Source organism: Entelurus aequoreus, linkage group LG10, assembly GCF_033978785.1.
Source record: "Entelurus aequoreus isolate RoL-2023_Sb linkage group LG10, RoL_Eaeq_v1.1, whole genome shotgun sequence".
Taxonomy (NCBI): Eukaryota; Metazoa; Chordata; class Actinopteri; order Syngnathiformes; family Syngnathidae; genus Entelurus; species Entelurus aequoreus.
Genome location: NC_084740.1, coordinates 38,364,599 through 38,481,972, shown reverse-complemented (window position 1 = coordinate 38,481,972; position 117,374 = coordinate 38,364,599). Strand labels below are relative to the sequence as shown.

Here is a 117,374-nt window from a genome sequence, read left to right as displayed (position 1 = left end):
AAAACTGTCAGGTGCCCAGGGAAGAAAAAATAGAAAAGAAGAGGAGGAGAAACGAGAAAAAGATAGAGGTAGCAGGTAGGTAACGTTAGTCTACGTGAAATTATTTGTCTGCTACAGAATGTGATAGTAACCTGGCTTTTTAGCATTAAGCTAATGTTACATGATTCGGCAATTGCTAATCAATAAATAGCTAGTTCTGTTTTAACGTCGGGTTAATATTGTGGAGGGGGCTAAATTGTTATGGAAAATAATAATGCAACGTTAGGTAATTACAGTACTCCCACCTTCCATTCCTCAGGGACATTTGTATTAGATCTTTTAAGCAGGTGTTTTTTGTTTACTTTGTTATTGCCTTCTGGTTAGCTAATGTTTGCCCTGCAGGTAATAGTCACTTTTCCACCCCTTTATATATTAGGTATAGTTGTAAGCCTAGTTGTTAAAGTGCACATCATTAATGTTAAGTAAGCAATATCACATGAGAGGGAATGCTGTTTTTTAATTTGAGCACTGCTGTGATTCGGTTAAAGATAATCATAACATAACATTCTTATATAATATATTATACTGTTACTTTGCATTCTGCTATTCAGCATTTCACTGTAATGATGACAATAAATTGAATCTAATCTAATTTGCATATCAGTTAACATCATACATATATCTCCTTGGTTTTTCATCTATATTATATCATTTCATTTTATTCCTGGAATCATATGTTTTTATTATTACACTGTAATACTTCACTGCCGATGTGGGGGTGCGCCTCCTAAAATCTTGCCAAGTGCGCCAGATTGGTTAGGGCCAGGCCTGACATCAGGCGAGAGATAGACATGGGCAAGTACTGTGGAATGGTTATGCTGGACCTTCAACGCATTGGACACAGTTAACCACTCAATACTGTTAAACAAGTTGAGGGCAATCGGTTTTGACAGCGCAGCCACAAACTGGATGAAGTCTTACCTTAGAATAGAGTTTTATTGTCATTATTACAGTGAACAGGTTCAAAGAACAACGAAATTGGAGCAGAACCCCTAAGGTGCATACACAATAATTTAGTAATGTAAATAGTAAAAAAGATAAGAACGAAGATATTGTTGCGTCGGACCAGCCTTCCCTCCCAGGGAATTAAAGTCACTGGTCAATCCCAAGTTCTTTCAGATGACATATATGCAGAGTAAGAATGACCATCAAGACAGAATAGGAATATTATCAAGTTTTACTAAAGCTTTAGGAGACCAGCCCACACCAATCAGTTGAATATGCTACAAAGACAACATATTTGATGTTCAAACTGATAAACTTTTTTTTTTTTGCAAATAATCATTAACTTTAGAATTTGATGCCAGCAACACGTGACAAAGAAGTTGGGAAAGGTGGCAATAAATACTGATAAAGTTGAGGAATGCTCATCAAACACTTATTTGGAACATCCCACAGGTGAACAGGAAAATTGGGAACAGGTGGGTGCCATGATTGGGTATAAAAGTAGATTCCATGAAATGCTCAGTCATTCACAAACAAGGATGGGGCGAGGGTCACCACTTTGTCAACAAATGCGTGAGCAAATTGTTGAACAGTTTAAGAAAAACCTTTCTCAACCAGCTATTGCAAGGAATTTAGGGATTTCACCATCTACGCTCCGTAATATCATCAAAGGGTTCAGAGAATCTGGAGAAATCACTGCACGTAAGCAGCTAAGCCCGTGACCTTCCATCCCTCAGGCTGTACTGCATCAACAATCGACATCAGTGTGTAAAGGATATCACCACATGGGCTCAGGAACACCTCAGAAACCCACTGTCAGTAACTGCAGTTGGTCGCTACATCTGTAAGTGCAAGTTAAAACTCTCCTATGCAAGGCGAAAACCGTTTATCAACAACACCCAGAAACGCCGTCGGCTTCGCTGGGCCTGAGCTCATCTAAGATGGACTGATACAAAGTGGAAAAGTGTTCTGTGGTCGGACGAGTCCACATTTCAATTTGTTTTTGGAAACTGTGGACGTCGTGTCCTCCGGACCAAAGAGGAAAAGAACCATCCGGATTGTTATAGACACAAAGTGTAAAAGCCAGCATGTGTGATGGTATGGGGGTGTATTAGTGCCCAAGACATGGGTAACTTACACATCTGTGAAGGCGCCATTAATGCTGAAAGGTACATACAGGTTTTGGAGCAACATATGTTGCCATCCAAGCAACATTACCATGGACGCCCCTTCTTATTTCAGCAAGACAATGCCAAGCCACGTGTTACATCAACGTGGCTTCATAGTAAAAGAGTGCGAGTACTAGACTGGCCTGCCTGTAGTCCAGACCTGTCTCCCATTGGAAATGTGTGGCGCATTATGAAGCCTAAAATACCACAACGGAGACCCCCGGACTGTTGAACAACTTAAGCTGTACATCAAGCAAGAATGGGAAATAATTCCACCTGAGAAGCTTCAAAAATGTGTCTCCTCAGTTCCCAAACCTTTACTGAGTGTTGTTAAAAGGAAAGGCCATGTAACACAGTGGTGAACATGCCCTTTCCCAACTACTGTGGCACGTGTTGCAGCCATGAAATTCTAAGTTAATTATTATTTGCAAAAAAAAAAAAAGTTTATGAGTTTGAACATCAAATATCTTGTCTTTGTAGTGCATTCAACTGAATATGGGTTGAAAAGGATTTGCAAATCATTGTATTCCGTTTATATTTACATCTAACACAATTTCCCAACTCATATGGAAACGGGGTTTGTATATGTTATAGTTATTTGAATGACTCTTACCATAATATGTTACGTTAACATACCAGGCACGTTCTCAGTTGGTGATTTATGAGTCATATAACGTACACTTATTCAGCCTGTTGTTCACTATTCTTTATTTATTTTAAATTGCCTTTCAAATGTCTATTCTTGGTGTTGGCTTTTATCAAATAGGTTTCCCCAAAAAATGCGACTTATACTCCAGTGCGACTTATATATGTTTTTTTCCTTCTTTATTATGCATTTTCGGCCGCTGCGACTTATACTCCGAAAAATACGGTACATGTTACAGGTTATATGTCTTTTATTATTGAATGTGTCAAATATGCTGAATATTTAATGGACCACAATGGAAACAAGCCTTTTGGCTTTTTTGTGCCATCCATTTGCCTTTTTAAAGCATTACATGGATTCAGTTCTTTAAGATGTCAATAAACTTCTCAATCAATCAATCAATCAAAACACACACACACACAGACTGAACATGCTAATTACATGTTAATTACACATGAACAATAAACATGAATAAGCACATCAGGATGTGCTGAGCACCTTTAAAGTGCCTGGCAGAGACCACACACACACACACACACACACACACACACACACACACACAAACACACACACACACACACAAACAAAGAGACACACACAAGATACAAATTGGGCTTCAACCGTAGATAAAGGATGAAAAGCTTTCCTCTAAAGAGTGGCCTCGTTTTTCATGCGCTTGATGTTTTTACTGTTTTTATGGCGCGCGCTAATGTTCCTTTTGTTGGTGAAATGTGCTAATCTGCTCTTCTGGGAGACACTTTGGCACGAGCGCTCAACATTTGCGCTTGGCATACCAACGCCGCTTCTCCGACGTCGTCTCTTCCTCGCGCCGCCATGACTAACCTTTTGTTGATGAGCGCCTGTCAAATGTTGCCAGCAGGTGAGAAGCGGAGGATCAAAGACGTTGTTTACAAAACATCAACATCTCCAAACCCTTTTGGCAGCGTTCAAACACTTTAAGGCGGGGGTGCGCACACTTTTTGCCTCCCAGTGAACATGCGCCAACGACAGGGGGTAGCGGGGGGTGTATATTGTAGCGTCCCGGAAGAGTTAGTGCTGCAAGGGGTTCTGGGTATTTGTTCTGTTGTGTTTATGTTGTGTTACGGTGCGGATGTTCTCCCGAAATGTGTTTGTCATTCTTGTTTGGTGTGGGTTCACAGCGTGGCGCATATTTGTAACAGTGTCAAAGTTGTTTATACGGCCACCCTCAGTGTGACCTGTATGGCTGTTGACCAATTTTGCTTTGCATTCACTTGTGTGTGTGAAAAGCCGTAGATAGTATGTGACTGGGCCGGCACGCAAAGGCAGTGCATTTAAGGTTTATTGGCGCTCTGTACTTCTCCCTACGTCCGCCGTGTACACAGCAAGTCACAAATTGTACTTTTTGAAACCGATACCGATAATTTCCGATATTACATTTTAAAGTATTTATCGGCCGATAATATCGGCAGTCCGATATTATCGGCAGTCCGATATTATCGGACATCCCTACATCCTATACGTCAGTGGTCCCCAACCACCGGGCCGCGGCCTGGTACGGGTCCGTGGACCGATTGGTACCGGGCCGCGGCCGCACAACAAAAAAAAATTTTTAAATATTTAAAAAAAAATTATTTTTTTTTTTTTTTTTTAATCAAATCAACATAATAAACACAATATATAAATTATATATCAATATAAATCAATACAGTCTGCAGGGATACAGCCTGTAAGCACACATGATTGTATTTCTTTATGTATTTTCTTTGTCCGTTGGACAAATTTTCAAGCATCAACCGGTCCGCAAGTACAAAAAGGTTGGGGACCACTGCTATACGTGACAGATATTAGAGCCTTGAGGATTGGCCGATACAGATCAAACTGACTTTTATTATTCTGTAGTGTGAATGTTAGCAAAGGTTTGATCAAGTAAAAATATTCAAACAGAAAACAATTTTAAATCAACATAAAAAACACAATATATACATTATATATCAATATAAATCAATACAGTCTGCAGGGATACAGCCCGTAAGCACACATGATTGTATTTCTTTATGACAAAAAAAAAAATTTTTTTTACTGCCGGTGGTTGGGGACCACTGGGCTACAGCACCCCCCGCGACCCTGAAAGGGACAAGCGGTAGAAAATGGATGGATGGATGGAGAAAATAATGTATTAACAGTTAATATTATAGCAAATACACACTCAAATAATAACATATGTATTTACCTTCATTTGACTTTAAACTGTGTAACTCCGGCTTATTAGTGATTCCCAGAGCCAAAAAAAAGTCTGCGGGCTATAGAGCGTTTTCTATTCGGGCTCCAGTACTCTGGAATGCCCTCCCGGTAACAGTTAGAGATGCTACCTCAGTAGAAGCATTTAAGTCCCATCTTAAAACTCATTTGTATAATCTAGCCTTTAAATAGACCCCCCCTTTTTTAGACCAGTTGATCTGCCGTTTCTTTTCTTCTCTCCTCTTCTCCCCTGTCCCGTGCGAGGGGGAGTTGCATAGGTCCGGTGGCCATGGATGAAGTGCTGGCTGTCCAGAGCCGGGACCCCGGGTGGACCACTAGCCTGTGCATCGGTTGGGGACATCTCTGCGCTGCTGACCCGTCTCCGCTCGGGATGGTTTCCTGTTGGCCCCGCTGTGGACTGGACTCCCGCTGATGTGTTGGATCCACTGTGGACTGGACTTTCACAATGTTATGTCAGACCCACTCGACATCCGTTGCTTTCGGTCTCCCCTAGAGGGGGGGGGTTACCCACATATGCGGTCCTCTCCAAGGTTTCTCATAGTCATTCACCGACGTCCCACTGGGGTGAGTTTTTCCTTGCCCGTATGTGGGCTCTGTACCGAGGATGTCGTTGTGGCTTGTACAGCCCTTTGAGACACTTGTGATTTAGGGCTATATAAATAAACATTGATTGATTGATTGATGATAATCAAGCAAACACAAATATGCAACTTCATCTTCGACTTTCAGGCTTGCCCGACTACTATCTGTTGCGTTAGAGACGTTGATGTGTGTTTTGGTACGTCTAATCACTGGTACTAAGCTGGAAAAATCATAACTCCAGACGTGTAACACTAAGCTCAAGCTGTCTTCAATGGTTTAAGAATGACACAAAGGTTAGATTCCTAGAAAGGAAGAACTGATATATATGTATATATATATATATTTTTTTTTTTTTAAGTTTATAATGTGAACTGTCATTAGCTCGGAGCAAAAGCTCTTTGTGTTGTGTAGTTGTTGAATGGTACAAACACACACGACAGTTGTGCACCAGTCTGGACCGTCAGACCTTAATAAAAGTGTGGGGGGGTCAAAGGTGAAAGGCAGCAGAGAAATGGAGGGATGAAGAGTGCAGACAAAGATGAGGTCAAAGAAAAGGTGAGAGAGAGAAAAAAGAACAAATATGAAAAGGAAGTGTAAGCCATGGCCTCTATCATCACAGGGTAACACTGACATCTAGCGGACAATCTCTGTTCTGCATGCTAAAATATTGACAGCGTCTTCTGTGAATTTGTACATGTGATTAATTGCAAATACATATATCACAATAAATATAAACACTACAAATATATCATCATAAATACATATAATAAGTAATAATGATTAGAATAAATACAAATATCATAAATAAATCAAATACATAATTATAAGATTATAAGATAATCAACAAACAAAATTAAAAATAAAAACATAGATGATAACATATACATAAAATCAATACATAAACATACAGATTTTAAAAAATAAATAAACGTGTGATCGTTTCAAACAGTGTCCAAATATCGTCACGTTTCTCGCCAGTCTTGGCAAATCTCGCGATGTTTTGAGTGTAAACACAGCACGTGATGGCGGAAGTATCGCTTAGCGATCCCTAAGTTTAAGTAGTGCAGCAAAGTTTAAAGTATAAAGTGCAGCAAAGTTTAAAATATAAAGTGCAGCAAGGTTTAAAGTATAAAATTCAGTAAAGTTTAAAGTATTCACCGGGAGAACACGGAGCCAACGGACGGCCCGCAGGGATCACAGCTGCAGCGATGACGTTAGCCATGAAAAGCGGTGAGCACAGTATCAGCATAGGTGGATTAATGACCGGGCCTACCGGGCCCAGGCCCAGGGGGCCAGAGGCCCCAAGGGGCCAGGCCAACTTGGCCCCGCGGCCGCGACCCAAGCAAAACTACTTTTGCAAAAATAATAATCTTAAGCCCCAAGGGGCCAGGCCAACTTGGCCCCGCGGCCATGATCCATAGAGGGTAAGAGGCCCCAAGGGGCCAGGTCAACTTGGCCCCGCGGCCGCGACCCACAGAGGGCCAGAGGCCCCAAGGGGCCAGGCCAACATGGCCCCGCGGCCATGATCCATAGACGGTCAGAGGCCCCAAGGGGCCAGGCTAACTTGGCCCCGCGGCCACGATCCATAGAGGGTCAGAGGCCCCAGGGGGCCAGGTCAACTTGGCCCCGCGGCCACGATCCATAGACGGTCAGAGGCCCCAAGGGGCCAGGCCAACTTGGCCCCGCGGCCACGACCCACAGAAGGCCAGAGGCCCCAAAGGGCCAGGCCAACTTGGCCCCGCGGCCGCGAGCCACAGAAGGCCAGAGGCCCCAAGGGGCCAGGTCAACTTGGCCCCGCGGCCACGATCCATAGAGGGTAAGAGGCCCCAAGGGGCCAGGTCAACTTGGCCCCGCGGCCGCGACCCACAGAGGGCCTGAGGTCCTAAGGGGTCAGGCCAACTTGGCCCCGCGGCCATGATCCATAGAGGGCCAGAGGCCCCGAGGGGTCAGGCCAACTTGGCCCCGATCCATAGAGGGTCAGAGGCCCCAAGGGGCCAGGCCAACTTGGCCCCGCGGCCACGACCCACAGAGGCCCCAAGGGGCCAGGAAAAATTGGCCCCGCGGCCATGATCCACAGAGGGCCAGAGGCTCTCAATCATTATTATCAAAGCTAATTCTCAAATTGGATGGATCACACAACCTCACTCACATATTCTTTATCAATTATTAAAGGTTGTTTCTGAATTTTGATCACAGAACTTAATGCAAATATTCTTGATTGATTGACAAAGCTCATTCTCAAATTTTGATTACACAACCTTACTCTGACAAATTATCATTATCAAAAAGCTCTATCTCGAATTTGGATCACAGAATCTCACTCAAGTATTCTTAGCTGTGCCCCTCCCCCATCAAGTCTTTCATAAACCGGTCTGTTCTTTTAGAATCTCCTCATTTGGTATTTTGAACTCGTGAGAGACTGCTCAAAATTTGGTTTCCTTTCCCTCAGTTCAGACTCAGAGATAATTTGAAATCATTCAACAAGAAGTTTAACGCGCGCACACACACACACACACACACTTGAGTTGAGCATTACTTGGAAATTCTTATATTTTCCATTTTGCTGTTATTATCAGCATCTTCCCATTTTGTCCTTTTCTTTCGAGAAAGTTTACAGTCTGACATTTGTCACTGCTGTCAGTTAATAACTTTTTGGTCTTTGACCCATTTTGTCATTTTCTCGATTCGATCGTCACTGACCACTCTCTCCTGTCTGGCAGACATCGTTGCTGCCATCATAGCTAGCAAGCTGCCTGCAGCGGGTCATCCCTATGTTCCCCGTCCCTATGTTACCCGGGTCCTATGTTCCCCTCTACCGGGGAACTAAGGACCCTTTTTGAAAAAAAGGGTTCTATGTTCCCCGCTGCGGGGAACGTACAACACTTTTTCCAGAAAAGGGTTCTATGTTCCCCGCTGCTTCCAATGCGCGACTAAGTAAGACGCACGCAGACACGCATGACAGAGACGCGTTTAAGTTGTCGAAGGAAGGAAGTTCGCGTTTGAGTTGCTCTATCTGCTGCCGCACGCCCTGTGACAGGTTAGGTTTAGGGATGGTTTTGGTCAGGGCACAATTTCGCCAAAAAAGTGCTCCACAACGCCCTGTGACAGGTTAGGTTTAGGGATAGTTTTGGTCAGGGCACAATTTCGCCAAAAAAAAGTGCTCCACAACGCCCTGTGACAGGTTAGGTTTAGGGATGGTTTTGGTCAGGGCACAATTTCGCAATTTCGCCAGATACAATGCAGGGAACATAGGACCCTTTTTTAGAAAAAGGGTCCTAAGTTCCCCGGTCGCATACAAAGACCCAGGAACAACCGGGGAACATAGGACCCGGGGAACATAGGACCCGGGGAACATAGGCACGCTCCCGCCTGCAGATAGCAACATTTTGGTGTCCTTTGGGAAAATATTTAGAAAGAAGACAAAAGTACACACAGTTGTACAACTATTATCTTTATGATCTTTTTTTTGTTAGTTTCTCTGTTACTGTGTGTGGCCAATTAAGCGACTTTTGGCCATACCTGGCTGGTGACATTTAGCGACTTTCTGGTTGATGTTAAGATTAATAATAGCAACAGTTCTCTTCATCTTAATGCAATTTATTGTGTCTGTCTCTCCACATTTTGCCATTAGGTACTTTGAGCTCTTGTTGGTCAGTCACTCTAAGGTACATTGTTGCTGCCATCATAGCTAGCAAGCTGCCTGCAGATAGCGACATTTTGGTGTCCTTTGAGAAATATTAAGAAAGAAGACAAAAGTACAAGACATTGTACGATTACTATCTTTTTAAAATTATTTGTTTCACTGTGTGATTGACCGACTTTGCCGCTAGATTTCGCGTCTTTTGGCCATACCTGGCTAGCGACTAAAAACATCATTTAGCGACTTTTTGGTTGTGAAGATAAGTGGTAAAAGCAGATCTTCCTGTTGGTCTTCCCACATTTTGCCATTTGGTACTTTGCACTCTTCTTGGTCACTCCAAGGCATTTGTCCCTGCCTTCAGCTAGTCACTTGGCTCTTTTGGAATATATTTCACTGTAATTGGCTCTCTCTCTCTTTCTCCTCAGTACAAATCAGTCTGTTCCCTTGCCATTTAGACATTTTCTTGATTCGATCATCACTGACCACTCTGCTCTCCTGCTGTCTATCAGACGAATCAGTTGATTCTCTGCTCTCAATTGTCTATGCTAGTAAGCTGTTATTCTCTGCTTTGGAGTGTTGATGCTGGGTTGCTAGTTTTCTAAATCACCTCACACACTTGAAGGAAGCAGCACCGATCATAAACACACAAACAAACTCACACACACACACACACACACACACACACACACACACACACACACATAGTTGGTTTATCTGCTGTGATAGGCAAAGAGCCAATGTGCAAAGAAAGAAGGGAAATATGGATCATAAACGTTTAAGTGGAGGAGCTAGAAAAAAAATTCAGCAAGAAAAGAAAAAAAAGGAATCAGTTTTACTTGAGAGTGTTCCAAATATCTCCAGCTTCTTCAGTACAAAGACATCTGCTGAAAGCAATTCTATAAATGCTACTGCAAATTCAGCTAAGGTTAGCAATGCACCTGAGCTAGCATGTAGCTCCCAAGATCCTGAGACCACTACAAGTGTAGACACTGAACCAAATGCTTCTGATGCTTATGATTCAACCAATTCAGCAGTAGCCAGTTGCTCGGATGAATGTGAGGTCACTGCACCTCTGGACAGCATAGAAAATGAGCTGAATCTTTCTTCAACACCATCTACAGTGACAACTCTACCTAGTGATCCCGCTAAATGGGCTGAGACCCTCACTGAGTCAATGAAGGAAGTTCTTATTCAAAGAGGTGCAAAATCATTTCACAACCGTCACAGCCATTATCCAGCTTCTGTGAGGAACAGTGGGCTAGGAGGCAAAACCCGATGCCTAAACAATGAACATTTTACTTCACACTTGCCCAATGGACAACGAGTACAAAGAGAGTGGCTGATGTACTCTCCCTCTACTGGTAATGTTTACTGCTTTGCATGCAAACTGTTTTCCCCAAAAACGCATTCTTTTGTGACAGGCTATTGTGATTGGAAACACTCAGAAAGATTTGGTGAACATGAGCGAAGTGCTGAGCACATAACCTGCATGCAAGCAGTCTTGAACCGCGCCAAAGGTGCCACAGTTGATGCAGACCTGTTCAAACAGTTTCAGGCAGAGAGCAGCTATTGGAGGCAGGTGTTACAAAGAGTTGTTGCAGTCATTAAATTCCTTGCAGAAAGGGGCCTTGCATTTAGGGGTAAAAATGAATCGTTAGGGTCTCCTCTCAATGGGAACTACCTTGGTATTCTGGAGGTCCTGGCTGAATTTGATCCCTTTCTAAAGGATCACATCAGAAAGTTTGGGCAGATGGGTCGAGGTAATACCTCATATCTGTCCTCCACCATTTGTGAGGAATTCATTGAATTGATGGGTGCAAAAACCAAACAGGCTATAGCAGATGAACTGCAAGCAAGCAAATACTACTCTATCATTGTGGATTCAACCCCAGATTTATCTCATGTGGACCAATTGACATTCATATTCCGTTTTGTTAGCAAAGAGGGCAGTGTTGTTGAACGCTTTGTGGGTTTTGAGCCCATTACTAGCCATACAGGTGAAAGTTTGGCTAACTGTGTCATGTCTGTGTTGGAAAATCTAGGGTTAGAGCTGTCAAATTGCAGGGGGCAGGCTTATGATAATGCCAGCAACATGTCAGGGAGGTATAATGGGTTGCAGGCTCACTTAAAGAAAAGCAACCCATTAATACACTATATTCCATGTGCAGCTCACTCTTTGAATTTGGTGGGAGTCAACAGCATTGACATATGTGGAAATTAAGTCTCTAAGTATTTTGACTTGATTCAGTCTATTTACAACTTCACAACTGCATCCACACACCGATGGGACAGGGTATTTGGCAATTCCAACATAGATCTCACACTTAAAGCTTTATCCAACACGCGTTGGAGTTGCCGTGCAGAATCTACCAAAGCACTGTGGCAGAACTACAGTAAAATAAAAGCAGCACTACAGGTTATTTCCACTGATGACACAGAGAAACGAGACACACGAACTGAAGCTGACAGTCTAGTGCGGAAGCTGGATTCACTTGAGATGGCCTTCATGGCAGGCTTTTGGGACACTGTTCTGTCCAGATTTCAGGCCACAAGTCTGCAACTTCAAAAAGCAGACATGGACCTTGGTACAGCAGTTAGATTGCTGGAATCTCTGCGCACCTTTGTTCTCTCCCAAAGAGATCTATTTGATCATTTTGAGCAGAAAGCCTTAAACATGTTGGGTGGCACCCCATCTTACAGGGCTGAACGGACGAGGAAACGTAAAAAGTTTGCTGATGAATCAGCATCCCCAGATGTTGTGCTTGAGGGAAGGCAACTGTTTCAAATAGAGACATTTATTGCCTCTATTGATCAACTGAGTTCAAGCCTTAATCACCGTCTGGAGGCCTACAAACATCTGAACAATTTGTTCAGTGTCCTTTTCTCTTTGGATACAGAGTCCAATGCTTCAGTCCTTCACAAGGCCAAGATTCTCACTGAATCATACCCATCTGACCTCAATGAAAGTCTTGGACAGGAGCTTATACAGTTCAAATCTTTTATACAGCTCAACAACACTGATGAGGAGAGGACCCCTTCAGGACTGCTCAAAACAATAATACATTTTGGACTACAGCCTACGTTTCCTAATACATACATTGCGCTACAGATTTTTCTCACTCTACCGGTCAGTAACTGTGAGGGAGAACGCTCATTCTCTCTTTTGTCAAGAGTAAAAAATGAGCTGCGCACAAGAATGACTCAGAAAAGATTAAATGCGTTATCTCTAATGGCAATTGAGAGTGAGCTGACAAGAGAGTTGGACTTCAATGATGTGGTGGATGATTTTGCAAAATTGAAAGCACGAAAGAAACCCCTTGCTTAAAGGTGCACTGTGTAAGATTTTTAGGTTATTTCCAGAATTCACCCATTCACTAATGTTAGGCTACCTGTTTTCATGAATACTTACCACCACCATAAAATTCTAAGTATCCATTATGACTTGGAGAATTGCACTTTTGCCATTTCTGGGAAGTGTCACCTGGATTGTGAAGATAGGATTGACTTTAGGCAGAAGCTTGGTGCTTTCTCTGGCAAACTGAACCTCAAGCTTCATTCTCTGCAGCTTTGCATTCTTGTGCAGACTTTCATCCACAAGGAACTTTTCAATTTCCCCACTATCGTGAAGGGGCCATCAAAAGATTTCAGTGTGTCCAGCATGTCTAGTCTCTTACTCTCCTTTCTTTGAGCCATCTCTTGTTTCTCATCTGCCCTACTCTCGAATTTTGCCTTCATGAATTTACTCCAGTTGAGTTCAACCTCCCTTTTTGCTTGTGCTGCTGCCTTGAAACCTCTGAAGCTCCTGGCTCTTCTGTAAAATTATTGACCTATTGACTGCGTTCAGTGTGCCCAACTTCTTCAGTTTGTAGTCCACCTTGCCACATTGTCTCTCCATCCCAATGTTGTGCACAGGGGTGCCATCAATGTTACTAGCCTGTTCACTGACAGGGTCCATTGGGAAGGTCTCCTCATCCATCCTCTGCCTGGCCAGGACAGTCTTCAGATGGGGCAGCATGAGATCTGTCAGCTGCTTCACTTCATCCAAGTATTCGGCAGCCACGTCTGACACTGAGTTCAGGACATGTCCAGTGCCTGTCCAGCCACTATAGCATTCTTGGAAATGGGCTATCTTGACCTGCATGCAGCCCTTGTACCATGAACTGGCCTACACCTTTCTTTGTGGTGCTCTCCGATGCATGTTATCATTTTACCTTTCTCCTTCTCCTCAAGCTTAACCACAAATAGATACAGACTTTGAGCCTCAATTTGCTGCACAGCTGCCGTTATGCCAATGTGTTTTCCTAAGATATTATTTTATTTTTAATGATAGAAGGGAGGAAAAGGGGGCAAAAATCATGTCCGATTTAGTTTTTTGGGTGGGTTGGGGGGTTTATTTCATGATAGCTACCAACTTCCAATACATAATATCTCTCAAATGACCCAATGCACCATCACTGAAGTGGGCGTAATCATTTTCAAAAATGTTTATTTTTAGGCCATTTATCCCCTCCCCCTGTGTCTGTGTGAAACCTGTGCTTGTCAGTGTCTGTGTGGTATACCTAATAGTGTGTGTGCAGTATGTGCACTCTTCTGTACAGTACAGTGTGCATGTCTGTTCACAGTATACAGTATTTCTTGCATAGTGCGTGCGTGTGTGTGCGCCCACACGCGCGGGGGGTTGAGGGGCCAAGACCATGTCAGGCCCAGGGGGCCAAAATTTCTTAATCCGCCCCTGAGTATCAGAAGTTTTTTTAGTTTATAGTTTATTTTATTCATGGTTCAATGTCCTCATGGCCCATTTTGTGCCTACGTATTACAATGTTTGTAATTATTGTAAAATTAAAATGAATTCATTGGATATTTTTTTTACATATTATATTACGCTCAGTCACTCGTAAAAATCAAAAAAAGTTCCGATACCACAATTTGACCTACATTGAATGGTTTTTTGCTTCTTTATTGTACAAACTGTATCAAAGTGGAACACATGTTGCCTTCCATTTTTTCTGTTGTTGGAAAAAAAATGTGGACACACCTAAAGTACACTAACAGTCTTAGTGCTGGTCTCAGTCATAGTCCTGGTCCTAGGTCTGGGTCTAGTCTTGGTGTTGGTCCTAGTCTAAATAAAGAAGTGGCCAAATTGAGACACAGCCCAGATCTCGTCCTGGTTACGCCCATGTCTTTGGCCCTAGTCCTTTTTAAAAAAAAATCCTAGTCTTAGTCCTGATTGTATTTCAATCAATCAATCAATCAATGTTTATTTATATAGCCCTAAATCACAAGTGTCTCAAAGGGCTGCACAAGCCACAACGACATCCGTGGTACAGAGCCCACATAAGGGCAAGGAAAAACTCACAACCCCAATGGGACGGCGATGTGAATGACTATGTGAAACCTTGGAGAGGACTGCATATGTGGGTAACCCCCTCCCAGGGGAGACCGGATGCAATGGACGTCGAGTGGGTCTTGACATAATATTGTGAAAGTCCAGTCCATAGTGGATCTAACATAATAGTGAGAGTCCAGTCCACAGTGGGGCCAGCAGGAGACCATCTCGAGCGGAGACGGGTCAGCAGAGATGTCCCCAAACGATGCACAGGCGAGCGGTCCACCCCGGGTCCCGACTCTGGACAGCCAGTACTTCATCCATGGTCACCGGACCTGTGTGTCGTCGTCCCCCCCCCCCCCCCCATTGTGCAGAGGAGAAAAGAAAAGAAACGGCAGATCAACTGGTCTAAAAAAGGGGGTCTATTTAAAGGCTACAGTATATTTATTTATATATTTATGGTCTTAGTTCTAGTCCTGGTCATAATTCTGGTCCTAGTCCTGGATCCTACAATACAACAGTGCAGGGCGTCAATGCTTGTGTGCCCACTGGGGGGTGCTGTTGATTATGTTGTTTCTCTCTCCACATGGCCTCTTCCTGATTGGCAGAAGCAATTTATGTGCAACCACACACACACACACACACACGCACACACTTTTACAGGTTGATGGCTGCAGTGTGGAGATCTCTATGAAGGTTGAAGAGTTCACATGTTAGCATCACATGTTAGCATCACATGTTAGCATCACATGTTAGCGTCACAATAGTTGAATCGGGGCAACTTTATGATTTGATGTAGTGTTGCCATACAGTAAGTGTGTGTATGGTTGTACGATATGACGGTACTAATTAATTAAAAAAAGGTACTATACTGCCTTTGAAAAATACTAGGGATGTCCGATAATGGCTTTTTTGCCGATATCCGATATTCCGATATTGTCCAACTCTTAATTACCAATACCGATATCAACCGATACTGATATATACAGTCGTGGAATCAACACATTATTATGCCTAATTTGGACAACCAGGTGTGGTGAAGATAAGGTCCTTTTTAAAAAAATTAAAAAAAATAAGATAAATAAATTAAAAACATTTTCTTGAATAAAAAATAAAGTAAAACAATATAAAAACAGTTACATAGAAACTAGTAATGAATGAAAATGAGTAAAATTAACTGGGTTAGTACTATTAGTGGAGCAGCAGCACGCACAATCATGTGTGCTTACGGACTGTATCCCTTGCAGACTGTATTGATATATATTGATATACAGGTATAATGTAGGAAGCAGAATATTAATAACAAAAAGAAACAACCCTTTTGTGTGAATGAGTGTAAATGGGGGAGGGAGGTTTTTTGGGTTGGTGCACTAATTGTAAGTGTATCTTGTGTTTTTTATGTTGATTTAATAAAAAATAAAAAAAAAACGATACCGATAATAAAAAAAACGATACCGATAATTTCCGATATTACATTTTAAAGCATTTATCGGCCGATGACATCGGCAGGCCGATATTATCGGACATCTCTAAAAAATACCAATACTTTGTTGTTTTCATGGACATGGACGTGCGCTGTGGTGACATTGCTGGCAATATGAGCCGAGGCGCATGTGAGTCAACACACACACAGAGCACTGTCAAGCGGAAACAGTGCGAAGAGAGAAGAGGGAGAATGGACGTATTTTGGCTTCAAAACTAAGGATACAGGTGAAGCTATAAACACTGCAAACGGGTGCTTTAAAACATAGCTAACTAGCGGCTAACGTCCCTCGCAGTGTATTAGCTACTTCTAAATCACTAATCCTCGCCTCCACGGCGACAAATAAAGTACGTTTCTTGTAAATATCATCCCTGCTGGACGAGGACTAGCTAAACATGCTTCACTACACACCGTAGGAGGATACAATAGCTCATCACTGATAGCAAGCTAGCACTCTTGAATGTAAACAAATGGGTGGATCTATACATAGATCAACTGTAACGATACCAAGTACAAAAGCTGCATGTAGTCAATAGTACTATTAGGGCTGGGCGATATATCGATATACTCGATATATTGCCGGTTTGTTTCTGTGCGATATAGAAAATGACTATATCATGATATTGGAGTATTTGTTTTCACGCTGTTGCTTTTAGCTGCGGGCATTACACTACAGGCTCTTCTCACTCTTTCTTGTGTCTCCTTCTCACAGAGACAAAACAAGCTCACCTTCTTACATTCGTATACGCCCCGGCGGAGCAGAGAGGTAGCGGCATGGCTAAAGTTAGCTGTGGTGCGAGTGGTAATACGAGAGAAAGAAGGTGCGAATCTGGTAACAAATGAAGGAAGAATGAATTCCCAAGAAAAACAGCAGGGGGTCCATCGTCTGGCGGTGGTTTGGCTTCAAGCGGGAATATGTCGAACAGACAACCGTAATTTGTCAAGTGTGGGGCAAAAGCGTTGCTACAAAAAGTAGTATTACTGCTAATATGTAGGATCGTTTGAAAAGTCACCCACTAGAGAATGAAGAGTGCTTGAAACTCCGCATGTCAACATCTGCGGCCGGTGCCACACCAACAAAATGCCGAGGCAACTATTTCCACATCAACACCGTATGAAACAAATAGTCAACAACAGAAGGAGATAACGTCCGCAGGAACCTACCACATAGCGAAGGACATACACTATTTGATTTCCTATTATGCAGCTCATTTTTATTTGACACTTATTGAAATATCTTGTGTGACATCATGCACAAAAGTGCACTTTTTTTGTTTTAAACTATTGTAGTGGCGTTCTGTACAAAAAGTGCACTTTAATTTAGTGTTGTTTTGATACGTCATCTTAGTGACATCATGCACAAAAGTGCACTTTATTTGTTTTAAACTATTGTAGTGGCGTTCTGTACAAAAAGTGCACTTTAATTTAGTGTTGTTTTGATATGTCATCTTAGTGACATCATGCACAAAAGTGCACTAATAGCTTGTTTTAAAATGTCTCTGACAATCTTGCACTTTCTGTTTTGAAATGACATGAATGTTTGTGCCACGCTTAATAACTGTTTAATAAATACACTTTTGGTCAATTGACTTAGTTGTGATTTCCCTCTCTGCATGAAAGTTTAAAATGAGCATACATTAATGCAGTATGAAGAAGAATGTTTTAATGTAGACACATAGAATCATCATACTGCTGTGATTATATGCATCAAGTGTTCATTCAAGGCTAAGGCAAAATATCGAGTAATATCAAGATATTAAAAAAAGGCCATATCGCCCAGCCCTAACTACAACTGATATTTTTTCTTATCTCAAAATCTGTCATTTTTTTATTGTTTATCACCTTGAATTATGACCAATGTATGATCCTGTAACTACTTGGTATTGGATCGATACCAGAATTTGTAGTATCAGCCAAAACTAATGTAAAGTATTGAGGTTAGGCCATGCAGGAAACAGGAAGTACTGTACTATCCCCAAGCATGGAATTAACTTTTCTACCTTCTTCTCACCTCCTTGGTTTCTACTTTCTCCTCTGCCTCCCTCTCCCTTGTGGAGGGGGGGAGACACAGGTCCGGTGGCCATGGATGAAGTGCTGGCTGTCCAGAGTCGGGACCCGGGGTGGACCACTCGCCTGTGCTCGTTTGGGGACATCTCTGCGCTGCTGACCCGTCTCCACTCAAAATGGTCTCCTGCTGGCCCCACTATGGACTGGACTCTCACTATTATGTTAGATCCACTATGGACTGGACTTTCACAATATTATGTCAGACCCACTCGACGTCCATTGCATCCGGTCTCCCCTAGAGGGGACGGAGGGTTACCCACATATGCGGTCCTCTCCAAGGTTTCTCATAGTCATTCACATTGACGTCCCCCTGGGGTGAGTTTTTCCTTGCCCTTATGTGGGCTCTGTACCGCGGATGTCATTGTGGCTTGTGCAGCCCTTTGAGACACTTGTGATTTAGGGCTATATAAATAAACATTGATTGACTGATTGATACTTTTCTCCGTCTTTCCGCTCCTCTTCGCTTCTTCCACATGTAAGCACCAACCGTCCCCCCGCCCTTGTCACGGGGAGAGCAGGGCATTGTGGGATATGGGACGGCTGAGCAGCTGTGATGGGGTCAGAGTTCAGCAGGCCCGGCCATCGCCTGTTGCCGGGGCAGAGGCAGCGGCGCCCCGGTTGCTAAGGCAGCTTGAGCTTTGTGGCGCTCCCGATGGAGCGTGGCGCTGGGAGAAGTGGGGGAGGGAGCGGGAGAAAGAAAGCCACAAAGACACGAGGGTGGGAAAGTGAGAGCACAAAGTGCAAAAGACAAGTAGAATGTTCTAGAAGCTACAGATGGACAGGCAACCTGCGGCATTGGCCTAAGAACCTTCCAACAAAAAAACAACTCTTGACTTCTTGCTGTTTGTACTGACAGCTAACATAAATAAGCACACACCACGTCACATGTCTGTCTTCACTTTAATGAATAAAGGGCTTTGAGTATCTCGTCGATAGATATAAATCTAATCCATTAATATTGTTATTATCACTACTTGTCCACGCTAAGAAAGACACTTGGATGTGAGACAAAGTAGACACTGCGGACAAGAATATGGCAAAATTCTCTGCTGACAGGCTAAAAAGATAACGTTTGCGAAAGTTTGATTGATTGATTGAGACTTGTATTAGTAGATTGCACAGTACAGTGCATATTCCGTATAATTGACCACTAAATGGTAACACCCCAATAAGTTTTTCAACTTGTTTAAGTCGGGGTACACGTTAATTAATTCATGGTAAAATATATACTATCAGCATAATACAGTCATCACACAAGTTAATCATCATCAGAGTATATACATTTAATTATTTACAATCCGGGAACAAGTATATACATTTGATTATTTACATTTGATTAATTACAATCCGGGGAGGTGGGATGTGGAGGGGGGAGGGTGTTAGTCTAGGGTTGTAGTTGTCTGGAGGTGTTCTTTTAGTGCGGTTTTGAAGGAGGGTAGAGATGCACTTTCTTTTACACCTGTTGGGAGTGCATTCCATATTGATGTGGCATAGAAGGAGAATGAGTTAAGACCTTTGTTAGATCGGAATCTGGGTTTAACGTGGTTAGTGGAACTCCCCCTGACGTTGTGGTTATGGCGGTCATTTACGTTATGGAAGTAGTTTGACATGTACTTCGGTATCAGGGAGGTGTAGCGGATTTTATAGACTAGGCTCAGTGCAAGTTAACGCCGGGGTTTCCTACAGGACCGCAATGTACAAAACCCAAAACCAGTTAAGTTGGCACGTTGTGTAAACGGTAAATAAAAACAGAATACAATGATTTGCAAATCCTTTTCAACCTATATTCGATTGAATAGACTGCAAAGACAAGATACTTAACGTTCGAAGTGGAAAACGTTATTTTTTGCAAATATTAGCTTATATCTGCTTGTGGTGTGCCTCAGGATTTTTTTTAATTAAAAAAATGTGTCTTGGCTCAAAAAAGGTTGAAAAACACTGATATATTACAACTGGACAGCATAGTTATCATAGTCAGCTAATTTTTAGTTGTTACATTTAGAGATGTCTGATAGTGGGTTTTTTGCCGATATCCGATATTCCGATATTGTCCAACTCTTAATCACCGATTCCGATATCAGCCGATACCGATATATACGGTCGTGGAATTAACACATTATTATGCCTAATTTTGTTGTGATGCCCCGCTGGATGCATTAAACAATGTAACAAGGTTTTCCAAAATAAATCAACTCAAGTTATGGAAAAAAATGCCAACATGGCACTGCCATATTTATTATTGAAGTCACAAAGTGCATTATTTTTTTTAACATGCCTCAAAACAGCAGCTTGGAATTTGGAATATGCTCTCCCTGAAAGAGCATGAGGAGGTTGAGGTGGGCGGTGTTGAGGTGGGGGAGGGGGGTAGGGGGTAGCGGAGGGTGTATATTGTAGCGTCCCGGAAGAGTTAGTGCTGCAAGGGGTTCTGGGTATTTGTTCTGTTGTGTTTATGTTGTGTTACGGTGCGGATGTTCTCCGGAAATGTGTTTGTCATTCTTGTTTGGTGTGGGTTCACAGTGTGGCGCATATTTGTAACAGTGTTAAAGTTGTTTATACGGCCACCCTCAGTGTGACCTGTATGGCTGTTGACCAAGTATGCTTGCATTCACTTGTGTGTGTGAAAAGCCGTAGGTATTATGTGAATAGGCCGGCATGCCAAGGCAGTGCCTGTAAGGTTTATTGGCGCGCTGTACTTTTTTCTATGTCCGTGTACCACTCCGTACAGTGGCGTTTTAAAAAGTCATACATTTTACTTTTTGAAACCGATACCGATAATTTCCGATATTACATTTTAAAGCATTTATCAGCCGATAATATCGGCAGCCCGATATTATCGGACATCTCTAGTTACATTAACAAATAAAATTGTACTATCAAACAATTAACATTTATTAACACACCGTCGAGTACCGGTATCGATTCCCAGGTACCGGGAATTGGCACTGTATCGGTTCAAACGTGAACGGTACCAAACCCTAACGAGTGGGAAATACTGGCAACACTGATATTGATTAATAAGTGACCACGTACCTGGTGTTGAGGGCAGACATGTGTCAGTGAGACTTTTATTTTGAAATGTTACACTCCCACTAGACAAGTGTGTGTGTGTGTGTGTGTGTGTGTGTGTGTGTGTGTGTGTGTGTGTGTGTGTGTGTGTGTGTGTGTGTGTGTGTGTGTGTGTGTGTGTGTGTGTGTGTGTGTGTGTGTGTGTGTGTGTGTGTGTGTGTGTGTGTGTGTGTGTGTGTGTGTGTGTGTGTGTGTGTGTTGGGGCGGGTCATTGGATGGTGTCAAACGTGTTCATTGTCTTCATCAGAGGGTCTCTTGGGACTTTAGTGAACCACCATAAATGGATGCTTTTCACTATTCACCCTTTATTACCACGCTACCCCCAAGTTAGCAGCATCCTTTCCCAAGCACACGAAACAATACTAGCACTAACACAAGTAACAATTCCCATACTAGCACTTGTGTATAAGTCTCCTTGTGTCCTTTGGGAGACATTTTATCCGGACGCTGCACACACGTGTGGTGCAACATGACGCAAAGGCCACGATGTTGTGGTCCTTCTTACTGACAAAGTAACAATTGTGTTGTTACTTTGTGTGGGGAAATCCTCTCAGGGTCACGTGTGTCTTGACACTGACAGCTGCTCCATTTTCCCGCCAAAACACCAGCTGTCCACGCTTTATTACACTGCTTGCACGTGCGTGTGTGCGTGTGTGTGTGTGTGTGTGTGTGTGTGTGTGTGTGTGTGGTACAGTATGTACTACTATTTCCTTTGAGGTGATATAGGATATCATGCTGAAAGTTGACAATATAATGGAAAATGTGGTGAAATATAAGTAGATTAGACAATTTGCACACATTATTTTATTTTTTTTTAGATTTCCTCACATTAGCAACAATTCTGACCAGGGTTGTACGGTACACCGAGGGGTCGGCAACCCAAAATGTTGAAAGAGCCATTTTGGACCAAATCTGTATGGAGCCGCAGTAAAATAAAATCCTTCCATAAGTCTTATAATGAAGGGAACACATAATGTGAGTGTCTGTATTATCCTAAATAGCTTGTTAGTAGAGATGTCCGATAATGGCTTTTTTGCCGATATTCCGATATTGTTCAACTCTTAATTACAGATTCCGATATCAACCGATACCGATATATACAGTCATGGAATTAACACATTATTATGTAAAATTTTGTTGTGATGCCCCGCTGGATGCATTAAACAATATAACAAGGTTTTCCAAAATAAATCAACTCAAGTTATGGTAAAAAATGCCAACATGGCACTGCCATATTTATTATTGAAGTCACAAAGTGCATTATTTATTTTAACATGCCTCAAAACAGCAGTTTGGAATTTGGGACATGCTCTCCCTGAGAGAGCATGAGGAGGTTGAGGGGGGCGGGCGGGGTTGTATATTGTAGCGTCCCGGAAGAGTTAGTGCTGCAAGGGGTTCTGGGTATTTGTTCTGTTGTGTTTATGTTGTGTTACGGTGCGGATGTTCTCCCGAAATGTGTTTGTCATTCTTGTTTGGTGTGGGTTCACATATTTGTAACAGTGTTAAAGTTGTTTATACGGTCACCCTCAGTGTGACCTGTATGACTGTTGACCAAGTATGCATGGCATTCACTTGTGTGTGTGTGAAAAGCTGTAGTTATTATGTGATTGGACCGGCACGCAAAGGCAGTGCCTTTAAGGTTTATTGGCGCTCTGTACTTCTCCCTACGTCCGTGTACCACTACGTACAGCGGCGTTTTAAAAAGTCATAAATTTTACTTTTTGAAACCGATACCGATAATTTCCGAACAGATACCGATAATTTCCGATATTACATTTTAAAACATTTATCGGCTGATAATACCGGCAGCCCAATATTATCGGATATCTCTACTTGTTAGCATTAGCTTGCAGTCGTGCACTGACCAAATATGCCTGATTAGCACTCCACACAAGTCAATAACATCAACAAAGCTCATCTTTGTGCGTTCACGCACAGCATAAAACGTTTGTTGGACAAAATGAGACAAAGAAGGAGTGGCATGAAACACGTCTTTCTGTGGCAGTGTCGGAGAAAGTTGTACATGTAAACCAACTGTCATAGGCCACACAACTACGGTGAGTTAAAGGACCACCGAAATTAGTAGGACAACACAGCGCTCGGCAAAATACTTTCATCGGTGAAGCATAAACACAAACATATTAAACACTGGGCTTTCTCACAATTAGGACGATTTGCGTTTATCAAAATAAAAAATATGTTTTCTACCATCTTTTTTCATTTTCATACATTTTTGAGAAGGCTCCGGGGAGCCACTAGGCTTGAGAGCTGCGGGTTGCTGACCCCCAGGTGTACCAGTAAGGTATTGCTGTACTGATGAATTAAAAAAGGTACTATACTTCCTTTAAAAAATACTGGTACTTTTTTTCCCCCTAAAGACGTGATAGCACGTGTGCCGAGGCGCATGTGAGTCAACACACACACAGGGAAACAACAAGCGAAAACATGGTGGAGACAGAAGAGGGCGAATATATACATATATCGGCTTCAAAACTGACGATGAAGGCGAAGCACGGAAGCGCCGCTCTGCAAACGGTGCTTTAAAACATACAGTCGCGGTCAAAAGTTTACATACACTCGTGAAGAACATAATGTCATGGCTGTCTTGAGTTTCCAATAATTTCTACAACTCTTATTTTTTTTGTGATAGAGTGATTGGAGCACATACTTGTTGGTCACAAAAAACATTCATGAAGTTTGGTTCTTTTATGAATTTATTATGGGTCTACTGAGAAGGTGACCAAATCTGTATACATACAGCCATGTTAAAATTTGCTTACATGTACCTTGGCAAGTTTCACTGCAATAAGGTGCTTTTGGTAGCCATCCACAAGCTTCTGGCAAGCTTCTGCTTGAATTTTTGACCACTCCCCTTGACAAAATTGGTGCAGTTCAGCTAAATTTGTTGGTTTTCTGACATGGACTTGTTTCTTCAGCATTGTCCACATGTTCTCAATGGAGTTTAAGTCAGGACTTTGGGAAGGCCATTCTAAAACCTTAATTCTAGCCGGATTTAAACATTCCTTTACCACTTTTGACGTGTGTTTGGGGTCATTGTCCTTGTTGGAACACCCAACTGCGCCCAAGACCCAACCTCCGGGCTGATGATTTTAAGTTGTCCTGAAGAATTTGGAGGTAATCCTCCTTTTTCATTGTCCCATTTACTCTCTGTAAAGCACCATTGGCAGCAAAACAGGCCCAGAGCATAATACTACCACCACCATGCTTGACGGTAGGCCTGGTGTTCCTGGGATTAAAGGCCTCACCTTTTCTCCTCCTAACATATTGCTGGGTATTGTGGCCAAACAGCTCAATTTTTGTTTCACCTGACCACAGAACTTTCCTCCAAAAGGTCTTATATGTGTCCGTGTGATCAGCAGCAAACTTTAGACGAGCCTTAAGGTGTGGCTTCTGGAGCAAGGGCTTCTTTCTTGCATGGTAGCCTCTCAGTCCATGGCGATGCAAAACACGCTTGACTGTGGACACTGACACCTGTGTTCCAGCAGCTTCCAATTCATTGCAGACCTGCTTTTTGGTGGTTCTCGGTTGACTCTTGATCCTCCTAACCAATTTTCTCTTAGCACTAGGTGATAGCTTGCGTTTTCTTCCTGATCGTGGCAGTGACAAAACTGTGCCATGCATTTTCTACTTATGAACAATTGTCTGCACAGTTGCTCTTGAGACCTTAAGCTGCTTTGGAATGGCTCTAAGTGACTTTCCTGACTTGTTCAAGTCAAGGATTAGTTTTTTCAGATCTGTTCTGAGTTCCTTTGACTTTCCCATTGTCGCGTTTGTAACCGAGTCTAATGACTGCATCATATGAGCCCTATTTAAATGGGCTCAGAGATGTCTACAGGTGTCGTCAATCATAATCACTCACATGAAGTGAAGAGGCCATGCCATGAAGCTCATTTGATTTGATTGTAACTTTTCTACATCACCAAAATTGATAACGTATGTTGCTGTATGTATACTTCTGACCCAATTATTGGAAATTCAAGACAGCCATGACATGTCCTTCACAAGTGTATGTAAACTTTTGACCATGACTGTAGCTAGCTACCGGCTAACGTCCCCCCACAGTGTTTTAGCTACTTCCAAATCACCAATCCTCGCCAAATAAAGTACGTTTCAGTATCATCCCTGCAGGACGAGGAATAGCTAAACATGCTTCACTACACACCGTAGGATACAATAGCTAACCGCTAACAGCAAGCTAGCGCTCCTGAATGCTAAACAAACGAGTAACAATACCAAATACACAAGCCACATATAGTCGATACTACAATGATTACATTGATATTTGTTATTATCTCAAAATCTTTTGTCTTTTTTTTTGTTTATAAAGTCAGGAACTACGTCCCAGGACACAGGAGAACTTTAATTATGACCAATGTATGACCGTGTAACTACTTGGTATTGGATCAATACCCAAATTTGTAGTATCAAAACTAATGTAAAGTATCAAACAACAGAAAAATATGTGATTATTACATTTGAACAGATGTGTAGATAGAACATGTTAAAATAGGAAGTAAGCAGATATTAACAGTAAATGAACAAGTCCGTTAATAATCCATCATAATGTAGACAAAACCATAGAATGAGAAATGACACAATATGTTACTGCATACGTCAGCAGACTAATTAGGAGCCTTTGTTTGTTTACCGTATTTTTCGGAGTATAAGTCGCACCGGCCGAAAATGCATAATAAAGAAGGAAAAAAACATATATAACTCGCACTGGAGTATAAGTCGCATTTTTTGGGGAAATTGATTTGATAAAAGCCAACACCAAGAATAGACATTTGAAAGGCAATTTCAAATAAATAAAGAATAGTGAACAACAGGCTGAATAAGTGTACGTTATATGAGGCATAAGTAACCAACTGAGAACGTGCCTGGTATGTTAACGTAACATATTATGGTAAGAGTCATTCAAATAACTATAACATATAGAACATGCTATACGTTTACCAAACAATCTGTCACTCCTAATCGCTAAGTCCCATGAAATCTTATACGTCTAGTCCAGGGGTCGGCAACCTTTACCACTCAAAGAGCCATTTTGGCAAGTTTCACAAATTAAAGAAAGTAATGGGAGCCACAAAAAAATTTTTAAAATGAAAAACACTGCATAAAAAGCTTAAATGCTTTGTGCTATGTTAACCAGGGGTCTCCGACACACGCACCGGCACGCACTTTAATGTGGAAATTTGATGTTAGTGCAGCCCGCGAGTTTTGAATGAATGGCGCTTGATAGCGTCATACTAGCCAACCCTCTCATTTTTCCCGGGAGACTCCCGAATATCAGAGCGTGGGGGGGGGGGGCGTGTTTGGGGCGGGAGGCGTGGTTGGGGTGTGGCCAAGGGCGTGGTTAAGAGGAGAGTATATTTACAGCTAGAATTCACCAAATCAAGTATTTCCCATATATATTATATATATATATATATATATATATATATATATATATATATATACATATATATATATATATATATATGTATATATATATATATATATATATATATATATATATATATATATATATATATATGTATATATATATATGTATGAAATACTTGACTTTCAGTGAATTCTAGCTATATATATATTTTATTTTTATTTTTTATTTTATTATACATATAAATAAAAGACATACTTGAATTTCAGTGTTCTGCAGGCTATCCAGTAGGTGGCAGTATTGTCCTGTTTAAGAGTGTCACAACATTGCTGTTTACGGCAAACGAACTGCTTTACGGTAGACTAAACGTGACTGCTGTTGTTGTGTGTTGTTACCGCGCTGGGAGGACGTTAATGAAACTGCCTAACAATAAACCCACATAAGAAACCAAGAACTCTCTCTCCTTGTTGTGCACTCTACTCTCTAAAAGCCGTAGATGTTATGACGTCATTGGGCAGGCAAGCTGCTGGGAAAGCGGACGTGAGAACGGCTGCCCCCACTCAGGTCCGCATTGAGCTGGAGGGGGCGTGGCCTCCAGCTCCGGCTGAATACCGGGAGTTTGTCGGGAGAAGGGAGGTTGTCGGGAGAGGCGCTGAATACCGGGATTCTCCCGCTAAAAACGGGAGGGTTGGCAAGTATGGTCTAGTCTCTTACGTGAATGAGCTAAATAATATTATTTGATATTTTACGCTAATGTGTTAATAATTTCACACATAAGTCGCTCCTCAGTATAAGTCGCACCCCCGGCCAAACTATGAAAAAAAACTGTGACTTATAGTCCGAAAAATAGGGTACTTACTACTAAAAGACAAGTTGTATGTTCAACATCTTATTTCATGACAAAATTCTTCTTTGATTGCAATAAGAAACGTATGTTTAATGCATCACAATATTTTCTGTTAAATAAAGCCAACAATGACATTTTTTGTGGTGCCCTTTATTTTGAAAAGTGTATCAAAACACATTGTTTCTGTACCAAAACGTATTAGTTACGGGTCAACACTAATTCTGACTTGAATTGACCTGCATGTGTACATAGAAGATACATACCTGCTGTATTGTGTCGGATCCTCTACCTAATTAAGTGTCCAGTGTGTGTTACGTGCAAACACACACACACACGCACGTGCACGCCCAGAGTAAACCACATGCAGAAGGGTTGCTGTGTGCTCACTCCAACTGACAGCAGCTGTGTTCGTTAAGCCGTCCTCACTCTCACATTACCACACACTAACCGCACACAGACACACACACACATTTAAACACACACACGGTGAACAGTTACATCTCGTCTGCTGAGATTATCCTATATGTCGTTATAGGCTTTATCAACCTTGTCCCACACACACACACACACACACACACACACTTCATGTCAGTGCAAATATGAATATACAAATGAACACAAGGAAAACGTGTGTAACAAAGTTTTTGTTTGTTTTCTATCTATCTATCTAATGCCCCCCCCCCCCCCCTTGAGGGGGGGTCCCCTGCCCACTGTAATGTTTAATTGAAGTGAGCAGCTGGCCCATCATAAGTCCAGTGTGTGTTTGTGTGAGTGTGTGTGTGTGTATACCAGATTCCATGAAACAGGAAACTGTTTGGCGGGAAAATTACAGCCAGGGAGGGGTGTTCTTCTTTTGTCAAAACATAATCCAGTGAACGCTTGTTTGGCCACCCTTGACCCCCACCCTCCTCATACACACACACACACAAACACACACACACACAGAGCCCATGTGGAGAAGGAAGTTGGTGTGTGCGTGTGCTCGGCTGTGCTGCTGAAAGGAAGAAGTGAAGTGTGTGTGAAGATAGCAACAGGCACACACAACCTTTCCTCTCGGGGCAAACTGCTCATCAGGTCAGTACATTAGGTACAAGACAAACAGGAACAATGTCAGAGAGGTATTACACACATATTGTATACTGTGTTAGAACTGGGGCAGGATTGTGGTCATCGAATCTGATTTGTCCGATTTTGTTTTTAAAGCGCATTGCTAATGGGGACCCCTAAAAGTAAACAGACTATCTAGATTCTATAGCAGTGTTTTTCAACCACTGTGCCGCGGCTAGTGTGCCGTGAGATGCAGTCTGGTGTGCCGTGGGAGATTATGGAATTTCACCTATTTGGTTTAAAAATATTTTTTGCTAACCAGTGCCGTATTTTTCGGACTATAAGTCGCAGTTTTTTTCATAGTTTGGCCGGGGGTGCGACTTATACTCAGGAGCGACTTATGTGTGAAATTATTAACACATTACCGTAAAATATCAAATATTATTATTTGTCTCATTCATGTAAGAGACTAGACGTATAAGATTTCATGGGATTTAGCGATTAGGAGTGACAGATTGTTTGGCAAACGTATAGCATGTTCTATATGTCAGTGGTTCTCAAATGGGGGTACGCGTACCCCTGGGGGTACTTGAAGGCATGCCAAGGGGTACGTGAGATTTTTTTTAAATATTCTAAAAATAGCAACAATTCAAAAATCCTTTATAAATATATTTATTGAATAATACTTCAACAAAATATGAATGTAAGTTCATAAACTGAACATCAAATCAAGTAGGCTATTCCATTCATTACAATGCAACAATGCAACAATACAATATTCTGTGTTGACAGCTAAATTTTTTGTGGACATGTTCCATAAATATTGATGTTAAAGATTTATTTTTTTGTGATTAAATGTTTAAAATTAAGTTCATAAATCCAGATGGATCTCTATTACAATCCCCAAAGAGGGCACTTTAAGTTGATGATTACTTCCATGTGTACAAATCGTTATTTATAATTGAATCACTTGTTTATTTTTCAACAAGTTTTAAGTTATTTTTATATATTTTTTTCCAAATAGTTCAAGAAAGACCACTACAAATGAGCAATATTTTGTACTGTTATACAGTTTAATAAATCAGAAACTGATGACATAGTGCTGTATTTTACTTCATCTCTTTTTTTTAATCAAAAATGCTTTGCTCTGATTAGGGGGTTCTTGAATTAAAAAAATTTTCACAGGGGGTACATCACTGAAAAAAGGTTGAGAACCACTGCTATATGTTATAGTTATTTGAATGACTCTTACCATAATATGTTACGTTAACATACCAGGCACGTTCTCAGTTGGTTATTTATGCCTCATATAACGTACACTTATTCAGCCTGTTGTTCACTATTCTTTATTTATTTTAAATTGCCTTTCAAATGTCTATTCTTGGTGTTGGGTTTTATCAAATAAATTTCCCCCAAAAATGCTACTTATACTCCAGTGCGACTTATATGTTTTTTTCCTTCTTTATTGTGCATTTTCGGTCGTTGCGACTTATACTCCGGAGCGATTTATACTCCGAAAAATACGGTAATTATAATCCGCAAATAATGTGTTGTTGAGTGTCGGTGCTGTCTAGAGCTCGGCAGAGTAACCGTGTGGTACTCTTCCATATCAGTAGGTGGCAGCAGGTAGCTAATTTACTTTGTAGATGTCGGGAACGACGACGATGGTTTGTAGTGATCACAATATGCAGGCGACAGCGGTCAAAAGCTATCTAATGCTTAAACCAAAAATAAACAAAAGGCCCCTAAGAAAAGGCATTGAAGCTTAGGGATGGCTATGCAAAACAAAACTAAATCTGAACTGGCTACTAAGTAAACAAAAACAGAATGCTGGACGACAGCAAAGACTTACAGCGTGTGGATGCACAAAGTACATCCGTAATGAAAATGACAATCAACAATGTCTCCACAAAGAACGATAGCGTCCGCACAACTTAAATATTCTTGATTGCCAAAACAAAGCAGGTGCGGGGAAAATCGCTCAAACAAAACAGGAAAAGACACCAAAATAGGTGCACAAGACAAGAACTAAAACACTACACACATGAAAACAGCAAAAAAACTCCAAATAAGTCAGGGCGTGATGTGACAGGTCATGACAGTACACCTACTTTGAGACAAGAGCTATATTGATGCATGCTTGGTTATGGTTTAAAGTCATATCCAACAATTGCAAGAACAACTTTTTATTGTCAATATCGACTACTGACTTTCATTTTTTTTATGATTTCCGCTGGTGGTTTGCCGCCGGATTTTTTCAATGACAAAACTGTGCCTTAACTCAAAAAAGGTTGAAAAACACTGTTCTAGAGGAAGTAAAGGTTGTGACATTTGTTGCGTAGGTGGACCTGCAAAAGGATTATTACCATTGCCAGAGGCCACCTGTCCGAGCGAGCTGGTACACCTCTAGTAAAACCGGTGTCTCAATTTTTGGCTAGTCCTACCAATATGGCGGGCTTCAACTCGCCCGAGGCGCAGGGTGACACGACGAGCTCGGTGTCCCCCATCTCAGAACATCCTCCCAACACAACACAACCTGTACGTGAGGCCTTGGGTACCCAACTCACCCGATAGTCCAATCAATCATGACATCATAGTTCTGAGACATCGTAGTGCAGTGACATCATAAGATGACATCATAGCATAATGACATCATAGCATTGTGACATCATATCATGACATCATAGCACTGTGACATAACACCATAGCATTGTGAAATCATAACATGACATAGCACTGGGACATCATAACATAATGACACCTAGCATTGTGACATCATAACATGACATAGCACTGTGACATCATAACATAATAACACCATAGCATTGTGAAATCATAACATGACATAGCTCTGTGACATCATAACATAATGACATCATAGCATTGTGACATCATAGCAGAATGGCATCATAGTTCTGAGACATCGTAGCGCAGTGACATCATAACATGACATCATAGCACTGTGACATATAATGACATCATAGCACTGTGACATCATAGCACAATTACATCATAGCACAATGACATCATAGTTCTGTGACATCATAGCACAGTGACATCATAGCAGTGACGTCGTAGCTCTTTGAAATCATAACATAATGACATCATAGCATTGTGACATCATATCATGACATCATAGCACTGTGACATAACACCATAGCATTGTGAAATCATAACATGACATAGCACTGTGACATCATAACAATAATGACACAGTGACGTCACAACACAATGTCATCATAGCACAGTGACGCCATAGTTCAGTGACATCACAGCACAGTGACATCATAGTTTGGTGACATGATAGTTCGGTGAGATCACTGCACAATGACGTCACAACATGTCCAAAGAGTAAAATCTTTGTCCAAATGTCAGGAGCAGTGCATGATGGGAGAGCGTGGTCCATCATTCAGGCTGCGTGCGGGACAACATATGGAGCGGCGTGCGGACAATGGACCTCTTGTCTTGCCGGCCCCAACAAAGAGGCCAAGACGTGCTGGGCCGGGACCCCAAACTGCACAATGCAAGGAGCCAAAGTGCTCAAGATGCTTGGATCAGAACTTCAGTCAAAGTGAAAAGATACTTTATAAAACGTTCGTCTTGTATGTAGAGAAGAAAAGTTTGTGTCTTGTAGTGGGACAGGAAGTCCCTTTTCCAAGCACTTCCTCTTCACTTGCACTCACACTGGCACAGATTCTAGGGCTCAGATTGACTCCTTGTGAACTGGAAGTCACCATTAAGAACTGGCGAGGAGCGATGGCATCTGAAGTTGAATCCGCATCAGAGCACTGACCAGACGTAGCAGACTTTCAAGTGGACACGGATTGCTTTGTGCGAATACGCCCTTGGCGGCTAGCTGAGCGAGCTGCTAACGACAGGACAACTGACGCTTGCTGCCAACACTTCTCCTAAGAAGCAGCGTCCTCTGCAGTAGACATTTGAGTTACACTTTTTGGGAAAAAGCATGCAGAACACAAATGTCCACTGCAGAGGACACTAGCTGCTTTCAAGGATCCCCTCCAAATGTAAAACTGTTAAAAAAATGTTTACGGCCATAGATTTTAAGGTAAAAGAACTGGCAGCTCAGTCGCCAAAATGTTACCCCTAAAATTAGTTTTTTACAGCAAATTACTGTAAACGGTACAGCTGTTACTTTTATGGTAAAATTCTGGCGACTAAGGTGCCAGGTTTTTTTTCCCGTTAAAATCCATGGTTGTTGTTTTTACGGTGCATTACTGTAAATGAAAAAAAACGGATCAATTGTTATTTTACAGTAAAATTCTGGTCAAAAATGTTTTTAACGAAAAATCTGCTGATTTTTTTCCACAGTGCTTTACTGTAAATTGAAAAATGGTACAACTGTTACTTTTATGGTAACATTCTGGCGACTGAGTTGCCTTTTTTTTTTACTGTAAAATCTACAGTGGCTGTTTTTACAGTACGTTACTGTAAATGGAATTCTCGCGACTTAACAGAATTTTTTTTTTACTGTAAAATCTACGGTTGTTGTTTTTACAGTGCGTTACTGTAAATGGAAACATTTTACAGCTGTTATATGGTAAAATTCTGGCGACTGAATTGCCATTTTTTTAACTGTAAAATCTACAGTGGCTGTTTTTACAGTGCGTTAGTGTAGGTACCAGTGTTACTTTTACAGTAAAATTCTGGTGATAAACTGTGTTTTTTTTACTGTAAAACTTACGGTTGTTGTTTTTACAATGCGTTACTGTAAACGGAAAAACGGTACCACTGTTACTTGTACAGTAAAATTCTGGTGACTAAACTGTAAGGGTTTTTTTTAACTGTAAAATCTACTGTAAATGTAAAAATGGTACAGCTGTTACTTTTATGGTAAAATTCTGGTGACGGAGTTGCCATTTTTTTACTGTAAAATCTACAGTGGCTGTTTTTACAGTGCATTACTGTAAATGGAAAACAGCACCGTTGTTATTTTTACAGTAAAATTCTGGCGACTGACCTATTTTTTTTACCGCAAAATCTACTGATTTTTTTTCACAGTGCAAAACGGTATTACTAAAAGGTTATTTTTACAGTAAAATTCTGGCGACTGAGCCGCCATTTTTTTCCGTTAAAATCGACGGTTGTTGTTGTCACAATGCATTACTGTAAATGGAAAAACACTACCATTGTTATTTTGCTGATAAAATTCTGGCGACTGAGTTGCCATTTTTTTTACTGTAAAATCTATGGTTATTGTTTTTTACAGTGCATTACTGTAAATGGAAAAACGGTACCACTGTTACTTTTATAGTAAAATTCTGGCGACTAAACCGTGAGGGTTTTTTTTACTGTAAAATCTTAAGTTGTTGTTTTTACAGTGCGTACTTTAAATGGAAAAATGGTACAGCTGTTACTTTTCTGGTAAAATTCTGGCGACTGAGTTGCCATTTTTTTTACTGCAACATCTACGGTTGTTGTTTTTACAGTACGTCACTGTTAATGAAAACACGGTACCGCTGTTACTTTTATAGTAAAATTCTGGCGACTAAACTGGGAGATTTTTTTTTTACTGTAAAAGCTATGGTTGTTGTTGTCACAGTGCATTACTGTAAATGGAAAAACGGTGCCACTGATACTTTTACAGTACAATTCTGGCGACTCCGTTGTCATTATTTTTACTGTAAAATCTACAGTGGCTGTTTTTACAGTGCATTACTGTAAATGGAAAACTGCACCATTGTTATTTTACAGTAAAATTCTGGCGACTAACCTGTTTTTTTTTACTGTAAAGTCTACTGATTTTTTTCACAGTGCATTACTGTAAATGGAAAAACGATACCACTGTTATTTTTACTGTAAAATTCTGGCAACTGAGCTGCCATTTTTTCCCGTTAAAATCTATGGTTGTTATCACAGTGCATTACTGTAAATAGAAAAATGGTACCACTTTTACTTTTACAGTAAAATTCTGGCGACTGAGCCGCCATTTTTTCCCATTAAAATCTACGGTTGTTGTCACAGTGCATTACTGTAAATAGAAAAATGGTACCACTTTTACTTTTACAGTAAAATTCTGGCGACTGAGCTGCCAGTATTTTTCCCCGTTAAAATATACGGTTGTTGTTTTTACAGTGCGTTACTGTAAATGGAAAAATGGTACAGCTGTTACTTTTATGGTAAATTTCTGGTGACTGAGTTGCCATTTGTTTACTGTAAAATCTACAGTGGTTGTTACTTTACTGTAAATGGAAAACAGCATTGTTATTTTTACAGTAAGATTCTGGTGACTGATCTATTTTTTTTACCGTAAAGTCTGCTGATTTTTTTCACAGTGCATTACTGTAAATGGAAAACTGCCCGATTGTTATTTTTACAGTAAAATTCTAGCGACTAACCTATTTTTTTTTTACTGTAAAATCTACCGATTTTTTTCACAGTGCAAAACGTGAAATTAATACGTTAAAATATACGGTTGTTGTTTTTACAGTGCGTTACTGTAAATGGAAAAATGGTACAGCTGTTACTTTTATGGTAAAATTCTGGCGACTGAGCCGCCATTTTTTTCCGTTAAAATCTACAATTGTTGTTGTCCCAGTGCATTACTGTAAAAGGAAAACAGTACCATTGTTTTTTGTACGGTAAAATTCTGGCGACTGACCTATTTTTTTTTTTACCGTAAAATCTACTGACTTTTTTTCACAGTGCATTACTGTAAATGGAAAAACGGTACCACTGTTATTCATACAGTACAATTCTAGTGACTGAGCCGCCATTTTTTCCCCGTTAAAATCTACGGTTGTTGTTTTTACAGTGCATTACTGTAAATGGAAAAGAGGAAACATTGTTATTTTTACAGTAAAATTCTGGCGACTGAGCTGCTATTTCTTTTTACCGTAAAATCGATTAATTTTTTTCACGTTAAAATTCTGACAACAGAGGTACCAGTTGTTGTTTTCACTGTAAAATCAGATAAATAAAAGAATGGTACCATCGTTATTTCTACGGCAAAACTGGCAACTGAGCAGCCATTTTTCACCGTCAGGTTTACGGCTCTGTTTTTTTTTTTTACAGTGCAGGAGACGTGCTTGTCAGATGAGGAAGGAGATAAACCAAGAGTTGACTGTTGTAGTTAAAAAAAGATGTAAGAAAATTACCAACTGTAAGGAGGAAACCACACACACACACACACACACACACACACGGAGCACAGTGTGTTGGAGTGATAACAGACGTCAGTTGTGTTTCAACGTTTCAAACTGACCACCATGTTGTTGACACGTCACTTGAAGGTGTGCGTTCCAGAAGGCCAACACTGCGCGGAACTTGACGCCACGTTCAAAATAAGAGGTGCAATGTTGGCATGTGGACTGAAGTGAGAGGAGGAGGAGGCGAGTGCACCTTGAAGGATTAGTTGGTGAGTGAGGAGAAAAGTCGCTCCATTCATCTCTGGCTCGGACCCCGCCCTGCCCCCCAGCGGCCGCTGACAATGCCAGACCCCCACCTCCAACACACACATTAGCACACATTAACGCGCCCGCAACCCCCCTCCCTGCCCTGAGGAGCAGGGGCCGTGGGGGGCGGGGGGGGGGGGGTGCGTGGGCGGCTCCCCCGACTATTTAAGCAGATTCCAGCAGATGGTCGTGGAACTTTCCTCCTGGAGACGCCACGCACTCGATCCTACGGGACTGACCCGCCGCCAGAGACAAGTCCTGGGACCCACTTTGGAGGAAGAACCTTCCAGCGTGCAACCATGCCCTCGGACTTCCTGACTCCTTTCCTGGAGTTGGACCAGGAGTTTGTCAAGGTGAGAACTTTTCATCGTCTTCTCGCTTATCTATGTTCTTATGTTTTTATGTGTTATTATGAATTTGCACTAAATTAGTTTTGCTTACAATTTCTTTGTACAATGACAATAAAGATATATTCTATTCTATTTTATTCTTTGAAGACAAACTACTCACTTCTTCTTCTTCTTCTTCAGAGCTTTGGCATGGACTTGATGGAGGCGGCGGCCGGCCTCCAGCCAGCACGCGGCTTCCAGCGCCGTCATTCCCTGTGCCCCGTGACGCTCCCCAACTCCAAGTTCAACGACGCGGAGTCGCCCCGCTGGGGCTGGGGGCCGGACGACGGGCCCCAGTGGAAGCGGGACGGCCAGCTGCCTCGCTCGGCGCTCAGCCACATCCCCTTCCGGATGGACCGCTCGGTCAGCATGATCGAGGGCGCCTTCGCCGAGGTGCCACCGCTTCCGCCCCCGCCGGGCCTCCGCCTGCTCACACCCCCGCTGTCGCCGCCGTCGCCGCACATGTCCACGCGCTACAAGACGGAGCTGTGCCGCACCTTCGAGGAGAGCGGCACGTGCAAGTACGGCGCCAAGTGTCAGTTTGCGCACGGCGAGGACGAGCTGCGCGGCCTGAGCCGCCATCCCAAATACAAGACGGAGCCGTGTCGCACCTTCCACACCATCGGCTTCTGCCCCTACGGCGCACGCTGCCACTTCATCCACAACGCCGACGAGATGCTGCAGGCCCCGCCCCCCCAGAGGAGCAAGCTGAGGCCGCCTCCCCTGCGCCACAGCCTCAGCTTCGCCGGCTTCTCCTCCTCATCGCCCGCCCGCGCCTTCCGGCCCGTCGACAACTCGCGGGCCTCATCGCTGCTCTTCGGCCGCTCCTCCTCGGTGTCGCCGTCGCCTTGCTCCTCGGAGAGCCCGGACCTGTCTCCACTCTTCCCAGAGGTGGGGCAACTGCGTCCGTGCCCCCGCCCCTTTTCCGCCACCAATCAAGACAGCGACTCGGCTCTCGGCTTCTTTGCCGCGGCCGCCGCCACCGAGTACCCCGCCCTCGCCTACCAGACCCCCGGCCGGGCGTCCCTGCTCGGCCTCCAGCGCTGCTCCTCGGCCGACTCGCTCTCCGAGGAGGGCTACGCCTCCTCCTGCTCCCTAAGCTCCGCCTCCAGCGGCACAGAGTCGCCAGGCTGCGAGGGGCGCCGCCTGCCCATCTTCAGCCGCCTGTCTATCACTGACGAGTAGGGATGGGGGGGGGGCTCTGACTCCGAACGTTCTGCCTTTGGGTCACATGACTTCTGTGTGACGGCGCCGAGTCAACGGACCTACGTTTGTGCATATTGCATCACGTCCTGGCGGCTGTAGCGCTGCTGGTGTCGTTGTTTCACGCTTACCGCTGTATACTGTTGTATACTCACGTGGGGAGGCGGGGCGGGGCGGTCCCGCCCACCTGGGGGTTCTGTAGAACTTCCTGCTCTCTGCTTTAAGACAAAATTTGTTTTGGTTTTTTTAGCTAGCACACACCTAGCCAGTTTTGCTAACATTAACCTAGCTATTTTACGTTAGCGTCTAGACTTTTCCACACATATTTATTTGCCTTTGTGCTTTAGCGGGCGGCTGGAGAGGAGACGAGGAGACGATTACTTTTGGCATTCTGTTTCCGTGTTGCCTTACCGCGTCAATCACGACTCGTCGAAGTGCTTCCTGTCGCCGTCGACGACGAGTCCGCTCTCCTCTCCGACATAGCCGCCAGCATAATAGCGTGCCGTGCTAACGACACGACGACGCGCTGCTCGCTAGTCGCTAACAAGTTAGCTTGCGATTGGCAGACAAAAGCCAACAAGTTGAAATGAAATCATGTTTTTTTTTGTTGACAAACTTTGTTGTTAAATTAAAGTCTTATTTATTTGTTGGGTTTTTTTAAGCAAAACTTGTGTTTTGTTGTTTGGTACGCCGCCTTGATGGACATGATTCTAAGTGTTGTTTACACCCTGTGCTCGCTATCTTAATATATTTGTACACTTGTTTCCTTTTTTTTTTTCAAAATAAAAATCCAATGAATCACCTGTGTGTAAATGTGAGGAATCTCTCCCACACTCTGGGGTCAAAGGTGGCACATAAGTCAAAGTAGGACACAAACGTTCCCACACGCAGAAAACCCTCCGGGGAATATTACCATTGTGTGTGTGTGTGTGTGTGTGTGTGTGTGTGTGTGTGTGTGTGTGTGTGTGTGTGTGTGTGTGTGTGTGTGTGTGTGTGTGTGCGTGTGTGAATGAAGATAAAGATGAACTCTTTCTCTTCTGTGGCCCCGCCTCCTTTTGTGCGTGTGTGTCAGTGAAGAGAATGTTTGGCCAACAGATGTTGTAACAAAGACTAGGATACTCTACACGCATTTCCATCTACTCACACACCCACTCTCTGTGTGTGTGTGTGTGTGTGTGTGTGTGTGTGTGTGTGTGTGTGTGTGTGTGTGTGTGTGTGTGTGTGTGTGTGTGTGTGTGTGTGTGTGTGTGTGTGTGTGGAACAAGGACTAAAAGTTTTTTACATTTGGTGAAGGCTCACACAAGCCGCCCTGCCGGTCACACAAGACTTGATCTACAGGACACCTGTGTGTGTGCACGTGTGTTGTCAGCACTCACAACCCCCCGTGGCTGCTTAGCATTTGTGTGTGCGTGTGTGTGTGTATGTATGGTGGTGGTAGGGGGCCTAAAAAAGGCCAAGGGCTATCCCTCGGCTGCCCTTCAACTCCCCGCCCGTCCACCCCCCCAATCCTGCAGGCTCTTTGTGTTGCGCTGCTTTCCTTTTGCAGGCTAACATCTGTATGCGAATGAGGCTAATGTGTGCAGGCAGACTGGGGGCGGGGGGGGTGTAGACCTGAAGTCATTCTTCTGCATGGAAGCAACTTTAAGACTGTTATTGCGTGTGTGTGTGTGTGTGTGTGTGTGTGTGTGTGTGTGTGTGTGTGTGTGTGTGTGTGTGTGTGTGTGTGTGTGTTTGTGTGTGTGCGTTTGTCGGACGTTTCCAACCTTTGGGTTCATGGAAAACGGTGATCCACGGCGCACACTACGGTGATGGAATGTGTCGAGCAGGGCTTGTCTAAAGTGCGACCCGGGGGCCACTAGCAGCCCAAAGCTTGGTTTGGTTTTTTAACACAACTTTTAGCCACAACATGACTGCAAAAGCCACAACATAAAGCAACAACATAAAGCCACAAAACGACAACATGAAGCAACAACTTAAGGCAACAACATAAAGCCACAACACAACAACATAAAGCCACAACACAACGACATTAAGCCACACCACAACACAACGGAATTAAGACACAACACAACAACATAAAGCAACAACACAACAACGTAAAGCAACACAACAACACATCCACAACACAACAACATAAAGCCACAACACAACAACATAAAACAACAACATAAAGCCACAACACAACAACATAAAAAACAACAAAATAAAGCCACAACACAACAACATAAAGCCACAACACAGCAACATTAAGCCACAACACAACAACATAAAGCCACAACACAACAACATTAAGCCACAACACAACAACATAAAACAACAAAATAAAGCCACAACATAAAGCAACAACACAACAACATAAAGCCACAACACAACAACATTAAATCACAACACAACAATATAAAGCCACAACAACATAAAGCCACAACACAACCATATAACGCCACAACACAACAATATAAAACCACAACACAACAATATAAAGCTACAACACAACAACATAAAGCCACAACACAACAATATAAAGCCACAACACAACAACATAAAGCCACAACACAACAACATAAAGCCACAATGCAACAAAAATCCATGGTCACCGTTGAGTCGTCACTTGTGTTGTGGCTGAAGTTGTGGTGTTGTGTCTTTATGTTGTTGTGTTGTGACTTTTGCCATTTTTGTGACTTTCACCACCACCTCAACTTTCCTGTTTAAGGCACAATGTGTTGTATATTGAAAATAAATGATAGGTTTCTTATTTCTCCAGTGATTTTCTTGCAGTGTACTTGATTGTCAAGGTCAGAACATGTGCTTGTGATACACAACATTGAAGGAAATGAGACATCCAGGTGTAATTAAACTAATTCAACTACAATAACAGCAGGGTTGTTTACATTCACCAATCCTGTCAGTTCACAACATGAATCTAATTCTAAACTTTGCATCACTACTACAACATTTCTAATATTAAGACATTTTCTCCACAAAATCCATTGAAACCCAGTAAATATTTGATTGTACACAAATGTTTATTGACGCTAGTAGAAAAAAGTACATTTATAGGCCATTTGCTGTTTTAGATTAGCCTCTCCCAAAGTATTACACACTATAAACTTTCTACAAGCCTGTTAGCATTCTTACCATGAATTATTTAACGTGGACCCCAACTTAAATAAGTTGAAAAACTTATTGGGGTGTTACCATTTAGTGGTCAATTGTACGGAATATGTACTGTACTGTGCAATCTACTAATACAAGTTTCAATCAATCAATCAATAGCATTAGCAGGTTAGCATATATCTTTCAATGCTCTACAAAACACCTTGGACAAGATCATTACTTTTAACATGTAATTGTTTCTTTACACCCTCAGCATTCTTAACTAATAACGTTATCAATGTAACTTATGGATACTTTATACTGACCTGTGATATAGACTTTGAGCTGACGTTGTCTTCAATGACAGGATTTATTATTCTTCCTCATTAGCTGCGCTACACCACATATGCGACTAGCCCCCTCTCCTGGCAAATGTGAGGTATTACAACCATATCAAACAATGATGAGGCATTTGGCTCATTGTAGACACAGATGTTTTGTTTTTTTTAAAAAGGAAAAAAAGTGACTTGTCTGTTTTTAACAACTCGTCTTTGCATGTCAAATATCTTTGATTGATTGATTGACTGAGACTTTTATTAGTAGATTGCACAGTACAGTACATATTCTGTACAATTGACCACTAAATGGTAACACCCCAATACGTTTTTCAACTTGTTTAAGTCTGGGTCCACGTTAATCAATTCAATTATGAATGCTTACCACATTTGAATGCGTTATCTTATTGTAGCTACTTTTAGGTTTAAAAAAAAAAAGTGATATATTTAGTATCAATCAACCAATCAATCAATGTTTATTTATATAGCCCTAAATCACAAGTGTCTCAAAGGGCTGCACAAGCCACAACGACATCCGCGGAACAGATCCCACATAAGGGCAAGGAAAAACTCACAACCCAGTGGGACGTCGATGTGAATGACTATGAGAAACCTTGGAGAGGACCGCGAATGTGGGAAACCCCCCTCTAGGGGAGACCGAAGGCAATGGATGTCGAGTGGGTCTGACATGGTATTGTGAAAGTCCAGTCCATAGTGGATCTAACATAATAGTGAGAGTCCAGTCCATAGTGGGGCCAGCAGGAAACCATCCCGAGTGGAGACGGGTCAGCAGCGCAGAGATGTCCCCGACCGATGCACAGGCGAGTGGTCCACCCCGGGTCCCAACTCTGGACAGCCGCACTTCATCCATGGCCACCGGACCTGTGCACCCCCCCGCCCACCTCCACAAGAGAGAGGGGGGCAGAGGAGAAAAGAAAAGAAACGGCAGATCAACTAGTCTAAAAAGGGGGTCTATTTAAAGGCTAAAGTATATGAGTTTTAAGATGGGACTTTAATGCTTCTACTGAGGTAGCATCTCTAACTGTTACCGGGAGGGCATTCCATAGTACTGGAGCCCCAATAGAAAATTCTCTATAGCCCGCAGACTTTTTTTGGGCTCTGGTAATCACTAATAAGCCGGAGTTCTTTGAACGCAGATTTATTGTAGGGGTGTGAATGTCTTAAGCACTTTGACGATTCAATCCGATTCCGATTCCTGGGTTGGCGATTCGATTCAGAATCTATTCTCGATTCAAACCAATCCTCGCAATGTTTTATTTGGCTTGGTAAATATAATGAAACCTTTTCTATAAGTTGCAGGTTAGAAAAGCGCATTTTGGTTGCAGGGAGATGGCCTAAAAACGTATTTTAAAAATGGCATTGTTATAATAGTTTTTTAATTGATTTTTTTTGAAAATTATGAATCGATTACACAATCGGGACAAATAAAAATCTAAAAAAAATGTGTGCACCCCTTGTTCACCCTCTTATATCTAGTTATATTTATGAAGAATTCTAGGGCCATTTTGATAGTTTTCATTCTCAAAACGAATACAATATATGTTTTTTTAAGTGGGATAAAGAAGACTTTATATATGGACAAATTTTTGTTTGTGCTGTCATCTGGTGGACGTTTAGTAAATGACATCAATGTTACACATTTGGCCTTGATTAAGGTGTTAAACAAGTATAAAGTTAAAGTTAAAGTACCTATGATTGCCACACACACACTAGATGTGGCGAAATTATTCTCTGCATTTGATCCATCACCCTTGATCACCACCTGGGAGGTGAGGGGAGCAGTGAGCAGCAGCGGTGGCCGCGTAGTTAATAGATTCAGGCAAATTTGTAGTTTCAAGGAGGTGATTGACATAAACATGTGTTGAAGTGTTTGCATATTTGGCCGTTATTTGCATTTTTACCTTTCTTTCATGCGTGTCAGTGGTCTCTGCTCAAGGATCATATTTACATGGGAATATGACTTTTTCTCATTACATTCCGATTTTTTTATATTTTTTTTACGTTTCTACTCATTTTGTTTTTACCCGTGTAAGAATATAATAAAGATAATCATATATTACGATTGTATAACGGCATATGTGTCCCACTTGTTTTACCATGAATTGATTAACGTGGACCCCGACTTAAACACGTTGAAAAACTTATTGGGGTGTTACCATTTAGTGGTCAATTGTACGGAATATGTACTGTACTGTGCAATCTACTAATAAAAGTATCAATCAATCAAACAATATTGCATATTTTTATATTGTGCTCTCTAGTTTTTATTTATTGTCATTTTAAAATATGCTGCTGATATTTCCGGTGCTGCTGAACTGCATGTCAAGGTCTTCCTGAAAGCAATGACAATACAGAATATCATTCATTTAGTCATTCATTCAATCTAGTGTGTCAAAAAGTCTGCCTGTGCGAAAATATTAATGTTTTTTGCACAGTGTTTATTCTTGTTGTTGTAATTTTCCAAATTAATTAATTCGTAATGTGGTTTATATATTTGTATTTTTTTAAATTAACTAACTAACTAGTTAAACATTGTTTGCATTATATTTTTTCTAATATTTTAGATAATTGGTTTGTAAACTTTTGCTTGTATGCGCGGGCCATTTTGATTTTTCTTATTTGGAAAAAATGCTAAAAACAGATCTTACATATATATTCAAAGACAACACTTTCTGTCAGCTTTGTGTTATAGAGCAGTGGTCCCCAACCTTTTTGTAACTGCGGACCGGTCAACGCTTGAAAATTTGTCCCAGGGACCGGGGGTGGGGGTGGTGGTGTTAATTGTATTTATTTATTTATTTATTTTTTGTCATAAAGAAATACAATCATGTGTGCTTACGGACTGTATCCCTGCAGACTGTATTGATCTATGCATATTGATATACAATGTAGGAACCAGAAATATTAATAAAAGAAAGAAACAACCCTTTTGTGTGAATGAGGAGGGAGTTTTTTTGGGTTGGTGCATTAATTGTAAGTGTATCTTGTGTTTTTTATGTTGATTTAATAAAATTAAAAACATTTTTTATTTTTTTTATTTCTCTTGCGGCCCGGTACCAATCGATCCACGGACCGGTGGTTGGGGACCACTGTTATAGAGGACTAAGTTTTATCTTTAATTATTTTCAAAACGTAATTTTTTAGTCATTACATTGCGATTTTTTGCTTTTTTCTGTTGTTGCTTTATCTACGACAATATACTGCGTGCCAATAATAATGTCAAATAAAGTAATTTTATTTACTTATACATCACTATTAGTACTATTACAGAGCACGCTTCTGAGTATTTTTTTCGACAATGAATCAATAAATAATTAAAATGTCTCGTCAGAAAGCAACACATTTCGCCTGTAAAAAAGAAATGCGGAAGAAATAACAAATCCCAGCGAGTTTGCGCTCATGACGTCACCGGAAATTACATAAAAGCATTTCCGCATCGCTTGGCCTTCCTTTCCTGTCTGCGGCCTGCAAGAAGATGGCGGTGCAGATCTCCAAAAAGAGAAAAGTAGGTGCCGTTTTTTGCCTCACGGGGAGGGTTATCATCGAAATGGGCTTAGATCGATGTGAAAGCAAGTGTCATGTAACCGCACGGAGAGTTTAAGTTGTGGTCCAACTCTGGTTCGCCGGGATTGTAGAGGATGCTGCCGGCATTGCGCTGCATTCGAGCGGCGAGCAAACATGGCGACGCTGTGGCACTGACATGGTGCTTGTGTTAAAGCAACAAAGTGGACTATTCATTATCTGCGAGTTTATGGTGTTGATTCTTTAATATTGGTCACATGTATTATATTAATATAGCATTAGTCCCGCTAAGTACTCATGGCCCAGCTTAGCACCTACCGGCTAATGCTAACAAGTCAGTAACTTCATGTCATCAAAGTTTGTTGAAATCTGTAGCAGACGTAAACTATCAGTGAAGTTAGTGCGTATTATTAGCTTGAGGCTGAAGTTTTATTGATTAATGTTAAGTGATTGTATCATGAACCAATTTGAAAGTAGGACTGGGTGATAAGACTTAAACAGAATAACGTTTTAAGTGTTTCATATTGATCGATATCGTCAATTATTATTTCTATAACCTGTCGAAGATAAGGAGCAAGATCAATATTTAGTAAATGTAAACGTTTTTATTTCAAATAACATTCTTATACTCCCCTCAGCTATCAAGGCAGAAAATAAATGTTCACACAACCATAGAAAACAAAGATGTCCAATAATATCGGCCGATAAATGCTTTAAAATGTAATATCGGAAATTATCGTTATCAGGTTTTTTTAACGGTATTGTTTTTTTGGTTTTTTTTTTATTAAATCAACCTATGAACACAAGATACACTTACAATTAGTGCACCAACCCAAAAAACCTCCCTCCCCCATTTACACTCATTCACACAAAAGGTTGTTTTTTTAATTGAAACTTTTATTAGTAGATTGCACAGTACAGTACATATTCCGTACAATTGACCACCAAATGGTAAATCAATTCATGGTACAAATATATACTATCAGCATAATACAGTCATCTCGCAAGTTAATCATCAGAGTATATACATTGAATTATTTACAATATGTACAATATTTACAATCCGGGGGGTGGGATGAGGAGGGTTTAGTTGATATAAGCACTTCAGTCATCAACAATTGCATTATCAGAGAAAATGACATTGAAACAGTGTAGGTCTGACTTGGTAGGATATGTAAAGCGAGCAGTGAGTTCAGAAAGCATACGAACAAGTATATACATTTGGTTATTTACAATCCGGGGATGTGGAAGGGGGAGGATGTTAGTCAATGGTTAAGGTTGACTGGAGGTGTTTCTTTCTGTTATTAATATTCTGGTTCCTACATTATATATCAATATATAGATCAATACAGTCTGCAAGAGATACAGTCCGTAAGCACACATGATTGTGCATGCTGCTGGTCAACTAATAGTACTAACCTTTAACAGTTGATTTTACTCATTTTCATTAATTACTAGTTTCTATGTAACTGTTTTTATATCGTTTTACTTTCTTTTTTATTCAAGAAAGTTTTTAAATTATTTATCTTATTTTATTAAATTTTAAAAAAATGACCTTATCTTCACCATACCTGGTTGTCCAAATTAGGCATAATATTGTGTTAATTCCACGACTGTATATATCGGTATCGATAATTAAGAGTTGGTCAATATCGGATATCGGCAAAAAGCCATTATCGTACATCCCTTTAAACAATGTTAAAAAAAATACACTTAATAATCTCTTATGGTGCAGAATGGACTATATTTAAGGAAATGCTTAAACTGTAACAAAATAGTGCAAAGTGTGAAAATGCACACCTAGAAACCTGACAACTATTCTCTGTAGGTTTAGTGCCAGTGTTCTGTCGAATCAAGCTGGTTCGTCAAAAAGTTCTATCACTTGTTATTCCTGTAACGACAGCGAAGAAAACGAAAAGTAGGCTACCTTTGTTTGTGTCAACATGAACTTCTTCATGCTGCAAGTGTCGACACACTTACCGGTCAGAAAACTTATAGCACATTTTTTCAGAACACTGGCTGTGCTCAATAGCAAGGGTCCTGTGGTATTACTGATAACGCGCGCCTTGGTCTGACTACAGTTTGTTTTAAAACTTCCTGTTTTATCGACAATTAATAATTCTCTGCAGCACTCATTTTTAGTTTTTTCTTCTCATTCCACGCAAAGAATCAACCGCGAGACAACCAGATGGCACAACCAAATTTGATAATGTTACCTGATTGGCTGTTATTACTCCCAGTGATCACTTCCTGTGTTGCTCGTGAGTACCTTCATGCCACCAACCTTGCTTCGCAACTTCCAGTTTCTTGCAACTAAGCAAAATGCTTTTTATTGATGACGTGATATTGCGATATGTATTATCGGTTTATATCCCAGCTCTATGTGAAAGTTGTATGAACTATTAGTCTTTGTACTTCATGTGGCATTTACTGATGTGTAGGTTAAAAAATAAAATTGTAATTAGGATCCTGTGGATCATACCAGTGTTTGGGGTTTAAAATGCTGACTGTGGTGTCTCCAGTTTGTGGCAGATGGAATTTTCAAGGCAGAGCTGAATGAGTTCCTGACTCGTGAGCTCGCAGAAGATGGATATTCGGGTGTTGAGGTCCGCGGGACCCCCACCAAGACCGAGATCATCATCCTAGCCACAAGGTGAAGGCACAATCTGTTTTTGCAACCATACTAGAAAAACACTTGTGTACTCCATGCCCTACATCCCTATTATGAGAAAATTGTCCTGAATTCGGACCACCCCCAGAATGTAATAACTTGTCCTATTTTTGGCTTTTTTTGAAAGTTTAGTCAAAAAAACATCCATTAGTTTTTGAGCTACTAACAGAATGAGAGAAACAGTGAAGCCTCTTGTCAGATCTTGCCTTGGTTCATAGCCAAGACCAGGTGTCATAGGCTCAAAGGTTGGTGACAACCGCTCATGATGTAATGACACAGGTTTTGTCCTCAGGACCCAGAATGTTCTGGGAGAGAAAGGCCGTCGCATCAGAGAGCTGACCGCTGTGGTCCAGAAGAGGTTTGGCTTCCCTGAGGGCAACGTGGAGGTGAGACGTTAAGAACAATGTTGACGCCAACTGTGCGTACGGTGAGGGAGATGTGCGTTCCCTTCAGTGATGACACGATGACGAGACCGATAAGATTCAGTCTTGGTCAGGGGGGTTCTGGTTCGGAACTACGTTCTGTGGTTCGGTTCTGGTCCTTCTGGCCAGCGAGTCTTTTCTCGTGACGACACTGAGGCATTTGTCTGAGAGGGGTTCTTTCATATAGTGTGTCTTGAACTTACTGAAAATAAGATTATTCATCTTACAACAAATTCATCTTCATTATGTAAATCATAACTGACTTATTTTTTTTATGAAAATCACTTTTTTATTTAATTTATGTAAATTATGTACAAATAAATGAACAGGAAGTGAAAATGTTATTGGAATTGCTATGAGCTAGAAAATGGGTAGGCTTAAAGGGAAACTGCACTTGATTAAGAATTTTGCCTATCGTTCACAATATTATGTATCATGATTAGTATTATGACAAGCTGTCTGGGAACGTTTTCAGTTGCCTTTGGGTAAGCATTCCATTTCTCTTGATAGGTTGGCTCCAAATGCCACATTTCCAGCTTCGAGTGATTTTCGCCCCACTCCCTCGGCTTCTGTTTGCTCCAACTTCTCACTTTACCTTCATGCTCGCTTGTAGAAGCAGCAGTTAATACTTGGTTCATTCAGCTTCCAAAAGATAAGGTTGTTAATCCTCATGTCCAAAATGTCATCTTTGTTGTCTATTACTAAGTCTGCCATGATTACAAAACACTCGCGTTTCTTTGGAAGTAGGACCCACATTTGTTGCAGAAGTCGGAAATGCGCTGCTATGGAAACGGAAATAAATGCGCTGAGGAAAAAAGTTCCCGTAAAGCATGAAAAGACCAAAATACGGTAAATGTTGTCCATATTACATATAGTTATGGTGTCTGTTACTACATTATTTATATACTTGCAGTGTGTATATAACACATATTGTTATGAAGGTGTCTGTTACTACATTATATACATATATGCTTGCAGTGTGTATAAGAAACGTTGATGGAGTGTTTTGAAGGCTACTGCGGCGACTCATTAGCCGCATCTTGCAAGCGTTTATTTTTAAAATACCCCCAAAAAAGTATGTGTGTTTGTCTCATAAAGATTTTGAACAATGAGCATAACTAAAAAACAAAAGTGCAGTTTCCCTTTAAGTTCTGCTTCTTTTTGGACAAAACATTAAAATATGTGATGTATCATATTGAAATTGTATACATCTTCGAAATAAACTTCAACCAACCCGCTCTGCATATGGATCCTTAGAACTTTGTGCTTCTGTTTCAGTTGTATGCTGAGAAGGTGGCCACTCGCGGACTGTGCGCCATTGCCCAGGCTGAGTCTCTGCGCTACAAGCTGCTCGGAGGTTTGGCTGTGCGCAGGTGAGCTAAGCTTCAAACGGTGGTCCAGCTTGTCCCTCAGTGAAGATACGATGACGAGTCGGACCAGGACTCTGTTTGCCTCTGAGGAGGCTGCTTCAGGACCACGTTCTGTGGTTCTGTTTCAGTTCCTCAGAGCAGCGAGCTCGTTCCAGATGAAGATTCTGAGGCATTTGTCTGAGAGGGTTTGACTGGACCTCCAGTTAGGTTTTTTGCTTTTCTGTGGACTTGATAAACATGGAAGCGTCTTCCAGGGCATGTTACGGTGTTCTGAGGTTCATCATGGAGAGTGGCGCGAAGGGCTGCGAGGTGGTGGTGTCTGGCAAGCTGAGGGGCCAAAGGGCAAAGTCCATGAAGTTTGTGGACGGCTTGATGATCCACAGCGGCGACCCCGTCAACTACTACGTCGACACGGCCGTCCGCCACGTTCTGCTCCGACAGGGTGAGTACACGCTTGTATCGAACGTCGGTGTCGCTGTCGGCCACGCAAAGTCCTGATTTGATGTCATGGTGGTTAGGTGTGCTGGGCATCAAGGTGAAGATCATGCTGCCGTGGGACCCCAGCGGTAAGATCGGACCCAAGAAGCCACTGCCCGACCACGTCAGCATCGTGGAGCCCAAAGACGAGCCCCTCCCTACCACACCCATCTCTGAGCAGAAGGGCGCCAAACCAGACGTGCCCGTTATGCCCCAGGGGACACCAGTGCCCACCGCATAAGAGGGTAAGAGCGCGTCCTAGAGGTGTACGGTATAACCGTACTAATAAAGTAGTGTGGTACTATACTGCCTTTAAAAATTAAAATACTAGTACTTTTTTTTTTTAATGCCATGATGGCGTGCTGTGGTGATGTTGCTGGTAGTATGAGCTGCGAGCATGTCACGAGTCAACACACACACAGAGCACTTACAAGCGGTAACGGTGTGGTATGGCTTAAAACCTAACGATAAAGGTCAACCTGTAAATACTGAAACCTACATAGCTTATTGCATGTTAATGTGTAGATAGAAATGTTAAAACCTAAAGTAAGCAGTTATTAACAGTAAATAAACAAGTAAATGAATAATTTAGACAAAATAATAGAATGAGAAATGACATTTTCGTGCACACGTCAGCAGCCAATTAGGATACTTTGGTAACAGTTTGCTTGCTTATGTGAGAAGCTGTTACGTATGTTCACTGTTACTTCAAAGAGGGGGGAAATCGATTTTTAGATGCATCGCAAATTGGACATGGATGATTATAAAATCTACTTAAAGTCAATGGATGTATTAATTGTAAATAAAGTAATGCAGACAAAATGTGGTTAACAGCAGTGAGCCACCTCACAGATCTGACCAGCTCCTTTATTTTAGGGCACTCATGTTCCAGTTTTGCACACATTTCCATTAATTTTAAAAATGTTATAGGAATTATTGTAACTTTCTTATTCCAAATGCAGTCTTTAAATGTTGCAAGTGATTAACACTTACTTGGGGAAATGAATCAAAATGTAAAACTGCATTAATATACATAAATTAAAGATGCATCAATACATTTTTCATCGAATCGTGAGGTCCCCATATTCTCGCCTATTTAATGCCAACATTGTTTAATGCATCATACGATTTAGTTTTTGTTCAAATAAAGCCAATAATTGTGGTCGTCTTTAAGTTTTTACATACATTTTGGTAGTGGTACCAAAACATTGGTTTTGGGGTGCCTACACCGACTGGCTCAAGATGAATTTGACATCTTTGTTCTTGTCACAATTACATGCACCGAGTTCACTCCATTTGTTTCATTACGTTTGTCTTTTGCAGGCTTTCCCTTCACTCCCTGGAGGACATCCCTGTTGTGTACAGAAACAATAAAATGGAGAAAAGAAACGTTGTTTTTTTTTCTCTCGATGTCTACAGTGAATGCTGACTGCCGAGTGTTAGTCATAGGAAGTGAAGTTATGGAAGAGAACTACAAGATAGTGACATCTGTGTGCGGTTGGGAGACACCAGCCCTAACAGACAACCAAATTTCCACCTTTTCAATTCTTATTCTTCAGTGTCCTCTGCTGTTGACATTTATATTTTTAGTTTTGTCAGCATGCCTAAATTGGGGGGTAAATAGTCCCTGTCAGTATAATGGGAGCGCTGTAGCAGTCTGAAAGACCGACTGATGCCAAAAAGCTTGTCAAACATTTGGCTTTAGGAATCTTCTGCCTGTTCGCAGGCCATTCTGGTGTCATTCCTGGGCCGGATTTGACCCCGGGCGTCTGGTTTTCCCTGTCTTGGGGATCCTTAAGCCGTGAGCAGCGTTGTGAATATGGACGTATAGCCTTCAGGAAACTAGTTGTCACTTGTACGCTTCTTTACGCGGATGTCATGACAGGAAAATATTTGAACTAAATGGCAAATGGGTTACACTTGTATAGTACTTTTCTAACTTCAAGGTACTCAAAGCGCCTTGTCACCTTTTCCACATTCACGCACTGATTCTGCCTTGCAAGGCCCTAACCACAACCCGTCAGGAGCAAGGGTGAAGTGTCTAGCTCAAGGACACAACGGACATGACTAGGATGTACTTAAGGAAAGAAAAAATCCATGCTCGCAGCTAATTATTTTTGACCTGTGGCACATATGTAAATATTTAAGTGGATTGGGGCGTCATGGCGTAGTGGGTAGAGCGCCCGTGTCAGAAACCTGAGGTTTGCAGGTTCGCTCCCCGCCTCTTACCATGCCGTTGTGTCCTTGGGCAGGACACTTCACCCTTGCCCCCGGTGCCGCTCACACCGGTGAATGAATGATAGGTGGTGGGCGGAGGGGCCGTAGGCGCAAATTGGCAGCCACGCTTCCGTCAGTCTACCCCAGGGCAGCTGTGGCTACGAAAGTAGCTTACCACCACTAGGTGTGAATGAATGATGGGTTTTTAACATGTAAAGCGACTTTGGGTACTTAGAAAAGCGCTATATAAATCCCAGTTATTATTATTATTATTAAAAGAACTGAAGTTTAGTGAGGAAAAAAAAAGCAATGTTGACTAATTGCTATTCTGGCTTGTTTTTTTTCTTTAAAGCTGTCAACTGTTCCATTTGAACATGTTTGGGGGTAAACAATTTTGTTTGCTGTAAAAGTTTTTGGTGACAAGGCATTATCAAAAATGTGTTAAGTTGCCCCAAGTGGAGGAGTTCAAGTACTTTGGAGTCTTGTTCACGAGTGAGGGAAGAGTGGATCGACAGGCGGATCGGTGCGGCGTCTTCAGTAATGAGGACGCTGTATCGATCCGTCGTGGTGAAGAAGGAGCTGAGCCGGAAGGCAAAGCTCTCAATTTAGTGAAGTGAATTACATTTATATAGCGCTTTTTCTCAAGTGACTCAAAGCGCTTTACATTGTGAAACCCAATATCTAAGTTACATTTAAACGAGTGTGGGTGGCACTGGGAGCAGGTGGGTAAAGTGTCTTGCCCAAGGACACAACGGCAGTGACTAGGATGGCGGAAGCGGGGATCGAACCTGCAACCCTCAAGTTGCTGGCACGGACGTTCCCATCCTCACCTATGGTCATGAGCTTTGGGTTATGACCGAAAAGACAAGATCACGGGTACAAGCGGCCGAAATGAGTTCCCTCCGCCGGGTGGCGGGGCTCTCCCTTTGAGATAGGGTGAGAAGCTCTGCCATCTGGGGGGAGCTCAAAGTAAAGCCGCTGCTCCTCCACATCGAGAGGAGCCAGTTGAGGTGGTTCGAGCATCTGGTCAGGATGCCACCCGAACGCCTCCCTAGGGAGGTGTTTAGGGCACATCCGACCGGTAGGAGGCCACGGGGAAGACCCAGGACACGTTGGGAAGACTATGTCTCCCGGCTGGCCTAAGAACGCCTCGGGATCCCCTGGGAAGAGCTGGACGAAGTGGCTGGGGAGAGGGAAGTCTGGGTTTCCCTGCTTAGGCTGCTGCCCCCGCAACCCGACCTTGGATAAGCGGAAGAAGATGGATGGATGGAAGGTGTTAAGTTTAAAAAAAAAACTGAGTGGGGTGCTTTGGATCCATGAGAATTTTAGTTGGATATTGTATTTTCTACTCATTGCTCAAAAAGTGAGTCAAACGCAATATTATGAATTGTGAAATTATTTGGGATTGATTAGGGATTTAAGTGTTGGAAATGTTTTGAAATTTTTTTTTTTTTTTTTTTTTTTAATAAGTTTCTCGTGGCCACGAGAAACTTTCTCGTGGCCACGAGAAAGCATTGGATGCGTGCTGATGGTTTAGTGTGTGTTAAAATGGCAGTTTAGGAGTTAATATGGCTGTATTTCCAGATAGGACTTTCCCCCATGTGTGTTGTGGCAAAATGTGAATGCTTGATTAGTAGGTGTGAGACAAACACTTTATCTTCCTGGTTATTGTAACGCTACGTGTTTGACATTATTTAAGACGTTATCATGCCCGGGAAAGGACAGTTTTCCTCTTCTGTGGCTGTGGGGGGTGGGCGTGGCTTGCGGACCTGCAGCGAAGCGGAGTGTGTCAGTTAGTCCGATGTTGATGTGATCAAACTTCTTTCTTGCTTGGAAGATACACACACAATTGTAACTGTTATTTCTTCCTGCAAATAATAAATATGTACAACGTGTTTGGATGTATTCATTTATGTAAAATTGTCATTAAATGTAATATTGCCTGACAAAAAGTGATACGACGTACGTAATATTTTGATATTTACACATCGCATATTTACACACGCGCATCTGACTAGAATACCCTTATGTGCATTACATATATCAACATCAACTACCTACTGTACTGTTTACTTGTTGAAATACCCTTTTTAGAACAAATATCTACCCACATAATTTATATGTGTATATATAATATATATATATATGTGTATGTATGTATATGTATATATATATATATATATATATATATATATATATGTATATATATATATATATATATATATATATATATATATATATATATATATATATATGCATATACATACATACACGTATATATTTATATATGCATATATATATATATATATATATATATATATATATATATATATATATGCATATACATACATACACGTGTATATATATATATATATGCATATATATATATATATATATATATATATATATATGCATATACATACATACACGTATATATATATATATATGCATATATATATATATATATATATATATATATATATATATATATATATATATATATATATATATATATATATGCATATACATACATACACGTATATATATATATATATATGCATATATATATATATATATATATATATATATATATATATATATATATATATATGCATATACATACATACACGTATATATATATATATATGCATATATATATATATATATATATATATATATATATATATATATATATATATATATGCATATACATACATACACGTATATATATATATATATATGCATATATATATATATATATATATATATATATATATATATATATATATATATATATATATATATATATATATATATGCATATACATACATACACATATATATATATATATTATATATACACATATAAATTATGTGGGTAGATATTTGTTCTAAAAAGGGTATTTCAACAAGTAAACAGTACAGTAGGTAGTTGATGTTGATATATGTAATGCACATAAGGGTATTCTAGTCAGATGCGCGTGTGTAAATATGCGATGTGTAAATATCAAAATATTACGTACGTCGTATCACTTTTTGTCAGGCAATATTACATTTAATGACAATTTTACATAAATGAATACATCCAAACACGTTGTACATATTTATTATTTGCAGGAAGAAATAACAGTTACAATTGTGTGTGTATCTTCCAAGCAAGAAAGAAGTTTGATCACATCAACATCGGACTAACTGACACACTCCGCTTCGCTGCAGGTCCGCAAGCCACGCCCACCCCCCACAGCCACAGAAGAGGAAAACTGTCCTTTCCCGGGCATGATAACGTCTTAAATAATGTCAAACACGTAGCGTTACAATAACCAGGAAGATAAAGTGTTTGTCTCACACCTACTAATCAAGCATTCACATTTTGCCACAACACACATGGGGGAAAGTCCTATCTGGAAATACAGCCATATTAACTCCTAAACTGCCATTTTAACACACACTAAACCATCAGCACGCATCCAATGCTTTCTCGTGGCCACGAGAAAGTTTCTCGTGCGCACGAGAAAGTTTCTCGTGGCCACGAGAAAGTTTCTCGTGGCCACGAGAAAGTTTTTCGTGGCCACGAGAAACTTTTTATTAAAAAAAAAAAAAAAAAAATATATATATTTTTTTTTATTTATTTTTTTTTTTTAATAAAAAGTTTCTCGTGGCCACGAGAAAGTTTCTCGTGGCCACGAGATACTTTCTCGTGGCCACGAGATACTTTCTCGTGGCCACGAGATACATGTCTAAAAAAAAAAAAATTCCCATGTCCCTTTAGGGGCTCCGTATAATAAAGAACTTTATCACAATATTCTAATTTTCTGAGACAGTCCTGTATATAATAAACACAGTGCAAAGCCATAGGCTCACTCAATTTCAGTAAATAACTTAAATTTGGAACACAGCATCATAGTTTTCACAGCTTTTTGGTTGTTAGAGGTAGAGAGTGTTCTAAATCTTTTTTAAAGGCACAAAAGATAGGTCGGGTATTGAGAAACTTACAATTATGAATATAAAACTTAGCCAATAGTATAATGATGTTGCAAAGGTAAAATTCCTTTTCAAATGTTTGTTCATATAGTGTAAAACCAAATATCACATCTTTAAAACAAAGCACAAATTTGTCATGAATATTGTCCAGGATGAAGCGACAGATGCCCTGCCATGTAGTGATCGAGTGCTTCCACAAGTCCAAAATAGGTGGTAAACTGTCTCTGGATGCATGTTACATAAGGTGCAGGTAACATCAATGTCATTCTTGTATCTAACCATCACAGTCTTTACAGGGTAATAACCATGAATGATTTTAAAAGATATCTCTTTGACTTTGTTGGTAAGTAAATTCCTGTTAGGAAGGGACCTTGTTTTGACCCAGCAAATGTCATCCACAACATTATTCCAGAGCGCAATTACATAGGAGACAGACACACAATCATTTTGGAATAAGCTGCGGATTTTTCTGTTATTTTTCTGATCAAAGAAAAGTTTCCCCACAGGAGTGTCAAATTTTACAGCAGAAAGAGGAGATGAGTACAACATAACAACACCTGTTGGAATGGCATCAAATACAATGGCAAATTGTTTGGGAGTCACAGGGATCTTAAAATGTTTGAGAAATTCTTGGTAATTAAAAAGTTGACCTTCCTTATTGAAAAGCTGACTCACTAATATAATATCATTGTTGAACCAATTGTTGAGGAAGAGAGATTTCCTTTTATAACATATGTCTTTATTGTTCCAAATAATATATTTGGTAGGTGAGAAATTGTGTTTGTATATAAGAGAGCATGCCAGAAGGGCTTGTTTGTGGAAGTTTGAAAGAGCAACAGGAATCAATGCTGTAGTTACACAGTAGCAAAAAAATGTAGGCCTCCAAGGTTAGAAAATACATGATGAGGAATGAAGTTCCAAATTGAGGTAGGGTCTTTCAAATAGTGTCTTATCCAGTTAATCTTGAAGGTGTTGTTTAGTGTAGTGAAATCCAGAAAGTTTAGACCAGGGGTCACCAACCTTTTTGAAACCAAGAGCTACTTCTTGGGTACTGATTAATGTGAAGGGCTACCAGTTTGATACACACTTAAATAAATTGCCAAAAATAGCCAATTTGCTCAATTTACCTTTAACTCTATGTTATTATTAATAATTAATGACATTTACACTTAATTGAATGGTTTAAAAGAGGAGAAAACACGAAAAAAATGACAATTAAATTTTGAAACATAGTTTATCTTCAATTTCGACTCTTTAAAATTCAAAATTCAACCGAAAAAAAGAAGAGAAAAACTTAAAAAAAGAATTTATGGAACATCATTTGTAATTTTTCCTGATTAAGATTCATTTTAGAATTTTGATGACATGTTTTACATAGGTTAAAATCCAATCTACACTTTGTTAGAATATATAACAAATTGGACCAAGCTATATCTCTAACAAAGACAAATCATTATTTCTTCTAGATTTTCCAGAACAAAAATGTTAAAAGAAATTCAAAAGACTTTGAAATAAGATTTAAATTTGATTGTACAGATTTTCTAGATTTGCCAGAAAATGTTTTTTTAAATTTTAATCATAATAAGTTTGAAGAAATATTTCACAAATATTCTTTGTCGAAAAAACAGAAGCTAAAATGAAGAATTAAATTAAAATGTATTTATTATTCTTTACAATAAAAAAAATAAATTTACTTGAACATTGATTTAAATTGTCAGGAAAGAAGAGGAAGGAATTTAAAAGGTAAAAAGGTATATGTGTTTAAAAATCCTAAAATCATTTTTTAGGTTGTATTTTTTCTCTAAAATTGTCTTTCTGAAAGTTATAAGAAGCAAAGTAAAAAAATTAATGAATTTATTTAAACAAGTGAAGACCAAGTCTTTAAAATATTTTCTTGGATTTTCAAATTCTATTTGAGTTTTGTCTCTCTTAGAATTAAAAATGTCGAGCAAAGCGAGACCAGCTTGCTAGTAAATAAATAAAATTTAAAAAATAGAGGCAGCTCACTGGTAAGTGCTGCTATTTGAGCTATTTTTAGAACAGGCCAGCGGGCTACTCATCTGGTCCTTACGGGCTACCTGGTGCCCGCGGGCACCGCGTTGGTGACCCCTGGTTTAGACCACCCTGATTATAATTGTTCATGATAACAGATTTCTTAATATAATGAATTTTGTTTTTCCAAACAAAGTCAACAAGTATTTTGTCAATAGTTTTACATATTTTTTAGTTAACATCTAAAGAAATAGCCGCATACGTAAGCATGGAGATACCCTCTGCTTTGGAAAGCAAGGTTCTGCCTTTTAAAGGCCTACTGAAATGACATTTTTTTATTTAAACGGGGATAGCAGATCCATTCCATGTGTCATACTTGATCATTTCGCGATATTGCCATATTTTTGCTGAAAGGATTTAGTAGAGAACATCGACGATAAAGTTCGCAACTTTTGGTCGCTGATAAAAAAAAGCCTTGCCTGTACCGGAAGTCGCGTGACGTCACAGGCTGAAAGGCTCCTCACATTTCCCCATTGTTTACACCAGCAGCGAGAGCGATTCGGACCGAGAAAGCGACCATTAGCCCATTAATTTGAGCCAGGATGAAAGATTTGTGGATGAGGAAAGTGAGAGTGAAGGATTAGAGTGCAGTGCAGGACGCATCTTTTTTCGCTCTGACCGTAACTTATGTACAAGCTGGCTCATTGGATTCCACACTTTCTCCTTTTTCTATTGTGGATAACGGATTTGTATTTCAAACCACCTCGGATACTATATCCTCTTGAAAATGAGAGTCGAGAACGCGAAATGGACATTCACAGTGACTTTTATCTCCACGACAATACATAGGTGAAGCACTTTAGCTACGGAGCAAACGTGATAGCATCGTGCTTAAATGCAGATAGAAACAGAAGAAATAAACCCCTGACTGTAAGGATAGACAGAAAATCAACAATACTATTAAACCATGGACCTGTAAATACACGGTTAATGCTTTCCAGCTTGGTGAAACTTAGCAATGCTGTTGCTAACGACGCCATTAAAGCTAACTTAGCTACGGGACCTCACAGAGCTATGATAAAAACATTAGCGCTCCACCTACGCCAGCCCTCATCTGCTCATCAACACCCGTGCTCACCTGCGTTCCAGCGATCGACGGAAGGACGAAGGACTTCACCCGATCATCCGTGCGGTCGGCGGCTAGCGTCGGCTAGCGCCGGCTAGCGCATCTGCTATCCAAGTCAAAGTCCTCCTGGTTGTGTTGCTGCAGCCAGCCGCTAATACACCGATCCCACCTACAACTTTCTTCTTTGCAGTCTCCATTGTTCATTAAACAAATTGCCAAAGATTCACCAACACAGATGTCCAGAATACTGTGGAATTTTGAGATGAAAACAGAGCTTTTTTGTATTGGATTCAAAGGTGTCCGAATACTTCCGTTGAACTATTGACGTCACGCGCATACGTCATCATACATAGACGTTTTCAAGCGGAAGTTTAGCGGGAAATTTAAAATTGCACTTTATAAGTTAACCCGGCCGTATTGGCATGTGTTGCAATGTTAAGATTTCATCATTGATATATAAACTATCAGACTGCGTGGTCGGTAGTAGTGACTTTCAGTAGGCTTTTAAGGATAAATCTCTCTGTAGCCATTGGTTAAATCTTTTCTCAGTTTATTCTGCAATTGGATTAAAGTTCAAGACCGATCTAGAACTCTGATTTTTAGTGATAAGTATTCCTATGTAATTAATACTATCCTTAACTAGAATTTGACATACAGACATCATTTCACATCTCTTCACAGCCATTAGTTCACACTTATTCACATTCAGACGTTTGTTAATATAATCCGTCGCATGTGGATTCGAAATCATGACGTCACTCAGTTGCACAGCATTAAATCCGGGTTAGGCCACGCCCCTCGCGGCTCACCTGCTCGACGGAGAGACGAAGAAGAAGCAGGTGAACAAAATGGAGTTAAAACCAGCGGAGGAGTACTCAGAGTCCTCATCCCCAGTAAGAGCACTTCTTCCTTGTTAGACGACGTCTTCCCGGTAGAAGGTGACAGGAAGTGGTCGCTGCACCAGCTGCGCCAATTTAAAAAAAAAAAAAAAAATTCCCTCGACTTACTTTTACTTTGGTTTAATTATGCAAAACAACAATTACTTTTTGGTTCGACGCAAAACATAAATAATGCTTGTTTGTTAAACGTTTTATTTTTTATGAACATTCGTGGCAATGTTTGGCGCGGCTTCGTCACGTGACACAGAGCCACAGCTGGCGACAATGTGTCGATCCCATGCCAGTCATACCGATACGTCTTATCAATGACATTATTATAATGAAATTAAAACATATTTTTTTCATTAACAACGTATTTGTTTACACTGCAGTATGTTTAATATTAGATGATATCGGCCTGCCGACATTATCGGCCGATAAATGCTTTAAAATGTAATATCGGAAATTATCGGTATTGGGTTTTTTATTATCGGTATCGTTTTTGTTTTTTTTTCTATTAAAAAATCAACATAAAAAACACAAGATACACTTACAATTAGTGCACCAAGCCAAAAAACCTCCCTCCCCCATTTACACTCATTCACACAAAAGGGTTGTTTCTTTCTGTTATTAATATTCTGGTTCCTACATTATATATCAATATATATCAATACAGTCTGCAAGGGATACAGTCCGTAAGCACACATGATTGTGCGTGCTGCTGGTCCACTAATAGTACTAACCTTTAACAGTTAATTTTACTCATTTTCATTAATTACTAGTTTCTATGTAACTGTTTTTATATTGTTTTACTTTCTTTTTTATTGAAGAAAATGTTTTTAATTTATTTATCTTATTTTATTTTATAAATTTTTAAAAAAAGGACCTTTTCTTCACCATACCTGGTTGTCCAAATTAGGCATAATAATGTGTTAATTCCACGACTGTATATATCGGTATCGGTTTATATCGGTATCGGTAATTAAAGAGTTGGACAATATCGGAATATCGGATATCGGCAAAAAGCCATTATCCGACATCTCTGTTTAATATATATTATTATTTAATATTTTCATACAAAATGTTCACGTTTGTTAATATTGATTAAAATAATGTAACAATATTACCAAAATGCAATCATTACTGCTGTTACACTCAATTATTTCAGCAAAAATAAACAGCGTAAAAATAAATATAACAAATTATAATGGAAGTAAAAGATAGAAAAATATTTTTGCCTATATATATTTTTTTTAATCAACAAACTTATTTGTTTACAGTACAGTATACTTAATGTTAATATTTATTATTTAATATTTTAATACACCTACCGCCCGAATGCAGCTGAGATAGGCCCCAGCACCCCCCGCGACCCCGAAAGGGACAAGCAGTAGGAAATGGATGGATGGATATTCATGTTTATATTAATATTTATAAAAACAATTGAACAATTCTGCCAAAATAATAAAATTATTCCCTGTTGTTACACTCGATGTCTAGCAAAATAAAAAGTGAATAATATGTCAATAATATATAAAAATAAATAATGAAAATAAAACGTGATTTTTTTTTTACCTACATATATTTTTTATCAACAAACATATTTGTTTACACTACCGTATATTTACTATGTATTTATTATTTAATATTTTGATACTATATATATATATATATATATATATGTATATATATATATATATATACAGCATATATATACAGCATATATATATATGTTAATGTTATTTAAACAATGTAATAATATTACCAAAACAATGCAATTATTCCCTCCTGTTACACTCAATAATTTGAGCAAAATAAACAGTACAAAAATAAAAAATACAATATAATAAATCCATCATAATGAAAATGAAACACAGGAAAACATTTGTACCTGTACGGTATATACGTTTTGTCAAGTTTTTGGTTTTTTAATCAATGTATTTTCTATGTTTACATCATTTTTTATAAAAAACTATGTAACAATATTACTTAAATAATAAAATTATTCCCTGCTGCTACACTCAATCATTTGAGCAAAATAAACAGTGCAAAAATAAATAATACAATATAATGATAAATGGGTTATACTTGTATAGCGCTTTTCTACCTTCAAGGTACTCAAATAATAAATACATTATAATGAAAATGAAACATAGGAAAACATTTGTGCCTGTACGGTATATACGTTTGGTCAAGTTTTTGTTTTTTTAAATCAACATTTTTTTACACTACAGTATATTTAATGTATATTTATTTAATATTTTAATACAATGTATTATATTCATGTTTGGGAATGTTTATAAAAACATTGTAACAATATTACCAAAATAATACTGTTATTCCATGCTCTGACACACTAAATAAATATTACAATATAAAAAATATAATTAAAATATAGGAAAAATATTTTTGCCTAAAAAAATGTGTAATCACCAAACGTATTTGATTACGTTATGATATTGTACATGTAATGTATTTATTAACATTTTAATGCAATGTATTATATCCATGTTTATATTATTATTTATAAAAAACTATGTAACAATATTACCAAGTTAATACAATTATTCCCTCCTGTTACACTTGATGATTTGAGTAAAATAAATAGTGCAAAAATAAATAATATAATAGTAAATTATAATAAATGTAAAACATAGGAAACATATTTTGACCTATATATATATATATATACATATATATATTGTTTACACTAAAGTATACTTAATATTTTAATAGAATATTTTGTATTAATATTTATCAAAGCTATGTAACAATATTGCCAAAATAATACAATTATTGTTACACTCCATTAATTTGAGCAAAATAAGCAATGCATAAATCGATAATATAATATTAAATTATTCTGAAAATAAAACATGATATAAATATTTTTTTTACCAACACACTTATTTGCTTGCACTACAGTATACTTAACTTTTAATATGTATTCATTATTTAATATTTTAATACAATATATTAGTCATGTTTATAATATTAATCATAAAAACTAACAACATTACCAAACTAATTACCTTATTAGTGCAAAATCAGTAAAAATATTATTATGTCATTATATCATTTGTTTTCCTGCCTTAAAGGCCTACTGAAATGAATTTTTTTTATTCAAACGGGGATAGCAGATCTATTCTATGTGTCATACTTGATCATTTCGCGATATTGCCATATTTTTGCTGAAAGGATTTAGTATAGAACAACGACGATAAAGATTGCAACTTTTGGTATCTGATAAAAAAAAAGGCTTGCCCCTACCGGAAGTAGCGTGACGTAGTCAGTTGAACATATACGCAAAGTTCCCTATTGTTTACAATGATGGCCGCATGAAGTGAGAGAGATTCGGACCGAGAAAGCGACAATTTCCCCATTAATTTGAGCGAGGATGAAAGATTTGTGGATGAGTAAAGTGCAAGTGAAGGACTAGTGGGGAGTTGAAGCTATTCAGATAGGGAAGATGCTGTGAGAGCCGGGGGTGACCTGATATTCAGCTGGGAATGACTACAACAGTAAATAAACACAAGACATATATATACTCTATTAGCCACAACACAACCAGGCTTATATTTAATATGCCACAAATTCATCCTGCATAAAAACACCTGCGTGTTTGTTACGCTAGCTCCTAGCTCCTCTGCTAGCTCCTAGCTCCATAGAACACGCCAATACAATTCAAACACCTGATCAACACACACAATCACTCAGCCCAAAAGACCGTTCACCTAACCCAAGGTTCATAAAGCTTATATATTTTTAAAAAGTTACGTACGTGACGCGCACATACGGTCAAGCTATCTAATGTTTAGCAGCCAAGGCTGCATACTCACGGTACCTGATATTCAGCTGGGAATGACTACAACAGTAAATAAACACAAGACATATATATACTCTATTAGCCACAACACAACCAGGCTTATATTTAATATGCCACAAATTAATCCTGCATAAAAACACCTGCGTGTTTGTTACGCTAGCTCCTAGCTCCTCTGCTAGCTCCTAGCTCCATAGAACACGCCCATACAATTCAAACACCTGATCAACACACACAATCACTCAGCCCAAAAGACCGTTCACCTAACCCAAGGTTCATAAAGCTTATATATTTTAAAAAAGTTACGTACATACGCAAAAAAAAGTTGCGCACATACGGTCAAGCGATCAAATGTTTAGAAGCCAAAGCTGCATACTCACAGTAGCACGTCTGCGTCTTTGTCATCCAAATCAAAGTAATCCTGGTAAGAGTCTGTTGTTTGTCCCAGTTCTCTACAGGCGTCTGTGTATCGAAGTCAAAAGTCCTCCTGGTTAGAGTCTCTGTTATCCGAGTTCTTCCATCTGACTGCATCTTTCGGGAATGTAAACAAAGAAGCGCGGCTGTGTACTGTTGTTGCTGACTACGTTCGAAAAATACGTCCATTTCGCACCGACAACTTTCTTCTTTGCTTGCTCAGCTTCCTTCTCCATAATGCAATGAACATGATTGCAACAGATTCACGAACACAGATGTCCAGAATACTGTGGAATTATGAAATGAAAACAGAGCTTTTTCGTATTGGCTTCAATGTGGAAGGCATACCCGTGTTCGCCGGTCTACGTCACGCGCATACGTCATCCTCAGAGGCGTTTCGAACCGGAAGTTTAGCGGCAAATTTAAAATGTCACTTTATAAGTTAACCCAGCCGTATTGGCATGTGTTATAATGTTAAGATTTCATCATTGATATATAAACTATCAGACTGTGTGGTCGGTAGTAGTGGGTTTCAGTAAGCCTTTAACTTAATCCCTGAGTTATAGGGAGATACAACAAAATATAAATATTCACATATGAACAGCAAAAACACTTATTTATGAAAACAAAGGAGGGAAAAATATAAATTTGGTCACACAGTATTGATCTGATACTGATACCACCCTTGTCATGAATATTATGTGATGGTTGTGTTTATTATGCCACATCATTTGTGTCCTCAGCACACGTCGGTGGTCAACCTGAACGTGGGGGGTCACAGGTTCTGCACCGCACTGAGCACGCTCACAAAGTACCCCGAGTCCAAGCTGGCCGGGTGGTTCGGCCTCCCGTCCAAACTGCTCCTGGACTCGCAGGGACACTTCTTCCTGGACCGGGACGGCTCGCACTTTGGAGCGGTCTGGAGTTCCTGCGGTCGGAGCGTGTGCCCACGGAGAACGTGCAGCAGGGTGCGAGTCTCTCGCTGAGAAGCGGCGTGGACTCTTGACGTGTGTCTTGTGCTGCAGGTTCACAGAGAGGCGGTCCCACTACAACGTCACGGCGCTGATCCGACGCCTGAGGGAAAGCCTGCTCCTGTACGGCGAGCTGGTGGGAAGGAAGCAGTTCCTCGCCCGAGTTCCTCACTACAAGGAGAACCATCGAGGTCCGAGGCCTTCAGAACCCCTTGGGATGTCATGTGACTGCGGCCTTTCTTCCCCCAGGTTCTGACCCGCATCGCCGCGCCGAGGCCGGTGGCTTCCCGCCACTCTAGCATCAGTCATCTGCGTGCTGCGAACAGAGGAGGACTTGGGTTGCTACGACAACGCCATCGCCTGCCTGGAGGCCACGACGAGGCACAAGGAATCGGTGGTGACCGTTCGGACCCTGGAACGCCGGGCCCTTGCCCAAAGACCTGCTCGACTGCGTTAAGAAGGACATCGAGAGCCAGGGCTACACGGTGAGCATCCAGCCTCACGTCAAGGAGAAGAACTTCCTGTCCCGCAGCTATGGCTTCTTCTACACACTCACGTTCACCTGGTGGTGACCGCGCCCTCCTCCGGCATGTGTGATGCGTGGATGATACAGGAGGTCCACTGATAAAGCGCTCTGTTTGCCAACATTGTTGTCTTTGTAGAAAAACGCCTCACAATTCTGATGCTGCAGATTTTGTTATCAGTACGAAATCAATTAATACAAAACCAGCATTGCTGATATTGATACATTGTATTTGGACTCTTATTTTGAAATTATTTTGGGATTTTAATTACTTTTTCTCCTCATCCTTGTGGCCCATATCTAAAACTGCCACTGCCCTTGATATCGAATACTGTACTTACCCAAAGTAGGCGATACTACACATTCTCCAATACTTTTTGAATTTGGACATGTTTCAAGATCATTCAATTATTTTGTGAGTTTTTATTTTAATTTGCTGATCAAATATTTGAACGTAATGTTTTCTATAAACTTGCCTCCAAACAGTTAAACACTATACACATGTAGCAACAGAGGAATAACAACACAACATACAAACACACATCTGTGAAAATAATAAAATATATTGATTTTAGAACGGTCCAACCATCTCCAGTAACTCAAAAACAAAAACTCTCAGATGTGGAAATAAATATGAACAAAATAAAAAATATTGATGACTTTCTTTTTTTAGCAAAATACAGTGCAAAAATAAATAATATAAATTATAATTTAAATTTTTTTTTTAACCAAAAATTGACTATATTTAATATATTTAATAACTTTGTATTCAATATTTTAACACAATATATTCATGTTTATATTATTTATAAAACATATGTAACATTACCAGAATACTACAATAATTCCCTGCAGCTACACTTAATCGTTTGAGCAAAATAAACAATATAATGAAAAATGATAATACAATTAAAACTTAGGGAAATTATTTGTGTGTATGTATATGTATATATATATATATATATATATATATATATATATTATATATATATATATATATATATATATATATATATATATGAACAAATGTATTTGCTTACACTACACTACATTGAATATTTAATTTATATTTCGATATGATATATATGTTAATGTTTATATTAACATTTATAAAAGTTATGTAAGAATATTACCAAAATTATACAATTCTTCCCCGCTGACAATTTCCGTAAAATAAACAGTGCAAATATAAATTACAATGAAAATAAAATATAGGATGAAGATTTTTGCCTATATATTTTTTGTATTAACAAACGTATTTTTACAGTATATTAAAAATATGTAATATTTATTTAATATTCTAATACAATATATGAACGTAATGTAATATATATACAGGTATATCCAGCCCCTCCTACTGGCTACGGAAAGCGCAAAGGGACATTTCATGTCGTCTTACGTAGCTACCAACTAAACATCGTTGCTGTCATGGCAGCACACCTGAAAAAGCGAGTTTACGAGGAATTCTCCAAAGTTGTACAGGTAAGAATGACGTTTACCACCCCGGTGTAACATTAAAGACATTACCAGGAAGAAACCTGCGTCAATAACAGGCCTGTTAGCAAGTAGCTAAGTAGCGTGGGTAGCTAACAGCTTCGGCTAATTTCTGCGGCCTCTGATCAAAAAACAAACTTGTTTTTAGTTTTGCCATGAAATGCTAACTTAATGTAGAAGAAGGACACGGATATATTTGCATTAAGTTTAGGAGAACATCAAACTAGTTACGGCAATTGACCCAAACATACAGTAAGTACATTTGCTCTATAACGCGCTTCTGAAATAACAATCACAAAGTGCTGTTCAAAACATGGATGAATTAAAACAATTAAATTAAATTACAGAGTTAATTTCTAAATATTTGTGTTGGTATTGGAGCCTGTCGTTTATAGAGAAAAATAACTAAAATTGAACGAACTTTGATGGTGTTTCTTGTTTGCAAGTGTTGTGTGTTTGGTACGGTGGCCGACGAGGGCATTGATTGAAACTTTTTTATTAGTAGAATGCACAGTATAGTACATATTCCGTACAATTGACCACTAAATGTTATCACCCCAATAAGTTTTTCAACTTGTTTAAGTCAGGGTCCACTTAAATTGATTCATGATACAGATATATACTATCATCACAATACAGTCATCACACAAGATAATCATCAGAGTATATACATTGAATTATTTACAATATTTACAATCCGGGGTGTGGGATGTGGAGGGGGGGTTAGGTTTGGTTGATATCAACACTTCAGTCATCAACAATTGCATCATCAGAGAAATGGACATTGAAACAGTGTAGGACTGACTTGGTAGGATATGTACAGCAAGTAGTGGACATAGAGAGAGAGATCAGAAAGCATAAGAATAAGTATCTACATTTGATTATTTACATTTGATTATTTACGATCCGGGGAGGTGGGATGTGGAAGGGGGAGGGTGTTAGTTTAGGGTTAAAGTTGCCTGGAGGTGTTCTTTTGGTGCGGTTTTGAAGGAGGATAGAGATGCCCTTTCCTTTACACCTGTTGGGAGTGCATTCCATATTGATGTGGCATAGAAGGAGAATGAGTTAAGACCTTTGTTAGATCGGAATCTGGGTTTAACATGGTTAGTGGAGCTCCCCCTGGTGTTGTGGTTATGCCGGTCCTTTACGTTAAGGAAGTAGTTTGACATGTACTTCGGCATCAGGGAGGTGTAGCGGATTTTATAGACTTTTTATAGGCTGAACACAAAACGACCGTAAAAAGAGAAAAAAAATACTGCAAATTAAAAAAAACAATACAAAAATACTGCATTTAAAAAATGATGCAAGATGACAATTTGCAGGCGACTTTAGAAAGCAAACAAGCCTCGAGTAACTTATAATAAGCGGACTTGGTAACACTGGTTTGTGTGTGTTCAGCGTTCACCCGGTTGTAGCATTTTTGATTTTCAGCCTTTTCACGTTTACATTTTTTTAATAGTGTCTACGTGTTACTGGATCATTTCTGTATTTGTGCGTTTGTTTGCCATGAATTGATTACGTGGACCCCGACTTAAACAAGTTGAAAAACTTATTCGGGTGTTACCATTTAGTGGTCAATTGTACGGAATATGTACTGAACTGTGCAATCTACTAATAAAAGTTTCAATCAATCAATCAATACGTGAAACCGCTGAGAAGGTGAGACGACACAATATAAGACTTGTTGTCCGCCTGCAGATCCCCCAGGAAGAAGCTCCGGCCAAGAAGCTCCGCCTGTGCAAGCCCAGCAAGTCTGCGGCACTTCATGTTGATCTGTGCAAGGCCACCAACTCCACGGACGCTCTGCAGTACCTCCTGCAGTTCGCACGCAAGCCTGTGGAGGCCGAGAGCGTGGAGGGTGTGGTCAGGATCCTGTTGGAGCACTACTACAAGGTGGGCAAAGTTTTGCTGACAGGGATGTACCCTTCAACTTTTTATGGCATTCGATGCAATTTTTTTTTTGGCCTCAGATTCGATCCAAATTCAAGTCCCGATCCGGTATTTTGACATTATATCAATACAGAAGTGAAACTGTTTTATAGCAATGAACTAACACAAAGACTTACCTCCCAGGCTTGTAAACAATAACAAAAAACACCCCAAAAAAATTTCTGTAAAAATAAGAACGGGAAAAAGAAAAAATGTGATTTAATCTTTGTGGACTTGGAGAAGATCTTCGACCGTGTCCCTCGGGAAGTCCTGTGTTACTTTTTGCAATAAGCAGCAACAACTGAAATTGCATTGGACAAAGAGAGCCTAGTCCAACAAGTAAAATACATGTTTTATTAAGATTATTAATGGTAATATTAATAACTAATGACACTAATATTGTTTTTATATATACGTAAAATATTTGTTTAGCCTTTTAAAGAAAATGTATGCATCATTGCAAATCAAAATGATCATATCATACATGTGATGATGTCATATTGACCACGCCCCCACCGCCACGTATATAGTGGCAATCTGGGGAAAACCCTGAGCTGTCTTTTGTCCCGTGTCGCAAACGACCAAAAAGCGTTGCAAATAATAATAAAGGTCCTCTACCGCGACTCGTTCAGAAGTTGCAGAGTCCATCTTCACAAAGGTATTTTCCTCTGGTTTGTAAGTAAAAACGTCCATTAAAAGTCAACTGAAGATTGTGAATGATTAGTTCCAGTGTAGACAAAGATAGTCCATGTTGTGGCTGTCGTCACTCTTCACAAGAAGGAAACACAGTATCTAGTTAACAGCAGCTGCAGTTGCCCCTTCTGGAAAGACTGCCCCTTAGTGTTTTGGAAGACAATTACAAGTCTGGCGCCACCCCCGCCCCCCACCGACCCCACGGGAGAACTATAAATCAATCAAGACGCCGTCGGAGGGGACGCAAGCTACGTGATGCGAGAGTATAAACCAGGCATTAGAGCAAGGTTGTCTCATTTTTAGCTCAGGGGCCACATGGAGGAAAATCTACTCCCATGTGGGGCGGACTGGTAAAGTCATGGTATGATAACTTAAAAATAAAGACAACCTCAGAATTTTTTCTCTGTTTTACTTTGGTCAAAAATAGAACAAGCACATTATGAAAATGTACATTTTACTAATAATTCTCTTGGCAAAACTCTTCAAGTTAGTTGAAAAGTCTGAGGAAAAGAATTGGTGCAGTTTCAAAAACACCATGAAGAACACAATGAACTAGACTTTGTCTCAGTGTATTTACAAAGTGTTGCGTCGACATTAAAGTAGGTGCTGTTTTTTTTCTTCTTTGAGCAAGCTAGCAATAAAAACAACAGCATATTTACATTGGAGATAGATGGAGGGAGTCCACGTCACTGTCGTCATGGTCAGTGAAGGAAACCAACATTTCTCGAAAGTCTCCATTTTGCTCGACCCCCTTTAGAGTCATAACGAGTCCAGAAACAGGGTGGGGTTGACCTTCTAAAGCTCTAACAATGATGCGGGTGCATAAAGATTTAGCACAAGGGGCGATAAAGCAGCCACATGAGGCTATGATGGCCAAAAAAAAAAACTCCAATTGAGACCAGGACAGACTTAATTAGCTGAGTCCTCCTGCCAAATGTGCTCTGGAGCCAATCTTTGAAGGGGTCAGAGGCCCCTGAAACTTCAGTAAGTTCCCTGGACAGGGCATGGAGGCCTTCTAAGGCCCTCTGAACTGAGCCATCAGGGGCAGTGTTGTTAGGAATGAAGGTACAGCATTGGTCACCAAACATTGCACACACACCTTCTTCCTTGGCTAGGATGCGATCAAGGGCTATGCGGTTCTGGATGGCCATGAGGGAGGTCGGGGCAAGTTGTTCAGCAAGTCCCTCAACGGCGTCACGAGTCAGGTTGGTCAGTCTCAACAGATTATAAAAAACATAGTTAATGCGTTCAACATTTTTAGTAGCCGTCACAGGGAAAATAGCACCAATGATAGGAAGGTTTTCGAAACCTGCACAGGATTCACACCACAATTTATGTTGTGAGGGGACCCCCCTAGGTTGGCCTATTGCATCAAAGTAAACACCATCAGGGTTCCTCGTCAAATCGAAGGAGCCCTTTACACTCCTCCGAGATAGAACATGACGGCGTCGGCGGGGAGTTAAAGAGTGGCAGCTGAGACAGGAGTTACAAGGGGAGTTAATTTGGTACCCACTAGAGTGAGTGGGGTCACCAGTCTAACCATAGCACAAAGCCCCACGGATAACTTTGGAATTCTAATGTACAATCTGTGCTCCCCACAATACCAGAATAAGTCAGCTCATGCCCAAGGGCCTATCCTCGAGCCATCTATCAGTGTGGTGAACAGGAAGGGTTAATGTCACCCAATTTGTTGGGGGACGAAGAGGGTCCTTTGAATTGAAAACACGTGTAATTCAGCTTTTGGGCCACAAATGGAAGAAGTCGGGTGGAATTGTCAACAGGAGGGTACACACTAGCCAACAAATCGCACCCTAGTGGCGTGGGTTCAGAGAACAAGGAAATAAGACAGTCTGAGCCATTTATGTCAGTCAACTTAAAAGGGGCGGGGTATGTGTGGGGAAAAGGACGTCCAGCGGAAGAAGCAACACAGTCACCCAGGTTTTGGCATCCACCTGAGCCACAGGTTGTCTGCACCCGCTCCTAAGGTCAAAGGTCAAAGTTACCAGGCCTTCGGTGGTGATGTCATTAGCACGCACGGATGTGAGCCTTTGAAACACCACCGAGGTGGGGTGGTACTTTAGGTGCTACAGAGGGTGTAGAGGTAGTTAACGCCCTCTCAAGGACATTAATTTTAATAATTCCTTTAGCGTCTGTATCAGTCAGGTCAAGCCCCAAAACAACATAAAAGGGACGATGGGCACAACTTACCAGAGTATGTTGTCTGCATCCGACACCAATGGTTCAGGGTTGAGTCGTAACAAATATAGAGGTTATTACCACGGTAATAGTTATTGTGTCCCCCGTAATTAATCACACTGCACAGGTCAAAAAAATAAGTCTTGCTGTCCCCCCTAACCCAGTCTATTTCAAGTCCGCCGTATGTTCTAAGACACTTGTCAGTCACTGTCGTCGGGAAGGAAGGACTGAGGCACAAGAACAGTAGAACAAGCCTAAACACCAGTCCGTCAGGGAGTACTACTGCGTGTAACATCCTGCCTTTCGTCTATCAAAATCAGAGTAATTCAGGTAACGAAACGGGGATAAACATCAAACTTTTCACTTAATATAACGACACAGATAGTTATGCTGAAAACAAGTAAGAGAAATTGGATAACTTTGACTATAAAGGCTGGTCTCAAATAAGGATATACAATATAGAAGTTGAAAAGAGTAATGTAGGTAGAAAATCTCTCTCGTCTCCTGGGCTGAGGGGCAGATGTTGTGGCGATGTCAGCAATGACATCCCCTGGTGATCTGTCAGGTTCTTCAGCTGTAGTGCAGAGGGAGAGGTGGTACCAGGTGTCCCCTCCACCAGCCAGTCGAAGGGCGTGGGACGTCCGTTCTACGACCTAGAAGGGACCAGTCCACCTGGGCTCCGTCCACTTGCGTTTGATGACCTTGATCTTGACCCTCTCAGCGGGCGGAAGGGAATCTGTACAGAAGAACTGGCACACAAATTCTGCAATTTTTTGTGTAAAATACCATTTTGGTTTTACGCTGAGTCCTCCTTCCATGGGGGGCTGCTGGTCCTGTATGGCTGACCTGTATGCAGCTCATAGGGTGAAAAACTCAAAGGGCGGTAAAACAGTTTTATTCACGGACCTTCGAATGATCATTAACGCTAATTGCAACATGTCAATCCAATTAAATTTGGTCTGTGCACAGATTTTAGCCAATTAGTATGTTCTGGTCCATCCTTTCAACCTTGCCTTGGGACTCAGGATGGTACCCCAAACCTGTGTTGTAGTCCGAAAGCCTTTTCGACCAAGGCTAAGTGAGTATTTTTTTTTAAATGGTTGCCGTTGTCTGACCTAATTTTTTTGGGGAAACCATGTCGGGGTACTAGGTCATCCACAAGTCATTTAATTACTGATATTGCATCCTCTTTTGGGGTTGCTGTTGCTTCCGGCCAACCACTGTGATTGTCAACACAAGTCAGTACGTACCTTTTCCCTTGTACCGTATTGATCATATCAGTGAAATCAAAGACTATACATGGTTCACCCTCACCTCCTCCATATTCTAAATTTGATCTATTAAACTACTATCGATGTGTAAAATCGTTATTTTCAAATTAAAATTAGTTATAACTTCTTACCCGCGGTAAAAACGTTAAAACTATGGAATGTGTCAGAGTCGGATGGTTGTCGATTTTGTTCCAAGGAGTCTGTATCCACCCTCACTCACCCCCTTCTGTTTCTGAAAAAAAAAGGACTGTGTTAGTCATACTATCACTTTCAGAAACATCTAAGAAAAAGGTCAGCTAATAGTCAAGTAGCGGAGGACAGGTCATGTTTGAGGTCAATGATTGTCTCTTTAGCCTCTATGGTCCACTGGGGGGTGTTGTTAGGGTAGGGGACCCCTTAGCGATATCACAAATAACTCAAACTCGACTAAACCCTATCTTTTATGTAATTTATTAAATATGGTGAAAGTAACAAAATATGCTTATATTTATATTGTCACCAATACTAGAAAAATACTACCCTTATGGCGGATGCTTTAGCAATAGTATTTTGAATTTTTACCACACCTGGTGGCCCCAATAATTCATTAAGTCAAGCTCATGTTGTAGAAAGTTGAATGATGCAGACACGTTTGTTACTGAATACTTTCTATCAGACTTCTGTCTTGACGACTATGTGTATGTAATGAGCAACTATAATTATTTGATATGCTTAAATATGTAATGTGTCGTTTTAGCTCAGCTGTTGTGTAGCTGCTAGCTCCTCGTAGCCTACAGGTGTCTAAAGTGCAGCCCATAGTTATGTGTTTAACATAACCATGGGCTAAACCTAAACAATTGAAAATGTGGTATTTGGGTGTCGGTGTAATGTTTGGCAGCCACGCCGTGTCTTATCATTGGACCTAAGTTCTTTGGTTTTGTAGGCGAGACAGAGAGCAAGGGAACAATGTGGGACACTATTGTGTCCATCTTATACCATGCTAGCTGTTGCAAAGATAGGTCAACATGAGCAGCCACACCTTGAGTTCCAACATATATAAATAATCATAACATATGGCGAGTCGGGTGGCAGAACACACGGAAGCATCTCAGTCAGTCAGGGTTTTCACCGTTAGAGCCATTCCTGTTGTTTCAGGCTGTGGTATGCTTGGTAGTGGTGTCGCAGCTGGGTGGTTCAGCCGTCAGGTAACACCAGGAATGTTCCTTCTTTGCGATTTGAATGTCAGGGTACAGTCTGTAAAGGAGGTCCAGCAATCTGAACCGGAAGTGGTTTGGTGACAGATAACCTTCTTGTGACCCCAGCGAAGCCTTTGACCTTTAAAGAGGAAGCACACAGTTTTTTTGGCACCTCTGCATTCAGAATCGAATGGGTGGCTGATAAAATTGTCCGTTGACACTCATGTCCAGCAGGGGTCCTGTCGGTACTTCCTGTTGCGGCTCCTGATGTGGGCGTCCTCTTACACGCCTTCGTGTTCGTTTGTTGGCACGACGGAACCTTTCCTGTTCGGAAATGCTCGGACAGTCACGACTCCAGTGACCAGGCTGGTCACAGCCGAAACAGCGTCTACCCCAGACCAGCTTTGAAGCATCGTGTTGTCCACCACCCGAGTCCAACCGCACGTCTGTTGGGGATTCTTTCCTCCACCTGTTGGAACTCAAAAGCAAGGTCACCCACTGCTGAATATACCCTAGCTGATCTTTGACCTTTTGGTTCTTTTAACCTTTTATCTTCAGCGATCTGTAATTTAAGTAGTCGTTTCCTTGTTGCTCTGTCATTAGCCCTATTTTGCATGGGATAAATAAAATGTCCTGCCATATATTGTTTTTGGCACCTTGTATATCAGGGTTAACTTTGTCCAAAGTGTTTGGCCAAAGGTTCCCTCTCGGAGGTACAGGTGGGAAAGCAAGGTCAACAATGGCTTGCATGTATGCATCGGCAAGAAACTTATATTGTAGTATGTCCAAAGTGTTAATGTCATGTGTCAAAAATGTCTGCCGGAGAAAATGGTCAGACGTGTACAAGGGGTTAATTTTCGGAGGCAAGATTAATCTTAGAGGGGGCGTGTTAATACCTCCTTCTCTTGTCACTGGAGTAGGGGGCGGTGTCCTAGTCAAAGTCTGGGCGGGTCGTTTGAATTGTCTTGCGCATGCGCGGCAGACAAAAAACCAATCAGTTCATTCTGTCATTAATCATCGTTTCTTTTGCTGCATTTAGTTTTTTCCACGTAATCCCCGTTTACTTTTATCATACGCCAAACTCTTAAATTCTCTCCCTGAGTGTTCCATTTTCACCAGCGCACACACACACACACACACACACACACACACACACACACACACACACACACACACACACACACACACACTCACACTCAGCAGCACACACACACACACGAGCATGCGTAAGCACTCCCACTCACACACACTCACACTCAGCAGCACACTCTCTGCGTTTCACTTTACCATAAAACTTCCAGTTACTTTTTTTTATTTATTTTTTATTTTATTTTACCAGACGTTTGAGTTCACGACTTTTCGAGTATTGTAAACTCCCTCTTAACTCTTTCAAGGAACGTTCTCCTTTTTTTTTCTTCTTTTTTTTCTTTCTCTACCTGCTAGTTCCATTGTCGACAACCGTCCATTCAATTGATAATTGAACGGCAGCCAATCATCACATTTTGCCCCGCCGCCATCACATTTCTGTTTGTCACACTCCAAGGCCATTGTGTCTATTTCTTTACGTTTTAGTGTCTTATCACACTGGGATCTATCAACCCGCTTCCTTACGTTTCAGTGTCTTATCTCACTGGGATCTATCAACCCGCTTCCTTACGTTTTAGTGTCTTATCACACTGGGATCTATCAACCCGCTTCCTTACGTTTCAGTGTCTTATCTCACTGTGATCTATCAACCCGCTTCCTTACGTTTTAGTGTCTTATCACACTGGGATCTATCAACCCGCTTCCTTACGTTTCAGTGTCTTATCTCACTGGGATCTATCAACCCGCTTCCTTACGTTTTAGTGTCTTATCACACTGGGATCTATCAACCCGCTTCCTTACGTTTTAGTGTCTTATCACACTGGGATCTATCAACCTGCTTCCTTACGTTTTAGTGTCTTATCACACTGGGATCTATCAACCCGCTTCCTTACGTTTCAGTGTCTTATCTCACTGGGATCTATCAACCCGTTGCTCTTTTAGGCGGCGACCAACTACCCAGGGTGAGCCACACCCAACTATTAGTTCACTCGTCAATGAAACTGCCCGTCACGGTAATCGAGACACAATGCCGTGAGTTGACCACTTATTTACAATTTTAATGCAATGGCAGGCTCGGCAAAAATGCAATCAATCTATCGAAATCACAGCTCTGCGTCTGGGGTACAATATAGTGTTTGACTTACAGACTTCAGGACAGACTCCTAACGCAGATTTTATCTAAAAAGAAAGGTTCTGCTCACCTTGAATTGGCCAATTGAGTCTGTCCAGAAGATTGCAAGAAGTCATCGATCAACAGCGTGCCATCTCGGATGAAGCCCCCAAATTGTTGCGACGACAGCTCTTCCTCCCAAGGAAGTCAAAGTCTGCTGTCCACTCCCAAGTTCTTTTAATGGCAAATAGGCTGATGTTAAATTGACCACCAAAAGCAGTAGTTGGTATTTCGTTGTTTATTGTCAAAGCTTTGGCAATAATGAGACCAGCCTTGCCCAAACTATCCCGATGCGTGGCTCTATCCGGTCTGCCTTCTTCTCCCTCTCCCTGTACTCTTCTCCCCTTTTGTTTTGTCTACCGCTTGCATTCCAGAAGCTCCAAGGCCTCAAACACACAGTCAACCTTTTACTAAGCAGACAATTTGGAAAAGCACTAGCTGTTTTGTAGTATGACTACGGAAGTAGAAAGTAACACAAAATATGGATATATGGAAAATATCTCGTTCCATCAAAAGCCATTAAACTTTAAGCACTTCCTGTTTAGCATTCTCATGTTGGCAGTTGACCATTAAAAACGTGTTTGGAAAAGCAACCTAGTGTTTCCTCAAACTGCGGCATTGGTGACATCCGCAACTGCCACAACACATTAATTTATCTTTATTCAAATATTACAATTATAATATAAGCAAAACAATTATCAAAATGACACCATAGCCGACGTCAAGGTAAGATAACTACAAACTTAACCAATGTGAACATGGAAGATTTAAGCATTAAATAAAATAGAACAAACAACAAATGTAGAAACACACATTCTTACAATGGAGTTCAGGGTGCGCATCTTGCTGTCAACCAACTGCGAGTGCTGCAGGGAACTCTTAACTACTACGAAGATGATGGTCATGTCGACTTAAGTCTTTGCATCTTACCGTTTTGTTATTTTATCAGTTGAGTGGATAATTTCCAAAAAAAAAGATTATTGTGCGTCGATACTGCATCAGTATGCCGCCATCTGCTGCCAGCCACAACAGGAGCAGCTGATTGGAGTCGCGGCAGCCAATCCGGAGGCCGCTTAAAGTCAGCTGAGCCTTCATCTTTAAACAGTGTCACGTTTGACGTGTGTTGCACTTGAATTACTATTGCAACATCCAGTGGACACATTTACAACAGCAGTTTCTTTCAATAGAAAATTTGCCGTTCATTTTTATACGTAGCAAACCCATCTTGCGGGCCGGATTAAGCCTGCGAGCTGTACGTTTGACACCGCTGTGTTAGAGGGCGGATGAGCGCAGGATGATGTGAACGATGTCTTCCCCCAGGAAACGGATAACTCGGTGAGGCTGAAGATTGCTTCTCTGCTGGGTTTGCTGTCCAAAACTGTGGGCTTCAGTCCCGACTGCATCGTGGAGGACGTCATCAGCACCGTCTCCAATGAGAGTGAGGCTGCTTCTGACTGTTGTTCCTGAATGAGCTTGCGCTCTTTAATATGTGTTTGTGTGTAGAGTCTCATCAGGTCCTGGCTCAGCTGCTGGACACTCTGCTCATCATCGGCGTGCAGCTGCCTGAGAGCCCCGTGGTGGCTCACAGGCTTGTAGACGTGGCTTGCAAGGTGAAGGCCATGTCTGTTGTGTCTTTCTTACTACACGCCCCAAGCATCTGAACCTTCCGTGCCTCTTCTCAACCTCCAGCACCTGTCTGATACTTATTTCGGCGTGAGGAACAAATGTCTGCAGCTGCTGGGATGTCTCGGCACGATGGACAGCCCCCCGGGCAAAGACGCAGAGGGACTCGGCACATCTGCAGGTGGGTGTCCTGAGACGCGCAAGTTTATGTTGAAACCTCGCTTGTGGCTATCAGGCCGTCCCAGTGATCTTTACATGCTGTTGTTTTTTTCCAGGAGCAGCGAGAGACGTTCAGGGTATCATCAGTGACCATTTTGGAGATCAGGACCCCAGAGTGCGCACGGCAGCCCTCAAGGCTATGGTAGGACCTTGTAGCATCCCAACTCATCACACCTTGGCGACACTATCATGCCTTCAAGGGATCAATGTTCTTGTGTGTGTCTTGTCTGCATTTCAGCTGCAGCTGCATGAAAGAGGAATGATAATTCAGCAGATCATTTATGACCAGGTAACCAAGGACCGACATTGATATAAGTCCAATATCAGCAAGAAAACAAGTATAGTGGAGCCTTAAACTTGAACTTGAACTGGGTTTGTAAATGGAATAGTTTGTGTCGTGGGGCAAATTTTTCCATTATAAACAGCTTAAACATGAATAACGTGTTCCAGCCTCGACCGTCCCTATTTTAGTTAAAGGAGCCTGGAATCTGGCCGGAAATGGTACTGCAATCACAGTCAAAATTCTGTAGTCCCCTCTCCCTCTCCCTGACTGAGGTTGCCAAATACGCAGCCGAATCCAGCTCGATCGACTAGGCTACTCCAAGGAACTTCAAACTTCCACTGCCTCTTACTAGGGGATGAGGTGCTGGGACCATAATAGCTGAATAGACAAGCTTTTGTCAATAACAAATCTCTAACCAACACATTTTACACAGAAATGAGGCTATTTTCAGGAAGAAGTACGTCATGCTTGCGTACAATATCACAACAAAAGGCAATTTTATGGTTATTGTCAGTACTATCAGAAAACAAACACTAAAACAAACTACAACCAACGCTAGCAGTGGTTATACTGGTGAAAATAAGTAGAGCTTAGCAGCCTAATGTAGTGTTTTTCAACCTTTTTTGAGACAAGGCACACTTTTTGTGTTGAAAAAATCCGGAGGCACACCACCAGCAGAAATCATTAAAAAACAAAACTCAGTTGACAGTAAAAAGTTGTTGTCGCAATTGTTGGATATGACTTTAAACCATAACCAACCATGCATCAATATAGCTCTTGTCTCAAAGTAGGTGTACTGTCACGACTTGTCACATCACCCCCTGACTTATTTTGAGTTTTTTTGCTGTTTTCCTGTGTGTAGTGTTTTAGTTCTTGTCTTGCGCACCTATTTTGGTGGCTTTTTCTCTTTTTTTGGTATTTTCCTGTAGCAGTTCAATGTCTTCTTTTGAGCGATATTTCCTCGCATCTACTTCGTTTTAGCAATCAAGAATATGTCCGTTGTTTTTAGCCTTCTATGTGGGGTCATTGTTGATTGTCATGTCATGTTTGGATGTACATTGTGGACGCCGTATTTGCTCCACAGTAAGTCTTTGCTGTCGTCCAGCATTCTGTTTTTGTTTACTTTGTAGCCAGTTAGGTTTTAGTTTCGTTTTGCATAGCCATCCCTAAGCTTCAATGCCTTTTCTTAGGGGCACTCACCTTTTGTCCGGCATCTACAAAGCAATTAGCTACCTGCTGCCACCTACTGATATGGAAGAGTATTACACGGTTACTCTGCCGAGCTCTAGACAACACAGACACTCAACAACAACACATCATTTGCAGACTATAATTACTGGTTTGCAAAAAATATTTTTAACCGAAATAGGTGAAATTACATCATCTCCCACGGCACACCAGACTGTATCTCACGGCACACTAGTGTGCCGCGGCCCAGTGGTTGAAAAACACCAACCTAATGTACGTCCAAAACTAAAGAGCAGACATTTTACCAAGGTATGCCTACGGGCTAACGTTTCAAATGTTTCAGATTGCCATATAACTTGGCACATGTAGTCCACAATATGCAAACACGAATAAGGAATTATTTTATCGTGGGATTTGGCTGTCTCCATACGTTTCACATTGCCATGACAGTCGTGCTAATGTTGGAACCCATTTTTGTCGCTTCTGGGCGTGGTCCTAAAAATATAAGTCTCTAAACAAACAAATCAGCACTAAAATAAACCCAAATAAACGGGATAGAAATAAAGCGGAAACAACTCTTTATGTTGATATAGAGTTATTAAAGAAGAAGAATGATTCTAATGTGTGTGCGTAGAGCTGTGACTCTTTGGGCACCACACGATTCGATTCTTGGTGGTAAGGATTCGATTCAGAATCGATTCTCGATTCAAAACGATTCTTAATTCATAATCCATACTTTGTTAATAACATTGGGTGCTAGTTCTATGATTAAGTACATTCCTCCATAAAATAGACAAACGGCTTTTGATACTTTGATATTTGTTTGTATTACTTACAATTTGATTTGTGTGCGTGTGTGGGTGTGTGTAGGCGTGCAGGTTGCTGGCAGACGACTACGAGCAGGTTCGCTCTGCAGCAGTTCAGATTGTTTGGGTGCTGAGTTTGTTGTATCCTGAGAGGTGAGTCTTATCAGTGTGTACAAAACAATAGCATGAAGTTACAGTGGGACCCGCTTAAAGGGGAACTGCACTTTTTTTTTTAAATTTTGCCTATCGTTCGCAATCGTTATGAAAGACAAGAAGACAAAAGTTGGTTTTTTTTTCAGTCTAACTTGTAAAAATCGTCTCGTTCTTAGTGGCTAGCAATGCAGCTAATGGGATCAATCAATTCTACCTCTAAATTACTTTAAAAAATTGTCAACAATACTTCATTTACGTTCTGTAAGCTGTATAAAAACCAAGCTGTAGCGACATTGTTTTTGTAAGAGCGAACACTGAGGAAATCGTAGTAACACATTAGCGTGCTATGGTATTAGCTGTAAAAGCTAGCCACGGAAAGAGATAAGGTAGCAACTGCGTCAACATGAAACGTGTTTGAGTTTGTAATGCACAACACTGTGATAGGACACCAATATGTACTGACTGAAAAACATGAACAATCATATTACAGTATCTGTAAAGTATTATTTCATGTCTTCTTTGTACACAATTAGCCAGACAGTGTATGTACTGTAGTTGTAATAACACGCATGACATGCTGCATGTATCACGGTCAATATAAAGTGTGACTCACTCAATGGACAGTAGTCTGGTCTAGCTGGCCGGGGAGTTTTTTTCAGGTTTACTTGGGTAAGCCCTCCATTTATGTTGAAATAGCGAGGCTTCAAATTCCACATTTTGCAGCTTCGAGTCACTTTCACCTCGTCTCTATTAGCTCCCGTCTACTCCAACGTTTCACCCTCTTCTTTCTGCTCGTTTCTATAAGCAGTAGTTCATCCTCCGTGTATTCAGCTTCAAAAAGATAAGGTTGTGAATCCTCATTTGTTCAAAATTAGTTGTCTTCGTTGTTTGTTACCGTATCTGCCATGATTAGAACACACACGCCTTTGTTTCCGGGTGTGGAACACACATTTGTCGGAAATGAAAACGGAAAAGAATGCGCTGAGGAATTAGTTTCGGCAATGATTAAAATGACCAAAAATACAGTAAATATTGTACATATTACATATTGTTATGAAGGTGTCTGTTACTACATTATATATATACGTGCTGTGTGTATATTGTACATATTACATATTGTTATGAAGGTGACTATTACTACATTATATATATACTTGCTGTGTGTATATTGTACATTTAACATATTATTATGAAGGTGTCTGTTACTACATTATGTATATACTTGCTGTGTGTATATTGTACATTTAACATATTGTTATGAAGGTGTCTGTTACTACATTATGTATATACTTGCTGTGTGTATATTGTACACTTAACATATTGTTATGAAGGTGTATGTTACTACATTATATATATACTTGCAGTGTGTATATTGTACATATTACATATTGTTATGAAGGGGTCTGCTTCTACATTATATATATACTTGCAGTGTGTATATAAAACGTTGATAGAGTGTTTTGAAGTTGTCTTAGAGCAGGGGTCACCAACGCGGTGCCCGCGGGCACCAGGTAGCCCGTAAGGACCAGATGAGTAGCCCGCCGGCCTGTTCTAAAAATAGCTCAAATAGCAGCACTTACCAGTGAGCTGCCTCTATTTTTTAAATTGTATTTATTTACTAACAAGCTGGTCTCGCTTTGCCCGACATTTCTAATTCTAAGAGAGACAAAACTCAAATAGAATTTGAAAATCCAAGAAAATATTTTAAAGACTTGGTCTTCACTTGTTTAAATAAATTCATTATTTTTTTACTTTGCTTCTTATAACTTTCAGAAAGACAATTTTAGAGAAAAAATACAACCTTAAAAATGATTTTAGGATTTATAAACACATATACCTTTTTACCTTTTAAATTTCTTCCTCTTCTTTCCTGACAATTTAAATCAATGTTCAAGTAAATTAATTTTTTTTATTGTAAAGAATAATACATACATTTTAATTTAATTCTTCATTTTAGCTTCTGTTTTTTCGACGAAGAATATTTGTGAAATATTTCCTCAAACTTATTATGATTAAAATTCAAAAAAAATATTCTGTCAAATCTAGAAAATCTGTAGAATCAAATTTAAATCTTATTTCAAAGTCTTTTGAATTTCTTTTAAAATTTTTGTTCTGGAAAATCTAGAAGAAATAATGATTTGTCTTTGTTAGAAATATAGCTTGGTCCAATTTGTTATATATTCTAACAAAGTGTAGATTGGATTTTAACCTATTTAAAACATGTCATCAAAATTCTAAAATTAATCTTAATCAGGAAAAATTACTAATGATGTTCCATAAATTCTTTTTTAAATTTTTTTCAAAAAGATTGGAATTAGCTAGTTTTTGTCTTTTTTTTTTCGGTTGAATTTTGAATTTTAAAGAGTCGAAATTGAAGATAAACTATGTTTCAAAATTTAATTGTCATTTTTTTCGTGTTTTGTCCTCTTTTAAACCGTTCAATTAAGTGTAAATATCATTAATTATTAATAATAACATAGAGATAAGGTAAAGTGAGCAAATTGGCTATTTCTGGCAATTTATTTAAGTGTGTATCAAACTGGTAGCCCTTCGCATTAATCAGTACCCAAGAAGTAGCTCTTGCTTTCAAAAAGGTTGGTGACCCCTGTCTTAGAGACTTTGAAGGCTGCAACGGTGACTCTCATTAGCCACATCTTCCAAGCGTTTTTCATTATCTTTAAAATCCCCCTCCAAAAAAATACGTTCGCTCTTGTCTCTCATAAAGTGCTGTCCCCCTTTAAGTCACCAACTTGTCTCTTCAAGGCTCAGTCTACTGTGTTAGTATTAAAATGTGTCTGCTTTTGTTGACATAAAATGTGAGACCAAATGTGATGACTTCTATGAAGAAATGCTTAGTTTTTGTTTTAGCAATGTTGGCGTCATCATAATCGCTAACATAAGGCAGCATTAAAAACGTGCCCATAGTAACTTTCTGTTCAGTGCAAAATAAGCTTCAAAATACCGATTTTGTTGACATAAAATGTGAGACCAAATGTGATCACTTCTATGAAGAAATGCTTAGTTTTTGTTTTAGCAATGTTAACGTCATCATAATCGCTAACATAAGGCAGCATTAAAAACGTGCCCATAGTAACTTTCTGTTCAGTGCAAAATAAGCTTCAAAATACGGATTTTGTTGACATAAAATGTGAGACCAAATGTGATCACTTCTATGAAGAAATGCTTAGTTTTTGTTTTAGCAATGTTAACGTCATCATAATCGCTAACATAAGGCAGCATTAAAAACGTGCCCATAGTAACTTTCTGTTCAGTGCAAAATAAGCTTCAAAATACCGATTTTGTTGACATAAAATGTGAGACCAAATGTGATCACTTCTATGAAGAAATGCTTAGTTTTTGTTTTAGCAATGTTAACGTCATCATAATCGCTAACATAACGCATTATTAAAACGTGTCCATAGTAACTTTCTGTTCAGTGCAAAATAAGCTTCGAAATACTGCTTTTGTTATTTGGGACCAAGTGTGGTCACTTCTATGAAGAAATGTTTAGATTGTGTTTTAGCAATGTTAACGTCATCATTATCGCTAACATAACCCAGCATTAAAACATGCCCATAGTAACTTTCTGTTCAGTGCAAAATAAGCTTAAAAATACACTTTTTTTTATACCACTGTTCTCCGAATAAATGTGCTTAGTTTTGATTATGTCGACTGTCAGTCAGCCAGTCCAAGGGGCGTCGACATGAGCGGGTTCCGCTGTACAGAATATAAAAAACTTGAATGGCCCGTCCATCCATTTATGCTGGTTCCCAACCTAACTGTCCCTCATCAGCATTGTGCCCATCCCCTCGTCCAACGAGGAGATACGACTGGTAGACGACGCTTTCGGGAAGATCAGTCACATGGTCAGTGACGGCTCCTGGATGGTGCGGGTGCAGGCTGCCAAGACACTGGTGAGCAGGGGGAGTTTCACCCTCACAAGATCACACCCGGCATTTTAACGTCTGTATCATCGGTGCTGACAATACACTGTATTCGAATACTTAAACCAGGGGTGTCCAGGATTGAAGCGTTGTAAGCAAAATACTATATGTTGCAATATGGCTTATTTTCATCACTTTTGGGTCCCCTAGACCAAGGGTCGGCAACCCAAAACGTTGAAAGAGCCATATTGGACCAAAAATACAAAAAACTAATCTGTCTGGAGCCCCAAAAAATGAAAAGCCGTATATAAGTCTTATGATGAAGGCAACACATGACGTAAGTGTCTATATTATTTATAATAGCCTACTATCAAAATGTCAATCAATCAATCAATCAATGTTTATTTATATAGCCCTAAATCACAAGTGTCTCAAAGGGCTGTACAAGCCACAACGACATCCTCGGTACAGAGCCCACATACGGGCAAGGAAAAACTCACCCCAGTGGGACGTCGGTGAATGACTATGAGAAACCTTGGAGAGGACCGCATATGTGGGTAACCCCCCCCCCTCTAGGGGAGACCGAAAGCAACGGATGTCGAGTGGGTCTGACATAACATTGTGAAAGTCCAGTCCACAGTGGATCCAACACATCAGCGGGAGTCCAGTCCACAGCGGGGCCAACAGGAAACCATCCCGAGCGGAGACGGGTCAGCAGCGCAGAGATGTCCCCAACCGATGCACAGGCTAGTGGTCCACCCGGGGTCCCGGCTCTGGACAGCCAGCACTTCATCCATGGCCACCGGACCTATGCAACTCCCCCTCGCAAGGGACAGGGGAGAAGAGGAGAGAAGAAAAGAAACGGCAGATCAACTGGTCTAAAAAAGGGGGGGTCTATTTAAAGGCTAGATTATACAAATGAGTTTTAAGATGGGACTTAAATGCTTCTACTGAGGTAGCATCTCTAACTGTTACCGGGAGGGCATTCCAGAGTACTGGAGCCCGAATAGAAAACGCTCTATAGCCCGCAGACTTTTTTTTGGCTCTGGGAATCACTAATAAGCCGGAGTTCTTTGAACGCAGATTTCTTGTCGGGACATATGGTACAATACAATCGGCGAGATAGGCTGGAGCTAAACCGTGTAATATTTTATACGTAAGTAGTAAAACCTTAAAGTCGCATCTTAAGTGCACAGGAAGCCAGTGCAAGTGAGCCAGTATAGGCGTAATATGATCAAACTTTCTTGTTTTTGTCAAAAGCCTTGCAGCCGCATTTTGTACCAACTGTAATCTTTTAATGCTAGACATAGGGAGGCCCGAAAATAATACGTTACAGTAATCGAGACGAGACGTAACGAACGCATGAATAATGATCTCAGCGTCGCTAGTGGACAAGATGGAACGAATTTTAGCGATATTACGGAGATGAAAGAAGGCCGTTTTAGTAACACTCTTAATGTGTGACTCAAACGAGAGAGTTGGGTCGAAGATAATACCCAGATTCTTTACCGAGTCTCCTTGTTTAATTGTTTGGTTGTCAAATGTTAAGGTGGTATTATTAAATAGATGTTGGTGTCTAGCAGGACCGATAATCAGCATTTCCGTTTTCTTAGCGTTGAGTTGCAAAAAGTTAGCGGACATCCATTGTTTAATTTCATTAAGACACGCCTCCAGCTGACTACAGTCCGGCGTGTTGGTCAGCTTTAGGGGCATGTAGAGTTGGGTGTCATCAGCATAACAGTGAAAGCTAACACCGTACTTGCGTATGATGTCACCCAGCGGCAGCATGTAAATACTAAAGAGTGCAGGGCCAAGAACCGAACCCTGGGGAACTCCGCACGTTACCTTGACATAGTCCGAGGTCACATTGTTATGGGAGACGCACTGCATCCTGTCAGTAAGATAAGAGTTAAACCAAGACAAGGCCAAGTCTGACATACCAATACGTGTTTTGATACGCTCTAATAAAATATTATGATCGACGGTATCGAAAGCGGCGCTAAGATCAAGAAGCAGCAACATAGATGACGCATCAGAATCCATCGTTAGCAATAGATCATTAGTCATTTTTGCGAGGGCTGTCTCCGTAGAGTGATTTGCCCTGAAACCGGATTGAAAAGGTTCACAGAGATTGTTAGTCACTAAGTGTTCATTTAGCTGCTGTGCAACAGTTTTTTCGAGAATTTTGGAAATAAACGGAAGGTGGGAGACCGGTCGGTAGTTTACCATGAGGTCAGGATCGAGGTTAGGTCTTTTGAGCAGAGGATGAATAACCGCTTTTTTGAATGCTAGGGGAACAGTGCCGGAGGAAAGTGATAAGTTTATAATATTTAACACTGATGGACCTAATAATACAAACAGTTCCTTGATAAGTTTCCCAGGAAGTGGGTCAAGTAAACATGTTGTTTGTTTTATCCCACTTACACGCTGTAATAATTCCTCTAATGTTATTTCATCAAAAATAGAGAGACTATTTTGGAGGGCAGTGTCCGTCGTATATACAGTCGTATTTGTGTTAATAGAGCCCAGTTGTAGCTGGGATGCGTTGTCTTTAATCTCCTTTCTAATGAGTTCAATTTTCTTATTAAAGAAATTCATAAAATCATCTGCCGAGTGGGTGGAGCTACTGGGAGGAGTCCCTTGTTGGGTTAGCGATGCTACTGTACTAAACAGAAATTTAGGATCGTTTTTGTTGAGGCGGATGAGATTTGAGTAGTATTTAGCTTTAGCTAAGGTAAGCATGCGTTTATAAGTTATTAAACTATCACTCCATGCTTGATGGAAAACCTCAAGTTTAGTCGCGCGCCATTTGCGTTCCAGTTTTCTACATGATAATTTATGAGCTCTAATTTCTTCTGTAAACCATGGGGTGCGCCTTTTAGGGGCCCTTTTTTGCTTTAGCGGTGCTATACTATCAATAATTTCGCGCAAGGCATCGTCAAAGTTGTTAGTGAGTTTATCAATAGAGCCGACATAATTTGGGAATGGTGCTATTACCGAAGGCAGTAGGTCAGCAAGAGTCATCGTTGTGGCAGCATTAATGTTGCGGCCGCTATAGCAGTTATTATTATTATTAGCTTGTTGACAAAGAGTCAAAACTTCAAATTTTATAAGGTAATGATCGGACATTACTTTAGTATATGGAAGTATCATAACTTTGGAGGTGGTGACACCCCTGACAAGCACTAGATCTATTGTATTACCGTTGCGATGCGTGGGTTCATGTATTATTTGTGTAAGACCACAGCTATCAATTATGGTTTGGAGCGCCACGCACTGAGGGTCCGATGGGGTATTCATATGGATATTAAAGTCCCCCATTATGATTATATTGTCGGCGTGCGTCACTAGATCAGCAACGAACTCTGAGAATTCACTGATAAAGTCCGAATAGGGCCCAGGGGGGCGGTAGATAACAGCCAGGTCGAGAGGTAGCGGTGTGACAGACCTCATAGTAAGCACCTCAAACGATTTATATTTATTATTTAGGTTAGGGGTAAGGTTGAAATTTTCATTGTATATTAGTGCGACACCCCCTCCCCTTTTAAGAGGGCGGGCAACATGCGCATTCGTATAGTTAGGAGGAGATGCCTCATTGAGCGCAAAAAATTCGTCCGGTTTGAGCCAGGTTTCGCTAAGACCAATGACGTTAAGATTGTTGTCTCTAATGACCTCATTAACCAATAACGCCTTGGGAGACAATGATCTTATGTTTAAAAAGCCCATATTATAGGTATTGGGCTGTTTTGACGAGTTTTTGTTAAGATTATCCGTAGTGGCAATATTAACAATGTTGCGTTTATTATGCGTAGTGCACTTTAAATAGTTTCGACCATATCTAGGAATTGATATGACGGGAATTTTCCGATTGTTTGCTTGGTGCTGCAATAGACTGGACATATCATAATTTGCCACCTCAGTAGAATGCATGTCCACCTCTGACACAGACACAACAGAAAAAACATTATGTGAATTGTGTATTATTCTAAGAGAATTGCTATGCGTACATGGATTATCCAGCCTGGCGCTGGCTAGTTCTAGCTTAACTGACTCCTCACCCGGACTAACAGACATTGTAATTGCCTGTGACCGGGCTTGCTCTAGTGTAGTCAGTCAAGTGAGACTTAAATAGTAGTCTATGTTTCTAGACAGGATGATGGCGCCTTCCTGGTTAGGGTGAAGGCCGTCTCTCATCAGCAAGCCTGGTTTGCCCCAGAAAGAGGGCCAGTTATCAATAAACGTTAGTCCCTGCGTCCTACAGTAGCTAGCCAACCACTTGTTAAGCGAGACTAATCTGCTATATCTCTCATCATTGCCTCTCGCAGGCAGGGGGCCAGAGACAATTACTCGATGCCTGGACATCTTTCTGGCGAGATCACAAGTCCTGGCTATGTTTCTCTTTGTAATCTCTGACTGTCTCATTCTAGTGTCATTGGAGCCAACGTGTACAACTATATTCGCATAATTAGTGGTGCGATTAGCCTGTCGTACGTGTTTACTAGGCCTGTTGCGAGTTAGCTCCCTAAGATTAGCTTCAATGTCAGGTGCTCTGGCCCCGGGGATACACTTTATTGTGGCTGGTTTGCTAAGCTTTATGTTTCGGGTGATGGAGTCCCCTATAACTAAGGTGTGGTGCCCGGTAGACTGGGGTGTAGGACTAGCTAAAGAGCTAAATCTATTATGCGTCTCAACCGGTACACCGTAGCTTGTAGGCCGCTTAGGACTGCTACAAGCTGGGCTAGTTAGCTCGCTACAGCTAACGCTAGCAGATGTGTCCGCAACATCTAAAGTTACGACATTACTCTGCTCTAACTGGCGGACACGGCCCTCTAGCAGAGCCAACCTCTCCGTGAGTATGGTGCAAGACGCGCAGGAAGCCATTACTCACAGTGTTTTCTGTCACCGAGTGAAGTTCCTGCTGTCCTCAGGGAAGTTGTCGCGGTCTGTAGGAGTAGCTTCCTACTTACCTTCTGACCGGCGCTGCCTTTCTCCGCGCCAGCTTAGCAGCTAGCTAGCTGAGGAAAGGGTGGTGGGACAGAGATCGGGTGATTTGCAAGTTAAATAGTACCACTAAAAATGTTTGAGAAGTGATAAAGAAAGCTGTAGAACAATTAAAAGCACACAGATAGAGCGCTACTTAGCTTTTTCGCAACAGCGAACAGACGGCGAGCAGTCACGCACGGTGAACCGGAACCGGAAGTCAGTATATATATATATATCAAATGACTATGTTTCGCAGGCTGAAGCAAATCTTAGTTGACAGAAATGTTGAAATGTAATATTTATTCTACACATTTTTACAACATTAAAAACTTAGTAAATCAGAGGCTACTCAGAAGGTGAGATAACTCCCGGAAATAACTGGCTTTTAATGGCCAAAGGTACAGTATAGATGTGTGTCTCCAAGTTAAAGGAAACGGCAGGCTGTCTTCTTTTAATAGATATATTACAATCTTTGGCAAGCTAGGTAATGTTTGCTGTGGTCTGGAACAACATGGCACACAAACAACTATCTGAAATGTGTCATGAGACATGCAAAACTAAATTATATACAAAGAGGATAAAAGTAAAGGACATTAAATGAGCTCAAATATACCTACAAACGAGGCATAATGATGCAATATGTACTTACAGCTAGCCTAAATAGCATGTTAGCATTGATTAGCTTGCAGTCATGCAGTGACCAAATATACCTGATTAGCACTCCAACAAGTCAATAACATCAACAAAGCGCACCTTTGTGCATTCACGCACAGCATAAAACTTTTGGTGGACAAAATGAGACAAAGGAGTAGAATATTTTACATGTAAACAAACTGTTGTGTCACAGTCCACACTATAGTGAGTTCAAGAAACCGCCAAAATTAGTAGGACAAAGCGATGTTTACCAAATACTGTCATCAGTGAAGCATACACACAAACATATTAAACAGTGGGCTTTCTAACAATTGGGAAGGTTTGGGTCGTGTTTGTCCTCAAACAAAAAACATACTAAAACAAAAAAAATATTTTTCCCACATCTTTTTCCATTTTCAATCCTTTTTTGAAAATGCTCCAGGGAGCCACTAGGGCGGCACTAAAGAGTTGCTGACACCCGCCCGAGACCTTTAGTCTGATTTTTTTTTTTTACTGTAATTGTTCAAAAAGTTATGATGAATCAAAAACAATGTTGTTATGAATTATTCACCTATTTAAGGCTCCAATTACTTCACATTAAATATTTCACTTTGAACATTTTTTTGTGGGAATATATTGCGTATTTTGTGTTTTTGAAATAAAAACACGGTTTTCTGTGACAAAAAAGGGCAAAAAATGTAACTTTATTTCAACAGATAGATCTGAATTTGACCTATAGATGTTTTAGCGTAGAAAGTAAAAATAAATTGATACACAACTTGTTTTTAACGATATCTAAAACTCACGGTACGATACTGTCACGGTTTTAAAGCCACGGTACGATTTATTGTGGTATTGTCCAAAATAAAAAAGACTTAAGTAAAAATGCCATAGTATGTAACATTAATTTGCTAGAATGTTTAGGATAAACACACTTACTGTAATTGAACACAACCCTAATGCTCCTATAATATTGATTACTGTATTTTTCGGGCTCTAGAGTGCATCGAAATATAAGCCGCACCCACTAAATGTTAGAATGAAAAATTATTTTTCCATGTTTTAGCCACACTGATATAAACGTTGTGAATTAGTTATTTACACAGTAAGATTCTGTACATACATAATTGTCTGCGACAAATTTTATTGGTGACTAATTGTTGCAGCCCTAATTTACTATACAGTTACATCCCTATTTTGAACTCTTTAATGACTGAGACCCTTGGGGGTCTCCAGGACCTTTAACATTCACCAAAATTGAGAGGAGACCAATTGGTTACAATAAATCCTATGTGTCAAAGTCAAGGTCCGAGGGCCATAGATCTATCTATGGCCCTCGGGATGGTATTTGATTAGTATTAGAAGCGGCCCGCAGGCCACAGCCACCTGCTGCTGTTTTGCACGCACAAATACTCCATCAGTGTTGGTGCTACGAATTTTCAAAATGGGGTCCCAGGGACCCCATCAAGTCATAAAAATGGGGTCCCACAGTAAATTTTTGGGGTTCCACTTTTTTGTAACCGTTTTGAAAACAAATGATAAATGTATGCATTATCCTGTTATATCTCACATTCTATATTGTGTTTTGGAAAAAGGTTGTCATAAACGTTACTTAATTCATTAAAAAAATAATGCAAAAGAAAACACATTTTTATGCATGTAAATGTATTCAGTTATAAACATTCATTCGCTTTCTTCTTTCCTTCATGGACCTAAACTTTACCGCTGCCGGTAGTTTTTTCTATATTTTTATTGTAATATTTTCAGAATGTTTTTGTTCTATTTTTGGCCAAAGTAAGACAAAGAAAACAATCTGAAGTTCTCTTTATTTTTTTAGTTTTGATGCTATGATTTTAATAGTCCGGCCCGTGTGGGCACAGATTTTCCTCCATGCATCAATTGAGATAAAATGAGTTTGACACCCCTGCAATAAATATTGTATTGGTTTTGGGAGAAAAAAAACACATCAAAATGGCCCCCGCATGCTTTCATTTTTCATTGTACGGCCCCCAGTGGGAAAAGTTTAGACACCCCTGACTAAAAAGTGGATGTGTGCGAATTGAGACTGAGCCCCAAGCTGTGAGCGCTAACCAGATGTTTGCTGCCTGGCAGGGTTCCATGCTGCAGGTCAGTCCTCACTTCCTGGAGCAGACACTGGATAAGAAGCTGATGTCGGACCTCAGGGTGAGTGGAGGAAGGCGGAAGAAAGGAGATGTTTTCTCTCTGTTGCTGTTGGTGATGATGATGATGACGATGCGCTTGTGTGCAGAGGAAGCGTACGGCCCACGAGCGCGCCAAAGAGCTCTTCGCTTCGGGGGAGTTCTCCTCGGGCAGGAAGTGGGCTGACGACGCCCCCAAGGAGAAGCTGGACACCAACACTGTCAACCTCATCGCCTCGGGAGCCTGCGGCGCCTTCGTTCATGGTCTAGAAGACGAGATGTTCGGTACGTCCTGACCCACATATGTTTTATGCGAGAAGGATAATAGTTAGCTTGTGTGACATACCAAGTTGTGTGACTCTAAGGTGTATGGCTGGGGAATTAGAGAAAAAAAGAGTAAAATTACCTGAAAAAATTAGTAGATTGCATAGTACAGTATATATTCTGTACAATTGACCACTAAATGGTAACACCCAAATAAGTTTTTCAACTTGTTTAAGTCCACGTAAATCAATTCATGGTACAAATATATACTATCAGCATAATACAGTCATCACACAAGTTAATCATCAGAGTATATACATAGAATTATTTACATTATTTACAATCCGGGGGGTGGGATGTGGAGGGGATTGGGGTGGGGGGGTTAGGTTTGGTTGATATCAGCACTTCAGTCATCAACAATTATATCATCTGAGAAATGGACATTGAAACAGTGTAGGTCTGACTTGGTAGGATATGTACAGCGAGCAGTGAACATCGTGAGCTCAGAAAGCATAAAAACAAGTATATACATTTGATTACTTACGTTTGATTATTTACAAAAGTCAAATACCAAATTATATGACTCTAGGGTAAACAGTTGCAAAATTAGCTAAAAAAGCTAGCACTTTAATGTTAGCATGCCAACGTAAACATGCATAACGTTAGCATGTTTCAAATACCAAGTTGTATGACTGTAAGGTGTATGGCTGTGGAATTAGCCAAAAAAGCGTAAAATTTGCACACAAAAAAGTTTGCACTTTGATGTTAGCCTGCTAGCATGCTAACGTTAGCTTGCTAACAGTTAACATGTGTCACATTCCAAGTTATATGACTAAGGTGTATGGCTGCGGAATAAGACAAAAAAAGCGTAAAATTTGCCAAAAAAAAGTTAGCACTTTCATGTTAGCCAGGAAGCATGCTATTGTTAGCTCGCTAACAGTTAACATGTGTCACATTCCAAGTGATATGACTCTAAGGTGTATGGCTGCGGAATTAGACAAAAAAGTGTAATTTTAGCTGGAAAAGTTGCCATGCTAATGTTAGGTGTATGGCTGGGGAATTGGAGAAAAATAGAGTTCAAATAGCTGAAAAAGTTAGCACTTTAATATTAGCATGCTAACATTAGCATGCTAGCAGTTAACAAGTGTCACATACCAAGTTATATGACTCTCGGGTAAACGGTTGCAAAATTAGCTCAAAAAGCTAGCACTTTAATGTTAGCATGCCAACGTAAACATGCATAACGTTAACATGTTTCAAATACAAGTTGTATGACTGTAAGGTGTATGGCTGTGGAATTAGACAAAAAAGCGTAAAATTTAAAAAAAAATGCTAGCACTTTGATGTTAACCTGCTAGCATGCTAACGTTAGGACGCTAACAGTTAACATGTGTCACGTTCCAAGTTATGTGACTAAGGTGTATGGCTGCGGAATTAGACAAAAAAGCGTTAAATTTGCACAAAAAAAAATTAGCACTTTCATGTTAGCCAGGAAGCATGCTAATTAGAGATGTCCGACTCTTAATTACCGATTCCGATATCAACCGATACCGATATATACAGTCGTGGAATTAACACATTATTATGCCTAATTTTGTTGTGATGCCCCGCTGGATGCATTAAACAATATAACAAGGTTTTCCAAAATAAATCAACTCAAGTTATGGGAAGAAATGCCAACATGGCACTGCCATATTTATTATTGAAGTCACAAAGTGCATTATTTTTTTTAACATGCCTCAAAACAGCAGCTTGGAATTTGGGACATGCACTCCCTGAGAGAGCATGAGGAGGTTAAGGTGGGCGGGGTTGGGGGGGACGGGGTTGAGGTGTGTGGGGGGAGGGTTAGCGGGGGGTGTATACTGTAGCGTCCCAGAAGAGTTAGTGCTGCAAGGGGTTCTGGGTATTTGTTTTGTTGTATTTATGTTGTGTTTATGCGGATGTTCTCCCGGAATGTGTTTGTCATTCGTGTTTGGTGTGGGTTCACAGTGTGGTGCATATTTGTAAGTGTTCAAGTTGTTTATACGCCCACCCTCAGTGTGACCTGTATGGCTGTTGACCAAGTATGCCTTGCATTCACTTGTGTGTGTGAAAAGCCGTAGATATTATGTGACTGGGCCGGCACGCAAGGGCAGTGCCTAAAAGGTTTATTGGCGCTCTGTACTTCTCCCTACGTCCGCGTACACAGCGGCGTTTTAAAAAGTCATACATTTTACTTTTTGAAACCGATAATTTCCGATCTTACATTTTAAAACATTTAGGACATCCCTAATGCTAACGTTAGCACGCTAACAGTCAACATGTGTCACATTCCAAGTTATATGACTCTAAGGTATATGGCTGCGGAATTAGCCAAAAAAGTGTAATTTTACCTGGAAAAGTTGCCATGCTAATGTTAGCATACCAGCATGCTAACGTTAAAAAGCTAGCACATGACTGGGTAAGAAGAAATACCAAAATGAGCTGTGTTTGTGTCAACTTCCTGTCTTATGCCTCTCCCTTTTGAGCTGAATAGCTAAAACAGGTCAATTTCATTACTTTCATTTTCGTCACCTGTTTATTGTGGACTTGTCTGGCCGCCTGCTCGCAGAGGTCCGCATTGCGGCGGTGGAAGCCTTGTGCCAGCTGGCTCGCTCGTCTCCCAGCTTCGCCGAGAAGTGTCTGGACTTCCTGGTGGACATGTTCAACGACGAGATCGAGGAAGTGCGCTTGCAGTCCATCCACGTGCTGAGAGAGATCTCCACACACATCACCCTGAGGGAGGACCAGCTGGACACCGTGCTGGCCGTCCTGGAGGTCTGCACAACACACGCGTCCTTGCGCACGGCAGTTCCTTTACAAGCTTTCCGTTTGTGGTCAGGACTCGTCTCGGGACATCAGAGAAGCTCTGCACGAGTTACTTTGCTACACCAACGTCTCCACCAAGGAGTGCATCCAGCTGGCTCTGCTGGAGCTGCTCAAGAACCTCAACAAGTATCCCTCGGACCGGAACTCTGTCTGGAAGTGAGACCGCATGCTTACACACTCTCTTTATTAGTAAACCTTAACAGGACATTTTGTAAGTAAGTACATTTTATTTATGCAGCCAGTACAAAACATAGGTGAGGTAAAACAACAATTACATTAAAACAACAGGGGCAAACCAACCAATATTTGTATAGCACCTTATAACATCACAATGGTGCTTTACAGCAGTGGTCCCCAACCACTGGTCCGGGGACCGGTACCGGTACGTGAAGCATTTGCTACCGGGCCGCAGAGAAACATAAATAATGTATAAAAAACTGCATTTTCTCCGACTTAACTTTAGCCTGTCCCACTAGACCAGGTGTGTCAAACTGGTTTTCATTGAGGGCCACACCGCAGTCGTGGCTGCCAATAGAGGGCCGCTTGTAACAGTAAATAATTAATGAATTTGCCTATGACTTTAAATATAAAAAAAAGAAAAATTCTTACGTAAAGATAAAAAAACAAATCTGCGTATTTTACCAGTTTTTTTTACAGAAAAAACGTTGCCAGACTTTTACTGTAAAATATATGTTTTTCATTCTTTTTTTTTAATTTTATTTTTATTTTTACAACATATAGTAAATAGATAAACAGTACCGCTGTTTAATTTTATTTTAGCAACTCAGCTGGCAGTTTTTTACTATAATAAAATATGGTACCATAATATCATCAACTGTGGATTTTACAGTAAAAAAACCAAAAACTGACAGCTCAGTCGACAGCATTTTACTATAAAAAAAAAAACATTTGTCGTTTTTTTTCAACTTACAGTAATATGCTGTAAAAAAAACTACCTAAATTTTACCGTAAAATCTATTGGGCATTTTTATAGTGTACAAATTGATGGAAAACTTGCTTCAAAACCATAAGTTAAGCCGATATTTATGTATTTATTTGGATTTTGACCAACAAAGTTAGATGATATATTTGTTGCAATTTTGGACACAATTATTTTTCTCTGTCAAACTAGAAAAAAAACCTGAATACCTTTAGTAAGAAAATAAGAAAGTAAAGAAAGAAAATATAAGGTATTTTATTGACACATTATTTCCAGGCCATATAAAATGAGGTGGAGGGCCAGATCTGGCCCGTTGGCCTTGAGTTTGGCACCTGTGCACTAGACACAGCAATGAGCTTGTTTATAGATGTACAATAAAACTCCTCATAGGAAGTTACTATTTGTTATAACTCTGTGACAAGATACAATGCACATTAATGAACATAAATATAAATGTGACAGATTGTAGACAAAGGCTGATTTCCATCAGCAAAGAAACAAGTCCAGCGTTATAGTCACTTGTATTTTTCACAAGTGGGAAGCCGGTCCCTGAAAATAATGCCTACATTAAACCGGTCCGTGGTGCAAAAAAGTTTGGGGACTACTGGTCTACAGTACAAATAAGTAAAACCATGCATATTAAAACAGTAATAATAAATACTTACAGCAATTGTTTGTTAAAAGACAATTTAAACAAATACCGTATTTTCCGGACTATAAAGCGCACTTAAAATCCTTTTTTCTCCTCTCTCAAAACTCGACAGTGCGCCTTATAACCCGGTGCGCCTAATGTAAGGAATAAGTTTGATTGAGCTTACCCACCTCAAAGCTATTTTATTTGGTACATAGCGTAATGATAAGTGTGACCAGTAGATGGCAGTCAAACATAAGAGATAAGTGTAGGCTGTATGATGGGTCTCAAGTTAACAACACCGACGTTTTAAATGTTCTGTTGAAAATATAGAACATTACACACGTTGCTCAAAAATCCATCAAAATGTTTTAGTATGACTTTGGTAAGCTATGAAGGATTGTCGGTGCACTAAACATAGGAGTATTATTATGGTGTGTGTATAAGGTAAAACATATTATCTGGCGTTTTGTTTCGCATTATTACGCAAAAGCAACTTTTCTTACCTTCTGGTACCTGCTTATCTGTATTTGGGATCTGCATAAGTCTTGAAAAATTGCGCGCGTCCCCGCCGATGCCGTAGTCGATAAGCTTATTCTTTTTCTCTATCTTCTTGTTATGGGACTTTCATCCTCCGCTGTTGCCATTTCTAATATAAAGGAGTGTAAAGTTCTTACTTATATCTGTCAGTAAACTCGCCATGAAAGCGCTAAAAAATACCGGTGTAGTGACTTCACATTATTCACCCAAGGAACTTTAGTTATTAAGAGTTCCGGTCGGACGGTTTTTCACGAGACACATTTCCCGTGTAGTTGTTTCCGGATGAGGAGATGCTGCTCCTTTGTTGATTTAAGTGAAGTCTGAATGTCATTAAAACAGTTAGCTCCATTTTTGACACTTCTTCCGCTACCGTCCTTGCACGCTACACCGCTACGACAAAGATGACGGAGAAAAGACGCTGTCGAAGGTGAGCCACGTAAATAAGACCGCCCACAAAACGGCGCATCCTGAAGCGACTGTCAGAAAGCGGCTTGAAGATGATCTATGCAACATTTTGACCAAAAAAACACCATTACATGTTATGTAGACCACAAGGAAGTCTTTTACATTTAGAAAAAAATAAATAATAATATGACTCCTTTAATGCGCCTAAGGTGAAAAAAGATTTTTTTTTTAAAAACATTCATCGGCAGTGCGCCTTATAATCTGGTGCGCCCTATGGCCCGGAAAATACAGTAGGTTTTTAGTTGAGATTTAAAAGCTTCTAGCTCCGTGATGGTTCGCAACTCAGGTGAGAGGGAATTTCATAACCTGGGTGCGGATGCGGAAAAAGAACCATCACCCCATTTTTTTAACTTGAGTCCTCGGTACTTCCAAAGATGTGTGTAAAGATGATCGCAGATTCCTTGGTGGGTGGCGAACAGTTGAAATATCAGCCAAGTATGCCGGGGCCAGACCATTGATGGCCTTAAAAACAAAAAGAAGGATTTTAAAATGTATTCTAAAACGTACTGGGAGCCAATGGAGAGCAAAGAGAACCGGGGTAACATGGGTATGTTTTGGAGTATGAGTGAGGAGGCGAGCAGCTGCGTTTTCTACTTAGTCCATTATAGAGGGCACTACAGTAGTCCAGTCAAACATTTTTAAAAGTCCATTACTAAAAAGTAAGTCTTTAAATGTTTTTAAAAGATGTTTTTATCTTCGTGCAGAATGAGTCCTTTGCTGATCTGATGGTTTTTCTTCCCGTCTGTCTTGTAGGTGTCTCAAGTTTTTGGGTTCCCGCCACCCAATGTTAGTGTTGCCTCTGGTCCCTGAACTCCTCAGCACACACCCGTACTTTGACACACCGGAACCAGACATGGACGACCCAGCCTGTATCCTCACATGTTGGCACGCGGTCAAGTGGTGTGTCTCCCCCTTCTACTTCTTCTTCTTCTTAAATTCTGCCGACCTCAGACATCGCGGTCCTGGTGTTGGTGTTCAACGCGGCCAAGTCGTGTCCCACCATGCCGGCGCTCTTCTCCGACCACACCTTCAGACACTACGCCTACCTGAGGGATAGTCTGTCACACCTGGTCCCACCTCTCCGAGTGAGAACTCTTACTTCTCTTCTTTGTCTTTGCACCGAGGGGCTGCAGCTATCGATTATATTGGTAATCGAGTAATCTAATCAATTAGTTTGTGCAAGTAATCGTAGAAAACACGCTGTATAACTGCTGTGTCCAGCTGATTTTCTAATGGCCCGCGGCACATTCTAAAAATATTATTACCACAAAAAAAAAAAAAGTGGAATAAAAGCACAAACGGGTGTACTGTAACAAGAAAACATTGAAATGTTGACACTGATAACACAAAGAGGCTGTTTTTTTTTACTTTCATTGCTCTAGAACTAATAATGAATCAAAATAATGTTGTTATGAATTATTGACCCAGTCAAGGCTCCAATTACTTCACATCAAATATTTCACTTTGAAAAATGTTTTGGAATTTTTCCCCATATTTTGTTTACCTTATCACAACCAAAGTTTTCTTTGACAAAGAGCATAACACCTAAAATAATAAATAAAACGCACAATCGACCGTTAGATATGAGGTGGATGTAGAGATTCAAGTATTAGACTTAGACTTAGACAAACTTTAATGATCCACAAGGGAAATTGTTCAACACAGTAGCTCAGTTACAATGATGGAAAGGACAATGCAGGTATAAATAGACTAATATAGCTATAAAAAAAAATCTAACATATATACGCATATATACATATGTGTACAGAGTAATTTATATACAGATATATTATATTATGTCTATAACATATATATACAATATAAACCAATGACCATGTACAATATTACAGTATATACATATATATATGTATTGGAAGTGAAATGAATAATAATTATGACTTATTCTTCACACTTTTATGAATGGGACCCTTTTGGATCCCCGAGACCTTTAGTGTGTACATATATTTTTTAAACCTGTCATTGTTTAAAAAATAATAATGAATGGAAATCAATAAATGATTGACCTATTCAATGCTCCAGTTACTTAACTTCATATATTTCACTTTGGAGGGGAAATATTGCATAATTTATGTGTTTTTTTGTTGTTGTTTTTTCGGAAAAACAGGGGGGCATAAAACATTTAAAAAAAATCTAACTTTATATTGATGGATGGATCTGGAGTTGATATAGATATTTAAGCGTTAAAAGTAAAAAACAACATAAGAATTACATTCAAAACTTTTATGACTGGGACTCTTTCTGGTCCACAGGATCTTCAACATGTATCAATCTTGAAGGAAGCACTACGGGTTAAAAAATATGTATATTTTATTGTTTTTTTCAAATGAAAAATATTAAAATGGCCCCTGTACCCTTTGACTTTTTAGTATGCGGCCCTCAGGGGAAATAGTTTGGACACCCCTGCTTTATAGCCTAAATGTATATTTTGAGTAAAATAGTTCAAATAAACAAAACAAATTATTCTGCTTGCCGTACCCTCATTCTTTTTCCCCTATAAATGCACATCAACATTGAAATTCCACAATTGTTATTTATTTATTTTTGCACTTTTAACATGTGTAATTGAAATAAATGAACTCTGCTGTTTGCCGCCACGAAGATGACCCACACACTACTCTCTCATATGTGTTCTATGGCAGCGACCGTGCAGAAACTATGTCCCGGGAACGCCATATTGTCCCAATTTGATACATTTTAGTCAGTTAGTTAAACATATTTGACGATTAATCGAAGCAACAGAATATGAATCAAAGCTTTTTTGTCATGGATTAATCGTTGCAACCCTAATTCCTTTTACTGACTCATGAGTCGGTTTCTCACTGATTGATTCAGGAACTCGACTCACTCAAACCCAGAAAAATTCTGAAACGCAGCAATTTTATATTGATGCACTGGAGTTTGGGAAAAGTTTTGTTGGTTTGTTGACTAACTAGTACTGCTAAAGGCCAAAACATACGAAGGCGGAACGTACACAAAGATTCTTGTAGCAATGCTCAGCGTGTATTTTTAACATTACATGTGATACCCATCTGCATATTGCCACCCAAGCAATCAGAACATTCAAATCAGGCCAACGTTTGAATTAAATGTTTCCCACGACCCAGCTTCCCGCCACACTTAATGTGCCCAGTCGTTAATAGGCTGTAACATTTTGTTCGTAGCAGCTGGTGGTGAGTACCACTCGTCGATAATACGCCTTCCTTTTGTGGCATTTAATGACTGTACATGCCACCCACGGTCTCTTTAGCTCACTGCTTCTGCAAAACCTTGTCCTGGGGCTGGACAATTAATCGTATTTCGATTTTGGTTTCTCACGAACAGGAAAATATTGTAATAAAAAAAACGATTAATGTAAATTCCTGAGCTTGTGACGGTGAAACGGATGAGTGAGCGTATGAGTAAAAAAACCCACTAGAAGTTTGGGATGCATACCTGCCAACAACTACGGTTTTCCCGTAATGAGCACGGTTTTTGTTGATCATTACGGTTTACGGCTGCAGTGGTAAAATCTACGGTTTTCCATTAAAAATGATTAACTTAAAACAGGGGTGTCCAAACTTTTTCCACTGAGGGCCGCACACGGAAAAATTAAAGCATGTGGGGGCCATTTTGATATTTTTCATTTTCAAATCATAACAAAATATATGGATTTTTAATTTATTTTACCTTTAGGGGTCCCGGGGACCATAAAGGGTCTCAGTCATTAAAATGTTAAAAATAAGTCAGATTATTATTTTTTTTAAATTATTTAACGCTTACAGTAAATCTCTATATCAACTTCAAGTTGATATAAAGTAATACAAATTAAAAAAAATGTTTTATGGCTTTTCTGTCAAAAACAACTTAGTTTTTTTATATTAAAACTGAAATATGCAGTATTTGGTAATTAGAGCCCTAAAATATAAATAATGCAGGACACCATTGATTTTAATTATTTCATATTTTTGAGTAATCACAGTGAAAAGATAAATAAAAAATCACTAAATATATTTGGAATCAAAAGGTGCCCCACTCATGAAGTGATACATTTTTATTAGGTTTTTCTTTTACTTTCAACACTTAAGTTACGAGATCAATTTCAGATATATCTGTCGATTTTATGCTGGAACAATTATTTTGTTTGTTTTATGCGCTTTTGTCAAAGAAAACTTTGATGTTTTTATATGGCTACTACACAATATATGCAATATTTACCACATAAAACATTTTAAAGTGAAATATTTGAAGTAATTGGAGCCCTGAAAATAATTCATTATTACATGGATTTTTTCTTTCTTTTTTTTTTTTTTTTGAGCAATGGCAAAAAAAGAAAAATAAAGAAAGACAAAAGAAAAAAAACAGCCTGCATGGCAGCTTTTGTGTCAACATGGCAACTTTTTTCTCGTTAGATTTCACCTCATTCCACTTTTTTTAATGTTCTTTTTTATTTTTACAATAGTATTTCCAGAATGTGTGGCGGGCCGGTAAACAATTAGCTGCGGGCTGCAAATGGCCACCGGGCTGCACTTTGGATACCCCTGACTTAAAAGCTGTGTAGCTTAACTACATTTCCCAGTAGCTTGGCAGTAGCTTCGCTACTTCTTAAACAAGTAGCGATTTTCGTAGCTTAGCTATTTTTAGACCCATGTAGTGGTTAGCTAAACTACATGCCACAAAAGAAAAGAAGAGGAAGAGAGAAATGGACTAGTGCAACTCCACGGGCAGGGGACAAAATATACAGGAAATTAATTTTGTGTCGGGGGGCTTCGCCTCTGGCCCCTGGATCCTGGCTACTAGGCTTTTTGAGTTTCAAAAATTGGCAGGTATGGGGTTGTCACCATGGTTGCTACTTTTAATTTGACACAGTGCTCGCATGCCTAATTAATAATCAACAATAAAGGAAGGCATTCCGGCGATCACATAACCACGGAGTCACAGAATTGGCCAATAAACCGGAATCCTCTGTTAAGCGCAAAATATCATGGAAATTGACATAAATATGAGTGAAATGCTGTCATTTTTAGAAGAAAGAACATTTGGTTGGGAAAATAATGTGTCCGGGGCCGCTCATTCATCCCGAAACACGTCCTAAAATAAACAATGTGAAGACGGCCACTTGAAAAGTTCAAGTTAAAGTCCCAACGATTGTCACACACACACAGTTGGTGTGGTGAAATTTGTCCTCTGCATTTGACCCATCCCCATGTTCACACCCTGGGAGGTGAGGGGAGCAGTGAGCAGCAGCATGCGCCGGGAATCATTTGGTGATTTAACCCCCAATTCCAACCCTTGATGATGAGTGCCATGCACGGAGGCAATAGGTCCCATTTTTTTGTAGTCTTTGGTATGACTTGGCCAGGGTTTGAACTCACAACCTCCCAGTCTCATGGCGGACACTCTAACCACAAGGCCACCAAGCTGGTTAGGAACCTAAAGCTAGCAAGAACAATCCATGCACCCACAACACATCTCATCTGCTCGTGTTGTTGTGAACGACATCATGGATGTAAGATCAATGTACAAACAGGACAGCAGTCGCAACTTTTAGCTTTTTTTTAATTAAACTGCCTCAAATTGTCTTAAACTTCAAAGTATGCCACAAAAGAGTCTATATACAGGGCGGTCAGCTCGGTTGGTAGAGTGGCCGTGCCAGCAACTTGAGGGTTCCAGGTTCGATCCCCGCTTCCGCCATCCTAGTCACTGCCGTTGTGTCCTTGGGCAAGACACGTTACCCACCTGCTCCCAGTGCCACCCACACTGGTTTAAATGTAACTTAGATATTGGGTTTCACTATATAAAAGCGCTTTGAGTCACTAGAGAAAAGCGCTATATAAATATAATTCACTTCACTTCACAAAGCTCAGAACAGCAGCACAACACCCCCCTTCACAATAAGAGCACTCTGCGCAACATCCGGTCCGCTATTAAAACAAAGGTTTCAAAAAAGTACCTTACACAAGAATAATGTACTTAAGTCACTTAATAAAACATTTACAAAAAATATTATGCTTGGACTTAAATTATTGGTAAAAATTGTCCAAAGATGTATTGCAGCAAAAAATGTGAAGATTTTTGCATTTTATTGAATTTCATTCATGACACATAAAACATATGGTGGTAAAATAAGTGTAAAAGGTAAAAAAACTATAAATGTTTTTTTTTTTTATCAGAAATGAGAATGTTATTGATTTATTATATTGCTATTGTTATTTAAATGTATTGTTGTTAATATTATTTTTTATTTTCTTTATTATTTATTCGTACTAATTTATATCTGTTATTCTTTTAAATCATAATAATAATAATAATAATAGATTTTATTTGTAAAAAGCACTTTACGTTGAGCAAACAACCTCAAAGTGCCACAGTGTAAAAAAAAAATAAAATAAAATAAAAGATAATAAAAACAAATAAAATATAAAACCAGAAACAGCTAGAACCAGCATGCATATCTATAAAAATCTACAAAAAGGCTTTTTTAAAAAGATGGGTTTTTAAGCCTTTTTTAAAAGCATCCACAGTCTGAGGTGCCCTCAGGTGGTCAGGGAGAGCGTTCCACAGACTGGGAGCAGCGGAGCAGAAAGCCCGGTCTCCCATAGTTCGTAGCTTTGTCCTTGGAGGTTGGAGGAGGTTAGCCTGTTTGGAGCGGAGGTGTCGTGTGGAGGATTTGGGGGTGAACAGTTCTTTAAGGTAGACGGGGGCATTTTCATGGAGGCACTGGTGGGTTAGTAGGGAGATTTTGATTTTTTTCATATTCAAAGTTGAGTTTTAGTGGTACAATAAATACTCATGTTTTCAGATTAATGAATAATTGTGTTATTAATAGTGATTTTAATATCAAAATAATCTGGAATTTTAGTTGTTTAGCCCTACCTTGTCGTCAGTGCAGGAAGCCACGACAGAAAAATGTAGACTTTGTGCAGGTAATTACCAAGTTCATGGTGCACTTTAAAGCCATACAAACGAAGAGCAAGTGCCCGAAGAGTCCTCCATAACAGTCCATCCAAGTTTTAACCCTGGTCCCTGTCGCTTGGTCTTGTTCTGCTTTAGCTGCCTGGAAGGAAGCAGGTGCACGGTTTGGACTCTGTAGATTCTGGATCGGAGTCGGGTTCCGTGGAATCAGCCAAGCTCTTCCTGCAGCAGAGTCTGGACAGGATCAGCACCATTCAGAACCTGGAAGCACCCGGAGCTCAGGACCTGCTCATTTTCACCATACGGTAAGGTGTTTGCACAAGAACACACAAACTTTGTGGTCACTTTAACTCAGACTTTGTGTGTTTTTGTTTTTTTAGTGACCTGCAGAGGCTGGGTCAGCTGCAGACGGAACTTGCTGGAGCTGCCGACTTCTGCGCTACGTACCTGCGCTGCCAGCTGCTACTCATCAAGGTGGGACTACGTCTGTGTTCATTTTGTTGACTCAAAATATTTGTCTTAGTCATCGTCAGCGACCTATTTTCCCCTCACTAAAATAGGGCGATAACTAATCAAAACAATTGCACGTTGACTAAAACAATGACGAAATTGATAAACAATTTAGTCAAAGAATAAAAATTTGATGTTGACAGAGACGAAATCCAATCATATTTAATTTTGTCTTTAGACGAGTGGGACAAGTTAGTGATCTATCCAATCACAATTGCATGTGGGAGAGGGCCTTTTGATTTTTCACAAGACAGGGTTTCCCCTAAACTGCCAAGTTATCTGTGGTGGTGGGGGTGTGGTTATGGGTGTGGTCACCATGACATCATTGAGTAGTTTGCATAATTTGCTATGATATTATTTTCTACAAAAAGGCTAAAAAAATGTAAACATATATTTAAAGCCAATCTGTTATTATTAATTAGTCTTAAGATTTTTTCATCGTTTTGCCAGATTTTTAATTTTTGCTGCTTTTTGTACAATTTACTTTATTGAGATTTTTCAAGTGTTGTTGGTAGTTGTTTGTTTATTAAAAACAACTACCAACAATTCTAGCATCTTCTTCTGGTGTTTAGAGACTCTACTATTGCAACAACACATCATCAGTAAAGTAGGGTAAAACTAACCTGTCTCATGACGGTCTAAACCCAGCTCACGTTCCCTATTAGCTGCAGCGAGCATGACGTCAAACTTGCTTGGCGCTGCCGCTCCAGTTGGACTTTCTTTTCTTTAAAGCCGCCACTGTCCTCCAAATAATTGCATATTTTGCAGATGACCATCCGCGGGTATGTCTGGGAGATATATATATACGGTATACACTACCGTTCAAAAGTTTGGGGTCACATTGAAATGTCCTTAGTTTTGAAGGAAAAGCACTGTACTTTTCAATGAAGATAACTTTAAACTAGTCTTAACTTAAAAGAAATACTCTCTATACATTGCTAATGTGGTAAATGACTATTCTAGCTGCAAATGTCTGGTTTTTGGTGCAATATCTACATAGGCGTATAGAGGCCCATTTCCAGCAACTATCACTCCAGTGTTCTAATGGTACAATGTGTTTGCTCATTGGCTCAGAAGGCTAATTGATGATTAGAAAACCCTTGTGCAATCATGTTCACACATCTGAAAACAGTTTAGCTCGTTACAGAAGCTACAAAACTGACCTTCCTTTGAGCAGATTGAGTTTCTGGAGCATCACATTTGTGGGGTCAATTAAACGCTCAAAATGGCCAGAAAAAGAGAACTTTCATCTGAAACTCGACAGTCTATTCTTGTTCTTAGAAATTAAGGCTATTCCACAAAATTGTTTGGATGACCCCAAACTTTTGAACGGTAGTGTATATATATATATATATATATATATATATATATATATATATATATATATATATATATATATATATATATATATATATATATATATATATAAATCACATCCACATCACAGACATGCTGACAACGCTCCAGACAATGGCGTTTACATTTGGTTTCAGTAGCGCGGTTTTCAGTGATCAAAGTCTTTATTCGGTGGTCAAGTTTTCGGTACATCTCTTTTCAATAGTGCGCAAATAAAAGGCTATATATATACACTACCGTTCAAAAGTTTGGGGTCACCCAAACAATTTTGTGGAATAGCCTTCATTTCTAAGAACAAGAATAGACTGTCGAGTTTCAGATGAAAGTTGTCTTTTTCTGGCCATTTTGAGCGTTTAATTGACCCCACAAATGTGATGCTCCAGAAACTCAATCTGCTCAAAGGAAGGTCAGTTTTGTAGCTTCTGTAACGAGCTAAACTGTTTTCAGATGTTTGAACATGATTGCACAAGGGTTTTCTAATCATCAATTAGCCTTCTGAGCCAATGAGCAAACACATTGTACCATTAGAACACTGGAGTGATAGTTGCTGGAAATGGGCCTCTATATACCTATGTAGATATTGCACCAAAAACCAGACATTTGCAGCTAGAATAGTCATTTACCACATTAGCAATGTATAGAGTGTATTTCTTTAAAGTTAAGACTAGTTTAAAGTGCTTTTCCTTCAAAAATAAGGACATTTCAATGTGACCCCAAACTTTTGAACGGTAGTGTATATCAATTAATTCTGTAACGAATGAGGAAGTGTTGTTGTGTGTCCGGGGAAGAGCGGACTCACGAGATGAAAGTGTTTTTCACAGGAGGTAAAACCTGTTGGAATTGTGCTGTTTGTTATCATAATATTGGTAATAAAAGTTAAAAATAGCATCGGACTTTGTGTCTTTACTTCTGGGGGCGACAATATGTTATATTACTTTAATTTGTTTTCAAGTAAAAAAAAAAAAAAGTTAGACTTAGACAAACTTTATTGATCCACAAAATAAATTGTTCAGTGTAGCGTAATAAAAATGCTGTGGCAGCGCGCCACATTCAGTTACATTTAGGGGACACCCTGGACTCGTACTGTACCGAATTACTATTACTATTAAAGACGGTAGAGCAGGAGCACGACTGCTTACTCTACCACCACTTTTGTTGTACACCATGGGCGAGCTTGTCCGCCAACTCAAAAAGCAACATACCCGTACAGTGCACTTTAATCAATGTCCTTGGCACACTGTTTAGTTTGACAACTCGACAACCCAAAAGAGCTGATTTGTCATTTTTCAAGCTAACCTAAAGAAAGACAAGTGTGTGGGATATAAATACCTTCTGGTCTGTACCAGAGTACCGGACTACAAGTGTGAATGCACCCTATGTAGTTTAAAGGTTGCTGTATTTAAATATCGTCAAAAGACTATGACTAAAACAAAAAAAAAACTGCTATCAAAATTCCATTGGACTAGGTTTGCTAATTTACAAGTGTGAATGCACCCTATGTAGGGTTTAAAGAGCAAAACCTGGAAGTCTGCTTAATAAACTTGTATTCACCTGAGCTGACCCCAGGCTTTTCCCGGTTACCCTCAGGCTTTGCAGGACAAGTTGTGGAACATGGCGGTCCCTCTGTGCCTCAAACAGAACGTCACAGCTATGGCGGCCGCTCAGCAGGTCAGCGTGCGCCCCCGACATGCCCGCGACGGTGCCGGTGCTATGTGACGTGTTTGTCGGTGTGGGTTGTAGGTCCTGGAGGAGAGCTACAAGCTGGAGTTCATGTACAGCGGTCTGGAGAGCAGACAGGTGGCCATCGCGCATCACGTGCGGCTGCAGGCCAAAGCCCTGCGGCTCATCCTGAGCGCTCGCACCACACACGGGTGGGTACGCTGCGTGGGCGTCATCGCCACAACGAACCGCAGCTTTCCCTCATGGTCACTTTTGTCCGCAGGCAGGAGCCTCTCATCAGCAGCAGTGAAAAGTTCCTGCAGGAGCTGGAGTCTTTTCACAGGTGAGTGCCGCCGGCCGTGGTTCCACTAAGGTTAGGTACGCCTCATCCGAGTCCTCACTTCACTTTGTGAAACCTTCAGGCTGTTCCCGGCAGAGCTGCCTCACTTCCAGGACAGCTTTGTTGACAAACTTTTGGAGCTGACGCCGCGCCTTTTGTCCTGCAAGCCTGCAGAGCTGGTCAAGATTCTGCAGTCGGCCCTGAGGCAGAGCGCTCTGCTGCAGCTTTCGCTTCCTCAACAGGTACCTTCACACTTGCCATGTTTGCTCCGTGTGCGGTACACTTCCTTTGGTCAAGCTGACACACGGTCTTGATCAGGGCTGTTCAAACTTTTTTCTTTGAGGGCCCCACGCTATTTTCAAAACCATAACTGTGTGTTTGTGTGTGTATGCATATATGCATATGTATGTGTATATGTATATGAATATAAATGCATATGTATACATATATATGAATATATACATATATCAATATTATACATATGTATATATACTGTATGTAGGTATATATATATATATGTATATATGTATCCATCCATCCATTTTCTACCGCTTGTCCCTTTCGGTGTGTGTATATATATATATATATATATATATATATATATATATATAAATATATATATATATATATATATATATATATATATATATATATATATATATATATATATATATATATATATATATATGTGTGTGTGCATATATATATATATATATATATATATATATATATGTATATATATATATATATGTATATATACAGGTATGTGTATATATGTTGTTGCGTTGACCAGCTCTTCCTCCCAGGGATTTTAAGTTGCTGGTCACTCCCAAGTTCTTTTTATAGCACATAAGCTGAAGTTTAAATTGATCACCAGGCAGTAGTTGGTATTTTGTGGTTCATTCTCAAAGCTTTGAAGACAAACGTGAGACCAATCCAGTACAGAAGCGTTCCCAAGCCCAGCCAAGATCGATCTCCCCCCAAACCCCCGGAAGTGCTGTGTTCTTCCCTCTGTCCCTTGCTCCCACCCTCGTTGTTTTGGCTACTCCCTGAGTTATCTCTACTCCCTGCATTCCAATGCTTCAAGGCCGACACACATTACTTTGCAGACTAGAAAGAAGGAAGAATACTAGCTATTTTGTAATATGACTATGGAAGTAAAGAAGTAACACTTAAATATGGATATATGTAAAAAATCTCCTTCCATCAATGTACAGTATATGTTTTTTTTTTTTTTTTAGCTTTTACGCTCCCTTCAATTTTGGTCTTAGTCATAAATATGTTAAAAAATAAGTCATATTGTTTTTCTCTATTCAACGCTTAAATCTATAGAACAGTGGTTCTCAAACTTTTTTCTACCAAGTACCACCTCATTAAAAAACACCACCATAACGACCAACATTTAAATACAGTAGCATGGCAGGCCTAAGTATTCATTAAAAATAAGTCAGAGATTTTATTCAACATGTATATTAAATGTTTTAGGCCACTGTAACATAACACACAGTTTGAACAGTAACACTCTGTTTGAATATAGAAAAATAAAACACTGTACTAAAATCAAGTGATTCTTTTGCCCTACCACTACATGGAGCCCGCACACTACTAGTGGTAGACGTACCACAGTTTGAGAATCACTGCTCTTGATCAACTTCAGGTCTACCCGTGGATATTAATTAATTTTTTTTAAATAAAAAATTGTGTTTTATGCCCTTTTTGTCAAAACCCAGTTTCTAAAGGCAAAAACACTAAATGTGCAATATTTTCCCCCCACAAAAAAATTTGTCAAAGTGGAAAAATTTATGTCAAGTAATTGGAGCCCACCTGATGGTTCCTGGTTCGATCCCCAGCTTCTACTACGTCCGTCGTGTCCTTGAGCAAGACACTTCTCACTTGCTCCTGATGGTCGTGGTTAGCTCCCGCCATTAGTGTGTGAATGTGGAAATAGTGTCAAAGCGCTTTGAGTACCTTGAAGGTAGAAAAGTGCTATACAAGTATAACCCTTTTTTTTTTTTTTTTTAAATGGGTTGATAATTCATAACGGCATTGATTTTAAATCAATTTGATTTATTTATGAAAATTTTTTTAAATCATACTAAAATTCTTGGGAATCCAGCTCATAAGTGTTCAAAATGAGTTTTTATTTTACTTTCAACACTTAAGTCTCTAGATTAACTTCTGATCTATTAGTCGATTTTAAGTTTTTATTATTTTTTCCATGTTTTTTGGGGTTTGTTTTGTGCCCTTTTTGTCAAAGAAAACTCTGTTTTTTATATAGCAAACACAAAGTATTCAATATTTTCCCCCCAATTTTTTTTATGTGAAGTGATTGGGGCCCTAAATGGGTCAATATTTCATAACATTAATTTCGCTTCATTATTATTTTTTGAGCAATGACAAAAAAAGAACAAAAACTGCCGCATGGCAGCTTGGTGTTGTTAGTAAACATTGAAACTTTTTCTCATTACATTTCACCTCTTTGCTCTTTTAATCCACTTTTTATTTATCTACTGTATTTATTTTTTAATAGTACTTTGAGAATGTGCCGCGGGCCGCAAATAACCCTATGGCAGCATTTTGGACACTCCTGGTCTGGATTTAACAACTTTTAACGACTGAAGGAGAAAAAAAAAAAAAGAAGTGGCCGCCACAGGTTTTTTAAATTTGCAGTCCAGACATGAGGACCCTAACTGTGACCTTTTGAACCTGTAACAGTCGGACCTGCAGCTTATTGAGCTTGTCCGTCCACGTTGTGTTCCACAGATTTATCGAGCCACAGCCAACATCATCGAGCCCACAGGGGAGTCGGACAACCCGCTGAGGTTCACGTCCGGTCTCGTGGTGGCGCTAGACGTTGATGCTACCTTGGAGCATGTCCGCGACCCCCAGAACTCGGTCAAAGTGGAGGTGAGCCGGTCCGATGACGGCCTGAATCAGCTGCTCGGTTAGGATAGGATACACACCGATATTCTGACCTTCCTTTTGGGCAGGTTCTGTATCCTGATGGCCAGAGTCACGTGATCCATCCCAAACCCGGAGACTTCCGGAAACCCGGACCGAGCAGACACAGACTCATCACACAAGTCTACCTGTCTCACAGCGCATGGACAGGTGAGCGAAAACACTCGTGTTGATGGTCGTCATGTTCTGACCTGACCCGTCTCTCAGAGCCGTCCCAGGTGGAGGTGCGCCTCCTGCTTGCCTACAGCTCCTCCTCCTCCGCCTCCTCTCCGGATTCCAAGCTGGCATGGAGCGACAGCATCGACAGCCTTCCGCCACCGGAGGCCGCCGTAGAGGGGACCATCGCCTTCAGCAAGCCTGTCAAAGTCTTCATCATGCCAAAGCCTGCCAGACGCTAAGGAGAGCCCAGACCTGTCCCGGTCTTCGGTGTAGCAGTCCGACCCAAAGATAAAAACATTTGCTCTTTCAAAATGCAGCCAATAATAGTTTTGTGGATCCGTTTTTTTTTTTCTTAAAAAAAGGTCTTCAACAAACAAGGACAAATAAACAAAATGGACCCTCTGACGATATTTAATTGCAAATATTACATGACTCTTCCCACGGTGAAAGAATGTGTGAAAAGTCTCTCGCACGCCAACTTCAGCAGGTGGAGTGGAAGACCCCGCCCACCTTGGCGCCCTGGCCGGCCAGTTTGTTGTATTCGGCGACGGCCTGCTCCGTCTGCAGGACTCTCACGTCCACCCCCTGCTGTGCCACAAAGTCCAGGGTGGAGGCAGGAACCTGACGCAAACACAAGCCATGAGTCCTCGCCCCCCACCACCCCCAAGCAGCACGGTTCGGTTCTGAAGACTACCTGCAGGGCCATGTTCATGCCTCGGCCAATCACCAGCAGCTTTACTCCTCTGTCCAGCACCTCCTGCACATCAGCGGGTTGGACCCCCGGGTGGTGCTGATGAAGAGTCTGGCGTTAAAAGACAGGAAGTGGTGCGCATGTGACGGCCACCGTCCCACACACCTGCGTCCCGGTCTCACGCCAGTCCCAGGACCGACTGCCGCCGGGCCACACCTTGCAGTCCTTGTAGGCGGCGGAGCAGCCCTTCACTGTCATGTGACCCCACGACAAGGAGCTGATATTTGGGGAGGACATGGTCATATGATGTTCCTGTTGCAAAGGAGGAGGAGCAACACTTTAATATCCAAAGACGTCAACACATGAAAATCTTTCAACTTGTCTTGGCCCCAAACAGCTCAACAAGTGTGTGTGTGTGTCATTTAAAAATAGCAACACGCCCACACATACAGCTGGCGACCATATTATTGTGAGCTATGACACACACACACACACACACACACTCGTATCAAAACAAACCTCCACAGGTTGAAGGCTTTTCAGAATATAGGAACTCGCCACAGACAGCTGCAACCGGAAGTGCTTTCAACACGTCAACACCCCCTAACTGCTCCGCCTCCCGGTTTACGCTTTACAGTAGGATTGGGCGATACTGAAAATAATGGTGTCGACTCGATACCAAGTGCATGCATCCAGAGCTAGTTCCATTTTAACATGAAATGTTCATATCGTTTTTAGTTTGCCTTTAATTTGTTGATCAGGGCAAATATTTTGGGGAAAACAACATAATTAAGAGCAATTTAACAATGTATAAATACAATAGAGGATATTGCAACAATATCGACAAAACAATGTTGCCTTTTGGTGGGTTCTTAAGTGATGTGAGTGGAAGGGATCCCTTTTAAATGACCATTAATTTGCAATGAATCATAACAGAACTCATTAAATAAGAACATAACGCGTATATGATGAAAACATGTATTGTTTAGTATATGTTTATAGCGAGATATCTTTTTTGTATTTATATCTACATATCGTATCGTTCTGTTAGTTGTCGCGCTACCTGCGTCTGAGCACTTCCGGTGTCGCCCTCGGCTTTAGGTAGGACAATAACTTATTTTCTTCCCTTTTCATTATTTCTTTCTTTCCACGAGGTATTTTCTTATAAATGTAATCGTGCTGCATTTGCGTGACGAGCTTTTAAAAGACGAGAGTGCGGCTCACGTCCTGTTTGTTGCTGAAGAGATGAAGGGATGCTAACTTCCGTTAGCATGTTGTTGATTAGCAATTAATTTAGGGCCTTTTTCTCGTTAACAATTATTAGTTGAAATGTGGCCTAATTGCTCCCTAAAGTTTTACATTATGTTGGTGAAAGTTGGTTTTATGCTGCCCTAAGACATTACTTTTTGGGATACATGACTTTCATGACTTTCATGGCGGGAAGAACAAGTCATTGTTATTGAGGCCCATTCAATTTAGAATTGACACCTGTATTATTTTTAAATTACTGGATACACTGTCCACAAACTATAATAACACAAATAAATCATTGTATTGTTCTTTCAATTTGTAAACTAGTCACTTGTAAACAAGTTAATTACTTCCTCTGTTTAAACAAATGATCAGTAATTGCTGTGACATTTTGAACAAGAAGTAGGCTACAGTATGCTGAAACCTAGTTAAGTTTAAAATAAAATACAAATTTATTGAACAAACATATATCCACAACATACATAAAAATCAAGGCACTTTCAACGTATCTCAACAATTTTACACTTCTGCCAGGTTGAGTAAAACATGTCGAGGAAGAAACTAAAAGCAAATACAAATAGAGCATTAAAAAAAGTAAATAATAAAAAATAGGATTAGATACAAAATTTAAAAAGACAAAAATCGGCTAATCTAAACCACTTTAAATATCTCCAATAAAGATATCGATTTAAGGGATTTTGTACATTTAACCATTTTCCAATATTGAATTGATAAATTGAAAACATTAAGCCAATGTGAAAATGTAGGTTTTACTTTCAGAAATCGACATTTATGTATAAAAATGTTTGCTTGTAGCATAATAATGTTGACAAACATTTCTATGTTACCATCATCTATAAATACGGCAAATTTGATCTCTTCTATTGTTGTTCTATTACCTCCCTCATAATCACACAACGGCGTGCCACAACTCTTTAAAACATGCTATGGGTGTAACAGTACACATATTCCTATCCATTTTTTTTTTGGAACAACCTTCGGTATGGTACACGTTCCCAATCATTCCTAATTTCCATATCTTGTTTATGAACACTACGCCTCACGGTGAAATACGTAATCGTACAAATACAAATACAAAAGCAGTGTGCCGCCGTCATCAGTCGAGGACAGGAACAGTGCTAGATACAAACTATAAATCCTGCACTTCAGCCAGTAAGGGACTTCATTCTACTAAAAATAAAAAATAATTTACACTCTTTATTGTTTCATATACGTGTTTCCTAAAAAACAAACGCTGTATATAGGCTGTGCAAAGTGTGGCCCGGGGACCATCTTTGGCCTGCAGCTTGTTTTTATTGGCCTTCAGCATAATCTAAAAGTAAAACCTACCTGGAGCTTGTGTGTTATTCATTCTCGTCTAATGCCCTCTCACTTGCTCTGATGTCTATATAATACATACTTACATGTTGATTTGTTTATGACTGTTTTGTCAAGATAAACCAGTATGAAATTTTTGTAGCGGCTAAACTCCCGACATAAATAGATGGAGACAGTACGACTTTAAGAAAAACAAGAAAAAGATAGGTTAAAGTATTAATTTCCTCTAAAGGTGACATGTGCCCTCCTCCCCGTGACTGCGTGGGTTCCTCACGGGTACTCTGGCTTCCTCCCACTTCCAAAGACATGCATCTGGGGATAGGTTGATTGGCAACACTAAATGGTCCCTAGTGTGTGAATGTGAGTGTGAATGTTGTCTGTCTATCTGTGTTGGCCCTGTGATGAGGTGGCGACTTGCCCAGGGTGTACCCTGCCTTCCGCCCGATTGTAGCTGAGATAGGCTCCAGCGCCCCCCGCAACCCCGAAGGGAATAAGCGGTAGAAAATGGATGGATGGATGGGTGACATGTGCCCAATAACACTGACGTGCGACATTTAGTGACATACATGTTGCTTCCTACTCCTTTTCAGACATATTGTCAAAATCTGATGTTCCTTCTTTTAACTTTGTGGAGCATGTTGGAAATAAACTCGACCATGACCATCATAACGTCACTAGGCCATGAATGTCAGCAAAGTGTTCCTCTATCAAAGTGATAATGCCACAACTAGTTCACTGACCTCCTTGACCAACAGTCTGTCCATAAACAGTGCAGTGTGCAGTACTCACCACAGGATGGCAGTTGTGTCAGCATGTGATCCTGTCCAAACAAAGAAACAGGAAGTTGCAGTTGAAGGGGGAAGGTAGAATTTCTAGTTGAGTCGTTCAGTTGATGAAACAACACAGGTTAGTTTTCAAAAATAACAACTGTATTAATTCACATAAACCTTTGTGTCATTTCAAGGATTGAAATAACTTTATTGTCACACCAGCACACACAGACAAGTGTGTCCATCCATACTCGTAAACCGGAAGTGGTTGTGAATGGGGGCAGGGACACTTCCCGGTTGAGCTGAGGCGTGTAGAAAAAGCCCCATTGCATGATGGGAACACATAGTTGTGTTGAAGTGTAATATAAATAGTAATAATATTGTAATGATCCAACAGTGTTGTGTAGTAGACTCTTGTACATGTGCAGGCTTGTTGATTGTGTGTGTTTGCTAGTGTGCACGTGATGATCCCATCACTTAACATGGTGTGTGTGTGAATGAGTTGTGTGTGTGAGACGTGTACAACTCATACTTACCTGGCAGGGGAGATACCATGATCAAGAAGGTGGTTCACCTAGGGTGAGGCTCAGCCATTCGCGCTCTCCCCTGATCTTATGTTCAATGTAAATGAACTGTTTTGTCACTTTAAGATTAACTAGGTCTAGTTAAGGATGGTAATACATCTAGTCACCATATAGTGTAACACATATTATTCTTACATGGTCTCTGCTTAAATTGTTATATTATGAATAGAGAAAACTCTTCAACATATTGACACATCACACATCCAATAGAGAATATTTGATCAGATCTTTAAACTGCTGTTCACAAACACCTTATAATTTGACTTGGTTGTAAATGTTTGCAGAATTGAATTGGCAAACATTTCAGTCTCTGGATGTGCAAAGCTGGTGTCCACTTTGTTTTGTTGTCTGAATAATAATAATACTCTGGCAACCATAGAATATATATTTTAATGATCACATTGCTACTGTTGTGAAATACATTATTATTGATATATGTGTTTTTTTTATACATGTACTGTTTATTGAAATAAAGTTGAAGGTAAAAAAAATGTGCTAAGCTGGTCGAGACACTTTTTGTAACTTTTTTAACTGTTTTTTTTTTCCTTTCAAGGAAACAAACAATCACTAGTATCAGTTATAAGATTGTTAGTCAAGGAGGTCAGTGAACTAGTTGTGGCATTATCACTTTGACAGAGACGCCTCCAGAGGAAAACTTTGCTGACATTCATGGCCTAGTGACGTTATGATGGTCATGGTTGAGTTTATTTCCAATATGCTTCACAAAGTTACATGAAGGAACATCAGATTTTGACAATATGTCTGAAAAGGAGTAGGAAGCAACATGTATGTCACTAAATGTCGCACGTCAATGTTATTGTGCACACGTCACCATTAGATGAAATTAATACTTTAACCTATCTTTTTCT

At 40.2% G+C, this 117,374-nt stretch overlaps 5 protein-coding genes and 2 non-coding genes across 7 annotated transcripts; 6 read left to right on the top strand and 1 right to left on the bottom strand.

Moving 5' to 3' along the window:
- Positions 1-36,033: 36,033 nt before the first annotated feature.
- On the top strand, positions 36,034-38,256 carry sb:cb81 (mRNA decay activator protein ZFP36L1-like). The gene is made up of 2 exons (XM_062062142.1): positions 36,034-36,267; positions 36,445-38,256. Exons 1-2 carry the CDS (start codon positions 36,214-36,216, stop codon positions 37,486-37,488), a joined length of 1,098 nt encoding a protein of 365 aa, XP_061918126.1. The 5' UTR covers positions 36,034-36,213; the 3' UTR covers positions 37,489-38,256.
- A 6,073-nt stretch (positions 38,257-44,329) lies between these two features.
- Positions 44,330-50,806, top strand: rps3 (ribosomal protein S3). The gene is made up of 7 exons (XM_062060783.1): positions 44,330-44,460; positions 47,000-47,130; positions 47,441-47,534; positions 48,849-48,943; positions 49,195-49,382; positions 49,459-49,662; positions 50,741-50,806. The coding sequence occupies exons 1-6, from the start codon at positions 44,431-44,433 to the stop codon at positions 49,656-49,658; spliced, it is 738 nt and encodes a 245-aa protein (XP_061916767.1). The 5' UTR covers positions 44,330-44,430; the 3' UTR covers positions 49,659-49,662; positions 50,741-50,806.
- LOC133659459 (small nucleolar RNA SNORD15) lies at positions 47,596-47,743 on the top strand. The gene has a single exon (XR_009827686.1). It is a non-coding gene; the product is annotated as a small nucleolar RNA SNORD15 (small nucleolar RNA).
- LOC133659458 (small nucleolar RNA SNORD15) lies at positions 48,978-49,126 on the top strand. Its single transcript, XR_009827685.1, has one exon. It is a non-coding gene; the product is annotated as a small nucleolar RNA SNORD15 (small nucleolar RNA).
- An 8,671-nt stretch (positions 50,807-59,477) lies between the features above and the next one.
- Positions 59,478-65,565, top strand: kctd14 (potassium channel tetramerization domain containing 14). The gene is given in 7 exon segments (XM_062062141.1): positions 59,478-59,625; positions 64,591-64,762; positions 64,765-64,821; positions 64,881-65,001; positions 65,061-65,121; positions 65,123-65,221; positions 65,223-65,565. Coding segments are annotated over 7 exon segments (723 nt in total). The 5' UTR covers positions 59,478-59,580; the 3' UTR covers positions 65,391-65,565.
- Positions 65,566-66,697: 1,132 nt separating this feature from the next.
- ints4 (integrator complex subunit 4) lies at positions 66,698-112,281 on the top strand. Its single transcript, XM_062060781.1, has 24 exons — positions 66,698-66,823; positions 68,534-68,728; positions 77,677-77,794; positions 77,860-77,966; positions 78,046-78,160; positions 78,255-78,340; positions 78,437-78,487; positions 80,540-80,628; positions 84,422-84,542; positions 92,241-92,312; positions 92,398-92,572; positions 95,142-95,347; positions 95,412-95,554; positions 98,728-98,843; positions 98,926-99,059; positions 105,025-105,191; positions 105,267-105,360; positions 108,340-108,420; positions 108,493-108,623; positions 108,695-108,754; positions 108,834-108,993; positions 111,515-111,658; positions 111,742-111,862; positions 111,920-112,281. The coding sequence occupies exons 1-24, from the start codon at positions 66,770-66,772 to the stop codon at positions 112,108-112,110; spliced, it is 2,931 nt and encodes a 976-aa protein (XP_061916765.1). The 5' UTR covers positions 66,698-66,769; the 3' UTR covers positions 112,111-112,281.
- aamdc (adipogenesis associated, Mth938 domain containing) lies at positions 112,259-113,195 on the bottom strand. Its single transcript, XM_062060782.1, has 4 exons — positions 113,082-113,195; positions 112,728-112,874; positions 112,566-112,661; positions 112,259-112,492 (listed from the first exon to the last, which is right to left on the bottom strand). The coding sequence occupies exons 2-4, from the start codon at positions 112,863-112,865 to the stop codon at positions 112,352-112,354; spliced, it is 375 nt and encodes a 124-aa protein (XP_061916766.1). The 5' UTR covers positions 112,866-112,874; positions 113,082-113,195; the 3' UTR covers positions 112,259-112,351.
- Positions 113,196-117,374: the final 4,179 nt, after the last annotated feature.

Bases quoted from the DNA above. Each gene is read 5' to 3' on its own strand.
- sb:cb81 (XM_062062142.1), top strand. From the start codon at position 36,214: ATGCCCTCGGACTTCCTGACTCCTTTCCTGGAGTTGGACCAGGAGTTT. The intron at 36,268-36,444 runs GTGAGAACTTTT...CTTCTTCTTCAG, and splicing joins TGGACCAGGAGTTTGTCAAG to AGCTTTGGCATGGACTTGAT.
- rps3 (XM_062060783.1), top strand. From the start codon at position 44,431: ATGGCGGTGCAGATCTCCAAAAAGAGAAAA. The intron at 47,131-47,440 runs GTGAAGGCACAA...TTTTGTCCTCAG, and splicing joins ATCATCATCCTAGCCACAAG to GACCCAGAATGTTCTGGGAG. The intron at 47,535-48,848 runs GTGAGACGTTAA...CTTCTGTTTCAG, and splicing joins TCCCTGAGGGCAACGTGGAG to TTGTATGCTGAGAAGGTGGC.
- ints4 (XM_062060781.1), top strand. From the start codon at position 66,770: ATGGCAGCACACCTGAAAAAGCGAGTTTACGAGGAATTCTCCAAAGTT. The intron at 80,629-84,421 runs GTGAGTCTTATC...GTCCCTCATCAG, and splicing joins AGTTTGTTGTATCCTGAGAG to CATTGTGCCCATCCCCTCGT. The intron at 84,543-92,240 runs GTGAGCAGGGGG...GCTGCCTGGCAG, and splicing joins TGCAGGCTGCCAAGACACTG to GGTTCCATGCTGCAGGTCAG.
- aamdc (XM_062060782.1), bottom strand. From the start codon at position 112,865: ATGACCATGTCCTCCCCAAATATCAGCTCCTTGTCGTGGGGTCACATG. The intron at 112,662-112,727 runs GTGTGTGGGACG...ACTCTTCATCAG, and splicing joins GGCGTGAGACCGGGACGCAG to CACCACCCGGGGGTCCAACC. The intron at 112,493-112,565 runs GTAGTCTTCAGA...TGTTTGCGTCAG, and splicing joins GCATGAACATGGCCCTGCAG to GTTCCTGCCTCCACCCTGGA.